The 135,609-nt window shown below is 48.2% G+C and overlaps 5 protein-coding genes across 8 annotated transcripts in view; all 5 read right to left on the reverse strand.

The window, feature by feature from the left end:
* LOC118880987 overlaps positions 1 to 1,848 on the reverse strand; it is a 17,942-nt gene extending 16,094 nt beyond the window's left edge. Inside the window, 3 exon segments of the mRNA XM_036825234.1 lie at positions 486 to 702; positions 1,741 to 1,791; positions 1,794 to 1,848. Of these exon segments, the coding sequence (XP_036681129.1) occupies positions 486 to 702; positions 1,741 to 1,791; positions 1,794 to 1,848 (323 nt within the window).
* A 4,654-nt stretch (positions 1,849 to 6,502) lies between these two features.
* On the reverse strand, positions 6,503 to 45,635 carry BPIFB1 (BPI fold containing family B member 1). Of its 4 annotated transcripts, none has more exons than XM_036824226.1 (16): positions 45,549 to 45,635; positions 26,888 to 27,037; positions 24,161 to 24,293; positions 23,350 to 23,457; positions 22,274 to 22,423; positions 21,422 to 21,503; positions 18,007 to 18,070; positions 16,161 to 16,246; positions 14,980 to 15,159; positions 13,983 to 14,036; positions 13,334 to 13,492; positions 11,160 to 11,227; positions 10,216 to 10,261; positions 9,249 to 9,312; positions 8,217 to 8,293; positions 6,503 to 6,675 (listed from the first exon to the last, which is right to left on the reverse strand). In XM_036824226.1, the coding sequence occupies exons 2-16, from the start codon at positions 27,027 to 27,029 to the stop codon at positions 6,643 to 6,645; spliced, it is 1,446 nt and encodes a 481-aa protein (XP_036680121.1). In that variant the 5' UTR covers positions 27,030 to 27,037; positions 45,549 to 45,635; the 3' UTR covers positions 6,503 to 6,642. The 4 variants fall into 4 exon arrangements, with proteins under 4 accessions (XP_036680121.1, XP_036680122.1, XP_036680119.1 ...); XM_036824227.1 differs by lacking the exon at positions 45,549 to 45,635 and adding an exon at positions 29,566 to 29,635; XM_036824224.1 differs by lacking the exon at positions 45,549 to 45,635 and adding an exon at positions 29,528 to 29,602.
* A 14,428-nt stretch (positions 45,636 to 60,063) lies between these two features.
* On the reverse strand, positions 60,064 to 64,945 carry BPIFA1 (BPI fold containing family A member 1). Its single transcript, XM_036825235.1, has 8 exons — positions 64,880 to 64,945; positions 64,516 to 64,690; positions 64,153 to 64,312; positions 62,567 to 62,674; positions 62,104 to 62,253; positions 61,169 to 61,253; positions 60,491 to 60,554; positions 60,064 to 60,128 (listed from the first exon to the last, which is right to left on the reverse strand). The coding sequence occupies exons 2-8, from the start codon at positions 64,673 to 64,675 to the stop codon at positions 60,064 to 60,066; spliced, it is 792 nt and encodes a 263-aa protein (XP_036681130.1). The 5' UTR covers positions 64,676 to 64,690; positions 64,880 to 64,945.
* A 7,027-nt stretch (positions 64,946 to 71,972) lies between these two features.
* BPIFA3 (BPI fold containing family A member 3) lies at positions 71,973 to 83,600 on the reverse strand. The gene is made up of 8 exons (XM_036826900.1): positions 83,567 to 83,600; positions 83,257 to 83,395; positions 77,597 to 77,747; positions 75,276 to 75,383; positions 74,477 to 74,626; positions 73,205 to 73,289; positions 72,720 to 72,783; positions 71,973 to 72,186 (listed from the first exon to the last, which is right to left on the reverse strand). The coding sequence occupies exons 2-8, from the start codon at positions 83,378 to 83,380 to the stop codon at positions 72,152 to 72,154; spliced, it is 717 nt and encodes a 238-aa protein (XP_036682795.1). The 5' UTR covers positions 83,381 to 83,395; positions 83,567 to 83,600; the 3' UTR covers positions 71,973 to 72,151.
* Positions 83,601 to 93,932: 10,332 nt separating this feature from the next.
* On the reverse strand, positions 93,933 to 100,213 carry BPIFA2 (BPI fold containing family A member 2). Its single transcript, XM_036825240.1, is given in 6 exon segments — positions 93,933 to 94,119; positions 96,317 to 96,469; positions 97,037 to 97,147; positions 98,152 to 98,189; positions 98,308 to 98,444; positions 100,078 to 100,213. Coding segments are annotated over 6 exon segments (762 nt in total).
* Positions 100,214 to 135,609: the final 35,396 nt, after the last annotated feature.

Genomic DNA, 135,609 nt, shown 5'->3' on the forward strand with positions numbered 1-135,609 from the left:
AAAGAAAACCAAAGACTGCCAGCAACCTTCCAGAAGCTAGAGGAGAGACATGGAAAACGCCTTGATCTCAGACTTCTAGTCTCCTGAATTTCTGTTGTTTAAGCCACTCAGTTTGTGGTACTTTGTTATGGCAGTCCTAGCAAACTAATACAGTCAGAAAATCTGGATTTTTATTAAAACACTCCAGATTTTTATATACTGGCAAGTCACTAAAATATTAAAAAAATACTATGGGAGTTTACAATACCCAGGTATAAGCTGAATGTGGAGGGTTGGAGGGCTGCCAGGCTAAGATCCCTGATTGAGGCTCTGCTTTGTTCCTTGGAGGATTTCAAGTGGCTTCAGGAGGTTTAGGGACCATAAAAATGTACTTGCTGAGGGCTTTCCAGGCTGGAGAATAGCTCCAATGATGCTGGGGCCTCCTACCCACCCAGCAGGTGAGAACACTGTCCCTGAGGGGGAAGAAAAGCCAGAAGGCCACTCACCCACCCAGCTGGAGCAGCTCCCCCAGCAGCGGGAAGCTCTGCCCCGAGAGCAGGTCCCCGACCAGCGACAGATCAAGCCCACTGCTCCCTTTGGAGAGGCCTTCTCTTACGAAGGGCCGGTGGTCCAGGATGGCGACTCCTTTACTTGTGGCCCCCATCACAGGGATCCTGGCCACACGGTCCAGGACATGGTGTTTCGAGAGCAGGCCTGAAATGTCTCAGGACAAGGCTCTCCTCAGGGCGGGGCTCACCTTTCATTCAGTCATTCAACAAAGGCCCACCAGCACCTGCTCCGAGTCAGCGATTTAGACCGTCATTTAGCAACAGGTACTTATGAAGCACTTACTCTCTTCTGGGCCCAGGGCCCATGGGGTTCATTCTAGGAGTGGGGGGGGGGGTGGGGGCGGGCACAGAAAACAACTGAGTTCCCAGATAAGCAAGCAAGACAATTTTTGAAAATAAAATGGAGTCGAATTGGAGCATGACTGGGGGGAAGGTCTACTTTAGATAGGGTAGTCAGGGAGAGCCTCTCTGAAGGGGAGGCATTTGAGCTGAGACCTGAATGAAGTGGAGAAATCCACTATTGCAAGATCTGGGGAGAGAGCAACGTAGACAGAGGGAACAGCACATGCAAAAGCCCTGAGGTGGTAATGAGCCTGGTGAGTGTATGAAACAGAAAGATCAGTGAGGTTAGACTGTGTTGAATGGGGAAGAAGATGAATGGATAACAAAGAGCTCACAGCCAAGAGTTAGGGAGAGACAGAAAGACAGACAGACAGGACAAGTACAGTACGCTTGGATAAAGCCACAGATGAGGCTTCACCACAGGGCTGTGGGAACCCAGTGGAAGGAGACTCCTTCTGCTGGGGAAACTGGGACTATTAGATCTTTGCCTTAAATGGTGAATCAGAATCCATTGTGTTGAGAACGGGGGAAAGAACAGCACAAGCAAAGGAAGGAGGCTGGGAAGTCTATAGAGGTGGTCAGGGCAGGTGGTGGTAGAAGAGGCTGGAGAGGCAGGGCCTTGAAAACCAGGATGAAGAGCTTGGAGCTTCTCCTGAAGGCACTAGGGAGCCACAGCAAGTGTTAGAGCAGGGGAAGGATGGGGTCAGCTCTGGGCAAAGGAAGGCAAATTCTGCTGCTGGTGAGGGGGAGGCCAGAAGAGGAAAAGCCTTGAGCAGGGAGGTGGTGTCACCTTCCACCCCTGCTCTTCCCTGAGTTCCTGCCTCCTGCCACCCACCCCTTAAAAATCTACCTGTTTCCAGCTGATCCTTGCTGAAGCGCAAGAAGACTAAGTGCTGGGCTCCCCCGGGGCCTGGGGCAGCAGCCCCCAGCATAGCAGTGACCCCCAGAACAGCAGCATCCTCCTGGCCAGGACCTGGGGACACAGAGCTGGGAGCCCCACTGGCCACCTCACTGGGGAGCCCCTGCCTAGCTTCTCCCAGCTCTGCCTCTCCTAGAGCCATCTCTCCAGCTTTCCTTCCCTCGCTCTAGATCTGCTAGTCCTTGAACACAGCCTTACCCCCACCCATCTCACATTAGTGCTTTCGGTTCCTTCTGCCTGAAATGTCCTTCCCTCTCAAGTGGGCTCTCTTCAGATCTGGGCTTTGCCACTTCCAGACCGTGTGACCCTGAGCAAGTTACTTGATCTCTCCGTGCCTCAGTTTTCTCATCTGTAAAATGGGGGACAATCATAGATTGTTGTGGGGAATGCACTCAGTAATATGCGCAAAGCACTTAGCAAGCAGTGTGCCCAACAGCTGTTAATGTGGCTGTGCGACATTGTGAGACATTAAAACCATGGAGGTTTCTGAATCTTGAGGAGGACAAGGGTTGGGGGTCCTGGGGGAAGCACCACAGTGGCCAGGGTAGGCACCTGGGGGGCTTAAAGCCATGTCTCTTTGCCAACTAGTTGGGAAATACTTCAGTATTTCAAACAGTACGTTTGTACTGGTTCCTGCCTGCTGAGCCTCCACCCAGAAATCAGGGCCCAGAGAGGAAACTGGCCACCCAGTGAAAGGGAAATTTGGTGTTACTATGTAATGCAGCTCCAAGACCTCGAGTCCTCACTCCCAACAAAACTGCTCTGCAGACATCCTCTTCTGTGAGAATCTTTTTTTTTTTTTTTAATGGTACTTAATAAGGTGGGGAGAAGAGAGCATGGGTTTGAACCTCATTTTTTTTTTTAATTAATTAATTAATTTATGGCTGTGTTGGGTCTTCTTTTCTGTGCGAGGGCCCTCCCCAGTTGTGGCAAGTGGGGGCCACTCTTCATCGCGGTGCGCGGGCCTCTCATCACTGCGACCTCTCTTGTTGCGGAGCACAGGCTCCAGACACGCAGGCTCAGCAATTGTGGCTCACGGGCCCAGTTGTTCCGCGGCATGTGGGATCTTCCCAGACCAGGGCTCGAACCCGTGTCCCCCACATTGGCAGGCAGATTCTCAACCACTGCGCCACCAGGGAAGCCCCTGTGAGAATCTTGATGCCACTATCGTGAGTGCACGTAGCTGGCTGTGTCAGCATCCACTCCTTCATTGACCGCTGTCCAGTGCAGTCATCTCAGTGGTGGGCAGGACTCACCTCTAGGCGGCTTTTAGATTTTCCTTGTGGATAATTCCTTTCACTTTCACAGTCAGAGATGTGGTCAGGGCAGGTGTTAAACTCCATTCTTGGGCTGGAACATGGCACAGAGGGACTGATGATGAAAGGGCTGGTTCTGGAAGACAGCAGCTGCACAGGAAATGCTAGGGCAATGTTAGCTACGTGCTCCTAATGCAGAGGGCCCGGGTTCGATCCCTGGTCAGGGGACTAGATCCCACATGCATGCCACAACTAAGAGTTCGCAAGCCACAACTAAGGAGCTGGCAAGCTGCAACTAAGGAGCCCATGAGCCGCAACTAAGATCCGGTGCAATCAAATAAATAAATAAGTAAATAAATAAGTAAGTAAATAAATAAAAGTCAATGGCTGATATTAGTATGGTTTGGTGCCATATTTCAGATGGGATGTACTTATTCTAGGATCTCAGCATCATAAAATCATGGACGTTTTGGTTGGAAGATGCTTTAAAAGTTGGCAGGTCTCCCTCATTTCTGTCAATTGGGTCTCAACATTACTGCCAAGTGCTGTCCTCCTGCCTGGGCAGAGAAAGGCTCTAGGGTTAATTTCTTCATCTGAGTCACTAGGGGCTGCTGCAGGATATTGGTGGAAGCACAGAGGTCTCCCTTCCCTTCCAAGATCTGGCCTCTCTAAACAGGATAGGAGGGAAGACTTTGGCTGGAGCACCATGAATTCTGTATGTTTACCTCATGGACTAATCTCTGCTGAGAGATGGGAGATTTCCTGGGGGTCTCCTCCATGAAAGAGAAGCCCTGGGAAGGACACAGAGAGGTACAAGACATCATTATTGTCTGTCTCTGAGCCCCAGTCTATTCATCTGTAAAATGGGAAAGTTAACCCACAGGAAGTGTCTAGTACTGTACTGGGAACTGAGTAGCCCTCAGGGAATAGAGGCTGTTAGTTGTCACTGTTATTTTGAGGAATAGAGAACAAACATATGGATACCAAGAGGGAAGGGGGGTGGGATGAATTGGGAGATGGGGATTGACATATATACACTATTGATACTGTGTATAAAATAGATAACTAATGAGAACCTACTGTATAGCACAGGGAACTCTACTCAATGCTCTGTGGTGACCTAAATGGGAGGGAAATCCAAAAAAGAGGGGATATATGTATACGTATAGCTGATTCACTTTGCTGTACAGTAGAAACTAACACAACACTGTAAAGCAACTATACTCCAATTTAAAAAAAAAAGAAACCCGGGTCATTGTCCTGCTGTGGATTCAGGTGGGAGGCTGGGGCAAGTGGGTGAGGCTTGGGTTCCCACCACTTCACCAGCTCTGTGTTACTTGAGTTCTCATCTGTAAGACAATAATTCCTGCAAGGCAGGAAGAGTTATTGAGATATCACTTGGTGTTTTTCATTTGCTGCTGCTGCTAAGACTCAGAGGGAAGCAGAGGACTTTTCCCTCCCCCAGCCCAGGAAGGCGCTGGAATCTTGGAGTTCCGGGTCTGTGGCTCCTGCCTCAGGGGTGCACGGATGGTCTGCGGCTCCTGCCTCAGGGGTGCACGGATGGCGCCTGTGTTTCAGGGTGCAAATCGGAAGGGGGCTGGCACAGAAGACCACCTTCCTTCTTCTTTACGGGGGCTGGAGACTCTGGGGGAGTGATGAGGGAGCAGAGAGTAGAGGGAGGCAGTGCGGGGTAATGGGTAGGGGCTGCTTGGTAGTCGTGTTGAGCTGTCAGAGCCTCAGTTTCCTCACTTGCCACGTGGGAGCACCATAGGAGAGGCACTGGGTGAGTGAAGGTCTGTAAGACCCTTAGCCTAGTACCTGCAGAGCAAATACTTGTCTTGGTTTGGGTTCCCTAGAAACAGAACTTGAGACCAGGATTTGAGTGCAGGTAGCTGATAGGGGAGGTGATGCCAGGAGACACTGGTAGGAGAGGGGGAAAGTGAGGCAGGGAGGGAGACAGCCCATAAAGGTGTGTATCAAGCAAGTGACCCCATGGGAACCTGGGGCACAGTCCCTCTGGGGTGCTGTGGGAGCCAGTGTGGAGTTGTTCCCTGCTCCCAAGGGGTGAGGAAGCAGGGTTATTTATTCACCACTCTCCAGGAAGCCTAAGAGGTTGTGGGCGGTCGGAACCCAGGAGCCATGGCCATGGCTGTTTTGGAGAAGTGCCCCAGTGTGGCCAGGGCTCCAAGCTGCTCACCTCTGACAGGATCCTGTGGGCTGGGACGGAGATCCGTTCATCGGCACCAGATGGGACCAAAGACCGGAAGCCCTGCCCCACCCTCCAGGCTCCTCAGAAACCCTCACAGTAGAATGTGGCATGACCCTAGGGAGCCAGAGGAGACCTGCCCCAGAGAAGATGGAGATGGACTGTTTCAGCTCCCTTGTGAGTGGGGGCTCAAAACCCAGGTTTAATATGATTTAGAAAAATAATGGCATGTGGGATGTGGACCACAAAGCGTGCCTGGGGGTCGAGGATGCATGTGGGGAGCTGCAGCACAGGGCCCAGCACTCAGCAACTGCCCAGCGAGTGTTCACTGACCCCAGTGTAAGCACCTCGTGCAGGGTCTTGTCCTGTCCTTCTCGGTCTAACCTGTAGGAGTCCTGTAGGAGAAACTCCTTCCTGGCTGCCTTTCCACGTTGCGAGATGTTCTTATGGATGTTTTTACTGTGAAGCTGTGTAGCGTCTTTTCCTGAAACAGCCGCCTCATGGGATGTGAGCTCTGCGTGCTGGGACGGACCCAGAGCCTGGAGGACAGGGGCCTTATTGTCTGTCCTGAACCTGCTGGCATCAGGAGGGCCAGGGAGACAATGACAGTCACGTGCTGTCTAAGTGGGAAGGGACTTCAGTGATAAGGCCCAACATCCCGGAGTCTAGGTAACAAGAGTGACAATGACATCACCCACAGATGACATTGTTTGAGCACCTCCCCCGTGCTGGGAACTGTTTTCTCTCATTTCATCCTCACCACAGCCCTCCAAGGTGGAGACTAAGATTCTCCCCATTTTACGGAGAAGGAAGCTGAGGCTCAGAGAGGGGGAGCCACATTTTAGGGTCAAACAACCACTGAGGGGTCCAGGCCAGAACTCAAATCCTGCCTCCAGAGTCACACTGTTCAGCGATCCCTCGACCCACCACCTGACCAAGATCAACACAACGTGCGTACCCACCAGAGAGGTTGTCCTACCATAGGTGGTCTAGAAGCTGACGTGGAAGGCAGGAGGGGGCAACTGGCTTTTTTATTCCTGTCGCTCAGGGAGGTGGCCAAAACCCTGGACCTTGTCCACGTGTGTTTTGATGTCACCAAGACATGGCTTGGACATGGCTCAGATTGGCTCAGATGTGCCTGAACATGGCCTAGATGTGGCTTGGATGTCCAGTCCCTAAGCCTGCCAGGGGCAAAATGACCCCTGAGTTGGGACAAAGACACACTCCAGACTGCAGGAATCACAGACAAGTTTATTTATTGCAGAGAGGGCCAGTCTACAGAGCTGGCTTCCACACTCCCACTGAGACCCAGCTTGCATGGAAGGCCGCCATACAAGTCTTCACTGGGAGAGAGGGAAATGGTCTGAGGTTCTACGAGGAGGCCGGGGTGACCACAAGGGCATCCTGGAATTGGAGGAGAAAAGTCAAAAAAGTTTTTTTAACATTCTGCCCTTTTGTGGTTTATGCTAGTTTATCCTCCACAAGGTGACTGCTGGCATTGGGGGTCATGACCCTGAACTCACTCATAAAAAATTCTTGGGAGGGTCAGAGCAGGAGCGTCTGTGTGTGAACAGTGACACCATGCAGGGGCCTGGGGCACAGGTAAAGCATCTGGGTGCAAAGTCTGGGATTATATAGGACTGTTGTCCCCAGGCCCAGCAGATCAACAAAACTCCCAAGAAGTTTTGGAAAATTCAGATTCCTGGCTGTATCCGTTGGGTCCCAGGCAGCTAAATTTTTAACAACACTCTGCCTTTTTTGAGGAAACTAAGTGTGATACAAGGAATGTAACCTATTAGATTTCCCCCAACATTCTATTATGGTAATTTTCAAATATACAGCGAAGTTGAAAGAATTTTATAGTGAACACTTGTATACTCATCACCTAGATTCTACCATTAACTTTTTTAAAGCCGTACTTGTTTAATCTCGGATCTATCCTTTTTTATTTTGGCCATGCTGCGCATCTTGTGGGATCTTAGTTCCCCACCAGGGATTGAACTCGGGCCCTTGGCAATGAAAGCACGGAGTCCTAACCACTAGACCGCTGGGGAATTCCCTCAAATCTACCCATTTATTCATTTCCTTGACTAGATTTTAAAACATATTATATTATAAGGCTATAAAAAGGATATCAGCGTGCTGCTAGTCCAAAACAAATGAATAGAGCAAAACAGGAAATTTGGAAAAAGCAGATCCAAAGGGGAAATGATACCTTTCTAACCCAAACTGCAAATGATGCTTTGCAACTTGATTAAAAAAAAAAAAAAAGGACAGTTGCTAAATGCCCCCTAATAAGAGATACATGAAATATACTAACCTCCAGCCACCCAGTTGGATGGACACCTGTTGTGTCCATCCAACATGAATTAAATGCAGTATAAACTGCTCATATTATAATTGAATCATTGTATGTAGTTCATTAGTGCATGGCCTGTATATTTAGACATCTGCTGGTTTTATGGGTGAGGAACCTGGGCTCAGAGAGGCCAAAGGATCTGCCTGAGGGTCCCTGGCGAGAGAGAGAGGCAGAGTTGGCATTTAAGCTGGTCCTCTGGTCCCTGAGTCTAGACCCAGCCTAGGTATCATGCACAGTATGCTGTCATAATTCTCCATCAAAGCCAGCTGAAGCATGGACACAGTTTCTGAGGGTGGGCAGCTGAAAATGAGTCAAATGTCAACTTGCCTTTGAAGCCAGTTAACAAAGCGTCCTACCCTTCCCTCTGCCAGGTGGGATGACAGGTAAGATAGAAAAGGCTGGAGGCTTATGACTCCAGGCTAGGACAGCCATCCTCTTCCGCTTACAGATGAGGACATGAGGCCCTGAGAGGAGACGGGACCTGCCCAAGGTCCCCCATAAGTGACCAGAGGGGCCAGGATGGGAGAGCAGCACCCACCTCCTATCCCTGGCCTCTCCCTGTGACTGTATGTTTAACCCCACTCACCTCAGTCAGAGACCACGAAGCTGCCTCAAATCCCAAGGCATTCACCATTGACACTGAGATCCCGGATCTTAATTTGCCTGAAATCACAAGTGTGGTCAGAGAATGGTGGGCCTGGGGTGGGAATGGGCAGCCGTGGACAGGCTCACAGTTCCTAGACCTGGCACCCCCGACTCAGACTGCCCCTTTTGCCTCTCCCTGTTCTCCAGCCCTAGCGTCCACCCAGCCTCATCTCCCCGTTCTTTGTCTCCAGCCCCGGCTTCTGGCTGCTCCAAAAGGTACCCTCACATCCTCTCATGCTCCTGCTCAAGAACCATCAGGGCCTCCCATCATCCACAGCACGTGCCTATACTTTGAGATTTCTTACTCTAATAAAACAAAGACATGACAAAAGTCAGAGGTTACCAGTTCTCCCCATCCCCATGACCTGGGGCTCAACAAGAATAATTCCAACCTTTTCTCTTGGCTTCCTCCACTACTGACACAAATAACAATGCCAACAACAGCAAAGGCTAAGAACTGTTGAACACTGACTGTGTCAGGCACCCCCTCTCTGCCCTCATACAAACATCTTCTCCTTTATGCCTCTGAGGAAGGTGCTCTTATTTTCCCATTTTACAGATGGAGAAACTGAGGCTCAGGATGATAAGGCAGCTTGTCCAAGGTCAGGCAGCCAGCAAGAAGGGGAATCAGCACTTGAGCCCGGGTCTATCGGAGGCACATCGGGTGTGCTCCAGTTGTCTGTTTCCACCTCTGTCTGTCTCTTGCTGTCAGCCCTGTGAGCCTGGGGCATTGCCATGCATGCCTAGGCTCTGGCACGAGTGAAGAAATTGGGCTGGAATGCTGGAGATGGGAATGCTCATTTCCAGGTGGATGACCTGGAAGGCTTCCTGGAGGAGGCAGAATTAGAACTAGGCTCTGAGGATAGGTGGAAAATAAATGAAAGGGGCCCCAAATGGAGACACAGGCAGGAGAAGTAAAGCACCTGCCCTCAACGCCCTGGGGACCAGGGGGATGGACAGCAAAGGGACGCACCGTTCTCGTTTGGCAGCAGGACGGAGGCAAGGATCTTGGTGATGATGTCTTTCAGAAGTTCAGGCTGTGAAAGAGAAGGGGCCCAATCACCCTGGCTGAGAATCTGAAGTCCTCCCAGCCATTCCTAGAATGGGCACAGTCCCGCCCTCTGGCGAGGGCAGCTGGTGGAGATGCTGAATCTCAGGTTCCTGACTGGTCAGAACTGCAAGGGCTCCACGGACAAGACAGGCTGTGGGGGGGAGGGGTGGGGCACAAACCAGGTGGCCCTAGATCCAGCAGGTAGGGGACTGGGGTACATTTGTGGGATGCATCCCTCGCCCTCAATCTCAAGGGCTCCACCGCTCTGTTTCAGCAGAATTCTCCAAGGGAATTTCACCCTGTTTCCCGAGGTTTTAACTTCTCAAGGGAAGCCAGAAGTCCTGATTTTCATGTGGAAACCTCCCCATTAAAAAATATTTGCCAAAAAAAATTAAAAGACAAAACAAAAGGGTGGAAAAATTTGCCCCTCCCCAAAACAAAGAAACAAATACCCCACCACAGCAGAAGACAGGATTCAGCCAATTTGAGATCTCTGATTCAGTCTGACTCAGACAGGGAAACTGAGGACTGGGGGGAAGGGGCTGCCCAGGGTCACCACTGAGATGAGTCTATATGAGTGAAATGAGATGTGAATAAAGGAGATTTGTTTTCCGTTTTAGGGTCAGAACTTTACAGAAGGGAAGTTCGTGTGTATCTGTGTGTTTGTGAATGTGTGTAGTCTCAGCTGTGTCTGGCATACAGTAGGTGCTCAGTAAACACCTGAACCAGGAGGTTGGACTTTGAGGCTGCGATCGGGGAGGCTGGCCAGCTCACCATGGGGCTGCCCGTGGGGACCTTGTTCAAAGCAAATCCTGGGCAATGTCTGCTTCTGAGATGGACCATCCTCGGCAATCCCTTGCATCCCCAGGGAAAATCTGTTAATACTCACATTGAACAGGCCAATGGCTGAGTTCATCAGGTGAATCCGATCAGAGCTGCAACAGAAGATGCCCATGAGGCTGGTCCCTCGGAGTCCCATTCATTCATTCATCAACTATTTACTGAGCACCTATTATGTACCAGACACAGTGCAAGGCTCTGGATGTACAGCAGTGACCCAAATAAAATCCTTGCTTCATGGAGCTTACATTGTAATGCATGGGGGAAGCGGGGGGAGATAGCAAACAAATAGTTGCCCAAAGAGCAGGCAGAAAGATCACCCACAGGAGTGAGGACCATGGTGGACTGAGGAGCTCTTTCTCCTTCTAAAGGGGGTACCTAATTCCTAGCTTCCCTGTTTGTTGCCATATAGGAATGCAGGCCATGGCGGCCAGATATTCTGATTTGTATATGTTGGCGACTAATTTATATTAAAAAACCTAACCCTATGTGGGCTGATCAGAACACATCCATGGGCTTGATTTGTCCCAGGAGGCTCCAGTTTGCAACCCCTGAACTCCCTTTGGGGCAGCAGGAGGGTGGTGGGATGAGGGGAGGACAGGCAGGGGTGTAGCAGGCAGCGGGAGCCGTGTGCTGCTGGGCTGGGCCCCATGGGGGCTCAGCATCCAGGCATGACTGTCACTGCTACTTTCTTGGTGTCCAAAATGGGCTGCCCCAGGCCGAGGGGATGGTGCTGGGCGGCCCCTTCCCGCGTGGCCAGGGTCAGCCTGCCCCGTGACTGCTGCAAGGCCATGTCCCTCTCTGCTTTCTGTCACACTCAGTCCTTGACAGTGGGACAGTCCCAGCAAGGCAGCCTTTCTGCCCGTCCTGAAGCAAACTTCACTCACACTGTCACCCCAGAGGCTCAAAACGCTGGGTGTTTAAAGAAACCAGTGGTCACCAGACAGGACTCATTTTCATCACCAGAATCTTCACAGTGATTTTCATGTTTACCTGATTTTGTTAAAGTTGAGCATAAGTAGGTCACCTCTGGTGTAAAACTGAGCTTCTGAGGTGGCTTCCTGAAACAAGAGAAACCCAGGCCCCATTTATTTAGAGGACGTGTCAGGTGTGGAGTGTGGGGTTCTGCAAGGAGGCTCTGGGGCCACGCTGACACGGTCTGAATCTCAGCTGTTGGCTGTGACCTTGGGAAAGGGTCTGACCTCTGTGGGCCTCAAATTCCTTCTCTATTGGGCTGGTACCTGTACCCACTCCCCATTGAAGAGACTGCACAGAGGATTACTGATCATGACAATGATGACGGTAGCCAATACACACGGAGCCCTCACTGTGCGTCAGGTGGTGTTTTAAGAGCTTTATCTGATCACCTCCTTTGATCCTCACGACTCTTGTGAAGTGAGTCCTATTATTACCCCATTGTAGAGGTGAGGAAACTGAGGGGCAGACAGGATGGTAAATGTTAACCGGTTATTATTATTGGAAAGGTCAGAAACTAAGCCAGGCCTCAAACGCAGGTGCCGAAGGTATCCATCATCTTGACTCATGGGCTGGGGTGAGCCCAAGTGCCAGGCTCCAGCTCCAGGGCAGCTGCACCCAGAGAACAAACTTCTCCTGCAGGCCTGGGCTTGGTGACCTTTTGAAAAGTGTCTGCCGTTGGCCATGGAGGGGAAGTCCCCAGAGAGTGAGGCTGGCCAGGGGCAGTCCACTTCCCCTGCTGGTTGGGGGCTCAGAGTATCCTCCCACACAGGAAGCCAGGGCACTGTGCATCCTGTAGTTGTGTGAATGGTGCCCGCTGACGTGGCCTGTGGACAGCCTGCACAGGACATGCAGCGACCCTCCTGTAAGGAGAGTGTAATGTTAGCCTCCAACAACCAGGTGGTGTCCAGATTCCTCGGCCTCACTTATCCAGGGCCCAGCCATGAACCTTGCCTCGTCTCTTCCTCCTCCCTGTCCTCTGTGCGATACAGCTGGTGGCCCACTCAGGTCCTTCTTTCGGGTGGGGCATCCATTCCTCAGCTGCTGAATGCTGCTGTTAACAGTGCCCAGCCGTCCCCTTGTCTGGGGAACTGCCCTTGCTGGAGCGGGGCGGCCTTGCTGGGAGGTTATGTTGTGCCTACTCTGGGGGCAGTTATGGCCAACAACTGAAGGACAAGGGGGTACAAAAGGCCAGCCTTCTTGTTTCAGCCTGGGCTCGACTCTGTGGTGCCACCATGCTCCCGAGCTCTCTGTGGGGTGAAGCAGAAGCAAGCCTCCAGCTGAGACCACATCCTTGCTCAGTCCTTCTCCTGGGAGCTCTCCCCCAATACATCACTTTTATAAGAGTCTTTGTCTTGGGCCTGTTTCTAAGGGCCCCATCTAAGATACCTTCCTACTGGGCTTGCCCTTTGATGACTCCCAGCCCCATACCTTTACGCACAGGATCCCCTTATATAGAAGCTCTGAGATCTGACCTGTTGGGGTTACTGCAAAAATCAGTTAAGAACTTACCTGGAGATGATTTAGTTCTGTTCATACTTCAGAAGAGGAATTACCCCTTTCCCTCTCAGGCCTGTGGTTTGGATAGAGACAAACCCAATTCCCCACTCCTGTGTGTTTGTGTGTGTGTGTCCCAGCTCAGAAAATTTACATATTTCATTTTTCTGGCCACGCTGGTTGGTTCATGAGTGGGCACTTGACCCTAACTCAGCCAATGAGAGTCAGGTTTGGAAGTTCTGCTGGAAATACTGGGAAAGAGAAGCTTTTCCATTGGGGTTGCCAAGCAGATAGGTTATAAGCCTGATGCAGCTTGGGGGCACTTCCATGAAGGGATAACCTGCCTGAGGATGAAGGTAGCACAAAGAAAAACAAGGGAAGAGAGAAGAATGAAGATGACATTGCTTGAACACCTGGATCCAGCTATTCCTGAAGCCATCTTGACCTAGACTTTTCAGTTATACGAGCTAATACAATTCATTTTGTGCATGTGAATTAAATTTCTGCCCAAAGATCCTGACTAATAAAGAGCTGGGCCCCCAAATCTCCTGATTCTTGGCTCAGAATTCCCTTCCCCTATCCCTGCGAGATAAAAAGAGTGGTGGAAAGGTTTAGCAAAGCAAGAGGGGTGAACAGGAATAGTGGACAGAGGGGTCCCCCAGGTTGCTGCCAACGTCTCAGACAACTGAACTCACAATGCCCAGGGTGAAGAAGGGGCGGTAGGCTTCATTGGTGGCAAATACTTCCAGCATGATCAGTTGGGCCACCTTGGCATTGCCCTGGTCCACAAGGAGCTCTGGGTTCTCCTGAGTCAGGATCTTCACGATTTGTGTGGGCCCCAGCTGATTTGCTGCCTGAAAGGACATCAGACCCACATGTGACCTCCCAAGTGCCTCACCACGGCCTGCCGGCCCCATGCGGCCCCATGTGGTCTGGCCGCTGTCAACCTTCCTGGACTCCCTGCTTCCTCAGATCTTGGAATAGACTGCTGCTCTCCCCATCTCACAGCCTTTGGTTTTGCTTCTCCCTATATCTGGAATACTTTTCCCTTCAGGGAAGCCCTTCCTAATCTCCCAGACTCTATCAGGTGCCCCAGTAGTGCTCTCATAACCCCTAGAATCTGTCCTTTGTCACCACACTTGTAACTGAATTATTATCTGTGTAATTATTGGATTCAGGTCAAACTGTCCTGTTAGATTGAAATCTCCGTGAGGACTGGGACCAGTCTGTTACAGTCACCAGTGCTCGAAGGACAGAGCAGTTCCACACGTACTTTACTCCCCAGAGGCCAGTAGACAGACCACAGCAAACACCCTTCAGGCTGCAGATGGTAAATGGACTAACCTTTTCACTGATCACCTTGATGCTTGACTTCAGCCTGCGGGCCGTCTCAGGAAGCTAAGGAAGAAAGGAAGCCAGAGCAGGTCCGCTGGAGGGGAGAGGGGAGACACACCTCCAGCAGCCCCACTGCTGGGATCCCCCAAACCCCAGAAAAGCTGGGAGGGCCTGGTGGTCCAGTGCGCATGTCTGTCCCTGGTGGGAAACATCCCCTATGTCAGCGGCTGTGGAGAATGAAGTCCCCGCCGGCCTGGACTTTTATTGTGGGTTGCTGGTGCTTGTGGTCTGTGGGCGGCTCCCTGTTCTCAGAGGACATAGAGAAGCGACCGAATTCTTACTATAGTCATGAATGTGGTTGCTGGTGACCACTCCCCTTTTCTCATCACCCCCGCCCCTCACCCTGACTTCTAATCCCCGAGAGCTTGGTGATCTGTTGTCTGTCAGCTGACCTGAAGTCCTGTCCCGCTTCCTTAACTTTGGGCCAACCCTATCCCCTTCTGGGCCTCGGTTTCCCCATCGGTCACCCCGGTGAGGTGGCACACTCCAGTTGACTAGTGGTGGTTGTCTGCTGTGCTGGATTGATAAGGATTCTGCGGCTGTGTCAGCATCCAGGGTCAACAGGAAGGAGGGCCCTGAGAGATTAGTGATGTCTGCTGTGGGTCCTGCAGTGAACAGCAGTGGTGCAATCACCATCCCAGGGCCAGTCAGAATCTAAAATGCCCTTTGGACAGGCCTGTTATTTGGTAGAGGAAGCAGGCGTTTCAGGTTCCAGGAGGGCAGAACTAGGACTGGCGCTGGATGTTACAGGGAGGTTTTCAGCTTTGGAGTTATATATCAGAGGTAGGGTCTGTTTGAGAAGGGAGTGAGCTCTCCATCACTGGAGATATGTAAGCTGAGCCTGACAGGTGGTGCCTGCTTAGGAGTCCTTGTGTCCCCGTTGATTCAAGAAATCCCCATGATGCGGCAGAGGTGGCTTCACGCTCTGTCCCATGCTGAGGCTTACCACATAGTCCAACAGGACCATGAGTTCTTCTGGAGGGAGCAAGGCAGCTACTGCAGCATTCACCACATCCTTCCTCATGGTGAGGCTGAAAGGGGTATAGTGTAGGGAGGGCAGATTCAGGGAATCCACACTGTCATTGAACAGCTTAGTCACCTTTCCTTCCGAGTCCACCAACTTGGCCTAAGGAGACACAGAGCAGAGAGTTGTCTGGGAACTTTAACTCCACGATGTATCCAGTAATAACCTAGAAGGAAATGACACCATTCAGCTTGTTTCCCTTTCTGCATTTGCTGCCAGGAAACTCAGCCTGGCATTCAGTGCTTTGCTGTAGATGATGACTTATCTCAGGTGCCTAGCAACATCTACTGCACTTGCACCCCTCAGGTAATCTCTGATTTTTAAAAAATCTAGATGTCTTATGTGGCATTTAGGTTTCAACTTCTCAGATACCTCACAAACCCTTTAGATGAAGGGAAAATTCAAGACTGCAACAGAATGGATGGAAATGTTTGATGCTGCTGTTTTCCAAGGATCCGTGAAAACTGATCTGAGATTCACGCTGCCTTGCTTGAACTGGTCCCTGAGGGCGTCCAGCCCCAGTGTGGGTGGGCGGCTCCACATTTTATAGAGAACCGATGGTTACTGGTTTCTTGCCAGGTCCCATGCAGCCTCATTTCTTCCTCTCCTTGGTGACCATTGTTATTACATTTTACAGATCAGGAAATTGAGGCTTAGAGGGGTGAAGAAACTTGCCCAAAGTCACACACCAGGGAGCTGTGGAGCTGGGAGAGAAACTTAGGTCTGTGTGATCCTCAGTGATGTGTCTCCATCCTGGGCTCTTGTTCAAGGTCACCAGATATTTGAGGAATGGAAAGGGCTTGCCTGAGAGAAAGGCCAAGAGCCCCACACACTCTGGACCCTGACTGGAAAAATCAGGGTTGGAGGAAATCAGGTCACTGGGGTCGATGTTCTGTGTGTGGCCTGTAGCTGCTGATTTTTCTCCATCAGAATGGTTTACATGGGACATGTTCAGCCTGTTGAGATCCTTCTAAATCAGCCTGTGTGTCCTAACTGTGACTGGCGTTTTCTCCCCTGAAACAGACCCATGGTGTCTGACCCTTGGGGGTCAGAGAAGGGCAGTGATGTCCCCACTTTCTCCTTGAGGTCCCATGACAACTCACCCCCAGGATGAGATGAACAACATCATGGTCGATGGCAGGAGACATAAAGTCAAACTCCAGATGGTCAGAGTTGAGAGAAACAGGCACTGCTCAGGGAGAAGAAGAAAGTTGTGTGAGGGTGGAGGACAGTATTGGATGGGATGGTTTGGGGCTGCTTTTGGCTGGAGCAGCATTATTGCATGAGGTGGAGTAAGAGAAGGAGCAGACGTAATGATGATGTTGATGAGGACCGTGATAAACATGATGATGATACTGACTGACATTTATTGAGCATATATCAAGCACCAGGTAACGTGTTAAACCTTTACATGTGTTACCTCATGGAATCCTCACAATAACCTTAGGAGGTAGGTCCTACGATTACCCTCATTTTACAGATGGGGAGACCAAGGCTCACAAAAGTGAAGTGACTTATGTCCCTCAAGGGCATACTGTGAAAGGATCTGAACCCAGTCGGTCCTATGCCAACGTTCTGGTTTGGAACAAAACTGACCTACTGCTTATACCTGTCTACCTCCCCCACCAGACAGATTTGCACCCCCCCTGCAGGGGGGCGGGGTCTGGGTCTGTGCTAGGGATCGCGTGCGTTTGCCTTGGGATTCCCCACTTGGCCGCCAGATGGCGGTGGCGTCTCATGTGCCCGGGCTGTTGGGCGGAAAATGGAGAGGACTAGGGAGGGGCGCAGAGGCGGGCGGGGAGTTGGTCATTGGTCTGCCTGCTCCTGGGGGAGGCCTCCTGCCCTGCCCCTGGGGAGCAGGGGAGCCGGACAGACTTGGGTTGGAGCCCCAGCAGCCTTGGCTAGCCTCTGAACCTCAGTTTCCTCATCTTAAAATGGGGTGAGAGTAGTATACCTGCCTCATAGGTTGTACAGGACTGGTACCTAGTAAAGTTGGCTCAAATCTGAATTAAACCAGACTTGGAACTTGAAGAATTGGGTTAAAGCCTTCCCCTATCACTAATTTCCTCTGTGAACTTGGACAAATGATTTCATTTCTGAGCCTCAGTTTCCTTATCTGTGAAGTGGGGTAATGATCCACTCCACTTCATGGAGTTGTCTGAGGAGTCAGTAAGACAGTGTATATAAAATACTCAGCCCAAGGGCTTGGCCCAAAGCAGGTGCTCTATGGGTGCTGAATGCCTATTGATTCCATTCTCTTCTTTCCACTCCTCTCTGGTGGCTTTGAATGAACCTCTTCAGATCCCAAAAGAGTAGATGGTAGCATTTTCTTCTTCCCATCAATCCCCTCTCTGAGGGGTCCAAGAACTCAGAATTTCACTGTGAGTGATCTGAGGATACAATTTATTTCTTCCCTAGTAGCCCATAGTAGTCTCTGATCATCCATCCATCCATCCATCCATCCATCCATCCATCCATCTATCTATCCACCCATCCAGCACACATCTGTAAGCACCTCTCTGTGCCAGGCAGAGAACCTGCTATGTATCTGGAACTTTCCCATAAACTTTTAATCCTCACTAACAATTCTGTGAGGTAGGGCTGCATAAACCCCATTTTATAGATGAGGAAACAGAATAAGGAGGTGGAGTTGGCTTTTTCAAAGCCATGGAGCAAATCAGTGGCAGAACTGGGATTTGAACTTGCGCTTATCTGGGGCACCCACTGGCTCACATAGAACCTTGCACGTACTGTGTGCTCATGAAGTCACAGTTGTGGTGATTTCCTGTCTGCTCATCCTGGGCAGGGATCAGGTGATTGTTGTCTCACTTGCTCCTGGGCCAAGTTGCTGCTCAGGCCTGATCGGGGGAGGCCTGCCTTGGGCAGAGCCAGGGCCTGGAGGCCAGCTCAGCAGTCAAGGAGAAAGGTATGAGAGAGCAGCGCACCTACCCTTCGTCAGGTTCAGGAGGTCCGCATACATGTCCTCAAAGGCTGCCTTGATCACAGGACACAGCTGCAACAGCACAAATGCAGGGCTTCCATCAGCCAGGGGCCAGCACATAGCCCCACAGTGACCCATTCTCAGCTCTCCTGGGCTGAGTCCCGTCCCTGTGCCCACGGCCAGCCAGATTTTCACCCATGGGCTTGAGGACTCAGTGGTGCATCTATGTCCCCAGTCATCACCGCTGCTCAGAGCCCATCACAGCCTCTGGTGTCACTTGGCACCTTTTGCAATGGTTTGTCCCTTGCCCTGTGTCCAGGGTGTGCCTGGCCTGTCAGCTGTCCTCCCCTCAGACTCATTGTGTTCACAAGAGCCCACGTTTCCATAGGAGGAAAATGGAGAATGCGTTCCTTCATTCACTTCTTGAGTCAACACTTGGTACTGACTTCCTTCCACGTGTCAGGTTAGAATACAGGCCAGCAAGACACACCCAACCAGACTTGTGAACAATCTCTGTGGGTTTCTAGCTCCAACACATCTCTTTGCCCCCCGAACTCTTCTCCCCTCAAAATTGCAGCAGTTCTCAGCAGGGGAGGATTTTGTCTCCCAAGAGACATTTGGAAATTACTGAAGACATTTTCAGTTGTCACAGTTTAGGGGGAGTGTTACTGGCATCTAGTAGGTGGAGGCCAGGGATGCTACTAAACATCCCTCAATGCACAGGGCGGCCGCCACAGCAAAGAATTAGGGGGCCCGGGCTTCCCTGGTGGCGCAGTGGTTGAGAGTCTGCCTGCTAATGCAGGGGACACGGGTTCGGGCCCTGGTCTGGGAGGATCCCACATGCCGCGGAGCGGCTGGGCCCGTGAGCCACAGCTGCTGAGCCTGCGCGTCTGGAGCCTGTGCTCCGCAGCAAGAGAGGCCGCGATGGTGAGAGGCCCGCGCACCGCGATGAAGAGTGGTCCCCACTTGCCGCAACTGTAGAAAGCCCTCGCACAGAAACGAAGACCCAACACAGCCATAAATAAATAAATTAATTAAAAAAAAAAAAAAAAAAGAATTAGGGGGCCCAAATGTCCATAGTGACAACCCCTGGCCAGAGCTGTTCTTCTTGGGGAGGAAGTTAAACAATTGACTTACTTGACCATGGGGCCCAAAGGCCTTGTTCTCTGCTCTCGGCAGCCTGTTTTCCAGGGCAGTGCTCTGAGGTTTTGTCATTTTGTCTTAGGTACAATTTCCCCCGTGAAGAACCTTCTGGTTGACCACCCATTGCTACTCTCGAGAAATGACAATGCACTTTGACAAATGTTAATTTTTCCTATGAAAAACCTGTTCCCTGCTCCAGCTGCTTTGCCAGCCCTGAGCCCAGGGAGGATGGAGGAGCTGAGCTCAGGGACTCCCAGCGTTCACTGTCTGTTCCTCATGGGAAAGGTGTCGCTGGCACCCTCTGCATCTTCTCCCACAATTCCCCTTCCTTCAGTTCCACCCCTGGCTACATATTAGAATCCTCCTCTGGGGCAGCTAGAATCCTCTGGGATACCAGGGCCCCACCAGGCCAATTAAATCTGAATCTCTCAGGTCGAGCCCTTATATCAGTATTTTAAAAAGCCTTCCCAAGAGGTTCTGATGTGCAGTTGGGATTGGACCCACATATTTACACTGAAAGGGGCATCAGCATTTTCTAGATGGGCTCCTGCCAGATTTAAACATGCTGCGCCTTTTTCCCTTCATGACAAGTAAAATATTCGTAGGACTGTAGTTTCAAATCCAGTGATTCATGGTGGGGAACCATGATGATTAATGGAATGCCAGTTTTCTCAAATTGTTCACTGTATTTGGCTTTTCACCCTTAAAAACAGATATCATGCAAAGAACATTTTATAATCCCAAGTTCTTGCCGTCTTTTCTAGTGGAAGAGACATTTTTAGCTATTAAAGTATAATGCCAGTTAAAATATGATTTTGCTGGAGGCTGGGAAAAAATTTCCAGCTGGCTCTACTTTAAGAAACTGCCACCTTTAAATAGAAAAAAAAATTTCTTAAGAGAAAAAATACCTCACATAAGTGAAGCTAAGTTTTACAAAAGAATTCACTTTCAAAGTCCTTTCAGAAGGCTCTCTGGAATGGTTTTAAGAAGTATTAAATACGGTGCAGCTATTAAAATAGTTATGACTATCATACAGTGGCATAGGAAATAGATATACCATAGAGGATATCAAATAATATTGATGCCGAGTGCAGCCATATAAAAATCTGAGTGCATGTGGATGGAGATTTGGAAAACAACATGCAAAAGAAAAAATAGCCGCCAAGTTAAGGTAGAAGGATTATGGGTATTTTTTTCCCAAAGGTTTTGGTTATAATAGTGTGTTTTCCATTCAAAAAAGTTTTTTTATTAAAAATATATTAATTATCTTACAAGGTGTTTTTATTATTTATTTATTTCATTTTGGCCACGCAGTGCAGTGCGGCACGCAGGATCTTAGTCCCCTGACCAGGGATCGAACCTGCGCTCCCTGCAGTTGAAGCGTGGAGTCTTAACCACTGCGCTGCCAGGGAAGTCCCTGACAAGGTGTTTTTAACCCCAGGAGAATCACTGTTGTGAACACATCTTGGAGTTTACAGTGAAAATCAATGGTCACAGTGGATGACTCCAACTTATAGAATTTTAGTTTACCTGTGACATTGAAGGGACATATAAAATGAGATGGATTCGTGTTTACTGACTCAGAGAAATAAGTCCAACAAGACCTGGTGGGTGACAAACCCCTGACGACACAACCAGGATGGTGTGAGGCCCTGGTGCGCTAGAGCCAGCTTGGACCAATTTATGAGGGCCAACTGTTAAATTTTCAGGAATATCTGAGCTTGGTGCTAAACCTGACATTATTAAAAATTAAATTGTATAAACTTACAATTAAATAAGTTGTGCTAAGATCAAAGTCAATGAAAACTCAAAACTCATTACTTCCTAATTATTTTGTTTTATTTTACTGTTATCTATTGTCCTTAGCTTATTTACGTCTATTGTACCTGCATGGTGGAAATGCCATACAAGAGTGGGCTACCAGGCATCTCTTCCTGACTCTGTTCAGTGACATCACACTAGTAGCTTGAAATTGGCAATGGAAGGGGTGTTTACATCAACGAAATCAGTAAATGTTACAAATCAGAGCTCCCTTCCTTCAACCAACCCCTCCTGAGTCAATTGTGAGCAACTTATCAGCACATCACTGTTCAAGGTCCCCTGGCTGACTTTTGGGAGTTTCATTACTTTGATCTCAAGGATCCACTGCTGAAAGAGTGACCCAAGCCCAGAAGCTTCCCACTCAAGGAAGCACAAGTCCCTTAGCACCAGCGTGCAGTTCCATCCCCAACCACAGGGGAAGCAAGCTTCACAGGCCAGAGAGACCCTGATTCCACTTACCTCGCTTTTCACCAGCTTGGGCAGGGCTGGCACCAGGAGCCTTATGACCTTGTCAGCTAAGGAGTTGAGCAGGAAGGAGAGCCTTCCCAAGAGGAGAAGAGGAGAGAGATGAGGCAGGGTCAGAGATGATCACCCCTCCCCTGTTTTACAGAAGGGGAGACTGAGTCCAGGGGAGGAAGGAACTTGCCCAAGGCCCAGGGCCTGTTAGAAACAAGGCTGGGTGTAGACCCTGAGCCTGGTGTAGACAGTGGCAGACAGTTCTCAGGGACAGGGCCTGGGGGTTGTCTTTAGGAATTTGTGCTGGACACTGGGATGAGGGCAGTTGGCATTTCCCCCCATTCTCCTGCTAAGGAGAGATGGAGGGAAGCACCATGTCTTTGAGCATCTATTGTGTGTCCTGCCCTCAGCTGAGTGCTTAGCGCTGCGGCCCTGTTAATCCTCTCACTGTGGCCTGGAAGGTGAGGCATGGGGAGGTGACTTGCCCAGCGTCACCTGGACAGTAAATGAAGGAGACACGTTTGCCTGACTCCACAGTTTATACCCATGGCTCCACCCTAGCCTACCTGTGTGGTTTGAGGGGCCTAGGAAAGAGCCTCCTCTCCACCTTCAAATGTTTGCCCCAATTTCTGGCACGATGCCTGAAATCCCATCATTATCGCTTCACCCTTGATATCTTGAGCTCTCTTTGGCATCACAGATTTCCTGGAGGGAGCTCCAGATCAGGAATCAGGAGAGATAAGTCCTTTTCCTTCTGTGGGCTTCAACGTTCTCCATCTGTAAAATGGGTCCAGGACACCACCTGGCTTCCCTCCCAGGCATGCCAGGAGCCCAGTGGGAGGAGGTCACACTCACTTATGTAGCAGGCTGATGCGCAGCCTCCCGCGGGTGTTGGAGCAGTCGCTGAGGACCAGGCGGGTGTGGTCTCTCTCGCCAGTCTCCACGTGGATGATGGCTTGGGCCTCCACCTCCATGTGCAGCTCCACAATGGTCTTGACCAGGGGCCTGGGAGTGGAGGAGCCCCATGCTGTGATCTCCATCCCAGCTTCAGGCTGGATCAAGCCAAGCCTGCTGTCCACCTCTGTCTCCTGGCTCTCACTCTCCTCCCTTCTCAGGCTCCTTGCTGGGTTCTCCTCATCTCCTCGACTGTTGACTTCACTGTGTCCCAGGCTCAGTTTCTGGATTCCTCTCCTGGTTTAAATCCTCTGCCTGTGTCAGTAGCTTCCAAACTTACACCTAACTCACTTCTCAAATGTCTTACAGGCATCTCAGATTTAACATGTACAAACTGAACTGTGGATCCTTCCCCACATGCTCTCCTCTCATGATCTTCCCTGTTTTGTTTGCTGGCCACTCCATGCTGCCTTGACCCCTCAATCTCCCCTCTCCCCCCGCCCCGCCCCGAGCCCCCATTCAATCTGTCAGGAAACCCTGTTGTGTCCTCCGAGACATATTTGGAATCTGTCTACTTCTCACCGCCTTCCTGTTCCTAAACCCTGGTCCATGCTATTATTGTCTCCTCCTGAACTATTGCAGTAGCTTCTGGATAGCCTCACTGTCTCCACTCTTGCCCCCATACACAGCAGCCAGAGGGCTTCTTGAAGAATGTGAAATCATGTCATGTCCCTCCTCTGCTTAGAGCCCTGCACGGCTCCCATCTCGCTTGGTAAAACCAAGTCCTCACCTTGACCCACAAGGCCCTGTACGATCTGGCCCCAGCTGCCTACTGGGGCACCGCCTCACTGCCCCCTTTCCCCGCTCTCATTCCGTTCTGTGAACAAGGCAAGTGCACTCTTGCCTGAGGGCCTTTGCACTTGCTCTGTCCTCTGCTTGGAACTCTCTTTTCCAGACACCTGCATGGAGGATGGGGGCGGGGAGAATGAGTGGAGGAAACTGTCAGGCCAGCTGTGCCTGACTGAGGGGACACTCACGTGTTGAATCCAGCTACCATGTCCAGGGGAACGTGGATCATGAGCTCCCGGCCATCATCTAGGGGTTGCACCTGCAGCTGGAGGATGCTGGCTGAGGTGACTTTCAGCCTGGATGGGACACGGGAGAGATGAGATTCATGCCTCATGTTCATTGAGCATTGTCCCCAGACTGGCTTCCCTCCATCCTTCCTGTCTCCAACCCCGCAGTGCCCAGCCAGCAGCTGGACCCAAGCCCTGTGTGCTGACTCCTCCTCAGCACGGTCTTGCCCCCATCCTTGTCCTCTCCCCTGCCCGCAACACTTCCATGGCTCCCCCATCACTTAGGAGATGAATCCAAGCTCCTGGGGCTGACTTGTAAGACCCTCTGTGCCCTGGCCCTGCTGATCTCTCCCTCTTGGACTTGGGGTCTGAGCACCAGCCACTCTGACTCTCACCTCCCCCCGCCCATGCCTTTGCTCAGGCCAGTCCCTCTGCCTGGAATGCCATTTCTGCTTGTCTCCTGGTGAGCATGGAGTCATTGGCTCACCTGTCCCCTCCACTGAGAAGCATCGCCTTATCCCTTCACCCTCCCACCCCAGGTGACCTTCCCCTGAGGTCACCCCCCTTAGGGTTCCTGGGTCACTCTCTTACGGTTATTGTTACTCCTCTGGGAGCCTCTGAGGGAGGGGCTTTGTTTGATCCATCCTTCACAGTCAGGCACAGAGCTGATACCAACCAATGCTTGTTGACCAATTGATTGAGCATGCAAAGCGTGTCCCGGGCAGACGTGTGGGCAAAGAGCTAGCTCCCAACTTGGCTCTGCTCCACTTACCAGATGATATGCTTCAGGATGGACTTCACCAGCCTGCTGAATATGCCCCCGGCCGACTCCTTCATGGTGCTGAGCAGCGGCAGCTGCTGCAGGGTGTTGATAGCATCGTGATCCTTCAGTTTCTGCGTCAGCACTGGAGACAGGTCCCAGGGATTAGGGTCCAGCAGGAGGGGCGAGAAGGATGGCTTGGTGGGGGCTCCAGGCTGGGAGGGGACATCACTCAGGGCTACTTGGACTGGGATATAAGGTGAGGGTATGGATGGTTCCATTCTGATCATCTCCACTGTGTAAATGTGACTTGGAGGACGATGGTCCAGATGGGTCACTTTCACATGAAGACTGTGGCTGGGCACAGGTGGGACCATTCACACCCTTGAACGTTGCCAGCCTCTGCCGGGAGTGTTGGCCAGGACACCCGGCACATGGACCTGCAACTCTCTCCCTAGCCAGGGGCAAACACTCTGGAGCCAAGAGGCAGGGAACTCATAAGGCCTTGTTTGGGGCTGTTTTGCAGCTGAAACTCACTTGCTAATGATTCTCTGACCTCCACATCCTATGGGCCTGTTGTCCAAAGAGCCCCAGGTGCTGAGCAGAGAAAGGAAGAGCCAGGACCCCTGGGTTCTGGTCACGGTTGGACTTTTTTCCTGACAGCTGGAGCCCATTTGGCTTGTGTGCAGAGCAGGTCAGAGTGCTGGAGAGCTGATGCTCCAGAAGAAAACCTCAGCCAATGACTGACGGGAATTGGTGTATAAATACCCCAGCTCCCTCCACCCTTGGGCAGGATGACTTAGGTGTGTCGCGCCCCCCCCCCCTGCCGTGGGGACACTGTGTCCCAGAGTCCCTGTGTGTCGGTGCCTCTCAGAGACAAAGCGGGCCTTTTTGCCTGCCCTGTGACAATGGAGCTGGTCCCTGTAAGTATTCCTCCTCTGCCAGCTGGCACACTGTTCAGCACTGTCAGTAGAGGCTCTGGAGGGACGTGGAGGAGGAAGGAGCTTCCCCTCCTAGCCCTGGTGCTCCTCTTGCCAGACTCCAGTGGCATCACCTCCCAGAGCTTCAGGCTGTGAGCTGAGTGGACTCCCGTGGGCAGCCAGTGCTGGGGTCACCCCAGCTCCCTTCCAGGCATTTACCCAGGGACAACGTCCCAGTGAGTCAACAGCAATCCCTTTGTCCAGGGGCTGCTTCCCAAAGAAATCCATTTGCTCCTCGGCAGGCAGTTCTCTGCCAGGTGGCCTCAGCCTGCCAACCGTGGACCAGCTCTCACCCTGGACAGCTCGGGGACTTTCCCACCATTCAAGGGGCTTCAACACACTCCTTCCATGAGTTCTGGGGAGGATTCTCTCCTCCAAGTTTCTTCTGTACTTGGATTTGAGCTCCCTGCTGCATCCCAATCCCTAGGGTCTCATTTGGCGTTCTCACCTTTTTTCCTTTTAGCCAATTTCCCAGTATTCCAATTCCTGCTAATAATTCTTTATACAAACCCATCTATTGGGCTTACTGTGTGGTTTCTGCCTTCTGACTGGCCCTGACTAACACAGATGCCCAGGAGGACGGAGCTCCAGCTCCCGGTGGTAACTGACTTCTGCTTACCTGACTTGCTTCCTGCTCTCTTGTAGGTGTTTCCTGGGATCACCTCCAGAACGACCCACTTGCACACAGCTCCTGAACTCAGACGCTGCTGCTGGGGAACCTAAATGACTGCTCTTCTCCAAGCTCCTTCTGGCTGAAATTCCATGTGCTTGCGATTCAGTGTGGGCCCAAGGCACATATGCCTCCCCAAAGAGTGTCAAGGGCTCTCTGCTCCCCATCCCTCCTAGGGGTTCCCTCCTCTGGTTACAATGCCTGTCTGGCCCTGCAGGACCTGGCCCATCCCTTCCCATCCAGACGCAGCCCAGGCCCACTGCATACAGAGGATTGGTCTCTACTTGCTCCAGTTGGACCTCCAGAGCCCACTGATTTTCTCCCTCTCAGGGGACAACACCAGAGCAGTGGTTCTCAACTGGGGCAATGTTCCCTGGGAGACACTTGGCAATGTCTGGAGACATTTTTGGTGTCACAGCTGGGCCGAGGATGCTGCTAAACAGCTAGAGTGCACAGGACAGCCGCCCACAGCAGAGGTATTCGGCCCCCAAGGTCAGCAGTGCTGAGGTTGAGAAGCTGAGCCGTAGAGGTCATTAAGCTCTTGTTACTTCCTGTAACAAGAAGGTTGTTGTTACTTCCCAACAACCTAGGGAGGCGGACCCTCTTGCAGAGGAGGAAACCAAGGCTCAGGGAGTTGCCAGGGCCACAGAGCTGGAGCGTGATAAAGCTGTGCCCGTGGCCCAGGCGGCCAGACTCCCAGCTGAGGATCTTTGCTTTGGAGACTAGTTGCACCCTGGGTCTAACTCAGAAGAGGTGCTCTGGCAAAGGGGTTTAAGTGAGAGCAGCCGGAGAGGCAGTTGCATCATCGCACGCAGTGGCCGCACACCCCTTCTGCAGGCCATGGAACCTCAGAGTAGTGTGTTTTGGAATCGTGGAATTTAAGAAGAAGGGGATCTTGGAATCATGGACTCTTGAGATCGTAGACACTCCCAAATTTTGTAACTCACCCAATCAAGTCTCACTCAAGACCTGGGATCCCAACAATGCCTTGCATACCCCCAGGGACGGGGAACTCTCTCCCTCCTTTGGAGGGCTGCTTTACCTGCCCCCTTGCCTTATGGTGGTGAGGCCTGGGCGGCCAAGACTTACTTTGTTTGATGACTTCTGGGCCGAGGCTGAGAACCGCAGGAGGACTGAGGGTGGCTCCCACCAGATTGGCTGCCAGCAAACCACAGAGGAAGGTGAAGGTCCGTGGGCTGGCCATCTTCTTGGGGGTTGGCAGGTGGCACATGGCACAATCTGAGGTGAACACAGAGGGCCCTGTTAGCTGGGCAGAGAGACCCAGGCCAGGCCCACCACGCCTGGTGACTTGGGGCATGGAGTCCAGGAGAGGCTGTTTAGTGAGATGGTCAATAGAGTGGGCTCTGGAGCCCTACTGGGTCTCTGTGTCCTTAGACAATCAACTTAACCTCTCTGTGCCTCAGTTTTCTCATCTGGAAAATGGGCATCATAACCACTACTTCATGGAGTCGGGATTAAATGAGTTAATATCTAGAAAGCATTTAGCTCAGTCCCTTTCATATGGCAAGCACTTGGAAAATATTAGCTATTTTCTTACAGGACAAAACAGTGCTCAGGACAAAACACTTCTGCTTCTTCAGTTCCTCAGCCAACTTCACTTCCTGGGTTTCCCCTCTTGCTTTACAAATTTCCAGTCATTCCAAGCTGCTTGAAGTTCCCAGAACATACCTTGTTCTCTCCCGTGTGTGCCTTTGCCCTGCTCTTCCTGCTTCCTGCAATGCTCTCCTCCTTCCTTATCTGCCTGCTGAACTCCTGTTCATTCTTGAAAACTGCTTACGTGTCCCTTTCTCTGTAAAGCTTTCCCTCTCCTGCAACCAGAGAGCCTGGACCACACTTGGAGAAATGTCACCCTGGGGGGCTGGTGTGTGCCCAGGACAGGAGGTTTGGAGGCCGGAGGGAGATGAGAATTCAGGTAAGATGCAAAGTGGTAGGAAAGCTCTTTGCTTAATTCATGAAACTCAGTGGTTTGAGGGGGGAGTAGGTGGCTGCTTGGAGCCAGGAAGAGAAAGGCAGAAAGAGAGAGGAGAGGCCTGTGGGCGCCTCCTGCGAGAGGAGCTTGGGGTGATCTGGCTCCTGGGCTGCTCTGTCCCCTCCCTGCAGGGTGTGGAGCGTCAGCAGCTATAACCTCATCCTGAGCTCCCCAGCCTGCACCCTGGCTCTGCCCCCACGCACCCTATAGCAGCTTCTGCCTCCTATGCACGGTCCTGCTTGGAGGTCGGGAGGACCCTGACCCAGAGACCTGGGCCCTCGCTTGGCTCAGCACCCGGGTTTCTTGTTGCCAAAGACAGACGTGGCATCTGGATGACGAGTGTCTTCTGTGAGCTGGCGCAGTGTGAGCTCTCTGACGCACTTGCAATAACGATTCAATACCTGCCTTCCTGACCAGGCCAAGAGCTCCGGGAGGAAGGGTTGGGTCTACCTGCACCCCACTGTGTCTCCAGCAGCCAGCATAGTGCCTGGCACACAGTGGGTGTTTAGTAAGTAAATGGTTGCTGAATGAATGAATGGCCCCTGGGAGCCCTGGAACAGTGGGAGAATGTGAGCCTGCTAATCTGGGAAGGTCTGGGCCACGAGGACCCCTGTCAAGTCATAGGACCCTCATCCCTGAGTCTCAGGAGACCTGAGGGTGGAGGAGAAATATCGTGGGCCTGGGAGTCAGACAGACCTGAATTGGAGGCCTTCCTCTACCACTTGCTGTGTGATCTCAAGCAAGTGACTTACCCTCTCTGTCTTAGTTTTCTCATCTATAAAGTAAGGGGTAATAATAATAATACATCACAGGGTTGTTGGGAGGATTAAATAGGACCATCCCTTTGTGGCCCGGTATGCCACAAGCACTCAATGAGTGTTAGCTGTTATTCCGATGATGACAGTTATTATTGCTGATACTAGGGTCAGAAGGAGCCACCTTGCAGTCAAAGTCAGAAGACAGCGGTGACGCCCTGCCTGCACCCTGCTCTTTTACCCGGGAAGCCCCCCGCCCCCACCCCACTGTCTTTTTCTTTCAAATACCTTGATTCTCTTTTGCCTTCGTTATCAATTCACACCCCTCTGTCCTCCTCTGATCAGAGGTGCTCAGGGAAGCAAGAGGATGGTAGCTTCCCCTCTTGTGGAAAATTGTCTCCTCTACAAATCCAAGCACCCTACACACACCCACCACGTTGTACCTCACCTCTTGGCCTTTGCCTATGCTGTTCCTTTTGCATGAGATACCTTTCTCTCTTCCTTTGCCCAGCCAACTTCTACTGAGCTGCTCCACCAACATACCACCTCTTTCAGGAAGCCTTCCCTGACTGTCCTCCACCACCATGTCCCTGGGCTTTCCTTGAGCACAGCATGTACCATGTTGGCCCATATTGGGAGTTTCTTGATGGCCAGGACTGTCTGATAGTTCTTATCCCCAGAATCACCCCAGCACAGGGCTGGCCACAGAGCAGCTGGTGTGCGCAGAATGGATTAATGTCGTGGGGATGAGGTCAGGGAGAGACTGGGCCAGTCCAGTCCCTCATCACTGCTCTTTGGTCTTCTGGGTGAGGAAGCTGGGCACCTCTCTACCCCCTGGCCCTGACCCTCAGAGGTCCTAGTGGACCGAGGGATCTTACACCAGGGCCAAGCCTCCCTCCTGCTCCTGACCTGACCCCAACAGATGTCTCCAGCTCAGTCCCTTCCTGGTGATGTAGGCCGTTAGCCCCTTCCCTACACTTTTACCTGGACACGTGGAGGCCTCGGCCTGCTGCTCTCCTCACCTGGGCAGTGGGTCTGGAAGTCCAGCCTTATATCCTGTACACCCTCTGCATCTGGGCTGAGGTCTCCAAGGTAAATATTTGTGGCATCTGGTGAACCACAGCCCCACCTCAAACTCCAGCCTCCTGAAGTTTGGAGAAAGAAGGATCTGGCTGACGCGAGGGGTGGGTGGGGCACTGGGGGCACGTGGCAGGGGAGCTGGACCGGGCACAGCGTGGCCTCTGCAAGGGGCTCCCTGCCTCCTGGGCAGCCACTCCCGTGGGGACAATGATGAAAACAGGAGCAGATGACATTTTAAGCACCTATAACGTGGAGGTGCCACCCCAGGCTTTACATCAGTCATATCAACGGAGTGTCATTCCCACCAGGGTCAGCATTGTTACCTTGACTTTGCCACAGAGGTACCGGCTTCACCAGCCAGCAAACGGCAGAGCCAGCACTCAAACCGAAACTCTGACATCATAACCTATCTAGGGATATCTTGGCGGACACAGGGCGCCCTGAGACAGACTGAGTTTCAGCCCTGGCTCCACTATTTCCATGCCTTGTGACTCAGGGCATGTTCCCTAACCTCTCTGAGTCTCAGTTTCTCATCTGTGAAATGGGAATAACGGTAGCACCTGCCTCCTCAAGTGCTGAGAGGACAGGGACTGGAGGTCCCGGCACAGAGTAAGTGCTCAGTAAATGTGAGTGCTTGTTGCTGTTGTTATTGCTTAGAATAGGATGAGCCTTTGCAGAGAGGTTACGATCATAGCGTAGCCAAATAATTAACTTGGGGGATGGAAAGAACAGCCTTGCCCATCCCTTATTCCTAAATACGTCCTGGGATTTAGGAATACACATCTCCATGAATTAATTCACTCAAGGGAATAGGTTTGAATCCCACTTGTGCCACTTCTTTGCTGTGTAACTGTTGGCAAGGTACTTCACCTCTCTGGGCCTCAATGTCCTCATCTGTAAAATGGGGTTATGCTAGCACATGCCTCACAGGCTGCTGAGAGCATGAACTGAGGTATGCGCTCACCCAGCACTTAGCCTGTGCTCTTATTCGTTCATTCTGCAGCAATTGCACAAACTTTGCCCTGCCCGTGCCTTCAGAAATCTCAGTGAGTATTCACGGGGTGAATGAGTGAGTCATGGCTGTGAACCAAGGGGACAAATGAACAGCCCCGCGGGACCCCTCTTGCCCACTGCCTGGGTGCCTTGGCTCACTTCACCCAGAGGTGGGTGTCAGCAGCCCTGAGTTTACCCAGGGTATCTGAGGCCCTGAGAGGTGAGTGCCTTGCTCCAGGTCCATGCCCAGGGCGTCCAGAGCTGGGACTTGAGTGTATTGTATAGTCCAGACCACACACTCTTCACTATTACGCTGTCCTTCCCCAGTGACTCCAGCTTAGTGTTGGGGAGTTGGACCCAAACGGGGCCTTTTGGCATAATCTGGGGAATCATCCTTGCTGCCTGACTTCGGTCTAGAAGCTGGGATTGTGGTTCAGAGCTGGGAGAGCCGGCACTGAACCCTGTCTCCTTGTGCAGGGGGACAAGAGAGGGGCAGTGAGGGCCGTGGGGTCGCACAGTGCACGGCCAGGCCCTGGCTGGTCTCCCCTCCCTGGAGCTGTCAAGAGGAAGAAGGCAAGAGCATTTGCCATCCTGCCATGTCTGCAACGCGCCAACGGCCCCAAACACCTAACGATGAGATGCTTCTGGAGTCAGAGCGGCCCCCCGGAGGGAGCCTGCCATTCCCTTGGGCGCATCTCCAGAGAGGCAGATGCCTCCTCCCGGGCTCTCCAGCTGGCTATGCTGCCCCCCATGGGCAGCGCGCCTCTGTCCTTGGAACCCACACCCTTGGAACCCACACCCTTGCCCTCAGTGCCACTCAGCCCCCACCAATCCCCAGACTGCTCAGGGCCTCTTTGTCCTGGCCTCCCCTCTTTCCAGCTCCCAGGCCTTTGCTTGTGCTGTGCCCCCTTCCTGGAATGCCTCATCCACCCCCCTGAAGATGCCATCTTGCCCTGTCTGGGCAGCAGGCAGGGGAAGCATCTGGAATCCACCAGACGCCGATGCGTCCCTACTCTGGGGCTTATCAGCTGTATGGCTGTGGGAAAATGGCTTCCTCTCTGGGATCTTCTGTTTCCTCAGTTGTAAAATGGGACTGTTTTGAGGGTCATATAAGATAATGTGAAATGCTTGGAACATCAGAGAATTTAGTAAATGGGAAACGCTATTATTATTATTGAAATATTCACATTACTGACCCTCAAGGCCTAATTCAGAGACAGTATCTGCATCAAGCTACCTGACCACTACCCATCAATAAGTGTCCTCACTAGTGCTTCCTCAAGTCCCAAAACGCAAGTGTCATCTGAGGCACCACACTTCCTCGGACGCTATCAACCAGGAGGAAGAGCCAGACCACAGTGCACGCAGGTGGCCAAGAGGCAGTGGCACAGCTCTTGGGTCCCTCACGTGGAGGTGCTGACCCAGACTGAGGTGATAAAAGTGTCAAGAGGGCAAAGGAGACAGATTGGTGAAGATACTTCTTAGGAGGCAGCTGTGGTCCCTTCTCCCACTGTCTCAGCGTGGAGAGCAGGGGTGTCTGCCCCTAGTGCGGACCTAGAGGGGTGTGACCCTGGACTTGGGATATGGGACGGGCTGGATTCTGTCTCTTCCTGAGAGAAACAGGCTGATGAACTGATGTCACTGTGGGCAGAGTGGCTTCCGTGAGGGAAAAATTATTGCTCTCTGCTCCTTCTGGACAGGGTCAAAGCGTGTGTGTGTGTGTGTGTGTGTGTGTGTGTGTTTCCAAGGGCCTGATGTGGACCCTGCAGGAGAGGGATCTGGAATGGGGCTGGTTTCGGTCCTTCCCATTATCATCCCTGGGCAGTGAGGAAAGGCTGCCAGAGAACCAGGGGCTGGGGGTGGCATGTAGGGCGGTCAGCCGTTGGAGGAGCTCTACCCTCGTCTGGAGCTGCAGCTTGGGAGGCCTGACACGGAGGTTTGAAACACCCCCATGAAGGTGCCCGTGAGACTCAGCTGTAAACAGTTTTTGTCTCCCCAGAGAGTAGGGGGCCATCTTGCAATAGTATCAGTCAAGGTAACCCTCTCCTGCCCCCTTTCCTCTCCTTCCAGCCTGTGCTCCATTCCTGCATGGAGCCAGAGAGGGGGGAAGGGGTGTGTGTGTGTGTGTGTGTGTGTGTGTGTGTGTGTGTGTGAGAGAGAGAGAGAGAGTGAGAGAGATCTCCTCTCCCCTGCCAAACAGGTACGTAGAAACCTCAGTTAGGGGTGGGGAGAGAGTTTGCTGTTGAATCAAAGATGTACACTCTGACACAGCAAAGTGGCAGAGTGGAAAAAGACCATCTCCAGTTTACAAATCAGCAAAGTAAGACCCAGAAGGGAGAAAATAGAGGTGTTATCACCTCTATTTTCCAAATGAGGAAGGTTCTTGGGGGAGGACAGTGACTTGCCCAAGGTCTCACAGCTGTAAAATGTGGAGCCAGGATTTGGACCCATTTCTGTCTGACTTTGGAGCCCGTGTTCTACCCCTCTTTCCCAGCCCACCCCGTCACCTCCAGCTGGGACGAGGGGCATCCTCTTCCTAGAAATCTGTGGTCCTGTGGAAAACCAGAAAGGGTCTCTGAGGACATGGCAGGGTTAGACAGACAGAAATCAGGAGGACTTGTGGACTCTTCCTATCTCAGAAGGCAAAAAGGAAGCCACCTTGAGAAACTCACTTGAATGGGCTCAAGTCCTCAATTTAAAAAGGCTCTTTGTTGGCACCAAAGATGCCACCAGAATGGCAGAAACACTTCACTTGTTTTGCCAAGTCCTGTTGCATGGTAATGGCTGTTGGAGACGTTCTCAAGTGTCTGGACTAGCAGAAGAATTTGTGATGCTTGTTAGCAATGTTTGCCATGAGCAATATAGACGCTGTATCCTTTCTCCATCCCACCTGCATCCTTGTTGAAGATTTTGCATTCCCTTGCAAAATGTCAGGGAGATTGCAGAGGGGAGAAAATCTCTATACAACGTAGAGTTTGCTAATCCCTTATCTCTGGGCCTCAGTCTCCCCAACTGTTAGATAAGGATGTTGGGCTCCTGGATGCTGTGGGCCAGGCTGGCTCTGATAACCTTTGCTTATAGCAGAGGGAGCTTGGTAAATACACAGTGAGGAATGGCCTTTTCTCGAGGGCAAATTTGTTCTTAGGAAGCCTCATATCCATGACCCAGGGTGTGTGTAGGTTCTGTCTGAGGGAATTGCCCAGTGGTGTGAGCAAAATGAAGTATTAGTGTAACCGAGCAGCATGTTATGGGTCCTTCCTGGGACAGATTGCCCCTCCCCCGCCCAGCGTCCTCTGCCTGCCTCTTGTCTATAGAAAAACTTTAGCCGCCTTCCCTGAGTTCCAAAGAATATAATTCATCAGAAGAGTAAGAAAATGCAGAAGTAAAGGGAAATGGTGAAGCAAGACAAAATAATAATAGTTTAGCCATTGCACAAAGTCAAGGACCTTTAGCAGTTCCTCCTCGAGAGCTATAGGTAATATTCTGAGCCATATCATTTGAGCTGTTTTGCAGAAACCCTTACCAGGTGGGAGAGGTTAACTGTATGCTGCCCACAGGCATGTAGACCCCAGACGGGTTGGAACTAGGAGGTTGATGATGTTGACAAATGAACTGTCAGGGTGTGCACTGCAGCATTACGTATAAAGTGACACCAGCTTAAATGTCCATCGACAGGGGATTTATTAAATAAATTGTGGGCCACCAGGCCGCTGTCACAAAACAGTACGGAGAAACTAACTTAAGGCTCTCAGCAAGTGAAAAAGGAAACAGTTTCTTCTATTTTGTATTAAAAAAAATTATTTTTTCCATCTAGAAAAAATACTGGAAGGAAAGGCACCAAAATGGTAACAATGCTTATTTTTTAGTTGTGTCATCGTAGGTGACCTTTACCATTGTCTTTGTGTTTTCAGAATTAAAAAAATTTTTACACTGAATGCATTTTTTTGGATCAGCAAACAATCAGTCCCATGAAATGGCTTGAAAATGAGTAAATAAAGGTTGGGCTGAGAACAAGGGAGTGGAGGAAAGCTCATTCTTTTCCCAGAGCTGACCCACAGCCCTCACCAGCTCAGGATTCCTGGGAAACACTGCCAGGGACAAGGCTGATGGATGAAACAAAAGCCCTGTCACGCTAGTCCCAGAACCACCAGGAAAGGGAAAAAAGAAATCCGTGTTGGAACCTTGTAGGCATAATCCCTCTTTTATGGGACAGGAATAGATTTTAGATTCAACGCAAACGAACTTGGCTAAACCAGACTCCTAGCTCTAGGAGGGGAGTTGCGGGGACAAAGATCAGGTGCGCCCTGCCCTTGTAGGGCTCACAGTCAAGGGGGGGGATGGGTCCTACAGGGACAGAAAGGACAGGCATTGGGTCATATGAGGGTCAATGCAAGCAGAGGGCTAAGCACTGTGATTTCCTATCAATGAGGTGGCATGTGATTAGGTGGAGGTCAGCTTGGCCTTGGTAAGCAAGTGCTCTAAGGAAGGGAAACCCAGACAGAGCTATAGTGCTGTAACTGCAGTAAGCCCAGGCTCTCCCGGAAGTGCTATGATGGAGGTCAGCACAGGAGTGTTAGCAGGGCCAGGCAAGCAGTACGAAGGCCAGAGTGTGGGACTCAGGCAAAAGGTGTCAGATGATAGAGCAGGTAGCTTGGTCCACACCTGTCTTGAGTGTGACATTTGCCAGCAGCCTGGAGGCGGTGCCCTGCCTGATTGGGGAGGGGGATAGTTCAGAGAAGGCTTCCTGGAAGAGGTGACTTTTCACCTGGGCTGATGATAAGAGGCTGACATGCAGGGTCAGAAGAAGAGGGCCTTCCAGGTGGAGGGACAAAGAAACAAGGTGGGTTTTGGAAAGTGTGAGTCTGTCTGAGGGCTTGTCTGTCTCTTTCTCTGGAGAAAGAGAACAAGGAAGGCTTTCTTGACGTAAGAGAAGCCATTTTGGCCTAAGCCATTTTGTGGTCTAAGGTTGGCCGCAATGCTTGCTCTTGAACAAGTCTCAGTAATCACCGATTTCAAGGGAAGTCAGGGAATGCAGGAACAAAGGAAAAGCAGTCAAGAAACAATAGCTCAGTGATAAAACAGAGTCCTGGTTCCTCCTCTTGGGATATACCTAACAATCTGACACAGTCTTTGCGCTCTGCAGGGACTAAGGCCCCCACCCAGGTGGAGGATGGGATGATGATGTTGACCCTCGTGACTTCAATCAACTAAAGCTTGGGCTCTGTCGACCTTGGCCCCGAACCTGTGCTTAGTTCTTCTCTGCTCAGGCCCCTTCATGCATGTGACCTTAGCTTAAAACTTCCCCAGTTGTACTGCTCAGGGAGACACTGCTTTGGGAAAGATCCCCGGTGTTCTCCTTACTGACTGCAAGTAATAAGTCCTTCCTTCTCCCGATCTCTGCCTTGGCTGTGTCTTTTGGCTTGACAGCCACCAAGAGGCAAACCCAGTTTTTCAGGTAATATCTGAGCCTTGTGATGGAACAGAGTGGATGGCAGGGAAGTGGGCTGGATCCAATTCCACCAGAAACCAGACCCAGGGTCGGAGGTGAGGTGGAGGTGGGGGATGGGAACTGAGCACTAGCGGGGCTGGGGTCCTGGTAGCCCCATGGCTCGCCCCAGAAAGCCACAGGCTGCAGTGGAGGCTCCCTCAGGCAGAGGGAGAGTCTGGTCTGACCCCCTAAACCGGGCCTCCAGGACCCTACTTGTCTGAACACTCTGACACCAGTTCTCCTGGGAACTCTGTCTCTGCCTCTCACACAGACTGGTTTCTCTACGTCTTTATCTCTTTCTTTCTGTCCCCTTCCCTCTGTCTCTCTCTCCCCCTGTCTCTGTCCATCTCTCGGGGGCCACATCAGAGGTCCAAGAGGGAGCTGGGGGAGCCCTGTGGAGAGCACAGGTGACTCCCTGCTGTCAGAAGGGGCTCCGGCCCTGCCCTCGTCACCGAGGTCACTGAGCAGCAGCTGACTTTGGTTCAGCTGTGGACATGGGAAGGGAACCTCACAGCCACACAAGTACTCACTCCCTTCCCAGGCCCTGTTCTAAGCACTTATTAACTCATTTAACTCTCAAAATGTTAGGGGAACCACTGACTGAAACCGCCCGCCCTGGCCAGGCACCATAGTAACCACTTGCATGAGTTATCTTACAATAGGAGGTCCTGGTAAGGAAGGTGGAACTAACAAGCTACCACCAACCAGAAGAATTCGGGAAAGGTCAAAAGGAGAGGAGACTCCAGTCCATATGTCCTACCAACCTCCCAGAATCCTCCTCGCTGGAATCCATCTTGGCTGAGTGATGCGTGCACCACCAGGAAGGACCCTGAGTCAGAATGATTGGCCAGAGACAACCCGGAAACTAAGCCCATCACCATAAAACCCGAGACTGTGAGCCACGTGGCAGAGCAGTCCTCCTGGGTTCCCTTACCCTCCTGCTCTCCTCCCGGGCGCCCCTACCCTATAAAGTCTCTTGCTTTGTCAGCATGTGTGTCTCCTCGGACAATTCATTTCTGAGTGTTAGACAGGAGCTTACTCTCGGGCCCTGGAAGGGGTCCCCCTTCCTGCAACAAATGGCAACTCTGGCAGGATTTCTTCTTTGCTACGACTGACATCCTGACCACTTGGGGTAGTCAGGGACCAGCTCACCTGCTGACGGACCGGACCCAGTGGTCGCTACCGGGACCCTTTTGTCCCTGGTCTCCTCCTGATGTGGGCGACTGGCCCGAGTGCCCCGAATGGGTAAGGAACAAGAGACTTTGTTGACCTCTTTCCCCTTCCCCTTCCCTTTCCTGTTTTCAACCCCTCCTATCCTACACCTGTTTCTTCTGAACTGGTCCTGGATGCAGGGGTCTGGTTGAATGGCCTCAGCCTGATCTGAGGGTCGGAGCCTGACCCCCTCTGGTGGACAGAGAGCTCAAATTCTGGTCTGGTATCTTGTATCTGGTTTCTGGCTTCTGGTAGGGCTGAGTTCCTGTTCTCCCTTCTTGGAAGCCCAGGGAAAAGTCCCATAACACCTGGGCATCTGCAGGTGGCAGGAGATGTCCATAAGGCAACCCATTTTGTCCCTCTCCCTTCCCCACTTCTTTCAACCTGGCCTCCTTTCCTCCCTTTGAAATCTTTGAAGACCTGAGGTATTTCCATTTACTCTGCCAGTACTCAGATCTGAAGTTCTGTGTCTCTGTGGGAGGTTTTCTGAGAGACTGCGATCTTATATTTAAGGGAGTGTCTGATTAGGACAGCCTTGCCTGTTTGTGTTTTGTACTTTGTGTTCTGTGTTGTGATTTCTGATGGCCATTCTGCCTTGTGAAATGGGAAATTCTGGTTCTGTTCCACTGCAGAGCCCTCTTGGGTGAATTCTGTCTGACTGCAAAGATTTTAGTTATGAGCCTATGACTAAGAAAGAGATGATATTTTATTATAACATTGTGTGGCCACCATATTGTTTAGACTCCAGAGAAAATTGGTTTAGGTGAAACTCTTGAAAATTCCAAAACTGGTTCTTTTTGCATACACAGAGGCAAGCTTGATAAAAACATCTTTTCAGAATTCTGACCCTGAGGAACAAGTCCTACTAGGATAACTTAATTTTCTCTCCCTGTACCTTGACACCAGGGCTCTCAGGAACATTTATCTTATCTAGACCATCTCTGAGATGAGGGAAAAAAATGGGGAAGAAGCCTTTTAACATTTTACTTATTCCAACAGTTATTTATAAACTAGTGAGTTTTATATTGTAATATCTGATTCATGACTAAGTTTAGAAAATGAAACTGTGAGATCTCTTGTCGTGTCTATGTGTTTATGTGTGCATTATCTTTGTCTTTACCTTTGAAGGTATTATCAAAATTAATTTGTCAATGAGCTCTACTTAATTGGCTTAAAGAAAATTAAGCGCTTATATAAATTCTGAAAAATACAGAAGGTAACTGTCCAGAATTAATTTCAGGTTCACGTGAACTGGGAAATATTCAGTATTAAATTAACACCTGGTGTTAATGTATAAGCTTGTTGATCTAATTAATATAGACATGTCTTCAGAGTCATTAACATTAAGTGTAATACCCTTATTGTACCTAGGTTTAATAAAAGTTAAATAAGATCTTATTATATCTGTTGCAAATTTGTCAGCAAGAAACATAACTTGGTACGATGAAATTTTATAAGTGAATTAAATGCAAATGAGGGAAGAGCTTTTATGTAAACTCTATAGGAAGAATTATGTTTACGAATGTCTATCTAAAAATAGTCTCTCCAGATTTTGGTAACTTGAAATTCTAGTGTTGTGACCTTTTAAGTGATCTGTTCTGTATTTGTCTTTGAAATCTTTTATTGTTACTTTAGCTAAGTGAGTAACTTGTTTCACAGTGATCTATGATCCTATCTGACTGAGTATTCTAAATCCTTTTGATTTTTTTTTGACAAAACTTCCAAAATTAAATTCTAATGAAGTCCTTTTGACCTCTAGCTAACTTTGGGATGCTTCAATGGGCTCCTGAAACATCCCAAAGGGATATTAAACTAATTAAGTTCATTTGGTATGTTAAATTACATGGGAAGTATTGTCAAATGAGTAATAAATCCTCTTAGGTTATATTGTTTGGTAAATGTTACTAATATAGATATTCTAGAAATTATGTGGAGTTCCTAAGTATGTTCTGATATGTCCTGGTAAAATGTTATCAATCATAATTCTAGTTATTATCTGCAAGTGTTGTATGTCACAGCAGTAACCAAGTTTCTTTGTTGATTGAATTGTAATCAGGTTTTTTTTTTTTTTCTGTGCCTTCTTAAGTCTTTTTGTCATGCGCAGATACTTACGGTTTCACTCTAATGCCTTAGCAAAAATGCCTCCTCTTCAAGAAGATTTATAGAAAGGACTTTAGGATAAATACAAATTTCTGACTTTCAGACCATAATGCTGAACTGGGTAAGAAATTGAAGAATTCAAATGGGAAACCTGATGGCTTTATAAAACTGTTAACAAAAAGGATTATCTACATAGGACTGAGTGAACTGGTGAATATGGTTATAATTTTTATGGTTTCTATCTGAAAAATTACTGGTTTGAATCTGTGTTTTCCAGATATAAGAAAAACCTTCCCCTCAAACTCATTATGACTTACAGTAATTTGGTAAATTGTACCTTTGTAAGCAGAATTGAAACATTTATCTTTTCTATCTGTTCCCTCCAGAGATTGGAAACTCTTAGGTTCCCAGCAGCTTTAACAGATAAATTAGGAAGGCTACCTCACTAACATGTACAGAAATCTTAAGGTATTTTGGGGACCTTGAAAAGGGAGAAATTCACCTAGATCTGTCAGGCGAAATCTGTGACAAGACCTTGGCATGACTTTCCTAGCCCTGAGAGGTCTTTTAAAAGTTCAGTCTGGGGCTTCCCTGGTGGCGCAGTGGTTGAGAATCTGCCTGCCATTGCAGGGGGCACGGGTTCAAGCCCTGGTCTGGGAAGATCCCACATGCCGCGGAGTGACTAGGCCCGTGAGCCACAATTATTGAGCCTGTGTGTCTGGAGCCTGTGCTCCGCAACAGGAGAGGCCGCGATAGTGAGAGGCCCGTGCACCGCGATGAAGAGTGGCCCCCCTTGCCCCAACTAGAGAAAGCCCTCGCACAGAAACGAAGACCCAACACAGCCATAAATAAAAAAAAAAAAAAAAAAAAAAAAAAGTTCGGTCTGAGACTTATAAAAGTTTCAGCAAAGCAAAAAAAAAGGCCTATATGATCAATCATAGTTTATATAAATCATCAGATCAAGTTTATTGAGACCAGACTTATTTTGCAAACGAATTCGTCTTAATTTGGTTATATTTGATAAAAATGGGGGTAATTTTAGAGAGAAAAAAGATTGTTTCAGTGAATATTATATTCCAGTTTTGTTAATGGAGGTCTGTATTTACTAAGGTTCACCTTAAAACAACGCTCCAACAGAGGAGAAACTACACTCCCACTAGAACAAGAAGAAGACAACATCAGAAGTAGACAGCTAGCCCAAGATCCTCGACCTGACTCATATTATAATGTTTTCTTGACTTCTTGGACCTTTGCATATGAATCAAATGTTTTTCTACCATGGGCACCATCTTATGCTAGTCTTAAAAATCAGTCCAATTGGTGGGTTTGTGGCCAGTTACCTGTGTCTAGCACTTCTGGGTTACCTTGGTGGATCTCTCCACTCCAAGGGTCTAACTGGTTGGCTCTTAGGAATTTATTTTAAAAGAAAAAATGTTAGTCCTGTTCAAGACACTGATATTGATATTACTAGATGGAATCCCCTCACCTGGCCAATTAATAATGCCTGCTCTGACCCTGGCCATAAATATGAATTTTCCTCTATTACTCAAGCTCGATCAAAGCAACAAGCAACATTTCAGCCAAGAAATACAATCTCCCACAGTTATGGGATGGATTTATGTAGTTAACACCAGGCTATGGTAATTTAAGTTTAAAGGCTCCTCTGTGTTGGGAACAATTAAATCATACTAAGGATAATCAGTCTAGTAACACTAGGAAACTGGGCTGGGTGCCTTATGGACAGTGCCAATATATAATTTCCCTTAAAGATAAGGATTGGTACAGAACAGGCTAAGTCAGATGACCTGGGATATACTGGGCTGCACCTAATGGAAATTCTTAAGTGCTTACTTATGACCTTACTAATACTGCTAGCTATATTATTTTTATATTGCCTGTTTTACAGAATTGTTGTTTTTTTCATTACCAAATGTATGACTGAGTCTCTGATAAAATGATGATATAGTCCCATATGAGATAAATGACTGTAATAGTGTAACACTAGGTATGAGAAGAAGCAACAAGAGGGAATATCTTCCTTGCCTCTTCAAGGATTAGGTCAATGGCCATTGCAGCCACTGACCTTCAGCACACTCTGAAAGGAGTTCAGGGTGGAGATCAGGAATGAGGTGCTCTGTGCTCTGGAAAAACTAGCAGAACAGGGCTTCAGATAGTTAGACACTTTCAGGAAAAGCTTTTATGAGCCCAAATTCTTGCATCTTCTCATATCTAGAAAAGCACTAAAATCATTAATGGTGACATCTGCTTTGCCCATTAAGGAGAGAAATGCAATTGAAAGTCAAAATGGAGTAGCTGTGGCTCAGACATCCAAAGTAATACTAGGTGGCATTATGGACATGATTTCAGACAAGTCCTTGTATTGCTAAGAACTTGAGTTTTCTGAGCTATGTCAGACTTAGGATGCCCCCAGCCATTCTCAAAACAATGTCTGCTGCTGGCAGCTGTTAGCTGCAGCCTTATAGTTTCAAGGTATCCTCTTGTAACTATTAAATTTTTAGAAAATGAAATTGCTTTAGATCAGATATTAGTAGAAAAAGGAGATGTATAGTGGCCAATAGCTTCTGTTATGTATATGTTAATACCACACTGGGAGTTAAAACCGACAGGTAAAAGTAAACAGCTTTTGGCTACAAGTCTCCCCAGGGTGTGAGGTCCAGACTGGGTTTCAGGCTTACTCTTCTGAATTCCTCAGGGAATGAGATTTATTTTGTCTATTAAAATTCCTGTTGTCACTCCTCCAGCTACTTCTAGCTGGGTCTGTTACACCAAAATGGAGGACCAAGGGATTGAGATTTTAATCATACAAGACTCAGATCCAGGACTTTGAACTCAGAAATATTCCCAATTCAGTGTCTATTCCCCAAATTGAGGCAGGACTATGCCTGTTTTAGCAGAAAGTGGCCAGAGCAGTTGTCACCTAGTTCCCTGAATTGAAACTGAGCAGGACTCTCTGGGGCTCTGGAATACAAATCCTTTCTGTGTCCCCTGTTTCTTGTTTGTAGGATTACGCTTTATTCAACCTCCTTGACTTTCCCTGAGTTCCAAAGGGCAGATTCAAACAGTTGCTAATCAGGGAAGGGACGGGGGTGCAGAAATAGGGGAGGAGCAGTCAAATGGTAGTGCAACCTTGGGGCAGGGTCCTGGTTCCTCCTCAAGGAGTATGCATAACAACATCTTTGAGTTCTTCTGCAGAACTGGGGCCCCCACCCAGGTGGAGGATGGTAATTTCAGGCTGAGTGCAAGATTCCTGGAGCACCACCCTGTTACCTCACCACCAACCAATCAGAAGAAGGTCACACACCCTGCAGCCCTCACCCCAAATTTTGCCTTCCTTTTCTGGGCCTGACGATGACCATATAAGCCTCCTATTTGGCCCCTGTCTGTTTCAACTGCTTACAAGGTTCATCTCTGACAGGGTCTGACAGTTTCAGGCTAAATTGTTGTTACTATGAGGGTGAATGCTGGTTCTGGACACAGAATACCTCGATTTAGATCAGGTGGAGAGAAACTTCTACTCTACTAGGCAGGAATATGCCCACTCTCAGCAGGAAGTAGTTACAGAAGAAAGAGACCTCTGCCCCAATTCCCAAGAAGTATCTTGAGTATGAAGTCTCTCAGGGGGGAGTTGTTAAGGGGAACCACTGACCGAAACCTCCTGCCCTGGCCAGGCACCATAGTAACCACTTGCATGAGTTATCTTACAACAGGAGGTCCTGGTAAGGAAAGCAGAACTAACAAGTAACCACCAACCGGAATAATTCGGGGAAGGTCAAAAGGAGAGAGGAGATGCCAGTCCATATGTCCTACCAACCTCCCAGAATCCTTCTCACTGGAATCCGTCTTGGCTGAGTGATGTGCGTGCCACCAGGAAGGGCCCTGAGTCAGAGTGATTGGCCAGAAAAAACCTGGAAACTAAGCCCATTACCATAAAACCTGAGACTGTGAGCCACATGGCAGAGAAGTTCTCCTGGGTTCCCTTGCCCTGCTGTTCTCTGCCCAGGCACCCCTTCCCAATAAAGTCTCTTGCTTTGTCAGCACGTGTCTCCTCAGACAATTTATTTCTGAGTGTTAGACAAGAACCCACTCTCAGGCCCTGGAAGGGGTCCCCCTTCCTACAACAAAAACAGTAGTGCTGCTGGGAAGATGAGCTGAGAGGCTCAAAGAAAAGTGCTGACTTAGGGCAGAGCCTGGAACCCAGTAAGGGAGCTCTTAGTATTGGGATTTCTATCAAGATTGTTGCAGTTGTTATTACTGATATTGTATGGCTATAACTGGATAAAGGAGAAACTGAGTGGTTTTACGAGTTGGGGGATGTTAGGCGAACCGTCCTTTAGGAGTTCTGCCTGCCCTTAGAAATGGGGTCTGGCTGTGGCAGGCAGGTGTGGTGGAAAATTGGGGGGATCCCCTGGGAGGTGGAGGTCCCTGGATTAGGCTCCTAGGAGCTTCTGAGACCACAGATGGGGAGTCTCAGTTTGGGGGACTCAGAGTTTCAGCCTTATATCCCCTCAGATGGCCATCCTCAGAGACAGACTCTTAGGGGCAGCCCCTATCCCATTCTCTCTTGGTCACGAGGGTGAGGAAAGCCTCCCCAGCAGCCCAGGGCAGGGCTAGGAAGATGTCTACACCTGGCTGCATGTGGGGGCTTGTGCAGTTTTAGATCTGTGCTCCATATTTCTCCCCTTCTCCCTCATTCTATTTAGTAACTCAGGACTGTGGGACAGACAGACCCAGTCAGCCAGCACGCCAGTGGGTCAGTCAGCTAATTGTATTATACACCGCCTGAGTGTGGACACAGTTCTGGGTGCTTTGGGCATAGCAGGGAGCAAACAGATTGCCCCCTGCCCTTCTGGGTCTTACATTCTCCTGGGGAGACAGAGAGCGAGCCAGAGATGGACAAAGAAATATAAAAACACAGTGCTCAATTGTCTCAGTCGTGAGGACAGAGACCAAAATACAGGACAAATATGGGATGCTGGAACTGTACCATCAGAGCATCATGAGGGTTTAAGTGGTTTTAGCCCTCTGGGAACTAGATACCCTCCGTCAACACCCCACCCCCACCCCCGCAAACACACACACACACACCCCTTGTGTAAATCTCCCTCGTTCGACTTTCACATTTCCCAAGTTTGACTTCGGAACACAATCCTGGGGGCTAATTATGTAAGAAAGGAGAGGTTGCCTGAAGTACAGGATAGGAACAGCCCTACAATCTCTGAGGGCTCACTACCCGCCAGACTGAGCCTCCAGCCTGCAAGTTCGCTGCTATTCTCCCCCTTCCCTCATTGTACACATGAGGGAATGAGGTACACGAAGGTGGGAGACTGGCTCCAGGTCACACAGCTACCAGGACAAGATGTCAGGATTTGAACTCTGGTCCATCTGACTCCAAAGCTTGTGCTCTTAATCTTTCAGCCATCATCGCACAAACACCTGTTGTTTTTGTACTACCTTCCCCTACCTGCCACGTCTGCATTTACATTTTGCAATATCTGCTAGCTCCTAAGATTACTGTTTACTCAACACACATTTTGGTAAATGGATCATGTTTGAAACATAAATACATTTGATTTTCTACTTCTAACAGGAAATTGTATAACACTACCAAATGAAAGAGCAACATCGCTTCCCAGAAATAGGAGGTGACAACAGGATTATAGGGATGAAGATAATGGCTATAATTAAGCTTATCGTGTTCTTATGCACCCTTGTTGGTATTAACCCATTTAACCCCACACCGATGCCTGGAGCTGGGCACTGTTTTTGCCTCCTTTTGCAGATGAGGTCTAGGTGAGTCCCCTTCAGAGAGGTGACGTACTTTTTCTAAAGTCACGGTGAAAACAAACAACACATTGTGGAGCTCTGGTTGGGGATGTCGCCTGTTCAAGGCACCCGGGGGAGAACTGGCAGTGGTTGGAAAGGGGTTGCAGACGTACCCAAATTCCTCTGAGGACTGAGAGAAAGTAGGAGGGGAATCACTTTCTCACTCCCAGCGATGGTGTGCGAGGCAGCTCTGCTTCTGGAAAATGCTGCACCAAACCATCTATCATGCACCCAGAAAGGCTTGGAGCTCTTGCTGAGTGTGTGCGAGCCGGATCACAAATCTCTTACCGTGTGGGCGGCTGTGTCCACTGGCACCAGCGGAGGCTCCGAAACCCAAACCGAGGAAGCTCTCAAACCTCTTTGCACCTTTTCTGGACTGGAGACCTCCCTGGACTGTGAATGTCTTGCTCTGTGCTTATCTCGACTTCCTGGAGGCTAGGAGGGGAGCACAGGGACCCATCTGGCACCTCCCACGAAGTCACCCCACGGAGGTTCCCGTGCTCACTTAGTCACCCCGTCCTCCAGGAGAGGAGAAAGAGGTAACCCGTGGACAAACCAGGAGACCCACCTGGAGGTGGGCGCATCGCAGGAACTCTTTTCAATGTTCTCCTTTGTGCTGGGAAGGGACGTTCAAGATGCCCTCCCACCCCCATCTCTGCACTTTCAGGGTCTGCTGCTCCTGAGAGAGGCCACTCCAGGCTTTCACAGGGGCCCTGACTTCCGGCTGTTTCCACTCATTTCTCCCCTCCCCCCCCCCGCCCCCAGAGTCTCCCCTCCCCCCTCGTCTCCGGAGTCTCCCCCATACGGTGTCTTTGGCCTCCTTCCTCTCCACCCCCACTGCCTAGCCTCACCTCAGGCCTCATCATTTCTTCCCTGGGGCAATTGAAGCAGCCTCCTCAATGGCCTTCTTGAGTCTTGTCTGGCCCCCTCGCATTTCCTCTCTGCAATGTAGCCAGAAACCTCATATTTTCTTAAGAAAGTTTTCAAACGCAGAGCAGTTAGTTTTACAGATAACGCTACATTTTACCACCTAAATTCTGCCCATCCATCATATGTGTTTGATGCATTTCAAACTAAGTTGCAGACGTCAGTACCCTTCCCACTAAGTCCTCAGCACACGTGTGGTGACCTAGAGTTCAACTCTTGCTTGCAGTTGGGCTTCTGGCTTGGAGGAGGCCAAGGTGCATCCGTCTCTTGTCAGCTGGCGTCTGGGTTCTTCCAACACCAGCTGCCTCCTCCATGACACCCAAGTTCAACCCAACGAGATCAAAGCCATGTGCCCATGAGAAAGTGGGTGCCACGTCTGCCCTGGCTGCCAAGATCGGCTCCCTGGGTCTCTCTCCAAAAAAAGGTTGGTGATGACCTTTGCAAGGCAACTGGGGACTGGAAGGGTCTGAGGATGACAGCGGAACTGGCCATTCAGAACACACAGGCCTGAACATCACAGCCCTCAAGGAACCATGCAGAGAAAGAAAGAAGCAGAAAAACATTAAGCACCATGGGAATGTCACTTTTGATAAGACTGTCAACATTGTCTGACAGATGTGGCACTGGTTTTTAGCCAGAGAACTCTCTAGAACCATTAAAGTGATCCTGGGGGCTGCCCAGTCTGTGGGCTGCAATGGAAAAACTTTCAATATACAATGAAAAGCACAAATCTTAAATGTCCATTTGCTGAGATTTGACAAATACATACACCTGTGTAACCCAAATCCCTCAAAAAGTTCCCTTATGCCCCTTTCCAGCCAATTCCTAGCCCTGTGCCCCCATGGGGGGTGGTTTCTGATTTTTTTTCCACCATAAATTGGTTTTGTCTGCTCTTGGTCTTCATGTAAATGGAACATGCAATATGTACCCTGCTGCATCTGGCTTCTTTCACTCAGCATGCAATGATTTTATTTACTTATTCATTTATGTGCGTATTGTCTGCTCCCCTCCCCCCACCACTGGAGGGGGAGCTCATGAAAACTGCAACTTGGTCCTGTCCACTGTGTTGCCCCAGCACATCGCCACACTTCGTGGCACACAGTAGGGGCTCAGTCAGTGCTGGCTGAAAGTGGAACAATGGATGACAGTGCCAGCACTCTTAAAAAAAGGTTAAGAAAATCAGGTATAAAAATGACACATAGATACCCTTAAAGATTTGTGCATTTCATTCTATATAAATTTTACCTTAAAGTTAAAAAACATAAACAAGTACTGAACGTTAGTTAATGAAAGGTATCTTGCAGTGTTTAAAGATAAAATGAACTGCTCTCTGCAATGTATTTTGAAATGCATAAAAAAATAAGGTGGATGGATGGAAGGATGGATAGATTGGCAGATATGTGATAGGGTAAGCATAGCAAACTGTTCATTATAGAACCTCAGTGTAGGTATATGGGTGCTTACTATGTAATTATTTCAAATTTCCTGTATGTATGAATATGTTTATAGTAAAATGTTGGGGGAAGTCATACACGTATAGGATAAAAATTTCACAAGTACAAAAGGATATTGAGTGACACACAGATGTACAACTTCCTCATCCCAGCCCACTCTACTCCCTGGAGTTTTAATCACTGTAGACACTTCCTGTCTGTCCTTCCAGAAAGCACTTATCCTTTACAACAGTCATAGAAGGATCAAACTACCTTGTATTTTGCACCTTGTTCCTCCATCCTTCATTAACGTGTCTTGGAGATTTTTCTCACATCAGCACATATAATTTTAGTGTTACATTTCACAGGCTGTATCGTACTATAACTTCCCCCCGTGTCTCCAATAATGAACATCTTGTGCACATGAATTCATGCCCTTCTCAGTGCCGGATGGTACCTCGAGCTATTCCTCCTACAGCTCTGATCATCTGCTATGAAAGGGAGCAGAAAAGCACACCTCAGCATTGTTCCACTTTCAGGCACAGGGACTGGCCTTGTCCCTGCTCATATTAGTCCATCATCTGTGGCGGTTGTCCCCCATGGAGGTGGGATGGCTCCTGTCAGCTGAAAGCAGTTCTCTAGAGAAGGGGGAGCTGTGAGGCTTAGTGCCCCGTTATGGGGGTCTGGGCGGGGCAGTGCCAGCGTCTGTAGTCCACCGCTTACACTGCTTGGGTCAACTTGCTTTTCATATTAAGTTCACCCTATACAGGCTCAGCTGCTCTGGAATGCTGGGTGATCATTGTTACGGACTGAATTGTGTCCCCCAAAATTCATATGTTGAAGCTCTAACCCCTAATACCTCAGAATATGGCTATATTTGGAGACAGGGCCTTCAAAAAGGTGATCAAGTTAAAGAGGCAATTAGGATGGGCCTTAATCCAACTGGCTGGTATCCTTAAAAGAAGAGGAGATTGTACCAGGAACGAGGGTGCGTGGAGGGGCCACCATATGAAGAGGCAGCAAGAGGGCAGCCCCCTGCGAGCCAAGGAGAGAGCCTCAAAGAAAACCAGTCCTGCCGGCATGTTGATCTTGGACGTCCAGCCTCCAGAACTGTGAAAAAATAAATATCTGTTGTTTAAGCCACCCAGTCTATAGTATTTTGTTATGGCTGCCCTAGCAAACTGATGCAGTCATAATCCATGGGAAATTTCCAAAACTAACTAGAGTCCCTGGTGTTGCAGTTGATCATGAGGCCTTAACCGATACTCAGAATACTGTCCATTTCAGTTTCACTAATTCTCAGCCCTTCTGCTGGTCCAAGAGGCTGGTTGATCACCTGAATGGATGGTACCATATTAGGCATTCAGTGGTGGTCCCTGTTGGTGGCAGGTCATACATACTTTCAGTGACAGTTACTAAATCTGCTTTGGCATACCCAATCTCTAAATCTTATTTCTTGGGACTTCCCTGGTGGTCCAGTGGTAAAGAATCTGCCTTCAAATGCGGGGGACGCGGGTTCGATCCCTGGTCAGGGAACTAAGATCCCACATGCCGCGGGGCAACTAAGCCTGTGCACCACAACTACTGAGCTTGCGCAGAGAGCCTGCGAGCTGCAAACTACAGAGCCTGTGCGCTCTGGAGCCCATGTGCCACAACTAGAGAAAGAAAACCCGCAGGCCACAATGAAGTGCTTGTGCCACAATGAAAGATCCCACATGCCTCAACGAAGGTCCTGCGTGCCGCAACTAAGACCGGATGCAGCCAAAAAAAATAAAAATAATAATAAAGAAAATAAATAAATATTTTAAAAATTTGTATTTCTTCCAGGCTCCTGCTTAAACTATTAAGCCATTTGCCTCAGCCCACGAGACTATAAATATCTGGCCATTTCTTTCTTTTCTCAAAGTGGATGACCAGGTGTGCTGCCTGAAGCTTTGCCTGCTGGGAGGGTTCCCTCTCATTCCCGTCTTTCAGTGTCACCCCTGAATAGCATCCGTTTTCAGTTAACACCAACCCCTTCATGGACCAAGCTCAGGTTTTTTTCTCCTCCATCAGCTGGTCACATGACCATAGGTGAGACCCAAGGGAGAAGTGTAGGGGAACACTAGTAGGTGACATAGGTGACAAGGGAGGTGGGTGTCTAGGCCACCTATTCATGCAGCTTACTTATGCTGGACCTTGAGCCAAGCTAGATGTACTATTTCTACCTGATGATGGATGGCTCTTGGTCCTGCCTGACCTTACAACTTGGTGGATAACAGTGCCTAGTGCATGATGGGAAGTTCTGGCCTCATGGTCACTTGATGTCCCAGTAACAGGTCAGGAGCTGTTTTTTCTAGCGGTGTACAGTTCTCTGCTGAAGATGGTATGACTTTGCTCCAGAACTCTAGGGGTCTTCTCTGTAACTCCCTTATTGGGGTTTGTCAAACACTCTACATGGCATCATAGATACTTCTAATACCATGGGGTCTGCCTGATCATGTGGCTCAAGCAACAGTGTTGCTTGAACTGCTGCCTGGAGCTGCTGCAGAGCCCTTGATTGCTCTGGGCTCCACTCAAAACTAGCACAGAGTAGATGCTCAATAAATTTTCCCCTCTCTGGGGGAATGGAGTACAGGGCAGGAGTTATAAATACAAATGCCAGTAGGGTAAAGTTGCCAGAAAAAAATATAGGAAGCCCAGCTAAATTTGGATTTCAGATAAAAGATGAATAACTTTAGTTTAAGTTTGTTTCACGCAATATTTGGGACATACTTACACAAAAAATATTCACTGTTTTTCTGAAATTCAACCTTACCTAGGTGTCCTGTATTTTTATTGGTAGATCAGGCAACCCTACTTTTGGGGCCAAGCATTTAATAGCATAAGACAATTTGGTATGATGGAGGTGTGGGAATAGGTGACTGCATTTACAATCAGTCCGCAATTGGAGAATAACCAACACTTAAAGTAATTTAAAGTATAAAGGAAAAACAATGTGCCAGATTTGGCTGGAGGATGGTGAGTTTGCAGCCCCTGGCAAAGAGCTTGGGCTCTAGAGTTTGACTTCTGGGATTTGAATCCTGAATCCGCTGTTCACAGGCTGTATGACCTTGAGTCTTAGAGTCCTTATCTCTGTGAGGATTAAATAAGATCCTGCATTTAAAGAGTTTAGCAAGGTGTTAGGCCCACCATTACTGCCAAATAAATATTAATCTTCAAGATGACTGCTGGGTTGCCATGCAGCAGCTCTCTCTAGTGGTCACAAGGCTATGCGAGAGTGCTGGTGCAAGGCTAGGGCCCTGGAGGTTTACATGGCTTCAGGGTATCCAGCGGCCAGGCTGGCTAGGCATCAGAGGATGGGTCCCCCATTAGAGGACAGGCCCCCAGGGTCCCCAGATTCCAATCATTCACATATCACCTCCACGATTTCTGCCCCAAACCAGCCACCATTACTTTTACTTACTTAATATTCTCCTTTCAATTGTCTCCCTATTTTTAAAGAAAATCTATTGTAATAGGAAACTTCACAATTTTCAGTTAAAAGCCCCAGCATCAACTTTCAGAAATAGAAGATAACCACAAAGTAGATACAAGCGAAAAAGAAAAATGTTAAGTTTTATGGGATAATGTGGTGAGAACAACTGGAGGATCTATCTCTCTCAAGAGGGATTGTAGCAGCATCACGCAAAGTAGTAAAGACAGACTAGCTCCCAACTGAGACTTTCTTCTTCCTGTGGTCAGAGGAAGGGAAAAAGAATAAAAAAGAGAACAAAAATGTTTCTCCTTTGGGATTTCATACTCTGTCTCAAGTCATCTCACATACCAGGGGAAGTACCATCACTGCTGGCAAAGACACTGACAAAGGGCAGAAATGTTGAAACTGTGCCCTTTATCTCCACTTCAATCAGAGTATTTCTACTTTTGTCTGATTTGAATGTGGTGGGAAGGAAAAACTGCTATTAAACAAACAGTTGCAACAGCAATAATATAAAATCCAAACACTGGATTGTAACCACTTCCACCTTCTAGGGAGGCTAAAGATTTTATCTAAGGAGGAAAGGCTTGTTTGCTTGGGAAAATATGCTTCTGAGCCTTTGGTCATTGAGGGCAATGTCCATGGGAATATCTGGAATGGAGAGGGGGATAGTGGTTTTAAAACACATCCAAATTCTTTGATGCTCCCTTCAAGAGACAGGACTAATTCTTCTCCCCTTGGGTGTGGAGTGGATTTAGTGACTCACTTCTAATGAAGAGAATATGGCAGAAAGTGATGATGTGTGACTTTTAAGACAAGGTGATAAAAGGTCCTGCAGCTTCCCTCTTTCCTTCTCTTGGATCACTTGCTTTGGGGGAGGCCAGCTGCCATGTTGAGAGGACATTCAAGCAGCCCAATGGAGAAGTCTGGGTGGCAAGGAACTGAGGCCTCCAGCCAAAAGCCATGTGCGTGAATCATCTTGGAAATAGATTCTCCAGCCCTGGTCAAGCCTTCGGAAGATGCAGCCCTGGAAAACATTTTAACTGAAACCACATGGGAGACCCTGAACCAGAATCACCCAGCTCTTTCTATATTTCTGACCTACAGAAACTGTGATAGAATAAATGTTTATGGTTTTGAGCCACAAAGTTTTGGGATAACTTGTTACACAGCAGTAGATAACTAATACAAGGGGAGAAGTATTTAGCTGCAACATAAATAAAATGGTGCCCTTCCAGGGCAGAGAGTTTTCTTCTGAAACAAGGACTCAAATGCTGAAAGTCTCCCATTTCACAGCTTAGAAGACTGAGTCCCAAAAAGGAGGATGCCATGCAGTGAGTTCTGCTCTGCTGCATCACAGTTAATGCTCAAGAGGGCTGTGAGATTGTGACTGGTCTTGGTTACTTTGCATTAAGGGTCACATGCAAGTAGGGGCAGGGTCTGGACCAGCACTCAGTCTCTGGCTCTGCTCCACTGCCTTATCAAGTGCTTGGGCTCTCAAAATCATCCACCGGAGGAGCAGGAACTCTCCCCAGCATCCCTGCATCTTTGAACTTGGAGCCTTGGAGGTGGGGAGACACAGAAGCAGGTTCCAGTTTGTCTTTGATCTTCCCCCACTCCACATCCATCTTCCCTTCCTGTCTGCCTGCCCTGCTGACTTCAGGCTCCAGCATCAGATGCAAAGACAACAACTTAACAGAGCCCGTTCAACTTGCTCCTACAGTTCCATGAGTTTCAGGGATAAGGGAGCCCTACAATAAATCCCTTATTATACACATCACTCCTAGTGGTTCTATGCTGATCAAACCCTGACTGACCTTGATGCTGATTCTCTCTTGTGTGTCCAATTCCTAGATCCTGGTTGCTCTTCCCTGGAACCAATGATTCCTTCTAGAAAGATTTTGAAGCTAACTCAGGGCAGCAACATTTCTTAAGCACTTACTATGTGCCAGGTCTTGTACACATTATTTTGTGTTCACAATAATGCTGAATGTAGTACTATTATGCCTCCCCCCTTTTTTTTTCAATGATAAAATGAGGCTCAAATAATTTGCTTGAAATGCTATTCCAGGAAATAGTTGGCATGAATGATAATAATAGCTTGTTTCTTGAGCCTGACTCGTGTTTTATATGTATCACCTGACTTAATCCCCACAAAACCCCTCTCAGACAGGTTCTGTGATTATCCCCCCTTTTCAGATGAGGAGACTGGGGCTCAGGGGAAGAGAATGGCTAGCCAGTGGAATGTGAAAGAAGTGAAGCATGCCGCTTTTTGGCCCAGCTTTTAATGATGTCCTGCCCATCTGCCAGCCCTCATTACCCTGTCTTGGTGACAGAAGAGGTTGTGCATTCCAGACAGTATCACTCCAAAATGGTGTGTGGAGTGAATGTGGGAGTGAAAAATCAAACTTTATAGTGTTACTCCACTGAGGTTTCAGGGCTCCTTTGTTACTGTAGCACAGCCTTGCTCTGTCCTAACTAATACCATAAAATTGAGATTCCAATTTTTAAAAAGTGAGCAAATTCTGAGACGTTACCATTGAGTGTAATTAGTAAAAGAATGAAATGGAGAGTTGGGGATAGAAAAGAGAATACAAGCAGGTGGCAGAGAAACTGCTGAAGTTTTATGATGAAGATTTGGGAGAGAAGAAAAAGTCTGAGAGACAGCAGACCCAGGCCCTTGTGAGTTAGGCGGTGGGGGAGGACGGGGAGAGATAAAACAAGTCAAGTTGTTGAAGCTGGAAATTAATGATCAAACAGAGACATGATGCATGGTGCAAGGGCAAGAACTCAAGCACATTCCCTCCTTTCCACTGGCTGACATTTAAGGCTGACATTGTGGCCCTGAATGGCTGGTCCTTGTGGATGACCCGCCTTCCCCCTTTCCTCCTGAGAACACCTCTGCTAGGCAGGACCCTGGGCTGGATGGAGCTTCTGCCCCCTTGTGGTCCAGAGTGTTCACGGTCGTGGTGAGACCTGCAGTCTTCATTCCCCTGGCGCATCAACTCCAGTTCATTGAAAATCTTTGATATTTGCCATGCGTGTCCTATGGAGTCTTTAGCAGCCTCTGCAGAATTACAAGAGGAAATGCCACTGGACAAGGCAGGCTCACAGAGCCTGCGACGAAGGGCGAGGACTGCGAGTGAATTTATCCAGAGACAAGATAGAGCCTACTAGAGCCAGACACCTCCACACTTACAGGTGTGCTTCCTTGGGCAAGTGACCCCATCTCTCTGTGTCTCAGGCTTTGCATCTGTGAAATGGGGCAGTAACAATGCAAGCCTCGAGGGTTACTGGGAGGATTGATTAATTAATTTAATTAACCTACAAAGAATGCTTAGAGCAGAGGCTGGCCCACAGTCAGGCTCAATGGGTCTGCTCTTGTCATTCTTCCTGCCTCTCTTTTCAATGCCTGCGGGGTCTGTGGGCTGGTGCTGGGGGGCAGAGTGGGGTGTGGGATGGGGAATGAGTCACAGCTCCTCTGATGTTCCTCCTGTGGGCCTGGCTGCCTGGCTCCTGTCCCAGACCCACCTCACCCAGCCGGGTGACTTTAGGGAATTTACTCAACCTCTCTGTGCCTCTGCAAAGGGAGGCCAATGATAATGGTACCTAGCTCAGAGGGCTGTGTGGAGGATTAAATAAGCGATTACAAGCAAAGCTGCAATCACAGGAGAGGCTATGAACCAGAGCTTCCCCCTGAGCCGTCCTGAATTTCTGACCCACAGAAACCAGGGAACACCACGAAATGAGTATTGTTGTTCAAGCTCCTCAATTTGGGGGTGAAATGTTATACAGCAACAGTAACTAGAACATGAACATGAGAGGACCCCTCTGACTATTTTGTGACTCAGAGCAGGGGCAAGGCTGAATGTGTGCCATTGTCCATGCCAAGTGAATGCAAACTGCTTCTGGACTCGTTATCTGACGAGTATCGAAAAGAACACATTTTCCAGATAAATAGCTACATACCAAGTACCAGAGGCTGCATTCAACTGTTCTAATAAAGATAGTACATCTATGAGAGTGCCTGGTTAAATTTCTGGTAGTCCACCATTATGTGTCATAAGCCATTTGGTTTTGCAGATTGGAGAGCTGAAATAGATGGGGTAAGCATACTCCACACTGTCCTTCCTATGGAATGAAATGAACCCCCTGGACATAGTGAATGAAGTGGCTCTCTGAGAATTCTGAAACATAAATGGTGGATTGGGGAAGGAAGTCATAACTTAAAGAATGAATGATCCGTAGTTGAGTTTCCTGGGTTTTTATCCCACTTATATCTTTCAGGCTGGACCCAAAGACAGTCTGAATCATGGAACTATGTACGGGTGTGAACAGAAAGAGCTCCAAGAGAAGTCCTCTCTTTCTGATCCAAGGACTAGGAAGAGGGACCCTTATGAGAGAAAGACAATGGAGGAAACCCCTTGTTTAAAAACACAGCCCACAGGAGGTAGGTTGGAAACTGAACTTAACTGGGTTAGATTCTAATTGGGTCAATTGCATACTAAAACAAACACCCCCCCCCCCAATATTCTCCATAGGATTTAAATAAGACCCAGAGTCTCATAACATAGTATTAAAAAGTATGCAGCCCAAAATTATTTGAAATACAATTAACTAGGAAAGTCTGACAAATTCTCAAGTGAACAGACAACTCAGAGACATCAACTCTGAGACTATCCAGACATTGAAATTAACAAACAATGGCATTAAAGCAGATATTATAAACATGTTCCAAGAATTAAGGACTAACACTTTTGAAACGAATGGAAAGACAAAGGTCTCAAAAGAGAGATGGAATCTACAAAAAAGAACTAAATGGAAATCTTAGAGTGTAAAAATAAAAGTAACTGAAATAAAAAATTCAGCGGATAGGTTCAGCAACACAGTGGAGATGAAAGAGGAAATAGTCAATTAAATTGAAGGTAAATCAATAGAAGTTATCCAATCTGAATAAGAGGAAGAAAAAACGGTTGAAAGAAATGAAGAGAGCCTCAGTGACCAGAGAGACTCTAACAAAAAAGCTTCATTCATGTCATCAGAGTCCCAGAATGAGAGGAGAAAAGGAGTAGTTGCAGAAAATAAATTTGAAGAAATAATGGTTAACAACTTCCAAAGAAGTCTCACTTTCAGGATGGCAGTATGGGGGACTCTGGGGGCCCATCCTCTAGCTAAACGGAACTAACTGGTGAAAACCATGGCAAACTCAGACTTCTAACTTCAGCTCTCACGTGTACAGAGCTTGGAAGTTGTCACTCCCATCCTCACAACAAGAAAAGGGCTCAATGAACTGAAAATTAATGCTTAGATCCATCAGAGAATTGAGGTCATAGGGCAAACTGCCATCCTGAAATCTGGAGAGAGAGATAAACACATAGAATTATAGTCAAGATCATCTTACCTGAAGCAGAGGCTGCTTGAGCCGGTGACTGGCAGGAACATTTAAAAGGTCATTATGACAAGTTCCTGATGACTTGAATGTGGACTAGCTTGAGAGTTAAAGACTCCTGGGGACCCAGTCTTAAGGCCTGTGTACTATTTTGACAAATGTCCTTGGGGAAAAGATGATTCATACTGACTGGCTGAACTCTGAGTCAGGTCAAGTAAAGACAGCCTTGAGAATGGGGTCCTCCAGGGAACTAACAGACCCGTCAAACAATGACACTTCTCCGGGAATGAGGCTTTGAAGTTGTTCTAATCAATCCCCTTCTGCCGGCCTTCTGTGGCTGCCAGGCTGCTGGTTTTCACCAAGATTATGGGCTTTTGGTTTTCAAGTCTACTGTGGAGCTGGAAAGTGGGAGATGCGTAAGCTAAAATGTCACAAAGCTTGCTGTTCTGACCAAGATTCAGCCATTTTTTATTGAATAAACACCACCCCCAACCCCGGCCCTGGATTGCTGCAAGCCTTTGGTTAATTTCCAGAGTTCTGAAAAAATTGTTTCGGACAATTTTCGCCGTTTTTCTGTTTGCTTTTATGTAGGAGAGAATTTTTGGAGGTCTTTAATCTGCCATTGCCACTGACATCCTTCTGAAGAGCTTTTAAAATGTGAAAATGTCCTATTATACGTCATAAATGTGTTCTGATTAACCAGGTCACTTGTATCCAGGGGAATCTTAGACTGGTTAATTAGGAATTGAAATTGTTAGGGGAGAGAAGGACCCATCAGTGGGCTATAGGAAGAGGTCCAGGGAGCAGTAGGAAGAAAATAGTATCCAGGGATGGACAGTGGGTGTGTGTCCAGGCAGGAATGCAGTTTGGTGCCATGGTCAGAGGGCAGCAGGACCAGTGCTATAGTCCCAGGTGTGTGTATGTGCCCGTCTTTATCCACCTTGATCCTCGGGGCCTCAGCCCTGGGGGACTCTCAGTCCTGACCTAATGCTTGCCCAGAGAGGACATGAAGGTAGTTAATGCCTGGGTTCTCTCCAAGTCAGGTCCTGATTGCTGGTTTCCAGTCTGGAAGGTCCTTTCTGTATTTCAGGTCTTTCACAGTCATAACAATCATTCAGCTGCTTACAGAGTTTAACTACTCATCCTGAGCTCAAAGATCTTCTACTTCTGTGAGTGTGGAAGATGTTTCCCCTCGTAAACCCTCACTAGAAGACGCGCTGGTTTCCTACAATAAGTCTTCTTGCAGTTCTGAACCCCAGGACTGTCCTCCCCTGACACCATGTTGGTTGGTGGCAATAGCAAGTGGGGATAGTGGTGGGTCCGGACACGATGGCAGGTGTTTGGCAGGAGTTGAGAACCACCAGCCTGAATCTGTTCATTCTCACAAGGTCAGTGGGGTCTCTCAATGTCTAAGATGTTTCCGTCCTTGATTTGCCTTTTTGTTACTCTGTGACCTTGTGCAAGTCATTCACATACAACTCAAGGCCTCAGCTGTGGAGTGAAAGAGTGGGGCTGATTCTCTAAGGACCTCAAACAGTGAAAGCATATTTATTTTTTATTTGAGGGGACAACGTCCCCCAGCCTTGGTAGCCCTTCTTCTTCCTTCTTGCAACCAATTTTTCATAAATCTTACCTGTGTTCACAGTCTCAACTTCCTTACATCCCATTCTCTTCTCAGTTCCTTAAAATCAGGTTTCTTCCTCTAAAAATATGACTCTCACCCAGAGCATCAGTAATCTTTTCATATGCAACTCCCATGACCCTTCTCTGTGCTTATCTTTCCCAAGCCTTTCAGCAATGAACATTTTGGACCAGTTTGTCCTTCCTCCTACACTTCCTCCTTGTCATCTTCATCATCCTCTTGCTGAGAGAGCAGAGAAGAGGCCAGTATGACTGGATGCAAGTAGGCAAAAGAGAGATGGTAGAGGACGTGTATCTATCAGCCTCCTGGACGTCTCCCTCGTGGTCCCCCAGGCACTTGCACGTAGCAGGGCCACAGCTAAAGGCATAATATTCCTGCTGAAATCAACTCGTCCCCCCATATTTCCAGTTACCTTTGGGATTCCCCACCTGAGACACGGACGGGAGCCTCACCTGCTCCCTCACCTCCACCCTTCCAGGTCCGCCTCCTGGACATCTCTCTAATCTGCCATTTTCCCTTCTTGCGTGGTATCTTGTGTATCATCACTTTTGCCTGGAGTGTTACATCTACCCAACACTCTGTCCACCCATCCTAAGAACCCCAGAGCAGTCCCTCTGAAATCCACACCCATCTGAACATCTTCCCGTCCTGCCTAAGACCATTAAGATTTCCAATGTAGGGCTTCCCTGGTGGCGCAGTGGTTGAGAATCTGCCTGCTAATGCAGGGGACACGGGTTCGAGCCCTGGTCTGGGAAGATCCCACATGCCACGGAGTGGCTGGGCCCGTGAGCCACAACTACTGAGCCTGCGCGTCTGGAGCCTGTGCCCCGCAACGGGAGGGGCCGCGATAGTGAAAGGCCCGCGCACCGCGATGAAGAGCGGTCCCCGCACCGCGATGAAGAGTGGCCCCCGCTTGCCGCAACTGGAGAAAGCCCTCGCACGAACCGAAGACCCAACACAGCCAAAAATAAATAAATAAATAAATAAATAAATAAAGTAGCTATAAAACGCAGCTTTCTTTAAAAAAAAAAAAAAAAAAAAAAAAAAAAAAAAAAAAAAAAAAAAAAAAAAAAAAAAAAAAAAAGATTTCCAATGTAAGGTCCAAACTCTGTTCTACAGCTCCAACCACTCAGGCCAGGGCACTTTCCCACCTATGAGCCCTCCAGTGATGGTGAAGAATGAGAAGGCACCTGGTGCAGAGAAAGGACAGTTTTATTTGGTGAAGAACATGGAATGTGACACATGCCTGGTGGGAAAGAAGGGGGAGCAGTTTCCTTGGAGAGAAGGCTGCTCTGGTTTCCAAACATGGCCGTGTCATGGTCCAGGACACGGGCCAGCCTTCTGTGAGCCCTCGGGTGCTGCGCAGGGGGTGGATCGAGCAGCAGGAAATGGTTCTGTTGGGAGAAGACCCCAGCCGGAATGGAGCCTCGAAGTCCCTGAGTCTTGCTGGTATTGGCCCATCATCAAACCCGCCCTCCAGAGGGTGGGGAGGAGGCTGAGACCCTGAGGCTGGGGTGATCTTGTCTCAGCCACCAGGGGAGCCCAGGCCCGGGGCCAGGGAGCTCCTTGTGCATGTGCTTGAGTGTGTGTCTGTGTGTCCATTTGTGCGTGGCACGTTTGCATGTGTGTGTACATGTGTGCGTGTGCTGACATGAGAGCGTGTGCCTCTGTGTGTCTGTCTGAGTGACCATGTGTGTGTCCGGGCATTTGTGTGTGTGTGTGTGCACGTATCCACGACCATGTGTGTTTCTCTTGGTAGCTGTGTTGCGGTGCCGCCTGTGTCTCTCCACCTCTGTCAGCATTTCTGTGGACGTCTCTGTGCATCTTGGTGTATGTCTATGTGGCTGTTTGTCTCTCTCTTCGGATGTCACTGTCCCAAGCCCCCTGCTGCCCCCACTAGGAGAAGAAAAGCCAGCTCCCAAATCCTGCAGAGTGGGTTGCAATACTCACTCAGCTCAGCAGAGGCCAGGTCCCTTCCTGGAAGGCTTAGACCTTGATTCCAGCCCGTAGATCGGTGAGTCTGGAAAATGAAGAAACAATAACCACAGACCAGAGTGAAGGAGCCCAGGGACTTTCACAGTCCCCTGGAGGCCTGGGACTAGGGAATGGGAACTCTGAGATCCAACCACGCTCAGGCAGGGCTTGGAGGGGACCGTACCGCCTCCACCAACCAGCCCAGCTGTTCTCAGTGTCAGGGCTGATGGGGGGAGATAGAGTCTATGCCTCAACATGATCTGGATAATTCAAGGCAAAGAAGAAATCTGAAGTGGGGAGAGTTGAGGCTGGAGGGACCTAGCTGTCCCACGTGTGCAGGGACAGAGCTCCCTGGGGGAAATCCCTGCTCCTGCAGTGGGGAGAGAGGGCTTGGAAGCAGGTACTTACTGACAGTGGAGTTTACTAGAGTGGTGTCCAAGTGACCGAGAGCCTCACTGACCAGAGGGCACACCTGACCCAGGGGCAGAGAGGAGAGTTAGGCAAAGTGGCACCTTAGGGAGACCCTGGCAACAACAGCATCCCCAGTATGCATTCTCTGGGGAGATTTTCTATCATTTTTCTGTATCTGAGAGTGTCTGATTCGAAGCAGTCCCACAGATGAATGTTCACACATCCACAGTGGGTGGAAGGAGAAACTGAAGGCATGGGTGAGGTGCCCAGTCACGCAGTGAACTGTTCACTCTGTGATCTGGCATCTGCTTCTGAATAGGGTGGACTACTCTGGGAGGGGTGAGTTTCTGGTTATAGGAGGCACCAAAGCATAGGCTGGGTGGGTCTGGTCTTCAGCCACAGGGCGTGTGGCCTGGGAGCTTCTTGGGGCAGGAGCCCATCTGTTTCAGCTGTAGTGTGGACACGCACAGGGCCTGGCCCAGAGCAGAAACCAATCAATACATTTTGAAGGATGAAAAGAAGAAACATGGACACATGGATCAATGGACAGATAGACTGATGGATGGAATTTACTTATCAAACTGAGAGGCTCAGAAAAGCTCACCCCAGGGGCTTCTTTTAGCCTGAGAAGCTCTAAGAGCCAAAGATCAGGAGCCCCCACTTGTACTCACTTACCTTGCCCTGCACCAGCCCAGGGAGGACATTATTCAAGATCCCAGTGATGCTGTCAATCAGGCTTTCACTGGGGAGGGCGCCCAATCTGAAAGAGAAAAGCCACAGGCCATGCAGGGGCCTGAGGCTGGAATGGAGAAGCACTGGTATGTGCCCACTGCAGTCTCAGCCCTGAGTCATGGAACCTGGCCTCGTGCATCCACACCCACGTGCATCCACAACAAGGGGCACATCCAAAGGGAGTGATACACTGCACAGCAGCGCACACACTAGGTACGTGTAGAATAAACCCATAGTTCCAGGACACAGTAGGTGTTCAATAAGGCTTTGTAAAATCCATAACTGAATGAACAGTGCTTAGTATGTAGTTGTCATGAGGACTCAATGAGATGATACATGTGATGCACAACACGTGTTCAGTAAACGTGAGCCATGATAGGGACGACTCCTGTATATTATACCTGCCTACCTCTCCCTCGCAGCAGGAACTGAAATAGTAACCCAGGTAGGCTCCATAGCTATTTTACCCTTTACTGGCACAAAGCATGTCCACATCTATTATTTTAGAGCATCTGTCAATAATGCCAAAGTAGCTCCATATTGCAGTTATCTGAGAAAGCTGAGACTCAAGTTGGGGAAGCACTGTTCAAGTTCACACGGGAAGCCCTCCATCTCTTGCCACACCCCTCAGGTAGGTGGGGCTTGAACTCAGATTTCTTGTTGCCTAATCCAGCATAGAATTGGTCAGCCTGGCCTAAGAAGGGATAAGTGACCATTTACCTATTCATCCATCCATCCATCCATCCTTCCACCTATCCATCTTCTCACCCTTCCACCCTCCCACTCATCCATTCTCCCTTTGTTCTATCTTCCCAACCATCCATCCATCATCCCATCCTATTGTTTCTGGACAGGAGTAGCCACCACTCTGGCCTCACCCATCAAGCAGGGAGATTTGCAGGCTGCCAGAGGAGAAAGTGCAGTTGCAATGGACGAGGTGGAACTTCTCCTGTTCATCTTTCACAGCTAAGAGTTCCGCAGTGATGTTTAGCTTCATAGCCAGCTTCAATGGACTTCCGACCAAGGGCCTGCAGAGAAGACAGTCTGTTGCAGCTGGTCCCACCACATCCCAAGGCAGAGGAGGCTTTTCTCCTTGACAGAAATGCCAGCCATCTTGCCCACAGCTGTACTCATCTCATTTCCTTGGGAAACCAAGGCTCACAGAGGTTAAATGAGTTTCCCAAGTGACTCAAGGTCACTCAGCATGGGAGCAAATGAGCTGAAGTTGGAGGCTCAGGTCTGTTAGACAGACTCCAACACCTTTTTTCTTTTTGACTACCCAAGGTCATCAGGGTCTCCTCTGGTGAGCCATCCTCCCATTCCCCCTTGGGACACACTCACATTTTCACATTAAGGACCATGTCCAGAGGGATGGTGACATAGTGACGTTGGCCATCAGGGCTCTGCAGGAGGACAGGTTCCAGCAGCTGCGGATCAGTGATCTTCATACTGCCCAGGGAGCAACATTGGAGGGAGAAACATTAACTCCTCTAGTTCTAAACCTAGAAACCACACCTAACTCCACCTTACCCATCCCAGAGTGGGAGCTACCCATGAGGTGGGATGGAGGAGATAGGAGGGGAGTCTTGCAGCAAAAGCCACATGGGTTTCGAGTCTCACATCAGTTTTTCCCAAACTCTGCCCTGGGTCAGATCCGGACACACACATGGCCCTCTCCTCATCTCAAGTCTATAAGGTATTCCAGGATAGAGACTGTGTCTGGGTTATATTTTCATCCTGTATGCCAGCTCAGAGCCTTACAAAGAAAGGGCCTACTCTGTATTGGTTGACTTTGTAGACTGATGAGCAGGGGGGTAGATGGATATGTGGGTGGATGCATGGAAGAGTAAGTGGTTAGATGGAGGGAGGATGGACAAATCGATGGATGGATGGGTAAGTGGCTAAGTGGATGATGTCTGGGCAATTGGAGTAAGTCCTTCGCAAACATTTATGGTAGGAATCACTCATCCTGCCAAGTTCTTCAATAGCAGGTCAATCAACAATGTTTATCACGGAGATGGAGAAGCAGGAAGTCTGGGAAAATGGAGAGAGGGTGGAAGTAAGTAAGTCTCTTCTCTGAGCCAGCCACTGAGCCAGGTGATCTACACCTTCTCAGTCCTCCCAACAGTTTTTCTCTGTGGGTACCATAATCTTCGTTTTACAGATGAAGAAACCAAGCCCAGAGAGACTGAGTGCCTTGCCCCAGGTCACCCAGCAAGTACATGGTGAATATAAAAATCAAACTCAAGGCTATCTATCTGTCTTCTAGTCAGGGGCAAGCACCTGGGTGGGTAGGAATCATGGGAAAAGCTTTGACCCAGTCCTATGAAGGATCTAGGCTTTGCCAGCTCACTGGCACCAAGCTTTCTACTATTGCCTCTTGCTGAGAGAGCTCTCAGGTGGCTCCTGGGTTGTTCATCTTGGATTGTTCCACGGACATCACATGATGATGTCATTAAGGAGAGTAGCTTACACTTTCTTGCTTACATCAAAGGCCACAGTTTTCTAAGGGATTTCACAGGTGAGGAGAACAAAATTACTATAATATAGTGGAAAAGACCTTGCCTTTGGACTTGAGTCAATTAGAGTTAGAAGCCTCACTCTGCATCACTCCTGTGGTGTGATCACAGGCACCTTTCTGTGCCTCGGTTTTTCCATCTGTAAACTAGGGATTATTAAATTGACCTCAGAGGACTATGGTGAGGATTATAGATGATGCTGGGGACGCGGGATGCGCTTTAGGACTGGGGGCAATTGCTAGTTCAAGAGGGCTGGTGTTCCCTGCCAGACCACGAGGAAGGTCTCAGCCTGAGTCCTGGCCTCATGTTCAGACCACCCCCTCCTCCTCAGGGCCACTGCCTGGGGCTGTCAGATCTCCAACGGGGGTTCTCTGGTGGGGTCCAAGGCCCTATTTTAGGGCTACTCACTCAACAATGTTGTTCAGGAGAGGAGTCAGTAAGGTCGCTTTCCCAAGCAGGCCCCCCAGCAGGCCTCTGGGAGTGTTCCCTCCAGTCTTCTGGATGTCCAAGAGCGGAAGGTTTTCGAGAGTGTCCAATAGATCCCCAGAGAGCAGGCCATTGCTGAGACCTGGAAATGGGTATGGGGTCCTTGGGGGTCAGATCAATTATGGGTCCTCAGTCCTTGCCCTCTTTTATCTCTCTTCCCAACCAACCACACACACACACACACACACACACACACACACACACACACACATACACACACACACACACACTAACACAGACATACACACACACCCCTGAAGGAGGTTGTCACAGACTCTCACTTACCACTTGTCAAGCTTCCAGCAAGATCTGTGGGACTCGAGGCCAGGGACGGAATCATAGGCAAGGGCAGTGCTTGGTCCAGGGGCAAGGGCAGGGCTTCCAGCAGGACCGTGGTCTGGGCCAGCAGCCCACAGAAGACAACAAGGCCCCCAGTTTGAAACATCTTCTCATTCAGTATCTGTGGAAAGAATGACAGGTCCCTTGTGGCACGAACACAAGAGAGGAACCCATCCACCGCCTGCCCCTGCCCCTGCACACCAGGGAGTGAATAGCAATAACTAACACGTTTCCTCTGAGCCAGGCTTTGGGCTGAGTCCTCCACACTCAGGCAGTGGAAGGGCGGGGGGATGGAATGGGCAGACCTCACCTGGCTTCTCAGACGTCCCAGTAGATGTCTTGGTCTCCTCTTCCCTGCTGGCTACTGCTGAGGAGACAGCCTCTTTTATAGTGTGGGAATCCGGAAACAAGCAGTTGAATGATGGGTTTCTAGATAACTCAGAATTCTGCAATCTGGTGGTGTCTTTCAAAGTAAGACACCAAAGTAATAATTGCTCTCCAAAGTAAATAATTGCCAGTCACGTTAGTAGGTGGGACAGTTAAGCCGTGTGATTGACAAGTTAAACAGAGGAAAACTTGAGATGGGGATGTTACTCAAGACTTCATGGTTTCACGTGTGGGGCTGAGGCTGGGGACCCACGCTCTGAGGTGGCCTGAAGATCACATTTGGAAACACCGGGAGAGGCAGCTCGCGGAGCCCAGGAAGGGACCTCAGTCTCATATCCAGGCCTTTTCCATTCCTGGTCCAATTATTCTTCTCCAGTTGGAGGGCTCCTGCTCCCAAAATGTCAAAAAAGAGTCAAACTGTCTCTGATTTCCCTACATCTGGGACACCCCTCAGTTCCAGGGCAGGGGTGTCCTGGCTTCTGAATCCTAATTACATGACAGTCACATGCTGGGGGCTACACATCCTCACAGAACCCTGGAGGGAGGGGTTGCTGTCCCTCCTTTGCAGAGGAGAAAACTGAGGCCCAGCGGGGACAGGTGCCCAAGGACACAGAGAGCATGGGGCAGAGTCAGTGAGACAGGCTGGGGCCTGGGACCTGGGACTCTTTGCTGCAGTGCTTGTACCTGGACAAATGTCTCCTCAAGCAACAAAATACAAAGAAACTATAAGGGACTAAACATAACCGCGTGCATGGGCAGTTGGGGCAAATTATGGACAACAAGATACAAAAAGACCTAAAACCCATCTGCCACTTCTGAAGAGCCAGGAGCCAAAACAGAGTGCTGCGCATGCGCCCTGAACTCAACGCCACCAAAGGGGTGGGCAAACTACGTAAGCCACCCCTCTAGCCTGAGCCCTGGACACACCCCTACCTTCACCCCGTAGAAGGAACCAGCTCGCCCTGCCTCGGGGGGTGAGCAAGGGAACCTGTTACTAGTTTTCACTCCCCCCTGCGGCAGCAGGGGCCCCCATAAAGCCTTGCCTGAATTTCTTGTCTGGACTCTAGTCAATTTCTATTGATTAAGGAAGGCCAAAACCCCTGGTCAGTATCATTAGGACTCAACCCATTGGATAATAATAACAATAAAAACAGTGTCAACAGCTAATACTTGTCAAGCTCTTGCTGGATGCCAGGCGCGGCATCGTTTTTCACCTCCAGCCCCTCACAAATCCTCACAACCCTGTGTGGGATGGGAATGAGTACGTCCATTCTACAAGCGGGAAACGGAGGCTCGGAGTGTGAGGTGACACGTCCAGAGTCTCACAGTGGGCATGGGGCCCAGGCATTCACGCTCTAGTCCTTTCCCTTAATCACTGGGCTGAGAGATGAGGATGCCTTGGGCACGCTCTGACCGTTTTGCACCTCCATGTCTGTGAATGTCATGCCTCCCACTTTTATAACCTGGAAAATGCTTTCCAGTTTCCCAGGCCTGAGGGACTGTGTGACATCCTGGCTTCTACCCTTACCCTTTCTTCTTCCCTTCCCCAAATGAAGTAATGAGGCATTTGTTACCACCACTTGGGCCTTTGGAGTCTATTTTACAGATGAAAAAACGAGGGACAGGGAGGTCCAAGCCCTAGTCCAGTGAGAGCAGCTCTTGTCTTGCAGAACCAAACACATTATAAGCAAAAGCGGAGAGAGAAGGGCGAAATGCATATTTATGGACTACCTACTATGTGCCAGGTGCTTTCCATACTTGAACTTCATCTTTGTCATGAGTGGTTGTTATTGTTGAACCTCAAATGTCAGATAAGGAGACTAAGGTTCAGAGAAGGTGATTACTTCCCAGGGATACACAGCGAGTGAGTGGAGTCAGAATTCTCCCCTGTGTCTGATGCCCCTGTAATCAGTGAGCCACGCTGCCTTCCCCTCATGTCAGACCTTCACTGGAGCTGCTCCCACTTCCTGTGAGAGTCTGGCCGATGCCTCCAAGGCGCTGGGCCATGGCCTTGAACTCAATCATCCATTCAAGCACTCACCAGACTCTTCCCACAGCTTGTATGTTGTCAGTCATCCTCAAAGGGGTCCCCTTTTTTGTTATCTTGGTACAACTCTTGTGGTTTGTGTCAGGTTGCTACTATTTTTCGGGGAAACGGAAGCAGATAAGCCAAAGAATGGATTCAAGTTTGTTACTGGACAGCTAACAGCTGCTGGGTTGAAGCTAGGAGGCTGCATTTGTGTTACTGCAGAAAGGGGATGGATGTGGACGCATATTGCCCTGGTTCAAGTCCTGTGACCCTGGGCAAGTCCCTCCAAACCTTTGAACTTCAGTTTCCTCATCTGTAAAATGGGAGGATAATATCTACCTCACAGGGCTGCGGGGGATAATGTCTGGGGACGGGGTATGAACTTCAGTTCATAAACTCATGTGTCTACATTTTTTTTTTGAAGATTTTTTTTGATGTGGACAATTTTCTAAAGTCTTTATTGAATTTGTTACAATATTGCTCCTGTTTTATGTTTTGTTTTCTTGGCAGCGAGGCCCGTGGGATCTTAGCTCCCCAACCAGGGATCAAACCCGCACCCCCTGCATTGGAAGGCAAAGTCTTAACCATTGGACTGCCAGGGAAGTCCCTACATTTTTTTTTTAAATACATAATCCCTTCATTTATTTATTTATTTACTTATTTTTTTTTTGTATTTTGGCTGCTCCATGCCATGCGGCATGTGGGATGGTTCCCCAACCAGGGATCTAACCTGGGCCTCTGCAGTGAAAGCTCTGAATCCTAACCACTAGGCCACCAGGGAACTCCCCTACATATTTTTTTTCTAATGTATGTATAGTTCAGCGTTTCAAATGCCATTTTGCTGAGTAACAAAAACTTCCCCATTTCCCCTTGGGATTTTATTTCTGTTCAAGGGGCTTTATTTGTGCCAAGGCATCTGAAGAAGGCTGCCCTGTCCCTGTTTTGACTGGAAATATAGAAACAGCCATATGCCATCTGACCCCTTGATGCCAAGATGCTGTGCTTCCCTCCCGTCCAAAAGGCCCCTTCGAATTTAGCATTTACTTTTTACTGGACACCCTTGCTGGACACCCAGGATTGTTCTGTGTCTCGATTCCTTGGGTCTCAGGCAGGACCCAGGGGGACTGCCGCAGCCCATCTGCCTGGAACTACTGAGAACTTCCAGTTAACTTTCTCTCCCTGGGGTCCTGCCACCTCTCCTGGTTCTGGAAGGGAATGTGGGCACAGAACCCCTCTGTTCTGGAATCCTGCACATCGACTTGGGGTTTCTGCTGTCCTCCTCCCACGTCAAGGTTTGCCTGGGGAGAAGCAAGGCCATGAGACACTTCTCAGAACCCACTAGAACTATTTTCTCTTCAATTTCTCTTGGACCCTCACACTCCACCAACCCAACATGGGAAATTTTCTAGTCCTGGGGGCAGGAAACCTTGCTTCAATTCATCATGTATATGCTATTCTTAATGTCTCCTATGTCCCAAATTTTGAAATTGAAAAACCCAGGCTTTGGGAATTCCCTGACAGTTCAGTGGTTAGGATTCAGCGCTTTCACTGCTGTGGCCTGGGTTCAATCCCTGGTGGGGGAACTAAGATACTGTAAGCCGCAGGGTATGGCCAAAAAAAAGGGAGAGAGAGTGAAAAAAGAAATAGTATCTTATAACTAAAACAAACAAACCCCAAAACAAACAAACAAAACAACTCAGGCTTTAAAAAAATTTAACCTACAGTAAAATTGACTTTTTTTGGGTGTATAATTCAATGAGTTTAACACATGAGTAGTTTTATTTAGCCACAATTATACAATAATACAGAACAGTTCCATCATCCCCTAAATACGCTCATGCTGCCCTTTTATAGTTACCCGCTCCCTCTTGCCCTGCAACTGGCAACCACTGATCTGTTCTCTGTCACTGCTCTTTTGTCAGAGACCCAGGCTTTGTAGACTCAAAAGCCTTCTCTCTGCTTCTGCTGAAGTTGCCCTTCCTTGAAGCACAGGTACTGCTTGTTCCAGTGCCCTGAGCAGGGCAAGGGTCGTGGGGCATCAGGAAGCATGGACGGACACCCAGCTAACATTTCAGGACAGTGATTTCCGCATTGGCGACATCAATGCCTCCCCAGTGTGTCTGTCAGAAACTGGAGTTCATGCCCTTTTCTTCCTACGTATCAGATTGTGACTGTGTTTGGGAGCCTTTCCTGGTGTCATTCTGTGAATCAAGGGATCCATTTTTATGTACTGAATTGAACTATGGTTTAAAGTAGACTGAAAAGGTGTTTCCCCTCTAATAAGTGGTTATTGTAAAGAAGAATGGGTTAGTTACAGATCAAATAAGGAAGCTACCTCTTCTCTGTATATCCAGTGTTTGTGGTTCTCTGTATATCCACTTTATATTATTGCTAATGAACATGTGTTCACTGGTGAAAAATCTGGAGAATACAGATGAACTAAAAGGAAAAATTAACATCTGGAGTCCTGCCACTTCCCTTTTTATTTTAATAAATATCTGTCCAGTCCAGTCAAAAAAAAAATGAGATCCATTTCTAAAGGGCAGAGTTCATTTTATTTTTCAAGGGACTCTGAACTGTGCAAGGTCTGTTCTCCAGAACTTGGGGGTGGAATGCTGGTTCTCTTCCCTGGGAGTCAGAACTCTGTACGGAAGGGCGTGGACGTTACAAGCACAAGTGGGCAGGGCCTGGAGCAAGCTTCTGAGTATTTGGGGCTGAATTTCTGCTTCAATTACCCCCCCACCCCGGACCCCAGTATCATTATAGAGGTCCATTGTGAAATGAGCTCCTCCAGGAGAAAACACAATGAGTCCACAGCTCTGTGAACCTCAAAATGAAAAGAAAACAGAATGCGAGAAACCCAAGGAGGCCCCTTGAGAAAGGCACCCCTGGAAGGGTCAGAAGGAAGGCAGACAAAAGCTGCCTTCACAGGGACCAGGCAACCTCGTTGGAGGATGGGGCCCAGCCCTCCCGTGTTTGCTCTTTGAATCATGAGCCGGAAAACCCCTGTAAATTCAAGGCTGTCAAGGGGTATCATTCGTGTGAACATGGGTGTTTAGGGTTGCAAATCCCCAGTGAAGCATTTCGGATTAGGGAGTGTGAATTGAAAGATGGAGACATGAGTATCTCTTGCCCTATTCTCATCTCTGAGCTGTTGACACTTCCTTGTTTGAGCTTGTCAATCTAGCGGAACGCAGATTTCATCATTTTCCTCTCAGTGCGGGGTTGTGGGTGGGATAGGGGTGTTAGAAGGAAGGGATGGAAGACTGAAGTGGGGATTCAGAGTGGTCAAGGCTGTGGGCTCTGGAGTCTGGCCGCTTGAGTGCAGTCGACTTGGTCATTTCCTGGCTCTGTGACCTTGCTCAAGTGGCTTTCCCTCTCTGAGCCTCAGGATAGCAGTTTTGGACTTCATGGGGTTTCTGTGAGGATTTGATGAGATGCTGGATGCAAGCTCCTAACACCAAGCTTGGCACATGCAGAGTGCTTAGATGTATGTGCTACTATTATTGTGTGTGTGTGTGTGTGTGTATGTGTATTTCCTCTTGATTTCTTAGTATGCTGTCCCTTTCCTTGGGTGGAGGAGGGCAGGAATCTATATTTAAGAAGTGAGTAGTCATTAATCAAATAATTAACAATGAATTAAATGACTTTTAATAAGCATTTCCCATGGACCTAGCAGATGCTAAACATATTGCAAATGTCTTTTCATGTACTCCTACAAACATCCTGCATTGTAAATAGCTTTTATTTTCAAAAAAAATTTTTTTGTTAAAGTATAACATACATAAGAAAAATGCACATAAGTGAATAGCTCAGTGAATTTTCACAAACTGAACACCCTCCCCATAAGCAGCACCCAGATCAAGAAACAGAATGTTACCAGCCCTCCAGAAGGCCCTCCTACTACTTCCCGTCACTAACCCTCTCCCTGAGGGTAACCACCATCCTGACCTCTGACAGCATGGATTAGGTTTGCTGTGTTTGAGCCTCATATAGATGGGAGATGTGTGTTTCGGGGCCTGGCTTTGTTAGGTGTGTGAGATCCATCCACGTGGTTGTGTGGGTATAGGTTATTTTCACTCCTGTAGAGCATTCCGCTGGTGACTATCCCACAAGATATTTATCCACTCTGTTTACCCATTCTTTTGATGGGCACTTAGGGAGTTTTCACTCTGGGGCTATTATGACTGTGGATGCTATGAGCAATCTTGGACACGTCTTGCGGTGCCCATGTGCATGTATTTCTGTACCTAGGATCGGGACTGTGGGTCGGAGGGAGGAACATGTTGCCCTTCAGGAGATGCTGCCACCCAGTTTTATAAAGTGGAGATGCGACTTATCTCCCTCCAGCAGTGTGAGGGTTCCTGCTGCCCCACCTCATGTAAGATTTCTATTCCCACTTTGCGGGGGAGGGAGACCAAAAGGTAAAGTGCCTTGTCCCCAATACAGCTAGGGAGTCATAAGACCAGGACTCACCCATTATTTAACCCTGGGTATTTGCTGAGCACACACTTGGTGTCAGGCCTGTGCTAGGGGCTGGAGGGTCATTGGTCACCCTGATGCACATGTCTATACCCTCCTGGAACTTCTCGTTGGGCTGAATCGAATTTGAACTCAGATCTGTTTGGTGCCAGTGTTTATACTTTACCACTCTGTCACCGTTCTTCTTCACTCCCTTGGAGCCCAGCAAAGTTCTGGGCATGTATTAGGTGCTCAGTAAACATGGGTTGAATGAACAAGGGGATGGGAACTCTCAACAGGGCCCTCCCCGCATTGATGAGCACATCCATGGATGGCTATTGGCTGCAACTTACAGGAAAAGAAAGAGTGTTTTCTCTGGCATTTCTGGGCTGATGAGCAAACCCAGGCATATCCTGGGTTTGGGATGGACCTTATCAGCCATCAGCCAAGTCTCAGGATGGACCTTCATCAGGTCTGACTTTTGGAACCCAAACCTCAGGGCCCAGGCAGAAGGACCTCTGTACCGTTCAGAGATAGAATTTATTGTGGAAGAGGACAGGATGTCCACAGGGTCTGTGGTAAAAGTGGGACATCGGAAGCCCCACTCTGAGGGAGACTTGTGGTCTCCAAATCTGGAATCTCCTTCTGATCATCAGTGGGCAGCTAGGGGGTGCTCAAGTCTGGCTCGTGGAAGGCTGGCTGGACTCAAAGTTGGTTGAGTTCATGAGCAATAGCCTGCTCTGTAAGGAGAAGAGGCAGAATCAGTCACCAGGTGTCTGCCCTCTGACCCCCAGGTCCACACCGAAGGGGTCTGTCATCCATCCATGCTGACCAAGGCCTGGTGCCGGGAACATTCACATTAAAACTCTTCAAATGATATCTAATTATTCAGTTCTTGTGTCTTCCACTCACTGTGAGCTCCCTGAAGGCAGGGACTCTATCTGTTTATCTGCAACTGCGATGGGGGTGGGCTTGGGTGTGTGGGAGGGCAGTGCTCCCTAAAGGACTGAGTGGAGATCTTGGGAGAAGCTCTGGTAACCTGGAGGTTTGGGTGAATTGGCGGGGTACAGCCTGCTTGGTAGGGGTGCCCTCTGCTGTCCTGGCTTTCTCGGGGGATAGTGAAGGTCATGGTCATATGGTCACCTCTGAGTGTCCTCAGAGCACATGCAGACACCCCTCAGCAGGCCTCAGTGAGAGCTGCAGCAGGGGCACCTCTTCTGGCCATTTGCCCGTCCTGAGTCCTCCCCCTGGAAGGACACAGGTGCTCACTCACCCATGAGGCTTTTCAACAGTTTCACATCCAGCTGCCTGAGGATTTCATCGATCAGAGGACATTCCTGGGCCACCAACACAGAGAGAAGGGTCAGACCAGGGAGTGGGAAAAGAAAACTGGAGGGGCTGTGGCTGGAAGCCACGGGATTTCCACAAGGAATCATGGCAAGTGTGGCCCCCTTGTACTGAACGCCGACTACCCACCAGGTGCTATGCACAGCACTTCCGTGCTCTGCCCCCCTGAATCCTTGAGACTGTCTGTGCAATGGGGACTGTGATGGTTCCCATGTTACAGATGGGGAAACTGAGGCTCAGGGAGGCTAAGTCACTTGCCCAAGGACACACAGTCAGTAGATGGCAAAATTGAACATCTTAATTGAGATTTCTCAGGTTCTAAAGCCCAATTCTTCACTGAAACGTCAATATATATGCCCTGACCCTCGGACTCAAGAATGCCCAAGGTGAAACTACTTTTCTGAAACTTACCTGACTTTCTATCAGGTGTGGGATAACTTTTTCCAGGTTGTCTCTGAGGTTGTGGAAAAAATGTTTCATCTTTGGTGGGATATCTCTAGAAAGAGAGATAGATGTACAGAACAGAACAGATAAATACAGACAATACTGATGTCAGGTGCTGTGTGTGGAGAACATCTCACACAGCCATTTAATCCTCAGAGAGCCCCACATGAGAGGCATCATTGTAAGCAATAGTCAAAGGCGCAGCTCAGAGAGGTGATGTGCCTTGCCCAAGGTCACACAGCTAGTTAAGTGCTGATCAGTTTAGAACCAGGTCAGTAACTACAGTCCACAGTCTTCTTCGTGGATGTCTGGCATGATCTAGGCATTCAGTGAATGTCTGATGAATAAATGAATGGACTTCCACTGATGACCTAGTTGCTTTCAGCATTCTGGAATTACAGAGAGAGATCAGACACAAATCTTGCCCTTGAGGGACTCAGTCTGTTGGGGTTGACACACTTGGTCAGCTAGTCTACAGATCTTTATTTAAGTCTATTTTTCTCTATCTTGTTCACTACTGTATCCCTAGCATCAAGTATGTTGTGCCTAGCACATAGTAGGTTCTCAGCAAATATTTGTTGAATGAATGAGTGATGAGGAGGAGCTTTAAAGAAGGAAGGAGGGGCGTCCAAGCATAAGGGTCAGCATGTGCAAAGGCACCGTGGTATGAAAATGTATGGCATATTGATGGAGGGGGGTTCTTCAGAGAGACTTGAGGGCAAAGGGCTGCAGAGTGGGGTAGGGGACAGGACAAGTAGGGCCTTGAGTGACATCCAGGAGTTTGCTCTTCATCCAGAGGGCATTGGAGAACCATTGGAGTGTCTGGAGCAGGGGCTGGGTGACATGGCTAGATTTCTGCTGCAGGGGGAGAACAGAGTGAAAGCGGTGAGGTCTGAGTCAGGGAAAGTTGGAGGAGGCTCCCACAATGGTCCAGGAAGTGGACAATGAGCCCAGTCAGTGGCTGTGGGGATGGAGAGAAAGGGAGCAGGTGAGGGTTGCCAGGAGGTCACTGATGGGACCTGTGGACGATGGGCTGTGGGGAGTGAGGAGGAGGAGGAGTCTGGCTTCTGGGAGGGTGGCAGTGCCATCTCTGGGATGGGGATGCAGGAGGAGGAACAGATCCTGGGGAAGGGGTGAGATCTGTTTGGGGCTCACCCAGGAGGTGGTGGAGACCTGCGGCTGCAGCCAGGGCCAGTCAGGAAGGGGCCCAGCCCTGGGGAGGGGCGGCTGGGATCTTACTCAGTGAGGACAGTCATGCGGACGCTGCTGGGATCCACGCGGCAGTTGCCTATCACCAGATCCCTCCGGCCAAACTCATCTTTCTCCAGCCAGAACTCCACAGCGAGGTTCATGCGTGCGTGTGTCTTTATGATCTGGTTATTGAAGGGCCTGGGGACAAGAGAGAGGAGGAGGGGGGAGGGGCAAGAGACAGAGAAAGAATAGAAGGAGGAAGAAGCAGCCAACACGGAGAGTGGCTCTTTCAACACACCAGCCCAGTGGGGTTCCACGTTGCCTGGATGTTAAATTCTGTGGTCAGCGATTAAGGAGAAAAACAGTACTAGCCAGAGTGCCTTCTGAAAATCCTTTAAATAGACCAGATTAGGGGGCCTTCGGAAATTTAAAAATTGAGAGTTAATCTTATTCTAAAAACCTTTACCATTTAGTGGAGCCCTCCCAGAGGCAGTGGATGTTAAAGGGTAGTCTAAACCGGAGGAGGGAAGGGTGATGCGATCATTAAAGTGTTTCTCTTTTTAAAATCATTGTAGGGAACTCACATAAGTTTAAATGAGCAAATGACCTGCCTCCACTGACCAGTGATCGCCATCCACATTTCAGCTGAAGAAACCAAGGCTCAGAGATGTGAAGTGACTTGCCCAAGGTTACACAGCAAGTGAGTTCGGAAACCAGGAATTGAAACCAGTTTGCAGCGGAAAGATCTGGGTTCCCCAAATTGCCAAAATCCATCCCCCTGCCCCGACTCCCAGGTTCCCAGTGAAGAGGAACAGTGCCCTTCAGGCCCCGCTTCTGTATGACTTACAGTCTCGAGTCAATGTCAAATTCAAGTGAGATGTTTGCCAAGAACCACTCATTATGGAAAGACATCCAGATCCCACCATAGTCCAGCTGAATGTTGGTGATGTTGGCGCTGCACAAGGAAAGAGCAAAGACCCCCACAAGGGTGCAGGGCCTCAGACCTCAAGGCCTTGGGCGTTACAGACAAGGCTGGCCTGTCTCCTAGCAGTTGGATTTGGAGTCAGAGCCTTTCACAGATGCTCTGAGGGCAAGAGCTCCCTGCAGGAGCCCTGGGGTTACAAGCTGTCCCCGAGTGCCCCGGAATAGCTCCACACAACTGACTTGTGAAACCCACAGCCAACTGCAGACCCAGCCCCTGGGCCCGTTCTCAGAGCCAGCCTCCCGCTCTCAGTGGATAGCCCCACCACCTGCCCAGGGGCCTAGACCCAAACCGTGGCAGCTGTCTTCAACTTCTCTCCATCCCTCACCGCCACATTCCACTCACTAGCAAATCATGTTGGCTCTGCTTGCAAAATATATCCTGGGGCTTCCCTGGTGGCGCAGTGGTTGAGAATCTGCCTGCCAATGCAGGGGACACGGGTTCGAGCCCTGGTCTGGGAAGATCCCACATGCCGCGGAGCAACTGGGCCCGTGAGCCACAACTACTGAGCCTGAGCGTCTGGAGCCTCTGCTCCGCAACAAGAGAGGCCGCGATAGTGACAGGCCCACGCACCGCGATGAAGAGTGGCCCCCACTCGCCGCAACTGGAGAAAGCCCTCACACAGAAACGAAGACCCAACACAGCCAAAAAAATAAAAACATAAAAAAAAAAAATATATATATATATATATATATATATATATATATATATATATATATATATATATCCTGAAATGGGCCACTTCCCATCACTCTGTTGCTTTCGTCTGGTCCAGGTCACCATCACTTCTTGCCTGGAGATGCTCTAGTTTCTCTCTGGGCTCCAGGCCACGATCTTGGCCTCTCCACAAACCATCTCCATGTGGCAGCCAAAGGGGCCTTAACACTCCCCTATCACTCAGTGTTCTCCACTGGTTTCTCACTGCTCTTGCAATAAAATCTGAACTCCACATCACAGCCCCTCAGATCTGCAAGGTCTGGTCTCACCTGCCTCTGCAGCCCCATCTCCTACCACCCTCCCCTTGCTCACCCAGCCACACAGGACTTTTTCTCTTCCTCAAATGCATCAATCTCCTTCCTACCTCAGGGCCTTTGCACTCACTGTGCCCCCATGACCTCATGTCACTCACCTCCTTCTCTTCATTCATATTTCTACTTAAGGGTCAGGAAGGTCCCCCGATCAGCCCTCTCACTCTCACCCTTGACCTGGTTAAATTTGTCTTCGTGTTATATCCCTCCACCTGAAATTAGTTATTTACTTTCGTGGCCTATCTCACTAACTAGGATGTAAGATCCAAAAGGGCAGGGACTGTAGGTCTATGTAGAGCTGCATTCCCAGTACCCAGCCCAGGTGCTGGTACACAGTAGGTGCTCAATGAATAACTGTAATAATTGTTAAAGGAATGAATGAAGGGAAGTGGTTGTGGCTGCACACAGCAAGGGAAACCCTGCTGGTGAGTCCTGGTGCTCATTAAAGTGGAGGGAATGAGGGATGCAAATCAGAGAGAAGGTAGGTCAAGGGCACAGCAGGCTGGGATCATGGTGTTACATTTGAGCAGCTTTGAGACCAGGCAGCTGGGGAGGCCTGCATCCATTGAGAGGAAGGGGGGAAATTGGAGGTGGAGGACAGGCCCAGTTCTGCGAGGCTAATTATACCAATGGCTATGCATCCACTATGTGCCACAGGGAAAGCTCCTAACAGCTCCAGGACGCAGGGATGATTACGCCCATTTCATTGAGGAGGACTCAAGGCTGAAGCTCAGGGAGCTCAAATGCCTTGCCCAGAGTCACACAGCTTTCAAGCAAGAGTGAGGTTCAAATGTCTGACTCTAGTCCTGGGTTCCTTTGGCACCCCAGATGTTTATCCAGGCTGTGCTCTGGGTACCCATTTTATAGATGAGACCAGAGTGGCCCAGCAATTTCCCCAAAGTTGGTGGCAGAGTCAGGATTTAAATGCAGAAACTTTTGCTTCCCAAACCTTCACCTTTAATTATTCTGCTGTGCTGCCTCTCCCAGTGACCCTTTGTACTGGGCCCCCTACTCATCCTTGGGTTGGGTCTGACATCTCCTTCCAATCTTCCCTCCTTTCCCCTTCACAGGCCTTGTACTGCCATGCCCTCAGCTCTGCCCTCTTACTCAGAGCTTTATCAGGAGTCCCAGGGCCAGTGATGGGGTTCAAGATCTCACCTGCCTTCTTGATGCTGCTGAAGGCTCATGCTGCCAATTAGCCAGTCCACCATCCCCGAAGCCATCTGCCTGGAGGCATTCAGACTGTCCAGGAAGCGGATGTTCTGGATTTGGCGCTCTGTATTGTGCTTCATGAGGCCCTGGGCAATAACTGGAAATGGATATGGGACCAGTGACATTGCACGATGCCCTGGCAAAGGTGGGGGGTTTGGAGCCAGGAGGCCCAGGTTGCAGGCTGGCACACCAGCACTTCTTGCTGAGTGATTGGTGTGTCATCCCCCTGCCCCCACCACCGAGATCCACATTCTTCATCCGTGAAATGATGCTTTGCAGTGCTGGTGTGACACATTTGCAGAGGGTCTGGCAGGCAATAGCTGCTCAAGAGAGATATTATGGTTGAAAATTTGCCCAGTGCTGTATCTCTGAATCTGGAACACAGAGCCTAACATACAGGATCTAGATCACAGTAAATGTTGGTTGAAGAGAAAAAGAGGTGTGCAAATAAGGAGAGAATAAATGGAAATCCTTCCCCACCATGCTCGGAATAAACTGCAGGGCTGGGTGGAGCTACCAGTGGAAAAGAATGAATTCCAAAAAGGAGGGAAATTTGAAAAGCTATTGACTTGCGTGAAGTCCTAGCTCTCTGGGCCCTAGACCCCAGCTGCCCAGGTTGGGGGCCCAGTTCTGACAAACCTCAGAGCTCACCTCAGGACACATTTATTGCACTGACTCAACCCTCTAGATGTTCAGGCCCCACACTGAGAACTATGTATTACTGCAGAGCCACAGAAGCCATTGTGACACCTCACCCTTATCCTCCAGGGCCAGCCCTCAGACCCCCTTTCAGCACCCCATGTTTCTGCTGCCTACAAACAAGAAAGTGTCTCTGGGGCTTCCCCGGTGGCGCAGTGGTTGGGAGTCCGCCCACCAATGCAGGGGACACGGGTTCGAGTCCCGGTCCAGGAAGATCTCACATGCCGCGGAGCAACCAGGCCTGTGCACCACAACTACTCAAGCCCACGCACCCAGAGCCCGTGCTCCGCAATGGGGGAAGACGCTGCAATGAGAAGCCCGCGCACCGGGACAAAGAGTAGCCCTGGCTCACCGCAACTGGAGAAAGCCCGCGCACAGCAACAAAGACCCAATGCAGCCAAAAATAAATAAATAAAATAAAAAAATTAAAAAAAAAAAAAAAAGAAAGTGTCTCTGGAGTCATAGATCTGGGTTCAAATCCTAGCTCTGCCACCTCCCTGAGTCTTGATTTCCTCATCTGTGTAATAGGGCAGTAATAATACCCATCTCATAGGATACTTACTAGGAATATTGAGACATTTAGCCAAAGGATATTTACTGAGCATCTACTGGGTATCAGGCTCAGTGCTGGGCACTAAACACACAAACCATTTTTCTATCTAGTAGGAGAACATACAGTAAAGAAATAGTTTCAAGGATGGAGTGAAACTATAGGTATGCCTAGAACTCTTAGTAGTTCTTGGTTAATGATGACAGTAGCACTTGGGAATCTGTGAGCAGCAGACACTAGTAGTTGCCAGTCCAGTATCAATCCATCCATCCATCTGTCCATCCATCCATCCTCCCATCTATTCTCCATCTATCTGTCTATCCAATATCCATCCATCAATCCATCCATCTACCCATCCACCTTTCCATCCACCCATCCACTCATCCGTACATCCTCCCATCCATCCTCTTATCCACCCACTCTCCCATCCACCCATTCATCCTATTCTTCCCATCTGACCCCTGTTTTGATTCAGACACTCTCTTCAATTCCTGGTCCAGATGAGGCTGTTGATTATCATTGCATGGTGACTCTTACAGGTACAAAGTTCGCATATGATCCAAGTTGGTTCTATCAGACTAAACAGAAGACCCTATGCTTCATGTTTGAGGGGAAGGTTTCTTTCTCTTTCTCCTACTGGAAAGGAACAAGACAGCCTATAGCTCCAATGGCCACTGGCCACCATTTGCCTATCACACTGTGAACCAGCAGCCTGCGGATGAAACCATGACGATAACAGAGCTAAAAAAGGATGAAATTCAGTTCTGGTTGGCAGCTTTGAGCTGCTGATTGAACCAAACCCAGAGCTTGCCCTACCTATGACTTTCAGTTGTGTGAAATACTTTTTTCTTATAGTTTAAACCAGATTGACTTGGGTTTTCTGTAACACCCTAACAGATACGTGAGAAGTGGTTGTAGAGATCAACATTTTCACAGTTGAAAAACACTTTGCACATACTTGCCTTCATTTAAGTCTCAAAAGCAGTCCCATGAAACAGCATTCTAACTGCACCTATTGTACAGATGAGGATACCTGGAGCCACAACCACATGTGAATATATTTGATAACCTAAATGCAATGCATACATTTATGGCAAACCATAAAATGCCAAGTCATGATGAGGGGAAATGGAAAACATTGATAACTTAAAACCATTAAGAAATAGAAACAGGTGATCTCATTCCCCAAAAGTTTTGATCTAGATGGTTTTATGGAAGACTTTTACCCAACTTTATGAAAAGGTAATTGTGAAAAAAAATAGAAAAAGAAGAAGATGCAAAATTCATTTTATGAGGCTAGTACAACTTGCTTCAAGAACAGTACAAGGAAAAGATATTACACATCAATTTTATGTATGAAAAATTTGCTAAGATCCTAAATAAATTACTAGCTAACAAATCTAATAGCTAATAGTACATTATAAAAATATCATATTACATTATAAAATATAAATTTTAGTTTGATACATTATAAATACATTAATGTATATTATAAAAATAATACATTATAAAAATAATAAAGTACATTATAAAAATAATACAATAATAGCAGATTATAAAGAGATAATTATAGTATGTTATAAAAATATTGTATTTATTCCAGAAATGCTAGGATGGGTTCAACATAAGAAAATCTATTAATACAGTTTATCACATTAACAGAGTAGAAGAAAAAGATGGATTAATTTTTAGATGCAGAAAAACATTTGTTAAGGGCCAATACTGATTTATGATTAAGAAAAATTTAGGAAACTAGAAATATAAGGGGACTTCCTTAACATGATAAAAACTATATCCCAAAAAACTACAGAAAAATACTAAGTGGAGAATTCTAGATATACTCCCATTCCTATAGGAGGCCTTGGCTATAGTGCAAGATAAGAAAAAGGCACAAGAAGTATAAGGTTTAGAAGAGAAAAGATAAGACTGTCACTATTTGCAGATGATATAATCCTCTAGATAGAAAATTGAACAGAATAAATAAGACAAATTATTAGAACTAATAAATGGTCAGTAAGACTTTTGGATAGCAGATTAATTTTTAAAAATCAACAGCTTTCCTCTCATCTGTACCAGCAATACCAACTAGAAAATATAATAGAAAATTAGGCAATATTTACTGTGGCAACAAAACCCATAAATTCTCTAGGAATCAATTTAACAAAACATGCTTAAGACATTTATATAAATTTAAAATTCTATTAAGGGATTTAAAATATAATCTGAATAAATTGAAAGATATACTACTTTTGTAATTGCCTAACATAATACTGCAAAAATGTCAATTGTCTTTAAATTAATAAACAAATTCAGTGAAACCCTAATTAAATTTCCAGAAGATTTTTCCTCTTTTTTAAGGAACTCAACACAGTCTAAGATTCATTTGGAAGAAGAAAGTTCTATCAGATAAAATGGCATTTTACAAAGATGTAGTATTTAAAATATTATGTTTTTGGTACAGGAACAGTTACACAGACACAGAACACAGAACTCAAAAGGGAATCCATGTGTTTGGAAATTTGACCATTTAGTAGGTGGGTTGAATGGACTCATAAGGAGAGAAGTGAAGCTGAATCTCTAATTTACAGATATAAACATACATAAAGATGGCCTCCAAATGGATTAAAATCCTATATGTGAAAAGTGAAACTGTAAAGCTGTTAGAAAAAACAGGGTAGAGACAAGGCTTAAGACTCATCAAATATAAACCATAAGATGAAATGTTGCTGAGTGTGAAAATATTCCTGTTCAATGAAGTGTCTACAAACAAAGTTAATAGGTGACAGTTTGGGAGAAATGTTCTCAATGCTTAGACCTGACAAGGGACTAATGTCAAGAATAAATTAACATCTTCTCAAATCAAAGAGGATTAAAAAAATTGGAAAGCAAATAGAAAAATGGGCAAAAGATAAGAACAGGGAATTCAAAGAAGTCAAAATGGCTAACAGAATTAAGACGTGTTGCTCAAACTTCTCACTAATCAGATAGTCAAGCTAAAACAATTAGATATCACTCAAATACACATCAGACTGGCAAACAATGAAAGATGCTGTTATGTACTGAATTGTGCTCCCCCTGCCCCAAATCAATATAGTGAAGCCTTAATCTCCAATGTGACTGTATTTGGAGATGGGGCCTTGAAGGAGGAGTTAACATTGAATCAGATCATAAGGGTGGGGCCTTAATCCGATGGGACTGGCGTCCTTATAAGAAGAGGAAGAGACACCAGAACGCGCTCACTCACCCTCTGTACACACACAGAGGAAAGGCCCTGTGAGGACACAGTGAGAAGGTGGCCATCTACAAGCCAGGAAGAGAGGTTTCACCAGAAACCAACCCTGTGGGCAACTTGATCTTGAACTTCCAGCCTCCAGAGCTGTGAGAAAATAAATGTCTGTTGTTCAAGCCACCTGGTCTGTGGTATCTTGCTGTGGCAGCCCAAGGAGGCTGATACCAGTGGATTCTCTCCAGTGTTGGGAAACAAGGGATACAGGTATGCTTGTTTGTTACTGGAATGGGTGTAGACCTGCACAGCCATCCTAGAAAGCGATCTGGCAGTCTTTAGTTAAATTCAGTTTGCACCTGCCTTAGAGCCCAGCCATCTCCCTTCAGGGTATATCCCAGGGAAATTCTCCCATAGGTTCTAAGAAGGACACGTGAGAATGTTCATCGCCGTGTAGTTTATAATAGTGGGGAGTTAGAGACAACTCAAGTGTTCATCCCTAGGGAAATGGCCAAGTGATGATGAAGTGGATGTATTTCATGGACTTTTCTGCACAAGTCTGAAGCAACAGATGTCAACAGCACAGTGTCCAGTGAAAACAGTAAAAAAAAAAAAAAAGAAATCTATATGGCATTACCATTTATGTAAATCAAAACACTGTATGTTTTACAAGGATATGGGCATTTAAAAACACATATTAGGGAATTTCCTGGCTGTCCAGTGGTTAGGACTCTGCGCTTTCACTGCGGGGGCCCGACTTCAATCCTTGGTCAGGGAACTAAGATCCCACAAGCTACGAAGCACCACCATCCCAAAAAAGCCAACACCTATATTAAACAAGCTGCAGTGCCTGCCAAGGAAGAGGGGAATGGGAGTGAGAATAAGAGGTCGAGAGGAAAATAACATAAAATAAAACACAAGAGGGGTCTTGCTATGGTTCATGATAATGATGATGTGCTAGGAATAGGCATATGATCAACTCAAACTCAATTTTGTGTACTTCAGGTCTAAGAAAAAAGGAAGAGAAGAGGGTAAGTGACCAATTCCAGGTCATCTAGCAAGTCAGTGATGGGGTCAAGTTAATGCTTTCCCTACCCTCCCTGTGACAGCGGGCAGAGCATGGGCTTAGCTTACTTCTCGCCAGACCCGATTTGCTGTCTGTGTGGGTCTTGGCCAGGCCAGGCCAGTGCTGCTTATGTAGTGCCAAGGGCAAGGCCAGCAAGCTGAGGAGGACCAGGAGCCTCCAGAGTGAATGCATCTTGGGTTCTTGGACCTGTGGGTATTAAGAAAGGTCAGATGGTACCCACGCAGATGGCTGCAAGGGTCGCCACCTGGTTGGATGGACTTATGGTTTTCTGTAGGAAGACAACACCAGAGTTAGCCCCAGCATGCTGTGGGGAGGTGTCGTGATGGGCTCTGGCAGCTGCCACTGGGGCTTGCTCACATGGTGAGGGCAGCAGGTGGAACCCTGCGGGGAGGCCAGGGATCCAGACGGAAGCCTTGTTGCTTAGAGACACGCAGTAGACCCCACTGTTGGGTCATCCAGTGGGAATCCTCTCCCAGACCAGCACAGGGTGGATGTTGGTGACTCTTCCGTGAATGAATGAATGAATGAATGGGCAAGGATGGTTAATCTCAGGCTTTCCAATTGGACTAGGACTTTCTTAAGGGCAGGATCATCTGCAATGCCTATCGCAATGCTTGCCTGTGAGAAATTAAGTGCTGATGATTGTTGGTTGAGGGACCAAATGACTGAATACATAAAACAGTGAGGATGGCTGGTCTCTGAATCCCCCACTAAATTATATGTTTCTGGAGCGCAGGGTGTGAATTTAATTAATCCTCCTGAGTCCAGTGCCTCCCATGTTTACCACATGGTAGTTACCAGTGATGTTTATTAAGTGATACAAATGAATGAATGAATAATTGGATGGATGGATGGTTTGTGGATAAGATTTACAGGGAGGGGACAGAGAGCCTTGAAGCCAAAGCATTAGGTTTATCTTGTTGCTCTGGGTTTGAGGGTCATTAAGAATGCAGTTCGAATCCCCTCTCCTCACCATCTCAAGACACGGCATCCCAATCCATCCAGTTGCTCCAGCCACAGCCCTTGGAGGCCCCCTTGACTCACTCCTCTTTCCTCATCTCCCATGACCCATATGTCAGGAAGTCCTGTCAACACTGCCAGGATCTGACCACATCTAACCACTCCTCCTCAGCTGCCATTCTCTTGGCCTGAGTTATTGCAGGGGTGTCCTACCTGGTGTCCCAGCTTCTTCCCTGGCCCAACTACAATCTCTTTTGCATACAGCTGCCTGAGAAATCATTTTAAGACATAAATCAGACCATGGCACTCCTCTGCTCAAAACCCTCCAAAATTTCCCATTGCACACAGAGGGAAAGCTGAAATCTGTGCAATGCCTCTCAGAGCCTGCAGGGTCTCTGGTGTCCTCTCTGACCTCACCCCCTACCACTCTGTCTCTCCTCTGCTCTCCTGCAGCTGCACAGACCTTGGGGGTCTGGACCCGACAATTCAGCTGCCGTGAGCTCTGAGACAAAGGCTCTTTCCCCTTCTTGTCCTCTCCCCCACAAGATGCGGGGGGCATGCAGGGTCCTGTGTGAACTTCCCAGAAGCCCCGGGCCATCCTTGGACACTTCACTTCTGGTCTCGTAAATCAAAAGCATTTGTTCAGGGTGATGGCTTTCCCGATCTGAAGTCCTCTCTCAGTGTTCATGCCCCCCTTGAGGATGTTTGTAGAATATCAATTACTTTAAATGTACTTTTCTAGTCTTCCTGGTCTTGTGTAACCAGTTGGGATTTTGTTATTTTTTTTTTTGTCAAGAAAATTGGAGAAGAGTGGTCATTGTTGTCCTTGGCTCTTTGGAGAGCTGAACAGGGGGTGGGTGGTTGTCAGCCCCACCTCCTCACAGGCTGTGGTTCTCAGGGCCACTGAGTGTAAAGAAATGATGACGTGTAGGGTGTAGATTTCAGGGTCTGGTGCATGACAAGTGAGCAGGAAGCACTGCTCAGGGGTGAGCCCCGGATTTGAAGCCAGCTTAATGCATAATCACACGCGGTTAAGAGCGTGGGCTTCTGAGTCACACAGACCAGGGTGCAAATCCTGGCTTTCCCTCCTGCCAGACTCAGGAGGGAAAGCCAGGATTTGCACCCTGAGTCTGGATAATAGTGTGGGGCTGTAGGGAGACTTAAAGAGAATCCTGCACAGCAATGCTCAAAAACCTTGTTGCTACGATTGCTGTCATCCTCACTCTCACCTCTCTGAGCCTCAGCTTCATTACCTGTAAACCAGGGAAGCTGGTGGAGTGAACGACACCAAGTATGATTAGCCTAGAGATGGTGCCCAGGACACTGAAAGTGCACATGTCAAGGAGCCACCTCTCCGGAGCACATCTGCAAATGAGTGTACGGCTGTTTTGGCAATTCTAGCAGGAATTACAACTGGGGGTGCTGTGATGGTTTAGTGCCTGGAGGGAGCTTGCAGACGTCCGATCAGATGGTGGGCTTTGTTCTTGTTCATTCAACAAACAAATAAAGTGGGACTTCCCTGGTGGCCCAGTGGTTAAGAATCCGCCTGCCAAGGCAGGTGACACGGGTTCAAGCCCTGGTCTGGGAAGATCCTATGTGTCGCGGAGCAGCTAAGCCCGTGCACCACAACTACTGAGGCTGCGCTCTAGAGCCCACGTGCCACAGCTACTGAATCCCACGTGCCTAGAGCCCGTGCTCCACAACAAGAGAAGCCACCGCGATGAGAAGCCCGCACACTGCAACGAAGAGTAGCCCCTGCTCGCTGCAACTAGAGAAAGCCCGCGCACAGCAACGAAGACCCAACGCAGCCAAAACCAAAAAAAACCCAAAAAAAACCCTAATAAAGCAGCTAAAGACAGTGAGTGCTAAGTGGCAGGCACCATGGGCTCTGAGCAGCCAGTTAGGTTCCTCGTCCTCCTGGAGCTCACACGCGCTGGGGAGGCTGACAGTCTGCATCTCTGCCTGCCAGGAGCATGTGGTTATGAAGCACGGCTCTGTTGTGGAGCGGAGGTGGGGGGGCAGGAGGAGCTAAGCAAGGGCGCAGTGAGGGGAGACCTGATAGCTGGGGAGCGGGGTAAGCAGAGAAAAGACGTCCCTGAGGAGGTAGAGCTTGAGCAGCTATTTAAAAGAAAGGCTATAAGTTAGCTGGGTGTTTCCCCGCCCCTGTCCCCCACTGGTCCTCGCAGAGAGGAGGCCACTGGAGGGGTGCTCTGCTCCTGTGGAAGCAGCTACTTTTATCAGGTTGGTGATGCTGATATTTACCTGGTGGCCTCATTCACTGTGCTAAGCCTGCTCCGTGTGCGATCTCACTGCACCCTCCTGCCACACATGAGGGGACGTGAGCCGGAGGAGCTGCCACCCCAGAGCGGCGAGATGCTATTTCCCTTGGGAGATGGATGCTGGACACCCCAAACCTCACCCGTTAGCAATCTCCTGCACTATTTCAAAGAACTTACCTTAGAACAAGCTTCTTTACATTTTTGGGAGGCATTTTGAAAATGTGATGAAAACTTGGGTTTGTGATCATAAACATATATGTACCTGGTTTAAAAATGTTGCTCACAGTAGCAGGATTTCTGTGGTCCTCTTAAGGCGTGCCCACTCACACTGGTTAAAACCCCTGCTCCTCTGGGTAATTGGCTTTCCAGGAGTTTGACTTGGAGGAGCATTCACTTGTCCAGTCAACCAATATCCCCTGTGGGCCCACTATGTGCCAGGCACTGTGTTTGGCTCTGGGCAACAACAGAATCCCTGCTTCTCCAGCAGCTTATAGTCTGGTGAGAGAACGAGAACAAAAGATGAACAATACGTGAAATAATTACAAATTGTATTGAGAGGGAAAAGTGAGGTGAAATTGGGAATTGCAGGGAGGCCACTTTAGAAAAGGGTTAGGGAAGGTCTCCAGAGAGGTGACATCTGAGCTGGGTCCAGGAGGAGGAGATGGAGCTGGCCTTGGGTGCAGGTGTAGGAGGGCACACCTGGCGGGTGGAACCGCAGGGCAAAGTCCCTGGGGTGGGGAAAGGCCCAACAGGTTGGAGGAACAAAGGAACTAGGTGTGGATGGGACTGGGGGTGAGAAGTCAGCGGCCTTGTGCCCCGAAAAGGCCCTGGCTCACGTCCATGGCTCCAGGGAGGGACACCCAGGGATGTAAGGAGACCTGGCAGAACGAGGGCTGTGCAGGCTTTTCTTCATGAGCGTCCTCCCATGGCCATTGGGAGTGGCCACTTCCTCCTCTCCTTGGGCTCTAAGGCAGCTCTAGGTTCCCCAAAGCAGAGGTCCTCACACTCCAGGGGGCAGTTGAATGGGTGAGTAACATGCAGATTCCTGCACCTGAATCAGTAGGGTCTGGGACAGCCCAGCTTAGTCCATTCACTGAGAATCACTAGTCTAAGGAACAGGATCTATTATTCATGTATTCCATTCTTTGTAGAAATGTACACATTTTACAGTCATGGAAGACTAGACACTGGAACTTTAACCCAAAGTCAAATTTCCCTAAAAGTGGGGGTAGGGCCCTTTCTGAGTGGAATATTAGGTTTGACAAAAGATGATGATGGTGGCTCTTCTGGGCTCTGGGGTGGCCTGGAGAGGGGGACGGGAAAGTGGAAGAGCTTGGGTTTCTGGGAGCATTGTAGTACTTTTGGAGGGATGGGTGGTGCTTGTAAAAATGCAGATTCCTAGGCCACCCCTGAGCAATGGAGTCAGAGTCTGCCTGGAAGTGGGACCTGGGAATAAGCTTCTGGGCAATCCCGCTGTACATGGAGCATGAGGAGGCCCCCTTAGCTGAAATAAGAGTGATGATACTAGTAAACATTTGTTTGTTGAGTGCTAACTGTGCTTGAGGGGCAGTCTAAGCGCTTTGCTTGTAATCGCTTATTTAATCCTCCACACAGCCCTCTGAGCTAGGTACCGTTATCATTGGCCTCCCTTTGCAGAGGCACAGAGAGGTTGAGTAAATTCCCTAAAGTCACCCAGCTGGGTGAGGTGGGTCTGGGACAGGAGCCAGGCAGCCAGGCCCACAGGAGGAACATCAGAGGAGCTGTGACTCATTCCCCATCCCACACCCCACTCTGCCCCCCAGCACCAGCCCACAGACCCTGCAGGCATTGCAAGGAGAGGCAGGAAGAATGACAAGAGCAGACCCATCGAGCCTGACTGTGGGCCAGCCTCTGCTCTAAGCATTCTTTGTAGGTTAATTAAATTAATTAATCAATCCTCCCAATAACCCTCGAGGCTTGCATTGTTACTGCCCCATTTCACAGATGCAAAGCCTGAGACACAGAGAGATGGGGTCACTTGCCCAAGGACACACACCTGTAAGTGTGGAGGTGTCTGGCTCTAGTAGGCTCTATCTTGTCTCTGGATAAATTCACTCACAGTCCTCGCCCTTCGTCCCAGGCTCTGTGAGCCGGCCTTGTCCAGTGGCATTTCCTCTTGTAATTCTCCAGAGGCCGCTAAAGACTCCATAGGACACGCATGGCAAATATCAAAGATTTTCAATGAACTGGAGTTGATGCGCCAGAGGAGTGAAGACTGCAGGTCTCACCACGACCGTGAACACTCTGGACCACAACAGGGCAGAAGCTCCATCCAGCCCAGGGTCCTGCCTAGCAGAGGTGTTCTCAGGAGGAAAGGGGGAAGGCGGGTCATCCACAAGGACCAGCCATTCAGGGCCACAATGTCAGCCTTAAATGTCAGCCAGTGGAAAGGAGGGAATGTGCTTGGGTCCTTACCACACACGTCAGACCTGGCATCCTTGTAAGAAATTAGAAAAAGTCAACTAAACCCAAAGCAATTAGAAGCAAGGAAGTAATAAAGATCAGAGTAGAAACTACTGAAATAAGCATGGACAAACAATAGAGAAAACCAACAAAATCAAAACCTGGTTCTCTTAGAAGATAAATAAAATTGAAAAAACTCTAGGCAGGGAGATTAGGAAAGAGAGAGAGAAGACACAAATGACCAATATCAGGAATGAGAGGGGTGACAGCATTACAGACTTTACAGGTATTAAAAGGGTAATAAGGAAATATTATGAATAACTTCATGGCAATAAGTTCTATAACTTAGACAAAAAGAACAAATTCCTTGAAAGACACAAACTACCAAAGCTTCTCAAGAAGAAACAGATGATCTGAAAAGCTCTGTATCTATTACAGAAATTGGATTTGTAGAAAAATCCTTATCACACAGAAAGATCTAGGCTGATATGGTGTCATCACCAAACACCACATTATACCCAAGCTATTCCAGAAAGCTGAAGAGAAGGGAACACTTATCAAGTACTTCTGTGAGACCAGCCTTACCCTACTACCAAAACCAAACTAAGACAATACAGACCAATATCCGTTATGAACACAGCGAAAAACACCCTCAAAATTTCAGTGATTTAAATATGGCAATGTATAAAAAGGATAATACATCATGACTATATGGGGGTTTATCTCAAGAATGAAAGATTGGTTTAGCATTTGAAAATTATCATATTAACAAACTTAAAAAAAATTGTTTGATCATCTCAATAGATGCAGAAAAAGCATTGGATAGATCTCCAACATCTAACTTTGATTAAAAACTTTCATCAAGCTAGGAAGAGAAGGGAGCTTCCTCAACCTGATAAAGGGCATCTACACAAAACCTACAACTAACATCATAGTTAATAGTAAAAGACTGAATGATTGCCCTCTAGTTTCAGGAACAAGACAAGGATGTCTGCTCTCACTTCTATTCAACATTGTTCTGGAGGTTCTACCTAGATAAGAAAAGGAAATTAAAATCTGGATTGGAAAGACAGACATAAACTATCTTTATTCACAGATGATATGACCATCTACATAGAAAGTTTGATGAACTCTACAAAAAAGTTACTAGAACTAACATGTGAGTTTAGCAAAGTTACAGGATACAAGATTGAGAAACAAAGTCAATTACATTCCTATATGCTAGCCATGAACAATTGGAAATTGAAATTAAAACAGTGCCATATTGATAACATTAAAAATATTAAATACTTTGGAATAATATGACAAAGGATGTATAAGATCTGTACACTGAAAACTACAAAATATTGCTGAGAGGAATTTTTAAAGATCTAAATAAATGGAGAGATATATTCTGTTGGAAGACTCAATATTGTTAAGAAGTCTTCTCCTCCAAATTGATCTATAGACTCAATGAAATACCAATAAAAATCCCTGCAAGATTTTGTAGAAATTGATAAGGTGATTCTTAAAATTCACATGGAAACGTTAAGGACTTAGAATAGCTAAAATAACTGTGAAACAAAAGAAAACAAAACAAAAGCAAAGTTGTAAATTCCGTGGTACTAGAAGCGTTTGTGATAGGAAATAATAACATGTGGAGCCTTTGTCAAGCCCCAGTAGAAAAATCACAGCACATACCCCTTGGAGTTCTAGAAAAAAGCCATGCCATCTGCTGCAGAGAACTATACATCATTTGGAAAATAGCACCTAGCTTGATACCAGCACCTGGTAGGTAGACACCTGTGTCTGACCATGGCTATCAAATAACCATGTGGTCAGAACTACTTCTCATGAGCTGAGTACACCCAGACCCAGAAAATAAGCCAGAAAGTCAGGTGGGCCCAGGAGCAATCCATCATACGTTGGAAATGTCATATCCAGGATTAGGCCTGAGCAGTTCAGAGGGCACAAATAAGGTGCACAGGCAGGTGGCCCAGACCCCATGTCATCCCTCACTGTTGCACTGGCACCTCTTCCTCAACTAACATTTATGGCTTCATGGAGGTTTCCTCTGACCAGCCGACAGAGGAGAAAAAATCTGGAATTTGATTCATGGATGGGTCAGCTTGGTATGCGGGTATAAGAGGAAAATGGTCTGCTGCGGCACTACAGCTCCACTCATGAGGAGCCCAAAGAGGGCACCAAATCCTCTCTCTGGGCAGAGCTTTGGGCAGCGCACCTGTCATCTACTCTGTGCAGAGAGAGAAGTGGCCTGAGGTAAGGCTAGACATGGGCTTGTGGGTAGTGATGAAGGGCTCATTGGTCAAAGGCCTGGAAGGAACAATATTGGATGATCAGGGATATTGGATGGGTCTGGGGAAAAGGCACATGAATGGACAATGTGAGTGAATACTGCTATAAATGGAATTTTTGTGTCCCCCTGAAATTCATATGTTGAAACCTAACCCCCAATGTGATGGCATTTGGACGTGGGGCCTTTGGGAGGTGATTAGATCATGAAGTTTGCAGGATTAGTGCCCTTATATAGGAGACCCCAGAGCAAAAGATGGCCATCTATGAACCACAAAGCGAACCCTCAGCAGACACTGAATCTGCCGTTTACTTGATCTTGGGCTTCCCAGTCTGCAGAACTGTGAGAAATAAATTTCTGTTATTTACAAGCCACCCAGTCTATGGTATCTTGTTATAGCAGCTTGAATGAACTGAGACATATACAAAGGGTATGAATCTTTTTTTTCTTAACATCTTTATTGGAATATAATTGCTTTACAGTGTTGTGTTAGTTTCTGCTGTATAACAAAGTGAATCAGCTATATGCATACGTATATCCCCATATCGCCTCCCTCTTGTGTCTCCCTCCCACCCTCCTTATCCCACACCTCTGGGTGGTCGCAAAGCACGGAGCTGATCTCCCTGTGCTATGCAGCTGCTTCCCACTAGCTATCTATTTTACATTTGGTAGTGTATGTATGTCAATGTTACTCTCTCTCTTCGTCCCAGCTTACCCTTCCCCCAACCCGTGTCCTCAAGTCCATTCTCCACATCTGTGTCTTTATTCCTGTCCTATCCCTAGGTTCATTAGAACCATTTTTTTTTTTTTAGATTCCATATATACGTGTTAGTGTACAGTATTGGTTTTTCTCTTTCTTACTTACTTCACTCTGTATGACAGACTCTAGGTCCATCCACCTCACTACAAATAACTCAATTTCGTTTCTTTTTATGGCTGAGTAATATTCCATTGTATGTATGTGCCACATCTTCTTTATCCGTTCATCTGTCGATGGACACTTAGGTTGCTTCCATGTCCTGGCTATTGTAAATAGTGCTGCAGTGAACATTGTGGCACATGACTCTTTTGAATAATGGTTTTCTCAGGGTATATGCCCAGTAGTGGGATTGCTGGGTCATATGGTAGTTCTATTTTTAGTTTTTTAAGGAACCTCCATACTGTTCTCCATAGTGGCTGTACCAATTTACATTCCCACCAACAGTGCAAGAGGGTTCCCTTTTCTCCACACCCTCTCCAGCATTTATTGTTTGTAGATTTTTTGATGATGGCCATTCGGACCGGTGTGAGGTGATACCTCATTGTAGTTTTGATTTGCATTTCTCTAATGATTAGTGATGTCGAGCATCGTTTCATGTGTTTGTTGGCCATCTGTGTATCTTCTTTGGAGAAATGTCTATTTAGGTCTTCTGCCTATTTTTGGATTGGGTTGTTTGTTTTTTTGATGTTGAGTTGCATGAGCTGCTTGTATATTTTGGAGATTAATCCTTTGTCAGTTGCTTCGTTTGCAAATATTTTCTCCCATTCTAAGGTTGTCTTTTTGTCTTGTTTATGGTTTCCTTTGCTGTGCAAAAGCTTTTAAGTTTCATTAGGTCCCATTTGTTTATTTTTGGTTTTATTTCCATTTCTCTAGGAGGTGGGTCAAAAAGGATCTTGCTGTGATGTATGTCATATAGAGTGTTCTGCCTATGTTTTCCTCAAAGAGTTTTATAGTGTCTGGCCTTACATTTAGGTCTTTAATCCATTCTGAGTTTATTTTTGTGTATGGTGTTAGGAAGTGTTCCAATTTCATTCTTTTACATGTAGCTGTCCAGTTTTCCCAGCACCACTTATTGAAGAGGCTGTCTTTTCTCCATTGTATACTCTTGCATCCTTTATCAAAGATAAGGTGACCATATGTGCGTGGGTTTATCTCTGGGTTTTCTATCCTGTTCCATTGATTTATATTTCTGTTTTTGTGCCAGTACCATATTGTCTTGATTATTATAGCTTTGTAGTATAGTCTGAAGTCCGGGAGCCTGATTCCTCCAGCTCTGTTTTTCTTTCTTAAGATGTTTTGGCTATTCAGGGGTCTTTTTGTTTCCATACAAATTGTGCAATTTTTTGTTCTAGTTCTGTGAAAATTGCCATTGGTAGTTTGATAGGGATTGCATTGAATCTGTAGATTGCTTTAGGTAGTATAGTCATTTTCACAATATTGAGTCTTCCAATCCAAGAACATGGTATATCTCGTCATCTGTTTGTATCATCTTTAATTTCTTTCATCAGTGTCTTATAGTTTTCTGCATACAGGTCTTTTGTCTCCTTAGGAAGGTTTATTCCTAGGTATTTTATTCTTTTTGTTGCAATGGTAAATGGGAGTGTTTCCTTAATTTCTCTTTCAGATTTTTCATCATTAGTGTATAGGAATGCAAGAGATTTCTGTGCATTAATTTTGTATCCTGCTACTCTACCAAATTCATTGATTAGCTCTAGTAGTTTTCTGGTAGCATCTTTAGGATTCTCTATGTATAGCATCATGTCATCTGCAAACAGGGACAGTTTCACTTCTTCTGTGCTTATTTTTTAATTATATGATAAGTGATATTAATTTCTATTTATGATAGTGGTATAAAGTTTCCTTTTAAAAATAAATGTATTTAAATAAATTTAAGTAAAATTGTGTTGATTCAAGAAAATATTAGCTAGAAGGCCTACTGGCAGTACATGGGTATGCAAATGGTTCAAATGTGGGACCCAGTGATTTCAGCTAATTGTCAGGCCCCTGCTCCCCTCCTCCTGCTGCCAGGCCAGAGAATGTCACACCTGCCCCCCAGCAGGCCTGGCTCTGGGCCCGCAGGAGTTGGGGACTCACCTCATACTGCACCACAAGGGACATTGTCTTTCTCACGAGTTTGACCACAGTGTTCACGGCTTCACTGACCAGTCCAATGGGGCTGGAAAAGGGAGGAAACTGATAAAGCTTGGTGAAGTTGGCAGAGCAGCCAAGCAGGAGAAGCGAGAAGAGGGTGGAAGATGGTGGAGCACCTTGAAGTCAGGTGACTTGAGCCTCTATCCAGGGGGATCATCACTTAGAACCCCATGTCTGGCCAGCAGCTCACCCCAATACCCCATGAGTCTCATCACAACCCTGAGACCTCATCCATTCATCCATCCATCCATTCATCTATCCATCCATCCATCCATCTATCCATTCATTCATTCAACACATATTTAAAGAGCACCAACTATGCGCCAGAAACCAAGTGAGACTGGGGACACAGGGATGAGCAAAGCACAAGCAGCTCCTAAACTGGCACCTAAATAGTATATTAAACAAGTTTGGCTAAGGCTGGCTCCTTCCCACCTGCAGCTCTCAGCATAACTGTCACCTCCTCAGAGCAGCCCTCCGTGACTGCTTGCCTAAGGGAGGGCTTTGTATCATAGTACCCTGTTAAGTGTGCTGCTCTGCCCAGGGATCATTGCAATGTGACACTTTCCTTGTGGGCTCTTTATTAGTGTACTGAATGCTCGTCTGTCTGCCTTTCCCTCAAGAGAATAAACTCCATGAGAACAAGTTCCTTGTCTGCTGTCACCAGTACATTCTCCAGAGCTCAGAATGGTGGCTGCCTGGCATGTAGCAGATGTGTAATACATTTTTGGCTGAAGGAATAAATGAAGTAAACATACAATTAAATATATAATGAAAACTTGTGACAAGAACTCAGAAGGGCAAGAGTAGATTCTTACAAGAGAGAATAGGAGAAACTTTGTTTTAGACCCTGAAGAATGAGACGTACATTGAGATGGCTTGGGGGAAAAGGTGTTCTTTGTAGCCAGAGCAGCCCGTGCACAGGTTTTGAGGCGGGAAGAAGTTTGTCTGAGGCACAGAGCAAAAGCTAGCATGTCCAGGGCAGAGTGGGCAAAGGGGAGAGCACAGGGACATGAGGGTGGATCCCGACCAAGCAGTGCCTAGATGGCCCTGAGGAGGGCTTGGGATTCCACCCAAAGTGGAGAGAAAAGCCCTGAGAGAATTTGGAGCAGCAGAGTGGAATGCCATTTTACAGATATGGACACTGGGACCCAGAGGGCAGGATGAATTCCCTGGGACTATGCGCAAGGCAGTATCCAGCAGGGCTCAGGCATTTGGACTTACATCTCAGTCTTTCCAAGCAATAGTAGGCTGTGGAGCCTTTCTTTGGTTCTGGGGGGTCTTTAGGCAACCTGTGATCAGATTCCTTGTTGGGGTAGGATGGATTGACTTCTGCTCATGGCTCAGCCTTGTTCCCTGTCAAAGGCAACCTTCCCCCAGCCTTCAGCTTCCAGACCACTTTTCCTCTGCCAGCCATGACCAGAGTCAGTCTTTCTCCCTCCACCCTCTTCCCTGGGCTACACATGCTCTTTCAAGCACACAGTTTAGGATGCAGATTTTGTGGGTTACCAGAGATCAGTGATTTAAATGGAGAGGATTATGTTTTCAAGATCTCATTTTGGGAATTTTCCAGTGGGTGGAGGATGATTTGGGGAAATCTGAAATTAGAGCCCATGGTAGGTATTTACTCCTCTTTCTCCCTCCTAACTGGAGACAAGAAGGTAAACACAGTTTATTATTATTATTGTTATTATTATTATTATTAAGGGACATTATATAATAACAAAAGGGTCAGTTTTTCAAGAAGATATAGCAATGCTAAATGTGCATGCACCTAACAACAGAGCTTCAAAAAGCATAAAGCAAAAACAGATAAAGCTGAAAGGTGAAATAGGCAAATTCGCAATTATGGTTGGAGAGGTCAACACTCATGTCTCAGTAATGGGAAGAACAAAGAGACAGAAAGTCAGCATGGATATTATTATTACTGAGAGCTTAGTATGTGCCAGGCTGAATGCTAAACACTTGCATTTTCTCATTTGGTCAGCACAGTACCTATGAATTAGGTATTATTATCATCCTCAGTTTACAGATGTGAAAACTAAAGCTCAGAGAGGCTAAATTGGTTACAAAGTCACAAGTTAGTGGCAAAGCAAACTTGACACAAGAGTCTGAACTCCTTTTCACCATACTATGCTCCCTCTCAGGTATAGGAATAAGGTTGAAATTAGGGGTCCCAACTCCTCTGGGAGCCCTGCTCTGGTGAGATGGGTGGGCCTGACCTGTCCGGTAAGGTGAGTGAGATGTTGGCTGGGTCGTTGGTGAATTATTCCACGACCACTGTGGAGACACCAGTCTTGGCATCAGTTTCAATGCCGACACTAGTCTGGAGGTCCAAGTTGAGGCCAAGGTTGACAAGCTCACCCAACAGAGGCCTGCAGGAAATAAGATTCACAGTGAACAGAGGTCTAGAAGTCCCTTCACATTGCCCACTTGAGTTCCTCCATCTGTGTGGACATTATATGGGATGTCTATGAATAATGTCAATATGGTCTATTTTCTTTATGGAATCTACTTTTTTACATTAGGAGTTTATTCACCTGGCCACATGGGTTTGGTTCATGTGATATTTCTATACAGTATCACACTGATGATTAAAATAAAAATAATAGTTAACATTTATTGAGAACAAATTCTGTGTTAGGTGTTTCAAAAAAAACTATTTTACATGGATTGATCCATTGAATCATTACACCAATACCATGAGGGAAAAGTACTATTATTATCTCTATTTTCAGAAAGAGGAAACATTTGGTATAGAGAAGTTAAGTAGCTATCCCAAGATCTCATAGCTAATGGATGATGAAATCTTAGTGCAGTTAATTTATAAAGACTCTTCTACACATCCTCATTTTCCTATCTCTGTATCTGATTCCAGATTGGAGATCCATCGGCCATGCTGCACTGCCTCTCCCAAACCTCAGATTCTAATGCCTACTCATAGGGTCAGGGTGACGTTAGTGGTGATGGGGATACTCAGGCTAGTGCCTTTGCCATCAGGAATCACTTCGAATTATTTGATATCCAGGATGTGGACGTTACTGATTTTCAACCTGTGCAAAAAACACAATTCACCCTTGCCACTCCTCATGACAGCCATTGCTGGGCACTTCTCTATGCCAGCATCGTGATGCGCATATGAGCCTCACTGACCTTGCCTGCTTTGTTCTTCATGAGAACCCTGTTCAGAGGATTGAATCTCTCCATTGGATGGCGTGGCATACTGAGATTCAGACAAATGTGGTTTCCCCCAAGACTCCAAGGGTAAATATGTGCCAGAGCCAGAATTTGTTGTTTTTTTTTTTTTAAATTGAAGTATAGTTGCTTTACAATGTTGTCTTAGTTTCAGGTATACTGCAAAGTGATTCAGATATAGATATAGAGATAGATTGAGGCAGATAGAGATATATATTTTATTTCAGATTCTTTCCCCTTATAGGTAATTACAAAATATTGAGTATAGTTCCCTATGCTATGCAGTAGGTCCTTGTTGGTTATCTATTTTATATATAGTAGTGTGTATAAATTAATCCCAAACTCCTAATTTATCCCCCCACAGCGCTTTCCCCTTTGGTAACCATAAGTTTGTTTTTGATGTCAGTGAGTCTGTTTCTGTTTTGTAAATAAGTTCATTTGTGTCATATTTTAGATTCCACGTATAAGTGATATCATATGACATTTGCCTTTCTCTGACTTACTTCACTTAGTATGTTCATCTCTAGGTCCATCCATGTTGCTGCAAGTGGCATTATTTCATTCTCTTTTATGTACAGTCAGAATTTGAACCCAGAACTGCTGGACTCCAGAACTTCGTGTGTGGGGCCACCCATGTATTGTGGATCCTGGTTTCCTCTCTCCTGAGGGCATCCAGACTATATATACTCAGCTATTTTCAGAGAAGACAAGTCTTATTCCTCGGAAAAGTGGCTTTAGGCACCAGCAAACAGGTAGAGGTAAGAGTAAAGAGAATCTTCATCCTGACCCTGAAATCACAGAATGAGAAAGCCCAAACCCATGAGATGCCCAGATAGGCCCTGCAGCCCCGCCTGTAATTTACCCAAGCTCTGGTAGAGCTGGCCTCAGACGACTTCCGCTCTGCAGGGACACACAAGGTTTATTCACCTTTCTGTCTTTGACCTTAATCTTACGTCCCCTAAAGATATGTATTCTCTTTTCTTGGAACAAAGATTTCTACCATGAAGCAGCGACTCACCTTTTCCACTACTTGAAAAATTTTAGAAAGGGCTTTGTCCAACAAGTTCTCAGCTTCCTGGATCTTCTGCTGGGCCTCCTGCCAAGACATGGATTCCTGGAGTGCCTCCAAGTCGGCCTTCAATTTCTGAAGGATAGCTGTAGAAACAATCTCCATTTAGTGTGATACACAACTTATGAAGCAGCTACTATGCACCAGATACTAAATGAGACCATTTGCCTGTGTTATTTCATTTAATCTTTATAACAACTCCATAAAGTAGATATTATTATTGTCTGCATTTTCAGATGAGGAAATAAAGGATCAAAAGGTTAAGAAATGGGCCTAAAGTTACACAGCTAAGAAGACCTTGTTCCTTCCATGCTGCCTTCACACTAAGATATACTCATCATTCATCAACAAAGCAATCGATCCAGTGACCAGGCAATAGATATTGATTGCACATCAGCTTCTAGTAGTGAAGCTCTAATGAGATGCTCACACAAACAAAATAAACTTAGAATAAACTAAGAAATGGAAAATCTAGAATCAAGGAAAAAATATGGCTCCAACTCATGAAAGTGGCAAATAGGAGTCCCTGGATTACAGCTTCGCAGCAGGCTTAGAAAGCAATAATTCATACAGGAGCAGGAGGACAGAGTGTCCTAAAGGGGGATCTTCAGAGAAAAGAGGGATTTGGTAGAGTAAGTGGTATGATAGAAGTTGAATGGCACATTTGAAAAGAATTAAGAATATATGTGCAGAAAATAATTCAAATAAGAAACAACAAGGCAACAACTCGCTCAAGGAGAAAAAAAAGGCTACAAGAAAAGATATGTAATCGTAGTACAGCAACATGGCTCTGCAATGGACAGTATCTATCTACCTAGTTATAATGATGCAAACAGAGATGGAAACTACATCTGGTCCTGAAACTAACTAGGTGACCTTGATCCAGACACTTCTGTTTCTGAGCTCAGTTTTATCAGCAATGAAATTGGAGAGTGGATCCCTTCTGTTTCTTTGCAAGTTGCCTAAGCCCTGGCAAGGTTTGAAAGGCAGTCATGTACAGAAGTTAGTTTCTCCTATAAAGAATATTTGTCAGTGTGCTGCCAATGTTTCCAGAAAATGAAAAGCAGGCCAAGTTCTTTCAAGAAATCATAATTATAAGGAGATATGATTAAGTAGAAAGGTAGGTAGTTTTAAAGCTACCTAAGCTAAGTAGGGCTCAATTTCCAATCAGTTAATACAAATTACTAAGCTAATTGAATGACTCAACAGAAGAATATGCTAAAAATATAAATAAAATATTTGAGTTAAAATATGTAGATTCTTTCGTAATTAGAGAGATGGTAAGTGAGATGAATTATAACCTTTCATCTGTGAGACTGGCAAAATATTTAAGTTTTCCATACCAGTGCTGTCAAGGGAGTAGAAAAAAAGACTATTGGAGAAAATGTTAACATAGGGGATTATTTGTCAATATCCAGTATAATTTAAAATGTGCATACCTTTTGAACTTTTGAAATGTCACTTTTAGGAATTGATCCTATGCATGTATTAGAAAATTTACCGTGATATAATATGTAAAGTTTTATTTATTTACGCATTACTTGTTTCTAGAAAAATAAAAAATGAATGAACCAGGAACCAGATCACCACCTCTCTCAGGAAACCACCCATAAAGAGCAGCCCCTGGTGGCAGCCTTTGGTAATACAGGCATAGTGTTTAGGAGGCAAGCTCCTAGTTGCCACTGATCATCCCTCTTGCTGACTCATGTCCAAGTGTACTGTCAACGGTCTCAAGTCCTTTATCGAGAACAGGTTTCAGCTTGCTCACAACATCATTGCCGAGATCCTCAAGAAGAGACGCTGAGGTCCCAGTGAGCAGGCCGCACAAGAGAACAAGTTTCCAAAGCTGAAACATCTTGTCCTGACACCTGGACAGTCATGGGAGGAACAGGAGTGAGAATTACCCATAGAGAAAGGGGATCTTTGATGAGCACCTATCACTCTTACACTCAACAGTCCTTTAAGATCGATGTGGTTATCTCCTCTCTTACAGATGGGCAGCACAGGTCAGAAAGCTAGAGCAACTTGCCCAGACATACACAGCCAGTGAGTGGAGGAGCTGCTATATGACAAGTCACACTTGACTCCAAGTCAATGCTCTTTACACAGAGGTCCTTTGCACATGCTATCTTCTCTGCCTGGAACATTTCCCTCTTCTTTGCCTTTTTACCTAAGTCACTTCCTACTGACTCTCCAGCTTCGGTAAGACATCTTGTCCTCTATGAAACCCACTCTAGGCCCCTCCCCAGAGTCTATGTTTAGGGGGCCCCACTCCACCATTTTGCTGCCTTCATTCTCTAATTGGAGTCCTGGGTACCAATTAGTGATGACTTGTCTGTCTTTCCCACCACACGGTGAACTCCTTAGAGGAGGGACTGTGACTTATGTCACTGTTGAATTCCCAACCCATAGTAAAAAGTCTGCACCTAGTACAGTACAACAAAATAAAGGTTTGCCAAATAAAAGTATGAACAAATAAAAGGGTGCCACATCATGACCATGCATTGCTCATCAGTTTGACACTTCTAATATAATCTATTTCTTTTTTTTTTTTAATTAATTAATTTATTGTTTATTTTTGGCTGTGTTGGGTGTTCGTTGCTGCGCGTGGGCTTTCTCTAGTTGCAGCGAGCGGGGGCTACTCTTCGTTGCGGTGTGCAGGCTTCTCACTGCGGTGGCTTCTCTTGTTGTGGAGCATGGGCTCTAGGCACGCAGGCTTCAGTAGTTGTGGCATACGGGCTCAGTAGTTGTGGCGCACGGGCTTAGTTGCTCCGTGGCATGTGGGATCTTCCTGGACCGGGGCTCAAACCCGTGTCCCCTGCGTTGGCAGGCGGATTCTTAACCACTCTGCCACCAGGGAAGTCCTAATCTATTTCTTAATTTCCTATTTTCAAAATAGTAGCTAATTCAAGTGGCCCTTCCCTTTGCCTCTTGCCCTCAACACGTTCTGAAGGCCTCCATGTGGGGAGACATTAATGAAGAAGTCCACCATTCACAGGTTTGGAGGAAAATACCAAATCCTTGCTCCCCTGCACAGTCTCCTGGAATTGTGCTGGGTGGTGATGGCCCTTATATGGTGGTGATGGGATGGGAGGCTGCCCATGGAAGCAAGCCCTGGTTTCAGAGCCATCCAAGGAGACTCCAAAGAAAATAAGCCCTGTCCAGAGTGAACACAGAGACTTCCAACCCAAAGGTCACTGAGGATGCCTGAACTGGAATGGATGGATATGGAGAGGACTTTGTGCCAAGACTAAGATCACGTTCTCATAGAGCCTCCAGCTGCTAAGATGGTTGCCATTGTGGATGGGGGCTGGGGTAAAGACTGAGAATGGATAGAATTGATGAGTTGGAGAATGTTCTGGTAGGAGGACCCAGAATATACGGGTCCAGGCTGATCATCCAGCCTAATCCTGTCTTCATTTGGAAACTCAGGCTCAGAGAGGGAAAGCAACCAGCTTGAGGTCACCCAGTAAGACAGGGACAGAGATGGAGCTAGAATTGTGACCCATAGAGTCAGGGTCAGAGACCAGTGGGGTCATTTATCCCAACCCTCCTCTGGCGTCTGAGTGCTCTTCACAACATCCCTCATGGTGGAGCCAGCCTCTGGGCAAATGTTTGCAATGACAGGTTGCTCACTACAATCCTCCCAAGCCTGCCTACTCCATTTATTCAGTAGTGTTCCTCCTGAGAGTGAACAAAATCTGCCTCCATATTAACCCCCAATATTCGGTCTCCCTCTGCACACTTGCCCCCAACCCCTCTACCTTCAATGCAGCAGCCAGAGGGGTCTCTCAGCTTAAACCCAAAGTGCTCACCACGGCCCACAAGAGCCTGTGTCATCTGCTCACTGCCTCTCCAAACTCATCTACCCCTCCCTCCCTGGCCCCTACTGTCTTCCTTCTGTTCCAGAAAGATGACAGCCTCTTTGCTGTGTTGGGCCTTTGCAGAGAACATTCCCTCTTCCCAGAACTTTCCTCCACAACTGTCTCTGGCTCTCGACATCACCTCAGAACCTCCGTGACTGCCTGCCTGAGGTGGTCCCTCCCTGTCTTCCCCGATCTCAGCTCCTTGCTGGCTTCTTTCATGGCAAATCATCAAAATTTGACTTTTTTCCTTTGCTCTCTGCCCTCAGCCAGTTGTTACCACACCCACTCTGGGGTTTTCCTCTCACATGGGTCCCCTAGACCCTGACCTGTCTGTAGAATGCTCCAAGCCTCTCTCTGGGGCATCCTATAAGGCCATCTACTACCTGGGAAGGTGGCGAAGGCCCCCTCACCAGAGATGCTCAAGAATTTGATCAGATGACTGCTAAGGTCCTGTGTGACTTCATGTGACTGTGAGCCGTGCGTGATTCTAAATTTCCTCAGTCTATTGTTCAAAGACCATTGTTGCATATTTGTATGATTCTTCCCCCCAGATTTTCTTTCTACCTGAGTCTGGTTGCCTCATGGGGATATGGTTCCCTCAGGCTTCCTGCCTCTTTCCTTTTCTCACCCTCCCTCCTCCCAAGACCCCACCTCCACCTGGCCGTGGCCTCCTGGGGTCACAGTGGCTGGTGTGGGTGCTATTTCTCATCATGGACCACACCCAGGACAAAGCCAGCTTCTCCCACTGATGTCGGCCGCCTCTCATGGCTGAGCTTTGAGGTGAAATTAACTAGACACTCTTGTCCCCTGGGAGTGGGCCTGGAGGTGGGCACACATGCACCTCAAAGGTCCTGTTTTCTAAGGAGTCATATTCTCAGGGTTGCTCACTCCTCTGCAGGTTCACTGGCTCCAACCCACATGAGGATAGGACTTTACCACACCCTCAAGGGCCCCATTCTGCTAAAGGTTTAGTGTACACCAAGTCTGATGTACACTAGACTAAATCTACCTAAGTGGAGAGAAACCATGCCCCCCTTTTTTCTGAGGTCTTCTGGATCCTAATCCCAGCAGTGTGTGTGGGACTCTTGAACAAGCACATACGTACTTACACATGTGAACATGTGCACATTCACACATGCACGTATGCACACGTGCAAGAACAAGACAGCATAAGCTAGACTCATATGAAGAAAACACATACATTTCCATCCCTACACAAGGGGTACATTTACAGTATCATGGAGACCATATAACTACTGTTCTGGATAAAAGAGCTCACTACCAGCAAAGGGGGCTTTGGGTCTGCACAGATTGCCTGGGTCTGTTTTTGTCCTTAAAAAATTTAGATACAATTATCTGACAAATCTCACTAGAGAATGAAGCCATATTAAGGGAATGAGAAAATGTATCCTTTTAGTGCCTGGATTCAGCTGTGCCTGAAGTCCTCTATGCCCAGGACTTTCCAGTTCAAACACATTTCTCCCTCCCTCTTTTATATTTGTTGAAGCCAGTGTGAGTTGGATCATGCCATTCAAACCCACAGTAAATCCTGACTTAACACATTTGTAGATACACATCTGCTTCCTCCCTTCTGATGACTACTCAAGGGTCACATGACCACATTGGAAACATAACAGACATCAAAGCCACAGGAGAGCTTAGAGTTCATCAATTTAACCTCCTTCCTGGGAAGTCTGGGGAGGCTGTGCCCCAGAGAAGGAGAAGGACTCATCCAAGGCTACACGGTGACGTGAACCCCACTTATTTTCCTTTTTCATTTCATATCTTTTAGGTTTGTTGAAATTTTCTACTCTGGGCAATAGTTTTTTAAAAACAGGTTAAACAAAATCACCTAATAAGTTTGTTTAAACTATAGATGCCTGATGCCCTCCCTAGATACTTAGGGTCAGGGGCTCCGGGATGGAGCTGCCTGGGGGTGGCTGGCTAGAAATGGAAACAACTGGACTAGATGGCTTGAAGGTACTTTCTACCTGAATTCTATGAGCTGTGACCTCCACCCCATCCTCTGGAGCCCCAGCTCAGCCCAGACATGACCCTCACAACCCTAGGTGCTTATCCTGCTTCATCTTGTTTCATCTCCTCAGCAACCACGCAGGGGGTGTTACTGCCCCCATTTCCCGGCTGCGGAGCGTAAGACTCAGAAGGGGAGGATGACTTGCTCAAGGCCACACAGATGGGAAAGGGCAAGGCTGGAGAGTGCACGCAGTTCTGCATCCTCTCCCATTGAGATCGGCTGTTCCAGCTCGCAGCCTCTGGGGGCAGCAGCGAGTCGCGTTCTTTGGCCCCAGTGCCCAGCACCCAGTAGGTGCGGGTGAGTGCCTGGCCCTGGGCTTCTTACTGCAGGTCCACTTTCACCGTTGGTGCCCACGACAACCCCGTGAGGAGGTTTGGAAAGCGCCATTTTCCAGCTGAGGAAACAGGTTCAGGGAAGGGAGGTGGCTCGCCCAGGACTCACAAGGACAGGAATTTGGGTCCCCAGGGAAGGACCTTTCTACCATGTCACTTGAGGCCAGCTGGTGGAGCAGGAGAGTCCTTGGGCTAGAATATCCTGTTTATTCCTCAGCCTCTGCTGTTTGATTTGGTTGTAACGCCTGGTGCATTGGGCCCGCGTCAACCTGGAATATGGTCCAGGAAGCACAGATGGGTGCCCACTTGGCATCAGGCTGGGAGCACCAGCAGAGAGCTCCAGGTCACCCAGTGTCCATCTCCTCCGGTCGCCCACCTGCAGCTCAGTAGGGACCTGTAAGCCTGTCCTCCACGTGAACGCGTCCAGAGCAAAGTAGGGGTAGGGCTGGAGGCTTCGGGAGCTAGTTTTCCTCACGCTGACTGTGGTCCCACCATCAGAGCACAGAGCAGGGAGAAGGTGGCAGCCCAGGTGCCCAAGCCTGGGCCTGGGACGTGGAAGATGCCGTCCAGCAGAGCCTTGGGCCGGTCAGCAGACGCCCCTCCCTGGCTGTCTGTGCCCAGTTCTGCAAACACATGAGGTCCCTCTTGCCCTGGTTGTGGGCACAGAGCTGAGGGCTGTGCTGAAATCTTGTGAAGAGCGTTTTTCCCGCCTCAGGATCGCAACCCAGGGGGCCAAGTGTGTTGTAGTGACCTCAGACCCGGTGTTCACACCAGGCCTTAGCTGTCTCATCGTAAAATGGCTAAACACCCGCGTGCCTGGATCCAGGTTGCAAAATGGAAATTAAAAGGGTACCGAGGGGGCGGTAGTCAGACCCCGGCTCTGGAGTTGGGCAGGCTGGGATCGAATCCTCTCTCGTTGCCTGTTGCTGGCTGTGCTGCCTGGACAAGGGGCTTCATCACCCTGAGCCTCAGGTTCCCCTACCTGTGAAATGGGACTGATGATGGGACTTTCCTCCCAGGCATATTGTGAGGATGCGGTGGGATAATGTGTGGTAGGCCCCCGATACATGGTGACAACAGTGATGATGATGATTATAATTATTGCTGGTTTCTGGTCACTTCACTCCCCTCCAACTCAGGTCTCCCATCTGTATGCGGCCCCGCCCCACAGGGTTATGGAGAAGATTAAATGAGAAGATTAAGCATCCAGTATGCTTAATGCTTAATCAACAGCAACAGCATTTCTTATTTTTGTGTGCAATAAAGACCAGATGAGCTAAAATGGTCTCAGGCCTCCAGTATACCAGTGTCTGGAAATTCCGACTCCCTTAGGTGCTGGTGTATAGCCCTTGGCAGGTGTGATTCCTCACTGAGCCTCAGTTTCCCTTCCAGGGCCACGTAAGGGAACTCTTAAGAACTATGTTCTCAACTACAAGTCTGATTGATTGTAGGGACTGGATGGAGCGTTCTGCTGAGAAGCCCTCCCAGGCAGCTCCTGGGCTTAGAGGGCATCATTGATTAGTAATGTCTGCCACAAGTTCCGGAGGGGAGAGTGGAGCAACCGCACATTTGGCGGTGCGGGACCAGGTCATCTCTAAAGGTCCCTCCAGCTGGTGATGGGCACGTTGACACCACATGTTCATGGAGGGTGGGACTCTGGGACCTGCCTTGTGCTGGGGTATGGAGGAGGAGACCCCGATCTGGGTTCCAGTCTTGGCTCCGTTAATAACCTGCTTTGTGACCTGGAGCAAGACACTCATTTTCTCCTAGGGTCTCCGTTTCCTCTAACTACAAAAATGAGCAGAGGTTCCCTGCTAGACAGCTGAGCTCTCAGGACTCTGAGAGGTGGTCGGGAACATCTGGGGGCTACTTGCTACATTCCCACCAGCTGGGGCACCCCACGCTCTTGCTCTGAGCAGGAATCGCACCAGCTCCTAGGGCACAGTGCTAATCGTCCCTGCTCTGAGGCCATGAGGGCCAGGACCACAGGGCATCATCCCCAGGGCCTGACACACAGTAGATGCTAAATAAATATTTATTACAGTCTGCAGAAGCATTTTTCTTTATTGCTGATTAATTAAAATATACACATTTTAAAATTCATGCATTTTATTTATAGCAGCACAATAAGCTTGCTCGTAGTGTCAGCCTTGGCTATGCATCCCGGACTTTTCCCTTGTTGGCTGTGTGACAGCAGGCAAGTACCCTAACCTCTCTGGGGTCTGGGGTTTTTAACTATAAAATGAGAACTAGAATGTCCTCTACCTTAGAAGAACTAAATGAGGAAATGTCAGTAGAGAGCCCAGCCCAGCCCTGGCTGCAGAAGGTGCTCCATGAATAATTGCGATCATCATCATTACTATTACTACAATAAATAGTAGTGAGTGGTGACCTATCACAGCATTTAGGAGCCCAGGAAAATAGGAGGGTGACAAGGGGCAGTGTGTGCAGTTCTCAGAAGCATGCTAGGCCTGGGTTCAAATCCTGACTCTGCCACTTACTAGCCTTGTGACCTTTCCCTCTCAGAGACTCAGCTTACTCACCTGTAAAGTGGGCACAATGGGTCTGCCTACCTCGCTGAACCAGTCTGAAGCGTACACAAGTTAACATGTATAAACCTGGACACAATCTCTAAAGATGTGCTCCTCTTGCTCTTCCACTGGAATGGGGGCCCCATGAGGCAGGGCTTTTGTCTGTTTTGTTCCCTGATGTGTCCCCAGTGCCATAACGATGTCCTGTAATAGTAGCTGTTGAATACATGTTCCCTGACTTGTCATTGTTGTTGTTGTTGTTGTTATTATAATACACAGATCAGGGACCTTGCCCACGGGTGACTTCCTGAGGGAGAGCCATGTTGCTCTGTTTTCAAGTACTTTGCTTGCACATCTGCCTCTCCCCAGACACTTGGCACGTTTGCTGCATTACGACCCATTGCTCCTTTCTCTCAGGCCCCTCCATGTTATGGTGACCCCAGGTCTGTGTAGTGGCTGAGAGCGTGGGCTTGGTTGGCCGGGGGCTTCTCCCCTCAGCTGTGGGCCCCTCTGAGCCTGTTGTTTCTCTGCTCTGGGAGCTAATGCCAGGCTGAGTGCTTCTCCAGGCGTCTGTGACGTGCAACAAGATGACAGTCGGGTGGGCACAACTCGGGGTGCATCAGTGCCCCTTCCCGCCCAAACACTCTCCAAACCCTGCAGGGCCTGGGTATGGGGGGCACGCAAAGGGCGCTGGCGGTGGGTAGGGAGGTTGGTACCCTCTGAGGACACCTGAGGTCCAGACAGGCTGGTCCAGGTCATCCCGGAAAGAGAAGTGATGACAGCTCCTTGCACCGAAGGTATTTGTCTTTCAGGGACAAAGGTCCCAGCCACGAGGGTCGTGAGATGGATTTCTTATTGAAAATCTTCAGCGAGGCATTAAGGGTTAGCCGTCCCAGGACTAGGACATGCTACTCACCGCGTGACTGCTAAACCTCAGCCATGGCAGCTTCCTGGTCCCACTGACTCAGCCCTTAAGCTCCGAGCTGGTATCTCTTTCCACACACGGCTCAGCCCCGAGTCGAGAAAGGTCCTAGGAGGTCATCCAGGCTGCTGAGATCAGAGAGGACGTGGACGGGGCTGGCTGAGTCTCCGCGCTCCCACTCAGCTCCCAGGTTCCGCCCACAGGCTCCCCTCCCCCACCACTTCCCTCACAATGGCAGACATACGGAAGGGCACCCACGTCCCATCCACCAAATGTAATTTCTTCATGTTGCTATAAAAAAAGCTGAAAGAATTGTCATTTTGCTTTTGAAATCAGTCAGGCAGGAATAATTCACCCAATTTATAATAGGCTCGCATTTCTCAGACTTGAATTGCTTCCTCGGGAATTCTTGCCAAATACGAAAGATCAAAGTAACAACTGTTTTCAAACATATTGTCATTTTCATGACTGTTAAATATAACAATTAACAAAGTTGTTATAATGTTACAGTCTGAAGACCTTTAATTTAAACTTCAAGATTTTGACATTTTTCTGATTTTGAAGGTGACACATTTTGTTTTTTTTCAGCTTGCAAACATTTTCTAAGCCCTGGACTCTGTGTCTGGAACACCTATTGGGTTAAACAGCTCCCCCAGGTGCTGGCCCCTAGAAAGTGAAGAACTACTTCTCATGGACTGACCGATGGACAGGCGGCTCGTCCCACACCCCTCCCAGGTTCAGGTCTTCTTCCTCCTGCCTCATGAAATGTCCCCTGAACACTTTGCCCAAATCTCCCAGAGAAGATTCAGCACACAGTTGAAAGGAATGTTCAGCTGGTCTGGCTCCTTCCCCGAGTCCCTTGAAGTCCGGACACCTTACCTTTTTTCACCTTGGGTCCCTCAGAGCAAGATCTGATTAAAGTAGGAATCAAATGATGTTTGTGGGAGGGAAGAAGAGAGAGAGGATGGAAAGAGAGAGGAAGGGAGGAAAGGAAGGAGAAAAGAAGAAAGAGAAGGGTTGGGAAAGGGAGGTCAGCTATGTCCTATCAGATCAGATCTCTGAGGTGAGGGATCACATCATCTCCGAGGTCCCAGTGACCAGCACAGGACCTGGCTTGGCTAACTGGCATTGGCTGAGTGTCTGAATGAATGAATGGGCAAAAGAATGAGGTCAGCAGCCCATTGACATGAGTGAGTTCTGAATCCCTCCCTAGTCTTAGCTGACCTCCCAGAATTTGACCTCTTGTCTGTCTTCACCCTGTGTCATCTTCCAGATCCTTCCTGCTAAAGTGAACTGGGCCCCCCATCCATCTATCTATCCCTTCATTCATTCATTCATTTAACAAATGTTACTAGTTTTGTGCTGGGACCACTCATCCATTTGATAACTGTTTATTGGGCACTTCCTGAGGGCCAAGTCCTATGTCAAAGATGAATGAATCTTGGTCCTTGTCCCAGAGATGGGCCACCCTCCAGGGCAGTAGATGAGCCACTGAGATCAGCTCATGACTGTAGGAAAGTGTAATCTCATTGTTTACTCCTCCAAACAACCAGAGGCAGGTAATATATTATCCCCATTTTATAGACAAGGAAACTGAGGCACAGAGAGGGAAAGTGAATTGTTCAGGGTCACTCACCTAGTAAGTGGCTGAGCTGGGATTCAAACCTAGGTAGTCTGATCCCAGAGCCCATGCTCTGAGCCACTTACATCACACTGTCATTTACATCTTAATAACTGACATCCCTCTTGGACTGTCTGAGCCCTTCAAGGGTAGGAAGCACTCTGATTCATCTCCGTTTCCCTAGCATCACTCTGTGTCAGAGGGGTCACTCCATAAAAGTTTGTTGGTTGAAGGAATGTGTGTTAGATCTTTCCCCTCTGCTAGACTGGGGCTCCTTCAGGTCAGGGACCACGGTTCTGCCATCTTTGTGTCCCCAGGAGCCAGCTAGGGCCCGGCTTGTGGTAGGTCCCAATAAACACTACATTGAATTAAAGTGAAAAGAGCAACTTAATCAAGTTTGACTAACTGGCTGAATAGATGAATGTAGGGGATGAGACCCAGAATCTAGCAAGAAGAATCCAGAACTCCATCCACCCATCCATCCATCCTCCCACCCTTCCATCCATCCACTCATCCCATCATCCATTCATTCATCACATTTTTGGGGAACTTCTATTCTGGCCCTGCCCCATGCCAGGCTCTGGGGTCCCAAAGAGCACTCATGTGTGCCCACCCGCAGCGCCCACCAGCAGTGGGTGGAGGCAAACATACATACTGACAACTATTTTCCCCAAAGCAGGTAATGTTCTTGAAAATGTTCTGTACATTGAAAACTTCATGCAAATGGTCAGAATTTTCCCTCTTCCTGCCTTGGCTTCTGTCCCTGGCACAGAGCCTGGTCCTGAGGAAAGCCTTTCATAAACACTAAATTGGGTTGAATTGAGCACTTTGGGACATGAAAGAAGAAACAATATGACATTATGGTGTAGCTGGAGATAATACAGATAATACAAAAGACCGATGTTGGCAGAATCCCCAAACTTGGGGTAGCTCTGAGTGTGTTTGTCTCACAGGGCTTTCGATAATTAGCCAGACCTCAGCTGGAACCCTAACCCTGCTGCTGACCAGCTGTGTGACCTTGGGCAAGTTACACAGACTCTCTGAGCCTCCACTCCTCATTTGCCAAGTAGAGCTCACGATAGTGCATTTGATAAAGTTGGTGTGAGGATTAGGTGAGATTTAAGCCTGAAGGCAGTTAGCCCAGTGTCTGGCACATGGTGAGTACTCAGAAAAGCTAACTCTGCCCAGGGGAAGGATTAAGGGTGAGAAAAAGGACAGGGTCTCTTTCCTGACCCTACTTCTTACAGGTGGTGATTTTAGGCAAGTCAGCTCTCGGAACCTCTTCTCTAAAATCAGATGCTGATCCTGGCTGGGAGACACTGGGGATGCACTGAATAAAAAGGAGAATAAAACGTCCTGGAGGGGCTTCCCTGGTGGCGCAGTGATTGAGAATCTGCCTGCCAATGCAGGGGACACGGGTTCGAGCCCTGGTCTGGGAAGATCCCACATGCCGCGGAGCAACTAGGCCCGTGAGCCACAACTACTGAGCCTGCGTGTCTGGAGCCTGTGCTCCGCAACAAGAGAGGCCGCGACAGTGAGGGGCTCACGCACCGCGATGAAGAGTGGCCCCCACTTGACGCAACTAGAGGAAGCCCTCGCACAGAAACGAAGACCCAACACAGCCAAAAATAAATAAATAAATAAATAAATTTTAAAAAATGAAAAAAAAACCCAAAACGTCCTGGAGCCTTATGTGGTGGCCACTGAATTAAAGGAGAGGAAATGCAGAGAAAATAGCAGAACTCTTTGCCTTTCCTCACGGGACCCATGTCTTGTGGGGTCTCTCTCACTGTCATTCTCAGGCTTCTTGTCTCTCTGGACCATCCCCAGGGCCTCCTCTCTGGCTTCCTGGACCTGCTTTGCACCAACTCCTCCCAGTGCCCAGAGCCAGGTCTGACGATGTCACACCCTGCAGATCTCCCCCATCTGGCAGGACAGGAATAAAGGCGCAGACGTAGAGAATGGACTTAGGACACGGGGACGGGGAAGGGTATGCTGGGATGAAGTGAGAGAGTGGCATGGACATATATACTCTACCATATGTAAAATAGATAGCTAGTGGGAAGCAGCTACATAGCACAGGGAGATCAGCTCGGTGCTTTGTGACCACCTAGAAGGGTGGGATAGGGACGGTGGGAGGGAGACGCAAGGGGGAGGGGATATGGGGATATATGAATACATATAGCTGATTCACTTTGTTATACAGCAGAAACTAACAAAACATTGTAAAGCAATTATACTCCAATAAAGATGTTAAAAAAAAAATCTCCCCCACCCTTCAGGGAACATCCCCTATGAGACCCTCAATGATCCACCCCGCTGGCCCTTCTTACTTTCCTGCCTTGTGGTTTTTGAATAGGTCTCTTCCTTTTCCACACACACACACACACACACACACGATTGTCAACTCTGAGAGGCCAATGTCTGTCTGAGATTCTTCTCTTGTTTCCCAGGATGGCTTACACAGAATGAGCTGAAATGTGTTTGTCAATTGCATCTGTCAGGATTATTTGTGTTATTTGTAATGGAAAACACTACCCAAACTGACTTAAGTGTAAAAGGGAGTCATTGGCTCACATTAACTCAAAGGTCAATGGATTTCAGGCATGGCTGAATCCAAGTGCTCAAAGGAAAGTTTCAGGACGGGTTTCTGTCTGTGACTTGGCTCTGCCTTCTTCTTCATTGGCTTCATTCTCAAACCGACTCTCCCCAAGGGGTAGCAGAGACGACACCAGGCTCACATTCTCTCTTAACAACCCTAGCAGAAAGAGCATTATCTCTCTCCTAATATCTCTTCCAAAGTCTAGGGCTGATCTGCATTGGTCCGGCTGGGGTTACATGCTGAGCTCTGAGCCAATTACAGTGGCTGGGGTGAAGGAATACACTGATGGACCAATATGAAAACATCATGCCTGCAAAGGCGGCAGAGATGGAATGGCGGGCAGGGCAGGAGGACAGGCAGGGGAGGATGGCCAAGGAAGAGCTGGTTTCAAGGAGGAGGAAGTGATGTCTACGCTGCCATCAAGTAAGATGAGGCTGAAAAGGGCCCGCTGGTTTCTTCCACGTGGAGATTGTTGACGTCCTGCTGAGCCCTGAGCTGGTAGGGTGACCAGTGAAACTGGGTGGGCAGAGGGGTAAACGTGTCCCAAGCAAGCGTGCTGCTCAGGGGGTGCCCTGTGGGTCAGTAGCATCAGCGTCTCCAGGGAGCTTTGAGGAAATGCAGACTCTCAGGCCCTGGCCCCAACCAACCCACCAGAACCTGCATTTTAACAAGAGCCCCAGGGCGTTTTGCACCTGTTCCAGGCTGAGAAGCCCAGCTCTGGGGAAACCTGGCTGTGAAGGGGGAGAGGGAGGGGAGGAGGGAGCTGGAGGGAACGTGGCATTAAGAGAGGAACCTTGACTCTTCCTTAGGAGGGAGAGCCTGAGACGTGTTCAGTTGTGCATTCTTAACGATGAGAAAAATTAACTTTCTGTTCCCAACATGAAACTTCATTCATATTTTGCAAGACCCTGTTTCAGATTTGCCTAAATCAGATTCACATAGATGTGACCTGAACGTATTTACTGCCTGAAGGAAGGAACGTCGTGGTGGTGGTGTATCCTGAGAGTCTCCCACGGCAGGTCCTTTGGTGCCTGGAAGCCTCCCTGGGATCATTGATTCTGGACGAGGGACACCTGGCCCCGCAGAGACTTGGGGAAGAACCAAAGGCCACTCCAATTCCCTCTTCTCTCCCTTCTTTGTCCCCCCATCTGGTTCCACGTGACTCTGCCCCAGGCCCATGGAAACCCTCGGAGTGTTCACAGAGATGGTGCTGGCAAAAGGAGGTTGACAAAACAAATGCTGTCACATGTGTCACTGGACCAGAAGGGCACATGAGCCACCACAGTCAGGGTGTCTTCAGGCCGGGGCCCAAGGGGCACGAGGGAGGCCTAGAGAGAACTGGGCTTTGGCGTCGCTTTGTGTGGGGTGTGGGGAGAGCCCTGGGGGCTTGGGACCCTCCTGTCACTGCGGGTTCCCAATGGCCTGACCTGGCACCTCCAGGATGTGGTCTCTTGGCTGCCACCCCATGAGTCCCCCCATCCCCAGGATAGAGTTGTAGAACCAGGCAGTGGTGAAGGGGCCCAGCTTCATGAATCCCAATTCCCTGTGGTACCAGTGGGGAAACTGAGGCCAGAGCAACACGGGGGACTCAGCAAGGATATGGCAGGTTAATGCTGGGCCAGAACGAGAACCTAGGGCATCTCTCCTCCCTGAGGCCCTGGGCACCCTCCCTCTTCCAGCTCCTCCTGCTCTCTGCCAGAAGACCTGGGTTCTAATTCACTCTACCTCCTCCCAGCTGTGTGGAAGTCGGCTAGGCAGCGAACCTCTCTGAGCCTCAATTTCCTCATCTGCAAAACAGGGATATTAACAGCCACTTCCTAGGATGGTTTTGAGGACCATATGGAATGGCCCATGTAAGGAGCACAGCACAGGGCTGGGCAGAGACTAAGAATAAACAAACAGCTAAGGTCTATTACCTATCGTAATGGTATTGCTATTATTATCCCTATTTTTCAGATGGGGAGACTGAGGTTAAGTGTCTCAGGAGACTGAAGAATTGGGATCTGAGCCCAAGAGTTCTGACTCCCAACCCACACGTTTAGTAGCATCACTTCTCTGAGCCTCAGTTTCCCATCTTTAAGATGAAGCTAATTACACTGACCTTGAGAGATGGCTTTGAAAATTAAGCGAGATCATGAAAGCCAAGTGCTCAGCACAGTACCCGGCATAAAAAAAAATGCTGCTTTATACACATTATCTTCACAGTGTAAGAAACATGAATTTGCAGGGTCATGGCTCCACCTTGTGGTGTCATTTGGGAACTGCATGTCTATCACCCAACCTGGGCCAACCCCATGGATTCTTCTTACTCCTTCCTCATGGGGCCAGGAGGGCAGGGGGGTAGGAGGTTGGGGGGAGTAGAGAGGAGGGTGACTGAAGCTCATGGAGTCTCCAGCCCCTGTGATTGCGGGGGCTCATCTATGGGGAGCAGGAGTGAAGCGGGGTGGGGGGTTGACAGTGTGTTCTCAAAGCCCTTTGCATTTTCCCTCCACATCTTTGCACCAGTACTTCCCTCTGCCTCGCAGTTTTTGGACCACCCACCGGTGGAGGCAGTTTGTGACACTGTCCCAGGCTCTGCATCTAGGCTTTCCTCATGCATTGTCTCAGGATTATCCTATAAAATAGCCACTATTCTCACTCCCATTTTGCAGAAGAAACTGAGGTTCGGAGTCAGTGGGAAGGGTAGCATTTGAACGTAGGTCTACCTGACTCCAAAGCTGTGCCCTTCACTGCACACCAAAGTGCCACAACAGGTCACCCACTCACTGAAACACACAACTGCATCATGAAAGTCTCATGCGAAGAAAGGGTTCAGGGCTTCAGTTGTGTGAGACCAGCAGGCCCGACATTCCCACCTACTGGGAAGGGCCTGGGATTCCCAGGGCCTTTGAGGCCAGGATTCTGACCTTCTGGAATTCTAAATGTGTATTATCTTATGCTTCAATTTTATCATTTCTAGGCAGATGCTGAAGTGTACCTTATACACTGAAAAAGCGGCTTTGGAGCAATTTTCTTTTTCTTTCTTTTTTTAAAAAAAATTTATTTATTTATTTATTTATTTTTGCCTGTGTTGGGTCTTCGTTGCTGTGCGCGGGCTTTCTCTAGTTGCAGCGAGTGGGGGCTACTCTTCATTGCGGTGTGCAGGCTTCTCATTGCAGTGGCTTCTCTTGTTGCAGAGCACGGGCCCTAGGCGCACGGGCTTCAGTAGTTGTGGCTCGCGGGCCCTTGAGCACAGGCTCAGTAGTTGTGGCGCACGGGCTTAGCTGCTCTGCAGCATGTGGGATCTTCCCGGACCAGGGCTCGAACCCGTGTTCCCTGCATTGGCAGGCGGATTCTTAACCACTGTCCCACCAGGGAAGCCCGGAGCAATTTTCTTATACAGGAAAGGAAGGCAGAGTACAGAGGAGCAGGATTGGGGGATACAGGATTAGAGGGTTACAGGCAGCTTCACTAGTAGCACCTATTGATTCTGAGTCCTGAACATCTTGGAGCCAGTCCTTCAGCCTGGCTTATGCATCTCACTGGAATGCCGTTGCTGTACTGGGTGGAACATCTCCTCGGCCTCAGTGGTCCTCAGAAATACGCGGACCCTAGGCTGCAAATCAGACCAGCTGCCTGAAGGGGGAGGACGTTCACTCCTGTCCCTCACCCATTAGAGCCTCACTCTTTTGGTTGGGTTCTTAAAGGCTTTCCTGCCTCAATCAGTACCCACCCTGGAGAGGTGTTTCATCTGATTAGTTCTGAGCAAATCCAAACCCAAGGTCTAACGAAGGGACTATTTGCAGTTTGGCTGTGAGAGATCAATGGTGGGTAAACCAAGATGGCAGTTTCTCAAGATGGGGTCAGAGGGCTCCACAGTGACTCTCCTGGGCTTAACATCCTTAACATGGTCCTGGCAGGGTTCCCAAGCTGATCCTAGTGATAAGAGGACTTCTGGGTCTCTGCAATTGACAGCAAAGAGAGACATTAGAAGATGCCACCGTGAGAAAGACCCGTAGTGGCCACAGTTTTGTCAAGGGCCTCTCTGGCCTCTGGTCTTGTCCCGCTCCCGTTTCCCCAGCACTCATCACTGACGGAAAGATCTTTAGAGACTGTGCATGTTTTATAGATGGGAGAAGAGAGGTCCAGAGAGAGGATGGGACTGGTATAGGGTCACCAGAGAGCTGGCAGCTGAACTGGGATTTGAGCCCAGGTCTCCAGATGCCCAGGCCAGGGCATCTTTCTGGTTATCTTCTCTGGCTTTCGCAATAATCATAGAGAATTCCAGGGAAGCAGCAAGAGGGCTCAAGGATAAGTCAGGCCCTCCCTGGCTCCACAGGGAGACTATAGGCTGCCCCTCCTGCTTGGCAGGGATCCCATCTCCTTCCTGCCTCCTGCCTGGGACCCAGTCTTGGTGAGAAGCCCAGAGGAGGTAGAGGCGGCTTGAAAGAGGCTATTGATGAAAATCCAGAAGCTTGGCCAGGACAGCGCTCCTTCTTTGTCCAGCCCAGGCCCCCACAGAGGGCATAGGGGGTTTGGGGATGGAATGGAAGCACAATGACTAAACAAATTCCTTTAAGACTCAGAAATCAGTTGGCTCTACTGGAAAGCTCCTCACAATAGATCAGTGGAGTATCTCCAGAATCTCACCACAATGCTCTTTACCATAAAGTGGGATAGGCTGGAAACTTAACCATAATATGAACAAAAGCCTCACCAAGGAAAGGGACTGGCCTAGAAACCTAATGGAATGAGATATTCCAATTAACTGACCACCAGAGTGAAATATTTTAGGAATCCATCATGTAGTCTTCCCTACGGGGTGAGATAGCCCAGGAATCCCATAACACTGATCATTATGGAGTAAAGAATTTCAGCAACTTCACTAAAAGATTAATCATTACAGAGTAGGTGATTCCAGGAATGTCATGACAGAACTCTTCGCCATGGAGTAGGTTAGTGCAGGAGCTCCACCTTGACACTGCTGACTCTGGAGTGGGCTGTCCCGGGAACCCACTCTAACACTCATCACTATGGAATGGGCTGCTCCAGACATCTCTCTCTAGCAAGAGTCACTATGGAATAAGACAGCCTGGACGCCCACCGTCACAGTCATCACTATGGAATGGGCGATCTCAGGAACGCTACTGTGACACTGGTCCCTGGGGAGCCGGTGTCCACGAAGCCAGCTTCAGTGCTCGATGTTGATCAAAGCATGGAATCTGTGTCCGGTGGGCTCTCTGTGGTCCCAAGATTTTACACCTGCTTTCAGGGCTCTTGAGGAAGAACAGTTCAACATGAAGATGGAGTGGGGACTGGGAGACAGTGGGGGTAGGTATGAGAAGAAAAAACTTACGTTCAGTCAGCCAGTTAATGAAAGAGGCCGGGAAGTGTTTGTCCTGGGAAAAGCCAGAAAGCCCACGTTAACTGAGCACCTACTACACCAAGTTCTGCGCCTCTCAATCCTCACAACAACCTCGCAATATAGGGACCATAGGCAAGGAAGAGAAGACTCAGAGATGTGAATGGCTTTGCCCAGGTCATACAGGATGCTGGTGGCAGAGCTGTTCCTAAAATCTGGACTTTTGACTTTTATCCTGAACAGCTGAGTGCTGGGAGCACAGGGGCTGTTAGTCCCAAGGTCCCTGAAGTTCTTACTTTGTGGAGCAAAGCACATTCCCCATAAATCAGGACTTCCCATTAGTTAGAGGGGGCTGGCAGTATCATGTGAATGCTTAAAAGAAGCTCAGAGGGGAAGGATGCATTTAAGACCACCATGAACCACTCCTCCATTCTGGGGTCCCCATGTACAGTGATGCCAAGTAACTAGCTTGATTGTTTGTTTTAAATATTTAAATCAAGGGCAAAGGGGAGTAAACCACTAGTTTTTTCGTTCCTCCTCTGCGCTGGACAAATAATCAGACATCTTCTCATCTAGTCATTGTACTATATTACATGCATGCCAAGATATCATTTATGAAGGTACACATTATTTAATATGTCAGTAAGAAAAAATTTTAATTCCCAGTTGAACTGTGGCATACCACTGAATGTAGGACACAAGCCAATTTTAGAAATGTTATAATGTGGGGAAAACGTGTGTCTTGGAAGTGATGCTCTATGATAACTTTATATGGGTATGATAATCATCCTCATCTGATAGATGAGAAAACTGAGATGTGGAGAGGTAAGTGGACTTGCCCAAGGTTGCACAGTCAAAGCAGCAGCTAAGCCTGCCTGTCTCCAAAACCATGGCACATACACCTCTCTTGATGGGACAGCAGTGGGCACATTTGCCTGGCCAAGGAGATTCCAGTGAGTGATGGGGTGGGGCCACCATTAGCTGCTCATACCTGAAAATCCAGGCAGTAATATGGCTCAGATGATGGGGGCACTCTGGAGAGAGCAGAGTGGAGGTTCCTAAATAACTCAAGTGAGTGGACATCTGATGAAGAGAGAGGGAGAGAGGTGGCAATGAGAAAAGAGTCATTCATTTGTCCCTGTCATACACAGACTTATCCAGAAGAAGGAGAATATTCCCAAACTGTTGGAAAATACACTGTAGCCCCAGTGCCCTACCATCTTCTAGCACAAGAGAGTGGAGCAGTCTCACCTTGGCAGGTAGTAACCCATCCATCCATCCATCCATCCATCCATTCGTATGTCCTACTTGCCTCCCTTACCATCATCTTTCTCCTCATCTTCCCATTTACCCACTTATCCATCCAACTAATATTCCCTCCCTCCCTTCCTTCTATCCATCCATCCTCTATCCATCTCTGTAATTTCCTTTTTTCTTCCTTCGCCCATTCAATTAATACATATATTGTCTATACACACCTCTCCACCATCCATCTTCCCACACAACAGTAATAGACACTTCTTTCCTTCCATTCATCCACTCACCCACCTGTCTATATATGTACCCTTTCACCCATTCATCCTTTTATCCAACCATCCTCTCTTGCTTCTTTCATTATTTTATCCATTCTTCTTTCCATCCATTCATCCGTCTATCCCTCCATCCCTCCATCATCTTTCATCTTTCCAGTTTCTCTTATATCCATCAATCATTTTATCTCTTTCCTTTGTCTTTCCATCTATCCATAAATTCACTTATATTCCCTTTCTTCCATTTTTCCCTCCTTCCATCATATTCTGTTCACACTTCCTTGTATTTATCCATCCACGCATCCATCCATCTATCCACCTACTCTTCCATACATATTTCCACTTATTTATATTTATACTTTTGTCCTTTGTTCCATTCATCGATGTTCTTCTCTATCATCTCCAGTTCATATTCCAACAAAGTATACTTGGAGTGCCTCCTCTGTGCCTAACTAGGAACTATGAGACAAACACAAGAAAGAATATAATACAGAGTCCCTGCTCTCAAGGAGCTTCTGTTCTAGTGGAAGAAACAGCCAAGAAGCAGACAAGTACTACACAGTCTGGTACAAGTGATGGATAGGTGTGCGTGGGAGTCTTGAGGAGGGAGTCATTCTACCTGGAGAGGTCTGCAAAGACTTTGGGGGGAACTAACCATTGGAGTCACACCTTGAAGGGGTGCAGGAATTTTCCAGGTGCAGAAGGAGGGTATGGGAAGTCATTCGGAGCAAAGCTATAATGTCTCAAAAGGGCTTGGAGCGTATGGGATGATTGAGATCAGCTGGCTGAAGCAGCGTGAGGGGGACAGAGCAGAATAAGGCTGGGGCAGTTGCAGGAAAGACCTTGACTGCCAACTTTGAGGGTTTGAACTTGATCCTCCTACAGAAGACTCTGAGCAGAGTTGTGATTCAGAAAAACCTCTCTGGAAGCCATGAAAGGGAGAAAACAGGAGCGGGTGTGTGGCTACTGCAATAGTCTAAGCCAGAGAGCAAGTCTCAGGTCCATAACACAACTTACTTTTCAGGATGCTCAACTGTTGATTGATGATGTAGAACCAGAATCGGACCACTGAGCACAGGTAAAATACAGAGGAGCAGAGGCCTCCCACCTTCCAGCCCAGCCTGACCTCTGACTGGTTGTATAAAACTGAGTGGTTCTATCAGAGGCTTTTATAAACACAATACAAATCATCCTCTCCCACAGGTGTAAACTGCTTAGCACACATTAGTCCCTCAGTAAATGTCCCTTCCCCAGTAGCAGGGACCTGGACAAAGGACAGGACAGCAAAGCTCTGGGAGGCTGGAGAGTCCAAAGAAAAAAATCGCCTGCCCTGGCTGCCTCTCTCTACCTTGGTTGCTTCTCTGTGCCTCCAGCTGCAAAGCCTTTCCAGCTAATCTCTAGGGTCTGCCTGGGGCCTACTTTGTCAAACTCACCATGTTGGGTAGAGAGCTCTGCAGGATCTGTTTCAGCATGGCTTCTATCACTGCAGAGAGCAGGCTGGGGAAGGGAACAGGGACATTCGAAATAATGACAATTATGGCTAATGGTTACAAAATGTTTCCTCCACTCCAGGGACTAGCCTAAGTACTTGGCATATACTAACTCAAATTACTATAATATTAAAAACACAGATTGCTTGAATCCCAGCACCACTACTTCCTGGCTGTGTGACCTTGCCCAATTTACATAACGTCTCTGTGCCTCTCCTGTGTAATATGTAAAATAGAGTTGCTGTGTGGATGCAGTGAGTGAAAGAAAGAGATGGGCTAGAGGGCATTCAATCCCCTCACCAGCAGTGCTTCTGCCACCTCACAAACAGGTTGTGTCTTTTACATTCTTTGTGACTTGGTTTAAGGCACATAGAGGGCATTTCCTCTTAGAAATCAGCTTCCAAGATAGAGGCTGCAGAATAGTAGATTGCAGCCCAAATGAGGTGCAAAGGTGTGTTTTCTTTTTCAAGGACAGTCTTTTAAATCTTTACAGTTTTAAAAATTCAAATTTCCAATTTCTCTTTAAAATACAGAAAACTGACAAGACTGGGCCCACCTTCCCACATGGCCACAGTCAACTGGAGCTGAAGAGGAGCTGCCCTCTTCAGATAAGGCATACACTGTCCAGTTTGCCACAGACCCCACCACTCTCTATTGCCTCCCTAGAATTAAAATTGAACTTGTATGCTGTACTTCTCTTAAACGGGGCTCCCTTACTAATTTATGCTAAATTCTTACCTCAATAGGCATTTAAGTTTGTGATATCTATGCTAAGTTGTTGAATTCAGAATCTGAGAACTACAAAGGATCTCAGATACCAGGGAGTTGGGGTCTCAGGCTAGCCTGCCTATCTTTTAAACCTCATAATGAAATTTAACTGTAGCACTCCTGAGTTATAGCAGCTATCTGTGACTTACAGCATCCTTCTCAACCATGAAATAATGACATTAGAGATCATCTTTAAGGTGGTGATTGGACACAGCCCAGGCTCTGGACATCTTTTTAGAGAATGGCCTGTTTGAAATATAGTGCTACAGAATCTGATTAACCCTTAGCTCATTGCTCTTAAATTAAGTAGGCATGCATTTTCAGACTTCAGCTAGTGAAACAAGCTTAGGTTTTCAGGGTACTCCACAAAAGTCTTTTTGTCAGTTTATCTTTTCACCCTTCAATCCATTCCTCCATCCATATGTCCATCCATATGTCCATCCATCCTTGCATCCATCCACTCATCAACCATCCATCCATCCATCCATCCATCCTCCCAGCTACCCATCCTCCCACTCATCCTCCCACTCATCTATCCGTGCAACCATCTACTCATCCTTCTCTGTCTTGTTCCTCAATGTATCTCCAGGAACAACTCTGTAGTGGCTGGCTCAATATTTGTTGAATAGGACTTCCCTGGTGATCCAGTGGTTAAGAATCCACCTGCCAATGCAGGAGACACAGATTCGAGCCCTGCTCCGGGAAGATCCCACATGCCACGGAGCAACTAAGCCCGTGTGCCACAACTACTGAGCCTGCGCTCTAGAGCCCGCGCACCACAGCTACTGAGCCCACATGCTGCAATTACTGAAGCCCACATGCCTAGAGCCCGTGCTCCGCAACAAGAGAAGCCACCGCAATGAGAAGCCCGCGCATCGCAACAAAGAGTAGCCCCCGCTCACCGTAAACAGAGAAAGCCCGCACACAGCAACGAAGAACCAGCGCAGCCAAAAAAAAAAAAAAATTTGTTAATAAATAAAAGAACTACGAATCCATGTGTGTGTGCCTGAGTGTCTGTATGTGTGTGCCTTGTGTCTGTGTATGTGACTGTGAGTGTGTGTGTGTGTGTGTGTGTGTGTGTGTGTGTCGGGGGTCTCTGGTGTGCTCCTGTCTCCATGTGCACATCTGCAAAGTTCTGGGAAGAGGCTACATCTTTCCCCAAGGCAACCTCAACCCCCTGTAAGTTAGCTCCCTATTCTAAGCCCCCTCTCTGTGAAGTCTCTCAGTTTTCTTGGAGAGAATCACTGACTTGGGAAGACTGTCAGCCCTCCTGTGAGTGTCTCATTGTTCCTCAGAGACATCTTGAAATTCCTATGGGAACTGAGGGGACACGCAGAATTCCCGAGGAATGCTAACTTTTCCTTGTGAAATCTCTCTTTCTGAGAGCATTTTTATTTGTTTCTAAAAGAATTCTCAGTGTTTCCTGACAGTTCAGTGTTTCCTCAGAAATACCAGTGTTCCATAAGCATGTCAGAAATAACAAATTCTGGAGAAGGTGTGGAGAAAACAGAACCCTCCTACGCTGTTGGTGGGAATGTATGTTGGTGCAGCCACTATGGAGAACAGTATGGAGGTTCCTTCAAAAACTAAAAATAGAATTGCCATATGATCCAGCAATCCCACTCCTGAGCATAATCTGGAGAAAATTATAATTCGAAAAGATCCATGCACCCCAATGTTCACAGCAGCATTACTTACAATAGCCAAGACATGGAAGCAACCTAAATGTCCATCGACAGATGAATGGATAAAGAAGATGTGGTATATCTATATACAATGGAATATTATTCAGCCATAAAAAGAATGAAATTATGCCATTATGGATGGACCTAGAGATTATCATACTAAGTGAAGTCAGAAAGAGAAAGACAAATACCATATGATATCACTTATATGTGGAATCTGAAATTTGATACCCAGCAGGGTGATCACCTTGTCCCATTAGCCTGGGAATATCCTGGTCTCAGCCCTGAACTAGCCTTGTCCCAGAAATCCTCTCAGTCCTGGCCAAACTAAGATAGTTGTTCATGCTAAGATGACCTGAACATTTCTTGCAAATTCTTTGAGACCAATGGTGAATTTGATGTTCGAGTAAACACATTGAATAAAATTTTCAAATAAGGAGAAATGAAAAAAAAATAAAATATGATACAAATTAATTTATCTACAAAACAGAAACAGACTCACAGACATAGAAAACAAACTTATGGTTACCAAAGGGGTAAGGGGGTAGGGAAGGGATAAATTTGGAGTTTGGGATTAGCAGATACAAACTACCATATATAAAATAGATAAACAACAAGGTTCTACTGCATAGCACAGGGACCTATATTCAGTGTCCTGTAATAAACCATGATGGAAAAGAATATGAAAAAGAATATATATATGTATAACTGAATCACTTTGCTGCACACCAGAAATTAACATGACATTGTAAATCAACTATACTACAATTTAAAAAAAAATACATGCAAAAAAAAAAAAAAGAATGTCAGTGTCTCTGAGGAAGCTGCAGGAATCCTGTGGGAATTCTGGGGAACTTATCAACATTCCTAAGGAATCTTGGTGTACCTGAGAAATCATGGTGCTGGCTGACAGAAGGTCCACTATTTCTCTGGAAATGCCAGAAATAATGCCAGCACTCTCCCTCCTCCCGAGGGACACCGAGGGAGTCTGGGAGCCCCCAGCCTGCACCTGGAGTCTGCACTGGGGCCTTAGGGTCCCACAGGCCAGGTGTGGGACCTTGAATGTATCCCTTCCTGTTGCTGGGTCTCAGGTACCCGCTAGGTACTGGCCTTAGCGGCGCCTCCCTGATGGACGGGGAGGGTAACTTGCAAACTGTAAAGGGTGGTACCCATTGAAGGGGCTGTTATGGCCACGAGGATGGGTGTCTCTGTTGCTTTTCGCTCATCCTCAGTGTGACTCTCCCAGGGCCCATCCTGGGTAGAGAGGAATCAGAGGAGAGGATGCCAGGGCCCAGAGTGGCAAAGGGGCCCAGCAAGGTCACACAGCAAGTCAGGCTCCTCTGACCCCTGTGGGCCTCTCCTAAGCCCACTCCCTTATCCCTCCCAGGCACCCAGGCTGTACCCAGTCACAAGGTGCTGGGCCAAGGGGCACATGGGCTGGGCAGGCTGCCTGGGAGGGCTGGCTGGTCTGTGCCCTGCCTGTAGACTCTTGGCCCATTTCACACCTCACTTAGCAGGAGGAAGACAAACGGCCCTGCCAGGGTAGGGTGATGCCAGGCCTGAGGGATAGGACAGTGTGACCAGGCTGAGTCAGGGGTGAGTGCACGCAGAGCCAAAGAGCCAGGATGCCCTCCTGGGTAAATCCCTTCCATTCTCAAGCCTCAGTTTGCACCATCTGTAAAACAGGCATATCAGGGTCTGGAGATGGCCATGTGGGAGAGTTGGCAGGAGGGGTATCTGCTGATGGTGGGGCAAACCTGACTGGCCAGCTCTCATCCCCAACCTGCAGTCAGCTCTGCCCCAGAATCTGGACGCGGCACCTAGTGGGCCCTCCCTTTCTCTGACTGTTCCCAGCCGCGAGGGTTTATGTGGCACGTCACTCTACAGCCTTGGAAGATACACTATGATTTTTAATCAGAGCAACTTCCACCTGAGAGGGCTCCAAACCTTTTTGTTTGTACTGAGTTATAGAATTTTTAAAACCATGTACCTCTCACACCGTTCTTGAAGCAGAGCACACAGACATAAAGTGCACCATCATAAGCATAGAGCTGGGGGAACTGGTATAAAGTGAAGCTTCCCACGTATTATGGGCTGAATTGTGTCCACACCCCCCAAATTGATATGTTGACGCCTCACTGCCAGAACCTCAGAATGTGACTGTATTTGGAAATAGGGTCTTTAAAGGGATGACTAAGTTAAATGAAGTCATGTGGGTCAGCTCTAATCCAGTAAGACTGGTGTCCTTATAAGAAGAAGAGGATGGTGCTCAGGGAGAGAAAAGCAAGGCAGGGAATATAAAGGATTGAGAGGGAGGGAGAAAAATTTTAGACACAGAGGTCAGAGAAGACCTTACTGAAAAGGTGGCTTAGAGAAGATTGCAGGGGGTAAGAGAGGCACCCATAGTTATGTCTAGGGGGATGAGCAATCCAGACAGAGGGACAGCATGTGCAAAGGCCCTGGGGTAAGAAAGGTGCTGGTGTGTTAGAGGAATAGTTAGGAGGCCAGCAAAGCTTTCTTGAAGCTGACAAGTGGGAAAAGAACAGGGGATGAGGTCGGACAGGCAAGGAGAGAGATGTGCTTCTTTGCATCAACAATATGTATCTTGATTAAAATTTTTTTCAAATTCCCCCTTGACCATAAGGCACTAAATATTAAAAATAATCTTTTAGATTGTTATTGTAGGGGAGGAACACTTTTTCCTCTACCCTTCTAGGTTCTTTTGGTTGGTCTATTGATTAAATTGATGTAAGACAGATTAACAGGAGAAAAACAAATTTAATTATGTATGTATGGGAGTTCCATAAAAATATGAGAACCGAGGCCAAATCCAGCAGCTGACACTTCTATGCCACCCTGAGCTAAGGAATGGGATAGTGGCCTGGGGCTTCAAAGGGGAGGAGGGTAATTCACAGGACAATAAGAAGAGGAGATGTTTGGTAGTTAGATGTTTGCTCTGCCATACAGTTAGGGTAGTCAGATAAAAGTTATCTCTGGTAATAGCTCTCTCTCTGAACCAGACCCCCTGTCTAATTATTTTAGGTGGTTAAGGGAGACGTAAAAGTTTTTCTTGAGTCTGTATGCTGGGCTTGATTGCCTTCAGCTCAAAATAATCTACAGGCCAAAGTAGGTTATTTTGGGGTCACATATTCTGCTCCTCTTCATTATCATGACAATTAATGGTCACATGCATTCTATTAAAATTTTTAATAATAATTTAACACAGAGAAGTATTGGTTGAGAAACGGATGTTTTAACGAAATGGACAGTTTTTTTCCCAGTTAGTTGTTTTATCTGGGAATTACTTTACTCATTGCTAGAAGGAGGCAGGGTTCAGCACCCATCAGAGACCTAATTTTCATCTTTAGAGATCTAGGTGCTACAAAAAATTCTGTGTACTTGTTCAACAAATAAGCAGATGGACATGAGAGGAGTTTGATTAAAACAGTGTTGCTCAATTCTTTGAACTGTTTTCAATGTATATGACAAAAATCACGTGGCGGCGGGGGCGGGGGGGGGGCTTCCCTGGTGGCGCAGTGGTTGAGAATCTGCCTGCCAATGCAGGGGACACGGGTTCGAGCCCTGGTATGGGAAGATCCCACATGCCATGGAGCAACTAGGCCCGTGAGCCACAACTACTGAGCCTGCGCCTCTGGAGCCTGTGCTCCGCAACAAGAGAGGCCGCGATAGTGAGAGGCCCGCGCACTGCGATGAAGAGTGGCCCCCGCTTGCCGCAACTGGAGAAAGCCCTCGCACAGAAACGAAGACCCAACACAGCCAAAGATAAATAAATAAATAAATAAATAAATAAAATTCTGTTATAAAAAAAAAAAAAAAAGGCAATGGTCTATTTAAAAAAAAAAAATCACGTGGGGTTGTATTATCAAAAAATGTTTCTCAGTAACTCCAAGCAGATTAAGACTAGGAACAGTAGTAACACTCTTCTTTTGTTGAAAGAAAATTGAAAACCACCTGGCTTATTTCCTGGACGTTCTAGGATCACTCATAGCCCATTTATTCCAGGTCCTGGAGGTGATGTTCCAAGGCAATGCTCTTGAGTAGGGACTGAGGCAAAGAGAAAATGCTTCATAAGGAGGCGGAAGGAACATTTGAGGAAGGGAAGGTGGGAAGGTTTGTGGAAGAAGCCACTCTTGAAAAGAGGGTTCTTGGGAAAGAGAGCATAGAAAAATTGAGAATCAGTAAATGGTTTCTCATAAATATCCTATAAATGAACCCACGGACAGTTTTTTTATATCCCTGCTCCAACCCACTGGACTCACAACGTAGTGATGCATGGAAGATGCATCTGCGGATTCTGGGTTTAAATCCTGAGTCTTCCCTTTATTATCGGTGTGTTCTCAGACTGCTTATCTAAGCTGACTAAGCCTCAATTTCCTCCTTTGTAGAATGGGGACAAGGATAAAGAAATAAAAGAATACGAAAATAAAGGGCTTGGCCATGTGGTACCCAGCACAAGGCAAGTGCTCAGAGGATCTTAGCTGCTATTGTGATAATACTTTACATCTGTCCTTGATAGTGCTTTATCACCATTTTGCCATTATTATTCTCGTTAATTAGGCTATCTTGGGAGTGAGGGAGCCCGAGAGGCAGGGCTTCTGAATCCCACCTTCCTGCAACCCAAGTAGCTCACCTGTTTTTCTATTTGGGCTGTCCAGAAACCCTCACTAATTTTTCCGTCTTGATTATACTATAGTATAATCACCTCAACCCAGGCAGAAACCAGCTGATGAGAGGGCTCAGTGTGAACACCCCTGGTGCAACATGGGCCGCCAGTTATCAACTTCACCCCCACCTCCTCTGGTCACTTCGCAGGACCCCATGTTTGGTTGGGTTTAAATGTCACCCCATCATCTCTGTGGCTTAGGTTGGAAGCATGTGCAGCAAAGTCAGGATAACCTGCATTCGAATCTCAGCTCTGCTCTTTGGGCACTGGGTGACCGCAAATCCCCTCTCTGAGTCTCAGTCTCCTCATCTATAAAGTGGAGTTAATGGTTGCACCTGCTGTGAAGCGTTGTTGTGATGGCTGAATGAATCTCATGCCAAGAGCTTATCACGCTGCCAGGCACCAAGTAAACTCATCCACTGCTGCTGTTAGGATTTGCACAAAGAGCCCCGCAGGCGAGATCAGGAGGCCTGGGTTGCCATCAAGCACTGCCTTTTCCTCACCAGGTAGCCCTGGCAAGTCACACTTTTCCCGTGCCTCAGTTCCCCCCTCTGTGAAATGCGAATCCCAATCCCTCCTTCGCCTCACAGTTCCCAGATGAAGGTCAAATGAGGTCACAGCTACAACCTGCTTTGGAACCCTCCGGTGAGAGACAGGTTGCCCAAGTCTGGGAAGGAGCAGTGAGGCCTACACCTGGCTCCTGGCTGTACCCTGGAGAGAGGATAGGACCCCAGAGGTTAGAGGCTGTGTGGGAGCCAAGGTGCCAGGACGCAGCCTGGGCAAAGATTTCCAGGCTCAAACCTGGCTCCCCAAGCAGTAGAGCTGCCTAAATTCAAAGGATCGCAGGGAGGGGAGGCTGTCCTCCTCCTGCATCCTGGAATATAGTGGCTGCTCATTAGATGAAGGATCAGATGTGTGGCTCACAAAAGGGTAGCGACAGGAGCTGGGAGACTTTTCTGGTCCAGAAACCAGGGAACAAGGACTGAACCGGGACAGGGACAACAGAACAGCTTGAAAGGTCCCAGCAACTTGGAGGGGGGGCTGGAGCAAGTCTGAGATGGAAGAAGAAGGCGGGTAGAGGGAGGACAGAGAGAGCTCTGAGGGTGCCGCCTGAGTGACTGGGAGAAAGACACAGAATTCCCCAGGGGGAGATACATGACGCAGGCTAACACGTGGGATGGATGTCAGCATTCAGGTGGGGCAGGGGCAGGGGCGGGGCCCTTGAGGGTCAGCTCAGGGCTCAGAACAAGGGCTCTTTATCGCTGGTCCCGCAGCTCCCCTAAGGCAATTGCCTGGTTTGTTTTTATCGAGCCCAGGCCATGGCAGCTGCTGCGTTTGCACTTTTCAGAGTCACCTCTTGCCTGGAAAGCGAGTGGAGGTGGGAGTTGAAGTCTGGTTAACTCTGTCACAGTTGGTTCGTACCTCGATGCAGGGGAGAGGAACAGACTCAAGGGCTTGGGGGGATCCCTTGAAACACCCTACAAGTAAGGCAAACCCAACCGAGTTCAGGGCTGAGCATTGAATATCAGATCTAAAACCAACCCTGTCACCTGCTTGCTGTTTCCCAGCCTCAGTGTCCCTGACTGCACAGTGGGGATGGTAGACTAAAGTAATATTCCTCAAAATTTTTCCCCCAATCTACCTGTGAAACTTATTAAACTCAGATTCCAGTCCCCCATCCTGAAGTTACTGAGTCAGAATCTCTGAGGAGTAGGGGGCCTGGGAACCTGCCTCTTTACATGCTGCCCGGGGATTCTGTGCTCACCAGGACTTGAGACCCGGAGATGATGTAGAAAGAGCTTTGATGTGGACTCAGGGGACTTGGTCCAGACCCTACCATACTACTCCTGGCATGTGGCACTGGGCTAGTCCCGTTGCCTCTCTGGGCCTCTGTTTCCCTTTTTTCCAAAACAGCAAAGGCTGTGCTTAAAGATCTGCAAGGGGGTGGGGTCTGCATTTCTTGAGCATCTGTCAGGTGCCCAGCAACACACACTTGGGCTTTTAGGTTGACTGTGTCATTGAATCACACACATTGACTCTACTCCAGAATCATGTGCAAAATGGGAAGTTTAACCGTTTGAGACCGAGACTGGACCACATTGGTGGAGTGCCTGCATCCAGTCAGAGACGCTTTGGTGTGGCAGGAAGAAGGTGGTAGCTGGGGGCACGGGAGCCTTCCGTGCCTAAGCTTAGACCTCGGGGCTCGGCAGTGGGGAACGTCAGAGGCTCAGATTGGGTGGGCATCCTCTTCACACAGGGAAGTCCTGGGAAAAAGAAATGCCAACATCCAGGTGACCTAGGCCTCTCCTGGTGGCCTCCTCTCTTCCTTCAAGACCCTGACTGAGGCTCCAGCCTTTCCCACTGCGGTCTGCCTTGTCCACTTCAGCATATCCAACACCAATGTCAGGTTCCTCCTCCCCCCACCCTCCCCATAAGACCTTCCATAGCTCCCCACTGCCTACCAGAGAAAATTCAAACTCTTTGGCCAGCCTTCCAGGCTGCTCCCCTGCTCTGATCAGACTAGTCCTTTTTCTCTCCCCCAAACCCTCTGGGTTTCCTTACTCTCTGCCTTTACTCGCTGCGGTGCAGTAGAAGAGAGCAAGTTCTGAAGCCAAACCCAGGCCAGGTTCTGGGCAAGTCACTTAGACTCCCGGAGCTCACATCCTCATCTGTGAAGTGAGGATCATACCCTTTAACCCCCAGAATGGCTGTGACAATTTCACAAGACAATGGGTGGGAAAGTCCTGGCACTTGCTAGGCCTTTAGTCAATGGTGCTGCTTCTCCTTCCACCCTCTCCGCCCTGTCAAACCTGATCTGCATTAATGGGTTTAAACCTGGAGCATCCTTCTCCCTCTCATGCTTTGATCCAAAGACGCACCCGATAATGCCCGAAGGCGTAAGGCTTTTTTTGCTGTGGGTGCTGCCTTCTCCGAGGTTCCCAAATGGCTTTCAGGTGGTAGCTGGGGGCTCCCGCCATGTCCGGAAGCACGGGGTTGCACAGGGCTGAAGGGGTCTCAGGAAGGGCACACTCACAGAAGAGGCGCTCTCAGGCTGGGATGGCGCTGGCACGGGGAGGGCCACGCAGAGCAGTGACACCCCTGTGGCTGGAGCAGCCCGGAATGTGGAACCACTGGCCAGGGAGTGCAGTCCCCCATGCGGTCCGTTGCTTTCCGGGTGACATCATCTGTGAGCAACGCTCCCCGGACCCCCGGTGGAGGTCCCGGCAAAAGGACCACTGGAATACAGGGATGAACGTCACCTCCAGGCAAAGCCAAGACAGAAAAGCGTGTGCAGGGAACACACATGCGCACGCGCACACACACACACAGTCTCCTCAGCCTTCCTCTCGCTCTGCCAATTCCTTGTTACCCCCCCATGAGACCACCGCTACCACTGCCACCCAAGCTGTCGCCACCACCCCCTAACCACCCACCACCAGCTAGTAAACGTTTCCGAACAAGGGAACCTCGCCGACAGGCTGCCTCCGGCACTCAGCCCTGTTGACGCGGCTGGGCTCACCTCCGGCAAGGCCACGGCCAGATGCAATCACTTGCAGGGACTGGCTGCCAAAGGCCAAGATTCCTCCCACCCCCGCCCGCCGCGGCCCCCTCGCTAGCACTGCGGTGCCGTCCTTGCTGCTCCCAGACATGAAGTCTCCTCCTAGGCCCGCACGGCGTCCCCAGACAAAGCGCAGCTGCTGCAGGGCTGTCCACCCTCAGCATCCCTGCCACCTGCTGCCACCCCCACAGCCCTCACTGCTGTTGCCCCCGCAGTGAACCGCCTCCTGCTGTCCCCCCAGAGCACCTGACACCCCGACTGTGCCCCCGTGAAGCCTGTTCAGCGCGACCCCGGATATTCTACCACCTACGTCCCCAAGCCCACCCTCCCTGCCTGCCGTCCGGGGCGTCCTGGAGCAGCGCTCCGCTCAGCACACCAGCTCCTCTGTTGTCACTCACACTCAGCTCAGCGACCTGCTCCTATCGCACCACCCACTCCGCTCAGCCATCCTTCCCGCAGCGCAGGAGGGGTCATCTTTAACTTCTCTCTGAACTCTCTGAAGTCTATCCTTCGGCAACCCCGAAGCAGCAAAACATTTGAAAACATCGATATCTCGTATGTGCCCTACTCCTCCCTTCCTTCCCGTGCACCCTGTATTTAAACCTCTTGACAATCCCATGTGGTGGGGACTTCTGTCATCGTTTGACAGTAGGGCACCAGCTTCAGCGTCGTAGGCCTAGGAGAGAGTTTCAGCCCTGCTGCCCACATACTGCATGCCAACGGGCAGCTTAGCCTCTCAGAGCCTCCGCTCCCTCGTCTGTAGAATAGGAAGGATAAGTAATCATACCGCCACGATGGTAGCTGTGAGTGCTCAGTGCGGCACCCTGCACGGCGTAAGTGCTCAGTCAGTGGCTGTGATAACCTTGAGGATGAGGATGAGGATGAGGATGAGGATGAGGATGATTTCCATTTGTTGATTCAAAGGACTTAGCTTCTTGAGTTGTCAGAGAGAGGTCAAGGCTCCACAGTACAAACTAGAAGGGCTCAGCCTGGGAGTCCAGGGCTGGTCTGGCGCCCGTAGGGACTACAGTCCACTCCACACTGCTTCTAGGTGCTTCTGGGGTTGGTGGTAGGGTCTTGGTGCCCAACCCCAAGGTGGGGCCTGGGCACAAGCAGGGCCTGGCAGGACTTGCAGGGGCATCAGAGGCCAATGCAAATGGCCCACCTGGGGCCTGGGACAAGCAGGCTCTACTGGAGGACACTGGCAGGACCCAACCTTCTCTTTGAATGCTTGACAGATGCCAAACAATTGTTCGGGCCGAAGGGAAGTCCTTAGGCCCAACACTGGACGTTCCAGCCATCCCAGTGCCCCAGCCAACACCACATATGACAGAAGAACTGCTCAGTTAACCCACAGAAGCATGATAAATAATAAGTTGTCGGGCTTTTAAAGCCACTAGGTTTTGGAGTGGTTAGTGATCAGTGATAAATAACTGAAACAGAGCATTTCCTAGGAATCAGCAGCCTCAAAGGCAATTTTATCACACATGTCAGCATCCCATGTTGTGCCTGTTGCTTCAATCTGTGGGATGCCCTTGCCCTTTCTCAACCTCACTTGATTCATCTGAAAAATGGAAGGATTGGACCAGAAGACTACTCTTTCTCCTAGTGAAACTACAACTGAGATTTTAGGTGTGGGATTGAAGGCCAGGGTGGTGAAGTTAGGAAGGAAAGAAATGAATTTCAGAGGCAGTGGGGTCACTCGCAGGACTTTGTGACATTGTGACAAGACTCTGATGAAGTAGCCATTTCAATGAATCTGGAAGGACCTTTGTGAATGATTTGACTAAATGAGTATAACAGATGTCACACCACGTGACTTCCAAAACTGGATCATAAAAATGCCATTCAGCTTCCATTCTGTGCCTTTGGGATGCTCAGCCTTTGAACCCAGTACATGGACAGGCCACATGTAGATGTTCTGACGACAGCCACCATCAACCACCAGCCAGGTGAGCGAGGGACCCCCCCCCAGGTGACTCCATCCGCCAGACAGCAAGTCACCCCAGCCATTCTTCCCAGCTGAGGCCTGACATCTTGCAGCAGAGATAAGCTGTCCTGACCCACAGAATCTGTGCAAAAACTAAAAGTGTCCTTTATGCCATTAAGTTTTCAGATGGTTTGTTACTCAAGATTAGTAGCAGAAACACCTACTAAGTGAGCTCTTTGGGGGGCTTCTAGCATTTGTTATTCGTCAACTACAACTGAAATAGGACATCAGTGGAGTTACCTAAGAAGTCTCATTGCATGTCCTGCCATGAAATCTGCTGCGCTGCAGTGCTTCAAGGAGCAGCCTCGCTCACATGCAGAGAACTGGAATCCCTACAATTTTGAGAAGCATCCTTGGTTTATTCGTGGAAACTCAGTATCATCCAAAGCTGCTGGAGATGCTTAATAGAGCCTCTTCTCACTTTTAAATTTAAATGAACAGTTCATTTGGTTTTGTCATTGTCAACTCAAGATGTAGTGATGGTTTGGTCCATTTCACCGTGAGCGGAAGGAGGAGGGGGCAGTGCGGTCTGAGGCCTGAACAATCAGGCCGGGTGTTGAAGACTCTTGAGTCAGAGGCACTGATCTCATCGAGCCTCACTCCTCTGTTATACCCGGCGCTGCCCCAGAAGTCCCAGCGTGACAGACCACTCTTTATCACTTGGATCGTCCACCCCAAGCTACTCTGCCCAGATTCTAATCTGATCCGCGACTCTTTCTCCTTCCCTAGTCTTCCAAATCCACTTTCTCACTTTGAAAGAATGCTTGAGCATACCCTTTGACTTTTGAGAAATCATAGCCGATGGGAAATGAAATGAGTTATTTATAACCGCAAAATGTACACTGCCCCCAAAGTTTCAATTCTTTCAGAAATCAAATAGCAGAAAAACTTAAACTTGTTGAAGGCTGTGGGTGTGTTTTAATGTCTGAGGAAGGGGTATGAGGGCCATATGGAGGGCTTCACCATCCCTCCTCCAGCACAGGACCAGCGGACAGATGGGGCTGAAGAACAGGGTGGGGGCAGAGTTTGCAGGGCCCTGTGAGCAGTGGTGAGGGGTCTGCATTTTGCTCTGGGTGCCATGAAAAGTCCATAGAAGAGCTTGAAGCAGAGAAGGGAGATGACTGGATGTGTAGTTTTAAAAACCCAACCTTCTGGCCGCTGAGCGGAGAAAGGATAGTAGGTGCAAGATTGGAAGAAGGGAGACCAGTGAGGAGGCCGGAGCAGTGGTTCAGAGGAAAGGTGATGGGAGGGGGTAGAAAGGTGGAGGTAGGAACAGAAACAAACGGATGAATTCATAAGGATTTGTAGGAGGTGGTTCTAACATTGGAAGTAGGAACAGAGCAGCCTTAGCCACTGGCCTGGAAATCAAGTTCCTGTCGCCCTCTTGAGGCAGGACTTCCTCCCCTCTAGCCTTTCCCAGGGCAGACTGGACAGGAAATCCTGCCCTACTTCTCTCTGAGCCCCCTTCCCAGGAGCTAGGATTTGGGTGTTACCAAGGAGACCAGGAGAGAAAGAGACCCCGGATCCTGGGGAAAGGAAGGGTGATAGACTGTGAAGTCCCCTAGAGGGGTCTCTGATGATGCTTCCTTCTCTGACCACCCAGTGGTGCCTCCCCCTCCCCCTTCCCTCCCTGATATGCATCCCCGTTTATCCCCCTTATAACCCTCAAGACGATCTCAAAATAGCCTTTTTCTTTACTAATTTACTTGTTTTTGTTTCCTTAGACCTTATTGTTACAGGTCTGTCTTGCGGACTAGGATGTAAGCTCCAGGAGGGCAGAGTTGGTAACCACTTAGTGAATGAATGAATGATGCAGCCAGGAATAAACACAATATATTGGGTTACAATAAACTGTTGCAACTAAACTAAATAGTTTAGCTCCCCAACATTTAAGTGAAAGAAAAAACAAGACATGGGGTGGGGGGGGAAAGGCTTTTTAAAAATCACTGGGAGGAAGAAATATCTTACTTGTGTAAAAGGGACTTCACTATTTATATGTCCCTTCAAGGCTAGAAGCTGGGATCAAATAAGTCTGTTAAAACTGCTCTAAATGTGCTGTGTGGCTCTAAACATAGACATGGAGCTGTTTGGGGGATCTGCTCCTGCCTTGCTCTAGGAAGGATCCCTTGGGCATTCTCTTGCCAGCATGCCAAGTGCCCCTCCTTGTTCTCCGTTTAGCTCTGATCAGAGGTGTAAAAGTTAATAAACAGAAACCTCAATTAATCAGAGTTGGGAGACCAGAAAGGGGAGCTGTCACATCCCACAACAACAGCAGAGCCCAACAGGAAGAAGACTC

This window comes from Balaenoptera musculus, chromosome 15 (genome assembly GCF_009873245.2).
Source record: "Balaenoptera musculus isolate JJ_BM4_2016_0621 chromosome 15, mBalMus1.pri.v3, whole genome shotgun sequence".
NCBI lineage: Eukaryota > Metazoa > Chordata > Mammalia > Artiodactyla > Balaenopteridae > Balaenoptera > Balaenoptera musculus.

What these genes read in the sequence shown, in the direction of transcription:
- BPIFB1 (XM_036824226.1), bottom strand. Translation starts at nt 27,029, where the DNA reads ATGTGCCACCTGCCAACCCCCAAGAAGATGGCCAGCCCACGGACCTTC. An exon ending in CGCATCAGCCTGCTACATAA is followed by an intron (nt 21,504 to 22,273) that starts GTGAGTGTGACC and finishes CCTCTTGGGAAG; the next exon opens with GCTCTCCTTCCTGCTCAACT. An exon ending in TTGTTCATCTCATCCTGGGG is followed by an intron (nt 15,160 to 16,160) that starts GTGAGTTGTCAT and finishes GTGTCTCCTTAG; the next exon opens with GCCAAGTTGGTGGACTCGGA.
- BPIFA1 (XM_036825235.1), bottom strand. Translation starts at nt 64,675, where the DNA reads ATGTTTCAAACTGGGGGCCTTGTTGTCTTCTGTGGGCTGCTGGCCCAG. An exon ending in CAAATCTCCCTGCTTGATGG is followed by an intron (nt 61,254 to 62,103) that starts GTGAGGCCAGAG and finishes TTTCTCTTTCAG; the next exon opens with ATTGGGCGCCCTCCCCAGTG. An exon ending in TCTAGTAAACTCCACTGTCA is followed by an intron (nt 60,129 to 60,490) that starts GTAAGTACCTGC and finishes TTCATTTTCCAG; the next exon opens with ACTCACCGATCTACGGGCTG.
- BPIFA3 (XM_036826900.1), bottom strand. Translation starts at nt 83,380, where the DNA reads ATGCATTCACTCTGGAGGCTCCTGGTCCTCCTCAGCTTGCTGGCCTTG. An exon ending in CAAATCGGGTCTGGCGAGAA is followed by an intron (nt 77,748 to 83,256) that starts GTAAGCTAAGCC and finishes ATCCATTTCCAG; the next exon opens with TTATTGCCCAGGGCCTCATG. An exon ending in CACACCTGATAGAAAGTCAG is followed by an intron (nt 72,784 to 73,204) that starts GTAAGTTTCAGA and finishes TTGGTGGCCCAG; the next exon opens with GAATGTCCTCTGATCGATGA.